The sequence below is a fragment of the Ascaphus truei genome, chromosome 4 (assembly GCF_040206685.1).
Source record: "Ascaphus truei isolate aAscTru1 chromosome 4, aAscTru1.hap1, whole genome shotgun sequence".
In the NCBI taxonomy this organism is placed as follows: Eukaryota; Metazoa; Chordata; class Amphibia; order Anura; family Ascaphidae; genus Ascaphus; species Ascaphus truei.
In genome coordinates, this window is record NC_134486.1 from 153,925,686 (window position 1) to 154,069,864 (window position 144,179).

Below are 144,179 nucleotides of genomic sequence, written 5' to 3' on the forward strand. Positions count from 1 at the left end.
TGGGAGTCGTCCCCGTCCCCCCAGTATACGCCCAGAACCATGGACCCGGTACTTGTGGTTCGGACTGTCTCCAACCAGCCATAATGTTGTGAGAGTGAAATTATGTCTAAGTCCAGCTTCGGTACATTAGAAGCAACTCTGAAACTTAACCTAAGCGTTTTTCGAAGCTACTTTTTGGCTAACTTCTTATGGGAAGGTCTAGGAGCTCTGAAAATGAACGTGCGCGTCTTTCACTCTTCCCCAGGGACTTAGAAGAATTTTGTGATATTTTTTATTAAAATGGTGTATAAGGGTATATATATAAATATATTTTATGCACTGTATATGAGCTGGCGATTTCTAAGTCTGTGGTTCCGAGAGGGGGTAACCAGGCTCACTAATTAAGGTCAAGCCACTTGGCTGCCAGAATGCCCTGCTTCAGCACATACCAGAAAGGCATTGTGATAAGCGTATCCCCGGTATAGTCAGGGGTTAATGGGAGTCGTCCCCGTCCCCCCAGTATACGCCGAGAACCATGGACCCGGTACTTGTGGTTCGGACTGTCTCCAACCAGCCATAATGTTGTGAGAGTGAAATTATGTCTAAGTCCAGCTTCGGTACATTAGAAGCAACTCTGAAACTTAACCTAAGCGTTTTTCGAAGCTACTTTTTGGCTAACTTCTTATGGGAAGGTCTAGGAGCTCTGAAAATGAACGTGCGCGTCTTTCACTCTTCCCCAGGGACTTAGAAGAATTTTGTGATATTTTTTATTAAAATGGTGTATAAGGGTATATATATAAATATATTTTATGCACTGTATATGAGCTGGCGATTTCTAAGTCTGTGGTTCCGAGAGGGGGTAACCAGGCTCACTAATTAAGGTCAAGCCACTTGGCTGCCAGAATGCCCTGCTTCAGCACAGACCAGAAAGGCATTGTGATAAGCGTATCCCCGGTATAGTCAGGGGTTAATGGGAGTCCCCCCCGTCCCCCCAGTATACGCCGAGAACCATGGACCCGGTACTTGTGGTTCGGACTGTCTCCAACCAGCCATAATGTTGTGAGAGTGAAATTATGTTAAGTCCAGCTTCGGTACATTAGAAGCAACTCTGAAACTTAACCTAAGCGTTTTTCGAAGCTACTTTTTGGCTAACTTCTTATGGGAAGGTCTAGGAGCTCTGAAAATGAGCGTGCGCGTCTTTCACTCTTCCCGAGGGACTTAGAAGAATTTTGTGATATTTTTTATTAAAATGGTGTATAAGGGTATATATATAAATATATTTTATGCACTGTATATGAGCTGGCGATTTCTAAGTCTGTTGTTCCGAGAGGGGGTAACCAGGCTCACTAATAAAGGTCAAGCCACTTGGCTGCCAGAATGCCCTGCTTCAGCACAGACCAGAAAGGCATTGTGATAAGCGTATCCCCGGTATAGTCAGGGGTTAATGGGAGTCGTCCCCGTCCCCCCAGTATACGCCCAGAACCATGGACCCGGTACTTGTGGTTCGGACTGTCTCCAACCAGCCATAATGTTGTGAGAGTGAAATTATGTCTAAGTCCAGCTTTGGTACATTAGAAGCAACTCTGAAACTTCACCTAAGCGTTTTTCGAAGCTACTTTTTGGCTAACTTCTTATGGGAAGGTCTAGGAGCTCTGAAAATGAACGTGCGCGTCTTTCACTCTTCCCGAGGGACTTAGAAGAATTTTGTGATATTTTTTATTAAAATGGTGTATAAGGGTATATATATAAATATATTTTATGCACTGTATATGAGCTGGCGATTTCTAAGTCTGTTGTTCCGAGAGGGGGTAACCAGGCTCACTAATAAAGGTCACGCCACTTGGCTGCCAGAATGCCCTGCTTCAGCACAGACCAGAAAGGCATTGTGATAAGCGTATCCCCGGTATAGTCAGGGGTTAATGGGAGTCGTCCCCGTCCCCCCAGTATACGCCCAGAACCATGGACCCGGTACTTGTGGTTCGGACTGTCTCCAACCAGCCATAATGTTGTGAGAGTGAAATTATGTCTAAGTCCAGCTTTGGTACATTAGAAGCAACTCTGAAACTTCACCTAAGCGTTTTTCGAAGCTACTTTTTGGCTAACTTCTTATGGGAAGGTCTAGGAGCTCTGAAAATGAACGTGCGCATCTTTCACTCTTCCCGAGGGACTTAGAAGAATTTTGTGATATTTTTTATTAAAAGGGTGTATAAGGGTATATATATAAATATATTTTATGCACTGTATATGAGCTGGCGATTTCTAAGTCTGTGGTTCCGAGAGGGGGTAACCAGGCTCACTAATTAAGGTCAAGCCACTTGGCTGCCAGAATGCCCTGCTTCAGCACATACCAGAAAGGCATTGTGATAAGCGTATCCCCGGTATAGTCAGGGGTTAATGGGAGTCGTCCCCGTCCCCCCAGTATACGCCGAGAACCATGGACCCGGTACTTGTGGTTCGGACTGTCTCCAACCAGCCATAATGTTGTGAGAGTGAAATTATGTCTAAGTCCAGCTTCGGTACATTAGAAGCAACTCTGAAACTTAACCTAAGCGTTTTTCGAAGCTACTTTTTGGCTAACTTCTTATGGGAAGGTCTAGGAGCTCTGAAAATGAACGTGCGCGTCTTTCACTCTTCCCCAGGGACTTAGAAGAATTTTGTGATATTTTTTATTAAAATGGTGTATAAGGGTATATATATAAATATATTTTATGCACTGTATATGAGCTGGCGATTTCTAAGTCTGTGGTTCCGAGAGGGGGTAACCAGGCTCACTAATTAAGGTCAAGCCACTTGGCTGCCAGAATGCCCTGCTTCAGCACAGACCAGAAAGGCATTGTGATAAGCGTATCCCCGGTATAGTCAGGGGTTAATGGGAGTCCCCCCCGTCCACCCAGTATACGCCGAGAACCATGGACCCGGTACTTGTGGTTCGGACTGTCTCCAACCAGCCATAATGTTGTGAGAGTGAAATTATGTTAAGTCCAGCTTCGGTACATTAGAAGCAACTCTGAAACTTAACCTAAGCGTTTTTCGAAGCTACTTTTTGGCTAACTTCTTATGGGAAGGTCTAGGAGCTCTGAAAATGAACGTGCGCGTCTTTCACTCTTCCCGAGGGACTTAGAAGAATTTTGTGATATTTTTTATTAAAATGGTGTATAAGGGTATATATATAAATATATTTTATGCACTGTATATGAGCTGGCGATTTCTAAGTCTGTTGTTCCGAGAGGGGGTAACCAGGCTCACTAATAAAGGTCAAGCCACTTGGCTGCCAGAATGCCCTGCTTCAGCACAGACCAGAAAGGCATTGTGATAAGCGTATCCCCGGTATAGTCAGGGGTTAATGGGAGTCGTCCCCGTCCCCCCAGTATACGCCCAGAACCATGGACCCGGTACTTGTGGTTCGGACTGTCTCCAACCAGCCATAATGTTGTGAGAGTGAAATTATGTCTAAGTCCAGCTTCGGTACATTAGAAGCAACTCTGAAACTTAACCTAAGCGTTTTTCGAAGCTACTTTTTGGCTAACTTCTTATAGGAAGGTCTAGGAGCTTTGAAAATGAACGTGCGCGTCTTTCACTCTTCCAGAGGGACTTAGAAGAATTTTGTGATATTTTTTATTAAAATGGTGTATAAGGGTATATATATAAATATATTTTATGCACTGTATATGAGCTGGCGATTTCTAAGTCTGTGGTTCCGAGAGGGGGTAACCAGGCTCACTAATTAAGGTCAAGCCACTTGGCTGCCAGAATGCCCTGCTTCAGCACAGACCAGAAAGGCATTGTGATAAGCGTATCCCCGGTATAGTCAGGGGTTAATGGGAGTCGTCCCCGTCCCCCCAGTATACGCCCAGAACCATGGACCCGGTACTTGTGGTTCGGACTGTCTCCAACCAGCCATAATGTTGTGAGAGTGAAATTATGTCTAAGTCCAGCTTTGGTACATTAGAAGCAACTCTGAAACTTAACCTAAGCGTTTTTCGAAGCTACTTTTTGGCTAACTTCTTATAGGAAGGTCTAGGAGCTCTGAAAATGAACGTGCGCGTCTTTCACTCTTCCCGAGGGACTTAGAAGAATTTTGTGATATTTTTTATTAAAATGGTGTATAAGGGTATATATATAAATATATTTTATGCACTGTATATGAGCTGGCGATTTCTAAGTCTGTTGTTCCGAGAGGGGGTAACCAGGCTCACTAATAAAGGTCAAGCCACTTGGCTGCCAGAATGCCCTGCTTCAGCACAGACCAGAAAGGCATTGTGATAAGCGTATCCCCGGTATAGTCAGGGGTTAATGGGAGTCGTCCCCGTCCCCCCAGTATACGCCCAGAACCATGGACCCGGTACTTGTGGTTCGGACTGTCTCCAACCAGCCATAATGTTGTGAGAGTGAAATTATGTCTAAGTCCAGCTTCGGTACATTAGAAGCAACTCTGAAACTTAACCTAAGCGTTTTTCGAAGCTACTTTTTGGCTAACTTCTTATAGGAAGGTCTAGGAGCTTTGAAAATGAACGTGCGCGTCTTTCACTCTTCCAGAGGGACTTAGAAGAATTTTGTGATATTTTTTATTAAAATGGTGTATAAGGGTATATATATAAATATATTTTATGCACTGTATATGAGCTGGCGATTTCTAAGTCTGTGGTTCCGAGAGGGGGTAACCAGGCTCACTAATTAAGGTCAAGCCACTTGGCTGCCAGAATGCCCTGCTTCAGCACAGACCAGAAAGGCATTGTGATAAGCGTATCCCCGGTATAGTCAGGGGTTAATGGGAGTCGTCCCCGTCCCCCCAGTATACGCCCAGAACCATGGACCCGGTACTTGTGGTTCGGACTGTCTCCAACCAGCCATAATGTTGTGAGAGTGAAATTATGTCTAAGTCCAGCTTTGGTACATTAGAAGCAACTCTGAAACTTAACCTAAGCGTTTTTCGAAGCTACTTTTTGGCTAACTTCTTATAGGAAGGTCTAGGAGCTCTGAAAATGAACGTGCGCGTCTTTCACTCTTCCCGAGGGACTTAGAAGAATTTTGTGATATTTTTTATTAAAATGGTGTATAAGGGTATATATATAAATATATTTTATGCACTGTATATGAGCTGGCGATTTCTAAGTCTGTTGTTCCGAGAGGGGGTAACCAGGCTCACTAATAAAGGTCAAGCCACTTGGCTGCCAGAATGCCCTGCTTCAGCACAGACCAGAAAGGCATTGTAATAAGCGTATCCCCGGTATAGTCAGGGGTTAATGGGAGTCCCCCCCGTCCCCCCAGTATACGCCCAGAACCATGGACCCGGTACTTGTGGTTCGGACTGTCTCCAACCAGCCATAATGTTGTGAGAGTGACATTATGTCTAAGTCCAGCTTCGGTACATTAGAAGCAACTCTGAAACTTAACCTAAGCGTTTTTCGACGCTACTTTTTGGCTAACTTCTTATAGGAAGGTCTAGGAGCTTTGAAAATGAACGTGCGCGTCTTTCACTCTTCCAGAGGGACTTAGAAGAATTTTGTGATATTTTTTATTAAAATGGTGTATAAGGGTATATATATAAATATATTTTATGCACTGTATATGAGCTGGCGATTTCTAAGTCTGTGGTTCCGAGAGGGGGTAACCAGGCTCACTAATTAAGGTCAAGCCACTTGGCTGCCAGAATGCCCTGCTTCAGCACAGACCAGAAAGGCATTGTGATAAGCGTATCCCCGGTATAGTCAGGGGTTAATGGGAGTCGTCCCCGTCCCCCCAGTATACGCCCAGAACCATGGACCCGGTACTTGTGGTTCGGACTGTCTCCAACCAGCCATAATGTTGTGAGAGTGAAATTATGTCTAAGTCCAGCTTTGGTACATTAGAAGCAACTCTGAAACTTAACCTAAGCGTTTTTCGAAGCTACTTTTTGGCTAACTTCTTATAGGAAGGTCTAGGAGCTTTGAAAATGAACGTGCGCGTCTTTCACTCTTCCCGAGGGACTTAGAAGAATTTTGTGATATTTTTTATTAAAATGGTGTATAAGGGTATATATATAAATATATTTTATGCACTGTATATGAGCTGGCGATTTCTAAGTCTGTGGTTCCGAGAGGGGGTAACCAGGCTCACTAATTAAGGTCAAGCCACTTGGCTGCCAGAATGCCCTGCTTCAGCACAGACCAGAAAGGCATTGTGATAAGCGTATCCCCGGTATAGTCAGGGGTTAATGGGAGTCCCCCCCGTCCCCCCAGTATACGCCCAGAACCATGGACCCGGTACTTGTGGTTCGGACTGTCTCCAACCAGCCATAATGTTGTGAGAGTGAAATTATGTCTAAGTCCAGCTTCGGTACATTAGAAGCAACTCTGAAACTTAACCTAAGCGTTTTTCGAAGCTACTTTTTGGCTAACTTCTTATAGGAAGGTCTAGGAGCTTTGAAAATGAACGTGCGCGTCTTTCACTCTTTCCGAGGGACTTAGAAGAATTTTGTGATATTTTTTATTAAAATGGTGTATAAGGGTATATATATAAATATATTTTATGCACTGTATATGAGCTGGCGATTTCTAAGTCTGTTGTTCCGAGAGGGGGTAACCAGGCTCACTAATAAAGGTCAAGCCACTTGGCTGCCAGAATGCCCTGCTTCAGCACAGACCAGAAAGGCATTGTGATAAGCGTATCCCCGGTATAGTCAGGGGTTAATGGGAGTCGTCCCCGTCCCCCCAGTATACGCCCAGAACCATGGACCCGGTACCTGTGGTTCGGACTGTCTCCAACCAGCCATAATGTTGTGAGAGTGAAATTATGTCTAAGTCCAGCTTCGGTACATTAGAAGCAACTCTGAAACTTAACCTAAGCGTTTTTCGAAGCTACTTTTTGGCTAACTTCTTATAGGAAGGTCTAGGAGCTCTGAAAATGAACGTGCGCGTCTTTCACTCTTCCCGAGGGACTTAGAAGAATTTTGTGATATTTTTTATTAAAATGGTGTATAAGGGTATATATATAAATATATTTTATGCACTGTATATGAGCTGGCGATTTCTAAGTCTGTTGTTCCGAGAGGGGGTAACCAGGCTCACTAATAAAGGTCAAGCCACTTGGCTGCCAGAATGCCCTGCTTCAGCACAGACCAGAAAGGCATTGTAATAAGCGTATCCCCGGTATAGTCAGGGGTTAATGGGAGTCCCCCCCGTCCCCCCAGTATACGCCCAGAACCATGGACCCGGTACTTGTGGTTCGGACTGTCTCCAACCAGCCATAATGTTGTGAGAGTGACATTATGTCTAAGTCCAGCTTCGGTACATTAGAAGCAACTCTGAAACTTAACCTAAGCGTTTTTCGAAGCTACTTTTTGGCTAACTTCTTATAGGAAGGTCTAGGAGCTTTGAAAATGAACGTGCGCGTCTTTCACTCTTCCCGAGGGACTTAGAAGAATTTTGTGATATTTTTTATTAAAATGGTGTATAAGGGTATATATATAAATATATTTTATGCACTGTATATGAGCTGGCGATTTCTAAGTCTGTTGTTCCGAGAGGGGGTAACCAGGCTCACTAATAAAGGTCAAGGTACTTGGCTGCCAGAATGCCCTGCTTCAGCACAGACCAGAAAGGCATTGTGATAAGCGTATCCCCGGTATAGTCAGGGGTTAATGGGAGTCGTCCCTGTCCCCCCAGTATACGCCCAGAACCATGGACCCGGTACTTGTGGTTCGGACTGTCTCCAACCAGCCATAATGTTGTGAGAGTGAAATTATGTCTAAGTCCAGCTTTGGTACATTAGAAGCAACTCTGAAACTTCACCTAAGCGTTTTTCGAAGCTACTTTTTGGCTAACTTCTTATGGGAAGGTCTAGGAGCTCTGAAAATGAACGTGCGCATCTTTCACTCTTCCCGAGGGACTTAGAAGAATTTTGTGATATTTTTTATTAAAATGGTGTACAAGGGTATATATATACAGTAAATATATTTTATGCACTGTATATGAGCTGGCGATTTCTAAGTCTGTGGTTCCGAGAGGGGGTAACCAGGCTCACTAATTAAGGTCAAGCCACTTGGCTGCCAGAATGCCCTGCTTCAGCACAGACCAGAAAGGCATTGTGATAAGCGTATCCCCGGTATAGTCAGGGGTTAATGGGAGTCCCCCCCGTCCCCCCAGTATACGCCGAGAACCATGGACCCGGTACTTGTGGTTCGGACTGTCTCCAACCAGCCATAATGTTGTGAGAGTGAAATTATGTTAAGTCCAGCTTCGGTACATTAGAAGCAACTCTGAAACTTAACCTAAGCGTTTTTCGAAGCTACTTTTTGGCTAACTTCTTATGGGAAGGTCTAGGAGCTCTGAAAATGAACGTGCGCGTCTTTCACTCTTCCCGAGGGACTTAGAAGAATTTTGTGATATTTTTTATTAAAATGGTGTATAAGGGTATATATATAAATATATTTTATGCACTGTATATGAGCTGGCGATTTCTAAGTCTGTTGTTCCGAGAGGGGGTAACCAGGCTCACTAATAAAGGTCAAGCCACTTGGCTGCCAGAATGCCCTGCTTCAGCACAGACCAGAAAGGCATTGTGATAAGCGTATCCCCGGTATAGTCAGGGGTTAATGGGAGTCCCCCCCGTCCCCCCAGTATACGCCCAGAACCATGGACCCGGTACTTGTGGTTCGGACTGTCTCCAACCAGCCATAATGTTGTGAGAGTGAAATTATGTTAAGTCCAGCTTCGGTACATTAGAAGCAACTCTGAAACTTAACCTAAGCGTTTTTCGAAGCTACTTTTTGGCTAACTTCTTATGGGAAGGTCTAGGAGCTCTGAAAATGACCGTGCGCGTCTTTCACTCTTCCCGAGGGACTTAGAAGAATTTTGTGATATTTTTTATTAAAATGGTGTATAAGGGTATATATATAAATATATTTTATGCACTGTATATGAGCTGGCGATTTCTAAGTCTGTGGTTCCGAGAGGGGGTAACCAGGCTCACTAATAAAGGTCAAGCCACTTGGCTTCCAGAATGCCCTGCTTCAGCACAGACCAGAAAGGCATTGTGATAAGCGTATCCCCGGTATAGTCAGGGGTTAATGGGAGTCCCCCCCGTCCCCCCAGTATACGCCCAGAACCATGGACCCGGTACTTGTGGTTCGGACTGTCTCCAACCAGCCATAATGTTGTGAGAGTGAAATTATGTCTAAGTCCAGCTTTGGTACATTAGAAGCAACTCTGAAACTTAACCTAAGCGTTTTTCGAAGCTACTTTTTGGCTAACTTCTTATAGGAAGGTCTAGGAGCTTTGAAAATGAACGTGCGCGTCTTTCACTCTTCCCGAGGGACTTAGAAGAATTTTGTGATATTTTTTATTAAAATGGTGTATAAGGGTATATATATAAATATATTTTATGCACTGTATATGAGCTGGCGATTTCTAAGTCTGTGGTTCCGAGAGGGGGTAACCAGGCTCACTAATTAAGGTCAAGCCACTTGGCTGCCAGAATGCCCTGCTTCAGCACAGACCAGAAAGGCATTGTGATAAGCGTATCCCCGGTATAGTCAGGGGTTAATGGGAGTCGTCCCCGTCCCCCCAGTATACGCCCAGAACCATGGACCCGGTACTTGTGGTTCGGACTGTCTCCAACCAGCCATAATGTTGTGAGAGTGAAATTATGTCTAAGTCCAGCTTCGGTACATTAGAAGCAACTCTGAAACTTAACCTAAGCGTTTTTCGAAGCTACTTTTTGGCTAACTTCTTATAGGAAGGTCTAGGAGCTCTGAAAATGAACGTGCGCGTCTTTCACTCTTCCCGAGGGACTTAGAAGAATTTTGTGATATTTTTTATTAAAATGGTGTATAAGGGTATATATATAAATATATTTTATGCACTGTACTGTATATGAGCTGGCGATTTCTAAGTCTGTTGTTCCGAGAGGGGGTAACCAGGCTCACTAATAAAGGTCAAGCCACTTGGCTGCCAGAATGCCCTGCTTCAGCACAGACCAGAAAGGCATTGTAATAAGCGTATCCCCGGTATAGTCAGGGGTTAATGGGAGTCCCCCCCGTCCCCCCAGTATACGCCCAGAACCATGGACCCGGTACTTGTGGTTCGGACTGTCTCCAACCAGCCATAATGTTGTGAGAGTGACATTATGTCTAAGTCCAGCTTCGGTACATTAGAAGCAACTCTGAAACTTAACCTAAGCGTTTTTCGATGCTACTTTTTGGCTAACTTCTTATAGGAAGGTCTAGGAGCTTTGAAAATGAACGTGCGCGTCTTTCACTCTTCCCGAGGGACTTAGAAGAATTTTGTGATATTTTTTATTAAAATGGTGTATAAGGGTATATATATAAATATATTTTATGCACTGTATCTGAGCTGGCGATTTCTAAGTCTGTGGTTCCGAGAGGGGGTAACCAGGCTCACTAATTAAGGTCAAGCCACTTGGCTGCCAGAATGCCCTGCTTCAGCACAGACCAGAAAGGCATTGTGATAAGCGTATCCCCGGTATAGTCAGGGGTTAATGGGAGTCGTCCCCGTCCCCCCAGTATACGCCCAGAACCATGGACCCGGTACTTGTGGTTCGGACTGTCTCCAACCAGCCATAATGTTGTGAGAGTGAAATTATGTCTAAGTCCAGCTTCGGTACATTAGAAGCAACTCTGAAACTTAACCTAAGCGTTTTTCGAAGCTACTTTTTGGCTAACTTCTTATAGGAAGGTCTAGGAGCTCTGAAAATGAACGTGCGCGTCTTTCACTCTTCCCGAGGGACTTAGAAGAATTTTGTGATATTTTTTATTAAAATGGTGTATAAGGGTATATATATAAATATATTTTATGCACTGTATATGAGCTGGCGATTTCTAAGTCTGTTGTTCCGAGAGGGGGTAACCAGGCTCACTAATAAAGGTCAAGGTACTTGGCTGCCAGAATGCCCTGCTTCAGCACAGACCAGAAAGGCATTGTGATAAGCGTATCCCCGGTATAGTCAGGGGTTAATGGGAGTCGTCCCTGTCCCCCCAGTATACGCCCAGAACCATGGACCCGGTACTTGTGGTTCGGACTGTCTCCAACCAGCCATAATGTTGTGAGAGTGAAATTATGTCTAAGTCCAGCTTTGGTACATTAGAAGCAACTCTGAAACTTCACCTAAGCGTTTTTCGAAGCTACTTTTTGGCTAACTTCTTATGGGAAGGTCTAGGAGCTCTGAAAATGAACGTGCGCATCTTTCACTCTTCCCGAGGGACTTAGAAGAATTTTGTGATATTTTTTATTAAAATGGTGTACAAGGGTATATATATAAATATATTTTATGCACTGTATATGAGCTGGCGATTTCTAAGTCTGTGGTTCCGAGAGGGGGTAACCAGGCTCACTAATTAAGGTCAAGCCACTTGGCTGCCAGAATGCCCTGCTTCAGCACAGACCAGAAAGGCATTGTGATAAGCGTATCCCCGGTATAGTCAGGGGTTAATGGGAGTCCCCCCCGTCCCCCCAGTATACGCCGAGAACCATGGACCCGGTACTTGTGGTTCGGACTGTCTCCAACCAGCCATAATGTTGTGAGAGTGAAATTATGTTAAGTCCAGCTTCGGTACATTAGAAGCAACTCTGAAACTTAACCTAAGCGTTTTTCGAAGCTACTTTTTGGCTAACTTCTTATGGGAAGGTCTAGGAGCTCTGAAAATGAACGTGCGCGTCTTTCACTCTTCCCGAGGGACTTAGAAGAATTTTGTGATATTTTTTATTAAAATGGTGTATAAGGGTATATATATAAATATATTTTATGCACTGTATATGAGCTGGCGATTTCTAAGTCTGTTGTTCCGAGAGGGGGTAACCAGGCTCACTAATAAAGGTCAAGCCACTTGGCTGCCAGAATGCCCTGCTTCAGCACAGACCAGAAAGGCATTGTGATAAGCGTATCCCCGGTATAGTCAGGGGTTAATGGGAGTCCCCCCCGTCCCCCCAGTATACGCCCAGAACCATGGACCCGGTACTTGTGGTTCGGACTGTCTCCAACCAGCCATAATGTTGTGAGAGTGAAATTATGTTAAGTCCAGCTTCGGTACATTAGAAGCAACTCTGAAACTTAACCTAAGCGTTTTTCGAAGCTACTTTTTGGCTAACTTCTTATGGGAAGGTCTAGGAGCTCTGAAAATGAACGTGCGCGTCTTTCACTCTTCCCGAGGGACTTAGAAGAATTTTGTGATATTTTTTTATTAAAATGGTGTATAAGGGTATATATATAAATATATTTTATGCACTGTATATGAGCTGGCGATTTCTAAGTCTGTGGTTCCGAGAGGGGGTAACCAGGCTCACTAATAAAGGTCAAGCCACTTGGCTGCCAGAATGCCCTGCTTCAGCACAGACCAGAAAGGCATTGTGATAAGCGTATCCCCGGTATAGTCAGGGGTTAATGGGAGTCGTCCCCGTCCCCCCAGTATACGCCCAGAACCATGGACCCGGTACTTGTGGTTCGGACTGTCTCCAACCAGCCATAATGTTGTGAGAGTGAAATTATGTCTAAGTCCAGCTTTGGTACATTAGAAGCAACTCTGAAACTTAACCTAAGCGTTTTTCGAAGCTACTTTTTGGCTAACTTCTTATAGGAAGGTCTAGGAGCTCTGAAAATGAACGTGCGCGTCTTTCACTCTTCCCGAGGGACTTAGAAGAATTTTGTGATATTTTTTTATTAAAATGGTGTATAAGGGTATATATATAAATATATTTTATGCACTGTATATGAGCTGGCGATTTCTAAGTCTGTGGTTCCGAGAGGGGGTAACCAGGCTCACTAATAAAGCTCAAGCCACTTGGCTGCCAGAATGCCCTGCTTCAGCACAGACCAGAAAGGCATTGTGATAAGCGTATCCCCGGTATAGTCAGGGGTTAATGGGAGTCGTCCCCGTCCCCCCAGTATACGCCCAGAACCATGGACCCGGTACTTGTGGTTCGGACTGTCTCCAACCAGCCATAATGTTGTGAGAGTGAAATTATGTCTAAGTCCAGCTTTGGTACATTAGAAGCAACTCTGAAACTTCACCTAAGCGTTTTTCGAAGCTACTTTTTGGCTAACTTCTTATGGGAAGGTCTAGGAGCTCTGAAAATGAACGTGCGCATCTTTCACTCTTCCCAAGGGACTTAGAAGAATTTTGTGATATTTTTTATTAAAATGGTGTATAAGGGTATATATATAAATATATTTTATGCACTGTATATGAGCTGGCGATTTCTAAGTCTGTTGTTCCGAGAGGGGGTAACCAGGCTCACTAATAAAGGTCAAGCCACTTGGCTGCCAGAATGCCCTGCTTCAGCACAGACCAGAAAGGCATTGTGATAAGCGTATCCCCGGTATAGTCAGGGGTTAATGGGAGTCCCCCCCGTCCCCCCAGTATACGCCCAGAACCATGGACCCGGTACTTGTGGTTCGGACTGTCTCCAACCAGCCATAATGTTGTGAGAGTGAAATTATGTCTAAGTCCAGCTTTGGTACATTAGAAGCAACTCTGAAACTTAACCTAAGCGTTTTTCGAAGCTACTTTTTGGCTAACTTCTTATAGGAAGGTCTAGGAGCTTTGAAAATGAACGTGCGCGTCTTTCACTCTTCCAGAGGGACTTAGAAGAATTTTGTGATATTTTTTATTAAAATGGTGTATAAGGGTATATATATAAATATATTTTATGCACTGTATATGAGCTGGCGATTTCTAAGTCTGTGGTTCCGAGAGGGGGTAACCAGGCTCACTAATTAAGGTCAAGCCACTTGGCTGCCAGAATGCCCTGCTTCAGCACAGACCAGAAAGGCATTGTGATAAGCGTATCCCCGGTATAGTCAGGGGTTAATGGGAGTCCCCCCCGTCCCCCCAGTATACGCCCAGAACCATGGACCCGGTACTTGTGGTTCGGACTGTCTCCAACCAGCCATAATGTTGTGAGAGTGAAATTATGTCTAAGTCCAGCTTTGGTACATTAGAAGCAACTCTGAAACTTAACCTAAGCGTTTTTCGAAGCTACTTTTTGGCTAACTTCTTATAGGAAGGTCTAGGAGCTTTGAAAATGAACGTGCGCGTCTTTCACTCTTCCAGAGGGACTTAGAAGAATTTTGTGATATTTTTTATTAAAATGGTGTATAAGGGTATATATATAAATATATTTTATGCACTGTATATGAGCTGGCGATTTCTAAGTCTGTGGTTCCGAGAGGGGGTAACCAGGCTCACTAATTAAGGTCAAGCCACTTGGCTGCCAGAATGCCCTGCTTCAGCACAGACCAGAAAGGCATTGTGATAAGCGTATCCCCGGTATAGTCAGGGGTTAATGGGAGTCGTCCCCGTCCCCCCAGTATACGCCCAGAACCATGGACCCGGTACTTGTGGTTCGGACTGTCTCCAACCAGCCATAATGTTGTGAGAGTGAAATTATGTCTAAGTCCAGCTTCGGTACATTAGAAGCAACTCTGAAACTTAACCTAAGCGTTTTTCGAAGCTACTTTTTGGCTAACTTCTTATAGGAAGGTCTAGGAGCTCTGAAAATGAACGTGCGCGTCTTTCACTCTTCCCGAGGGACTTAGAAGAATTTTGTGATATTTTTTATTAAAATGGTGTATAAGGGTATATATATAAATATATTTTATGCACTGTATATGAGCTGGCGATTTCTAAGTCTGTTGTTCCGAGAGGGGGTAACCAGGCTCACTAATAAAGGTCAAGCCACTTGGCTGCCAGAATGCCCTGCTTCAGCACAGACCAGAAAGGCATTGTAATAAGCGTATCCCCGGTATAGTCAGGGGTTAATGGGAGTCCCCCCCGTCCCCCCAGTATACGCCCAGAACCATGGACCCGGTACTTGTGGTTCGGACTGTCTCCAACCAGCCATAATGTTGTGAGAGTGACATTATGTCTAAGTCCAGCTTCGGTACATTAGAAGCAACTCTGAAACTTAACCTAAGCGTTTTTCGAAGCTACTTTTTGGCTAACTTCTTATAGGAAGGTCTAGGAGCTTTGAAAATGAACGTGCGCGTCTTTCACTCTTCCAGAGGGACTTAGAAGAATTTTGTGATATTTTTTATTAAAATGGTGTATAAGGGTATATATATAAATATATTTTATGCACTGTATATGAGCTGGCGATTTCTAAGTCTGTGGTTCCGAGAGGGGGTAACCAGGCTCACTAATTAAGGTCAAGCCACTTGGCTGCCAGAATGCCCTGCTTCAGCACAGACCAGAAAGGCATTGTGATAAGCGTATCCCCGGTATAGTCAGGGGTTAATGGGAGTCGTCCCCGTCCCCCCAGTATACGCCCAGAACCATGGACCCGGTACTTGTGGTTCGGACTGTCTCCAACCAGCCATAATGTTGTGAGAGTGAAATTATGTCTAAGTCCAGCTTCGGTACATTAGAAGCAACTCTGAAACTTAACCTAAGCGTTTTTCGAAGCTACTTTTTGGCTAACTTCTTATAGGAAGGTCTAGGAGCTCTGAAAATGAACGTGCGCGTCTTTCACTCTTCCCGAGGGACTTAGAAGAATTTTGTGATATTTTTTATTAAAATGGTGTATAAGGGTATATATATAAATATATTTTATGCACTGTATATGAGCTGGCGATTTCTAAGTCTGTTGTTCCGAGAGGGGGTAACCAGGCTCACTAATAAAGGTCAAGGTACTTGGCTGCCAGAATGCCCTGCTTCAGCACAGACCAGAAAGGCATTGTGATAAGCGTATCCCCGCTATAGTCAGGGGTTAATGGGAGTCGTCCCTGTCCCCCCAGTATACGCCCAGAACCATGGACCCGGTACTTGTGGTTCGGACTGTCTCCAACCACCCATAATGTTGTGAGAGTGAAATTATGTCTAAGTCCAGCTTTGGTACATTAGAAGCAACTCTGAAACTTCACCTAAGCGTTTTTCGAAGCTACTTTTTGGCTAACTTCTTATGGGAAGGTCTAGGAGCTCTGAAAATGAACGTGCGCATCTTTCACTCTTCCCGAGGGACTTAGAAGAATTTTGTGATATTTTTTATTAAAATGGTGTACAAGGGTATATATATAAATATATTTTATGCACTGTATATGAGCTGGCGATTTCTAAGTCTGTGGTTCCGAGAGGGGGTAACCAGGCTCACTAATTAAGGTCAAGCCACTTGGCTGCCAGAATGCCCTGCTTCAGCACAGACCAGAAAGGCATTGTGATAAGCGTATCCCCGGTATAGTCAGGGGTTAATGGGAGTCCCCCCCGTCCCCCCAGTATACGCCGAGAACCATGGACCCGGTACTTGTGGTTCGGACTGTCTCCAACCAGCCATAATGTTGTGAGAGTGAAATTATGTTAAGTCCAGCTTCGGTACATTAGAAGCAACTCTGAAACTTAACCTAAGCGTTTTTCGAAGCTACTTTTTGGCTAACTTCTTATGGGAAGGTCTAGGAGCTCTGAAAATGAACGTGCGCGTCTTTCACTCTTCCCGAGGGACTTAGAAGAATTTTGTGATATTTTTTATTAAAATGGTGTATAAGGGTATATATATAAATATATTTTATGCACTGTATATGAGCTGGCGATTTCTAAGTCTGTTGTTCCGAGAGGGGGTAACCAGGCTCACTAATAAAGGTCAAGCCACTTGGCTGCCAGAATGCCCTGCTTCAGCACAGACCAGAAAGGCATTGTGATAAGCGTATCCCCGGTATAGTCAGGGGTTAATGGGAGTCCCCCCCGTCCCCCCAGTATACGCCCAGAACCATGGACCCGGTACTTGTGGTTCGGACTGTCTCCAACCAGCCATAATGTTGTGAGAGTGAAATTATGTCTAAGTCCAGCTTTGGTACATTAGAAGCAACTCTGAAACTTAACCTAAGCGTTTTTCGAAGCTACTTTTTGGCTAACTTCTTATGGGAAGGTCTAGGAGCTTTGAAAATGAACGTGCGCGTCTTTCACTCTTCCCGAGGGACTTAGAAGAATTTTGTGATATTTTTTATTAAAATGGTGTATAAGGGTATATATATAAATATATTTTATGCACTGTATATGAGCTGGCGATTTCTAAGTCTGTGGTTCCGAGAGGGGGTAACCAGGCTCACTAATTAAGGTCAAGCCACTTGGCTGCCAGAATGCCCTGCTTCAGCACAGACCAGAAAGGCATTGTGATAAGCGTATCCCCGGTATAGTCAGGGGTTAATGGGAGTCGTCCCCGTCCCCCCAGTATACGCCCAGAACCATGGACCCGGTACTTGTGGTTCGGACTGTCTCCAACCAGCCATAATGTTGTGAGAGTGAAATTATGTCTAAGTCCAGCTTTGGTACATTAGAAGCAACTCTGAAACTTAACCTAAGCGTTTTTCGAAGCTACTTTTTGGCTAACTTCTTATAGGAAGGTCTAGGAGCTTTGAAAATGAACGTGCGCGTCTTTCACTCTTCCCGAGGGACTTAGAAGAATTTTGTGATATTTTTTATTAAAATGGTGTATAAGGGTATATATATAAATATATTTTATGCACTGTATATGAGCTGGCGATTTCTAAGTCTGTGGTTCCGAGAGGGGGTAACCAGGCTCACTAATTAAGGTCAAGCCACTTGGCTGCCAGAATGCCCTGCTTCAGCACAGACCAGAAAGGCATTGTGATAAGCGTATCCCCGGTATAGTCAGGGGTTAATGGGAGTCGTCCCCGTCCCCCCAGTATACGCCCAGAACCATGGACCCGGTACTTGTGGTTCGGACTGTCTCCAACCAGCCATAATGTTGTGAGAGTGAAATTATGTCTAAGTCCAGCTTTGGTACATTAGAAGCAACTCTGAAACTTAACCTAAGCGTTTTTCGAAGCTACTTTTTGGCTAACTTCTTATAGGAAGGTCTAGGAGCTTTGAAAATGAACGTGCGCGTCTTTCACTCTTCCCGAGGGACTTAGAAGAATTTTGTGATATTTTTTATTAAAATGGTGTATAAGGGTATATATATAAATATATTTTATGCACTGTATATGAGCTGGCGATTTCTAAGTCTGTGGTTCCGAGAGGGGGTAACCAGGCTCACTAATTAAGGTCAAGCCACTTGGCTGCCAGAATGCCCTGCTTCAGCACAGACCAGAAAGGCATTGTGATAAGCGTATCCCCGGTATAGTCAGGGGTTAATGGGAGTCGTCCCCGTCCCCCCAGTATACGCCCAGAACCATGGACCCGGTACTTGTGGTTCGGACTGTCTCCAACCAGCCATAATGTTGTGAGAGTGAAATTATGTCTAAGTCCAGCTTCGGTACATTAGAAGCAACTCTGAAACTTAACCTAAGCGTTTTTCGAAGCTACTTTTTGGCTAACTTCTTATAGGAAGGTCTAGGAGCTCTGAAAATGAACGTGCGCGTCTTTCACTCTTCCCGAGGGACTTAGAAGAATTTTGTGATATTTTTTATTAAAATGGTGTATAAGGGTATATATATAAATATATTTTATGCACTGTGTATGAGCTGGCGATTTCTAAGTCTGTTGTTCCGAGAGGGGGTAACCAGGCTCACTAATAAAGGTCAAGGTACTTGGCTGCCAGAATGCCCTGCTTCAGCACAGACCAGAAAGGCATTGTGATAAGCGTATCCCCGGTATAGTCAGGGGTTAATGGGAGTCGTCCCTGTCCCCCCAGTATACGCCCAGAACCATGGACCCGGTACTTGTGGTTCGGACTGTCTCCAACCAGCCATAATGTTGTGAGAGTGAAATTATGTCTAAGTCCAGCTTTGGTACATTAGAAGCAACTCTGAAACTTAACCTAAGCGTTTTTCGAAGCTACTTTTTGGCTAACTTCTTATAGGAAGGTCTAGGAGCTTTGAAAATGAACGTGCGCGTCTTTCACTCTTCCCGAGGGACTTAGAAGAATTTTGTGATATTTTTTATTAAAATGGTGTATAAGGGTATATATATAAATATATTTTATGCACTGTATATGAGCTGGCGATTTCTAAGTCTGTGGTTCCGAGAGGGGGTAACCAGGCTCACTAATTAAGGTCAAGCCACTTGGCTGCCAGAATGCCCTGCTTCAGCACAGACCAGAAAGGCATTGTGATAAGCGTATCCCCGGTATAGTCAGGGGTTAATGGGAGTCGTCCCCGTCCCCCCAGTATACGCCCAGAACCATGGACCCGGTACTTGTGGTTCGGACTGTCTCCAACCAGCCATAATGTTGTGAGAGTGAAATTATGTCTAAGTCCAGCTTCGGTACATTAGAAGCAACTCTGAAACTTAACCTAAGCGTTTTTCGAAGCTACTTTTTGGCTAACTTCTTATAGGAAGGTCTAGGAGCTCTGAAAATGAACGTGCGCGTCTTTCACTCTTCCCGAGGGACTTAGAAGAATTTTGTGATATTTTTTATTAAAATGGTGTATAAGGGTATATATATAAATATATTTTATGCACTGTATATGAGCTGGCGATTTCTAAGTCTGTTGTTCCGAGAGGGGGTAACCAGGCTCACTAATAAAGGTCAAGCCACTTGGCTGCCAGAATGCCCTGCTTCAGCACAGACCAGAAAGGCATTGTAATAAGCGTATCCCCGGTATAGTCAGGGGTTAATGGGAGTCCCCCCCCGTCCCCCCAGTATACGCCCAGAACCATGGACCCGGTACTTGTGGTTCGGACTGTCTCCAACCAGCCATAATGTTGTGAGAGTGACATTATGTCTAAGTCCAGCTTCGGTACATTAGAAGCAACTCTGAAACTTAACCTAAGCGTTTTTCGAAGCTACTTTTTGGCTAACTTCTTATAGGAAGGTCTAGGAGCTTTGAAAATGAACGTGCGCGTCTTTCACTCTTCCAGAGGGACTTAGAAGAATTTTGTGATATTTTTTATTAAAATGGTGTATAAGGGTATATATATAAATATATTTTATGCACTGTATATGAGCTGGCGATTTCTAAGTCTGTGGTTCCGAGAGGGGGTAACCAGGCTCACTAATTAAGGTCAAGCCACTTGGCTGCCAGAATGCCCTGCTTCAGCACAGACCAGAAAGGCATTGTGATAAGCGTATCCCCGGTATAGTCAGGGGTTAATGGGAGTCGTCCCCGTCCCCCCAGTATACGCCCAGAACCATGGACCCGGTACTTGTGGTTCGGACTGTCTCCAACCAGCCATAATGTTGTGAGAGTGAAATTATGTCTAAGTCCAGCTTTGGTACATTAGAAGCAACTCTGAAACTTAACCTAAGCGTTTTTCGAAGCTACTTTTTGGCTAACTTCTTATAGGAAGGTCTAGGAGCTCTGAAAATGAACGTGCGCGTCTTTCACTCTTCCCGAGGGACTTAGAAGAATTTTGTGATATTTTTTATTAAAATGGTGTATAAGGGTATATATATAAATATATTTTATGCACTGTATATGAGCTGGCGATTTCTAAGTCTGTTGTTCCGAGAGGGGGTAACCAGGCTCACTAATAAAGGTCAAGCCACTTGGCTGCCAGAATGCCCTGCTTCAGCACAGACCAGAAAGGCATTGTAATAAGCGTATCCCCGGTATAGTCAGGGGTTAATGGGAGTCCCCCCCGTCCCCCCAGTATACGCCCAGAACCATGGACCCGGTACTTGTGGTTCGGACTGTCTCCAACCAGCCATAATGTTGTGAGAGTGAAATTATGTCTAAGTCCAGCTTTGGTACATTAGAAGCAACTCTGAAACTTAACCTAAGCGTTTTTCGAAGCTACTTTTTGGCTAACTTCTTATAGGAAGGTCTAGGAGCTTTGAAAATGAACGTGCGCGTCTTTCACTCTTCCCGAGGGACTTAGAAGAATTTTGTGATATTTTTTATTAAAATGGTGTATAAGGGTATATATATAAATATATTTTATGCACTGTATATGAGCTGGCGATTTCTAAGTCTGTGGTTCCGAGAGGGGGTAACCAGGCTCACTAATTAAGGTCAAGCCACTTGGCTGCCAGAATGCCCTGCTTCAGCACAGACCAGAAAGGCATTGTGATAAGCGTATCCCCGGTATAGTCAGGGGTTAATGGGAGTCCCCCCCGTCCCCCCAGTATACGCCCAGAACCATGGACCCGGTACTTGTGGTTCGGACTGTCTCCAACCAGCCATAATGTTGTGAGAGTGAAATTATGTTAAGTCCAGCTTCGGTACATTAGAAGCAACTCTGAAACTTAACCTAAGCGTTTTTCGAAGCTACTTTTTGGCTAACTTCTTATGGGAAGGTCTAGGAGCTCTGAAAATGAACGTGCGCGTCTTTCACTCTTCCCGAGGGACTTAGAAGAATTTTGTGATATTTTTTATTAAAATGGTGTATAAGGGTATATATATAAATATATTTTATGCACTGTATATGAGCTGGCGATTTCTAAGTCTGTGGTTCCGAGAGGGGATAACCAGGCTCACTAATAAAGGTCAAGCCACTTGGCTGCCAGAATGCCCTGCTTCAGCACAGACCAGAAAGGCATTGTGATAAGCGTATCCCCGGTATAGTCAGGGGTTAATGGGAGTCGTCCCCGTCCCCCCAGTATACGCCCAGAACCATGGACCCGGTACTTGTGGTTCGGACTGTCTCCAACCAGCCATAATGTTGTGAGAGTGAAATTATGTCTAAGTCCAGCTTTGGTACATTAGAAGCAACTCTGAAACTTAACCTAAGCGTTTTTCGAAGCTACTTTTTGGCTAACTTCTTATAGGAAGGTCTAGGAGCTTTGAAAATGAACGTGCGCGTCTTTCACTCTTCCCGAGGGACTTAGAAGAATTTTGTGATATTTTTTATTAAAATGGTGTATAAGGGTATATATATAAATATATTTTATGCACTGTATATGAGCTGGCGATTTCTAAGTCTGTGGTTCCGAGAGGGGGTAACCAGGCTCACTAATTAAGGTCAAGCCACTTGGCTGCCAGAATGCCCTGCTTCAGCACAGACCAGAAAGGCATTGTGATAAGCGTATCCCCGGTATAGTCAGGGGTTAATGGGAGTCGTCCCCGTCCCCCCAGTATACGCCCAGAACCATGGACCCGGTACTTGTGGTTCGGACTGTCTCCAACCAGCCATAATGTTGTGAGAGTGAAATTATGTCTAAGTCCAGCTTTGGTACATTAGAAGACACTCTGAAACTTAACCTAAGCGTTTTTCGAAGCTACTTTTTGGCTAACTTCTTATAGGAAGGTCTAGGAGCTTTGAAAATGAACGTGCGCGTCTTTCACTCTTCCCGAGGGTCTTAGAAGAATTTTGTGATATTTTTTATTAAAATGGTGTATAAGGGTATATATATAAATATATTTTATGCACTGTATATGAGCTGGCGATTTCTAAGTCTGTGGTTCCGAGAGGGGGTAACCAGGCTCACTAATTAAGGTCAAGCCACTTGGCTGCCAGAATGCCCTGCTTCAGCACAGACCAGAAAGGCATTGTGATAAGCGTATCCCCGGTATAGTCAGGGGTTAATGGGAGTCGTCCCCGTCCCCCCAGTATACGCCCAGAACCATGGACCCGGTACTTGTGGTTCGGACTGTCTCCAACCAGCCATAATGTTGTGAGAGTGAAATTATGTCTAAGTCCAGCTTTGGTACATTAGAAGCAACTCTGAAACTTAACCTAAGCGTTTTTCGAAGCTACTTTTTGGCTAACTTCTTATAGGAAGGTCTAGGAGCTCTGAAAATGAACGTGCGCGTCTTTCACTCTTCCCGAGGGACTTAGAAGAATTTTGTGATATTTTTTATTAAAATGGTGTATAAGGGTATATATATAAATATATTTTATGCACTGTATATGAGCTGGCGATTTCTAAGTCTGTTGTTCCGAGAGGGGGTAACCAGGCTCACTAATAAAGGTCAAGCCACTTGGCTGCCAGAATGCCCTGCTTCAGCACAGACCAGAAAGGCATTGTAATAAGCGTATCCCCGGTATAGTCAGGGGTTAATGGGAGTCCCCCCCGTCCCCCCAGTATACGCCCAGAACCATGGACCCGGTACTTGTGGTTCGGACTGTCTCCAACCAGCCATAATGTTGTGAGAGTGAAATTATGTCTAAGTCCAGCTTTGGTACATTAGAAGCAACTCTGAAACTTAACCTAAGCGTTTTTCGAAGCTACTTTTTGGCTAACTTCTTATAGGAAGGTCTAGGAGCTTTGAAAATGAACGTGCGCGTCTTTCACTCTTCCCGAGGGACTTAGAAGAATTTTGTGATATTTTTTATTAAAATGGTGTATAAGGGTATATATATAAATATATTTTATGCACTGTATATGAGCTGGCGATTTCTAAGTCTGTGGTTCCGAGAGGGGGTAACCAGGCTCACTAATTAAGGTCAAGCCACTTGGCTGCCAGAATGCCCTGCTTCAGCACAGACCAGAAAGGCATTGTGATAAGCGTATCCCCGGTATAGTCAGGGGTTAATGGGAGTCCCCCCCGTCCCCCCAGTATACGCCCAGAACCATGGACCCGGTACTTGTGGTTCGGACTGTCTCCAACCAGCCATAATGTTGTGAGAGTGAAATTATGTTAAGTCCAGCTTCGGTACATTAGAAGCAACTCTGAAACTTAACCTAAGCGTTTTTCGAAGCTACTTTTTGGCTAACTTCTTATGGGAAGGTCTAGGAGCTCTGAAAATGAACGTGCGCGTCTTTCACTCTTCCCGAGGGACTTAGAAGAATTTTGTGATATTTTTTATTAAAATGGTGTATAAGGGTATATATATAAATATATTTTATGCACTGTATATGAGCTGGCGATTTCTAAGTCTGTGGTTCCGAGAGGGGATAACCAGGCTCACTAATAAAGGTCAAGCCACTTGGCTGCCAGAATGCCCTGCTTCAGCACAGACCAGAAAGGCATTGTGATAAGCGTATCCCCGGTATAGTCAGGGGTTAATGGGAGTCGTCCCCGTCCCCCCAGTATACGCCCAGAACCATGGACCCGGTACTTGTGGTTCGGACTGTCTCCAACCAGCCATAATGTTGTGAGAGTGAAATTATGTCTAAGTCCAGCTTTGGTACATTAGAAGCAACTCTGAAACTTAACCTAAGCGTTTTTCGAAGCTACTTTTTGGCTAACTTCTTATAGGAAGGTCTAGGAGCTTTGAAAATGAACGTGCGCGTCTTTCACTCTTCCCGAGGGACTTAGAAGAATTTTGTGATATTTTTTATTAAAATGGTGTATAAGGGTATATATATAAATATATTTTATGCACTGTATATGAGCTGGCGATTTCTAAGTCTGTGGTTCCGAGAGGGGGTAACCAGGCTCACTAATTAAGGTCAAGCCACTTGGCTGCCAGAATGCCCTGCTTCAGCACAGACCAGAAAGGCATTGTGATAAGCGTATCCCCGGTATAGTCAGGGGTTAATGGGAGTCGTCCCCGTCCCCCCAGTATACGCCCAGAACCATGGACCCGGTACTTGTGGTTCGGACTGTCTCCAACCAGCCATAATGTTGTGAGAGTGAAATTATGTCTAAGTCCAGCTTTGGTACATTAGAAGACACTCTGAAACTTAACCTAAGCGTTTTTCGAAGCTACTTTTTGGCTAACTTCTTATAGGAAGGTCTAGGAGCTTTGAAAATGAACGTGCGCGTCTTTCACTCTTCCCGAGGGTCTTAGAAGAATTTTGTGATATTTTTTATTAAAATGGTGTATAAGGGTATATATATAAATATATTTTATGCACTGTATATGAGCTGGCGATTTCTAAGTCTGTGGTTCCGAGAGGGGGTAACCAGGCTCACTAATTAAGGTCAAGCCACTTGGCTGCCAGAATGCCCTGCTTCAGCACAGACCAGAAAGGCATTGTGATAAGCGTATCCCCGGTATAGTCAGGGGTTAATGGGAGTCGTCCCCGTCCCCCCAGTATACGCCCAGAACCATGGACCCGGTACTTGTGGTTCGGACTGTCTCCAACCAGCCATAATGTTGTGAGAGTGAAATTATGTCTAAGTCCAGCTTCGGTACATTAGAAGCAACTCTGAAACTTAACCTAAGCGTTTTTCGAAGCTACTTTTTGGCTAACTTCTTATAGGAAGGTCTAGGAGCTCTGAAAATGAACGTGCGCGTCTTTCACTCTTCCCGAGGGACTTAGAAGAATTTTGTGATATTTTTTATTAAAATGGTGTATAAGGGTATATATATAAATATATTTTATGCACTGTATATGAGCTGGCGATTTCTAAGTCTGTTGTTCCGAGAGGGGGTAACCAGGCTCACTAATAAAGGTCAAGGTACTTGGCTGCCAGAATGCCCTGCTTCAGCACAGACCAGAAAGGCATTGTGATAAGCGTATCCCCGGTATAGTCAGGGGTTAATGGGAGTCGTCCCTGTCCCCCCAGTATACGCCCAGAACCATGGACCCGGTACTTGTGGTTCGGACTGTCTCCAACCAGCCATAATGTTGTGAGAGTGAAATTATGTCTAAGTCCAGCTTTGGTACATTAGAAGCAACTCTGAAACTTAACCTAAGCGTTTTTCGAAGCTACTTTTTGGCTAACTTCTTATAGGAAGGTCTAGGAGCTTTGAAAATGAACGTGCGCGTCTTTCACTCTTCCCGAGGGACTTAGAAGAATTTTGTGATATTTTTTATTAAAATGGTGTATAAGGGTATATATATAAATATATTTTATGCACTGTATATGAGCTGGCGATTTCTAAGTCTGTGGTTCCGAGAGGGGGTAACCAGGCTCACTAATTAAGGTCAAGCCACTTGGCTGCCAGAATGCCCTGCTTCAGCACAGACCAGAAAGGCATTGTGATAAGCGTATCCCCGGTATAGTCAGGGGTTAATGGGAGTCGTCCCCGTCCCCCCAGTATACGCCCAGAACCATGGACCCGGTACTTGTGGTTCGGACTGTCTCCAACCAGCCATAATGTTGTGAGAGTGAAATTATGTCTAAGTCCAGCTTCGGTACATTAGAAGCAACTCTGAAACTTAACCTAAGCGTTTTTCGAAGCTACTTTTTGGCTAACTTCTTATAGGAAGGTCTAGGAGCTCTGAAAATGAACGTGCGCGTCTTTCACTCTTCCCGAGGGACTTAGAAGAATTTTGTGATATTTTTTATTAAAATGGTGTATAAGGGTATATATATAAATATATTTTATGCACTGTATATGAGCTGGCGATTTCTAAGTCTGTTGTTCCGAGAGGGGGTAACCAGGCTCACTAATAAAGGTCAAGCCACTTGGCTGCCAGAATGCCCTGCTTCAGCACAGACCAGAAAGGCATTGTAATAAGCGTATCCCCGGTATAGTCAGGGGTTAATGGGAGTCCCCCCCGTCCCCCCAGTATACGCCCAGAACCATGGACCCGGTACTTGTGGTTCGGACTGTCTCCAACCAGCCATAATGTTGTGAGAGTGACATTATGTCTAAGTCCAGCTTCGGTACATTAGAAGCAACTCTGAAACTTAACCTAAGCGTTTTTCGAAGCTACTTTTTGGCTAACTTCTTATAGGAAGGTCTAGGAGCTTTGAAAATGAACGTGCGCGTCTTTCACTCTTCCAGAGGGACTTAGAAGAATTTTGTGATATTTTTTATTAAAATGGTGTATAAGGGTATATATATAAATATATTTTATGCACTGTATATGAGCTGGCGATTTCTAAGTCTGTGGTTCCGAGAGGGGGTAACCAGGCTCACTAATTAAGGTCAAGCCACTTGGCTGCCAGAATGCCCTGCTTCAGCACAGACCAGAAAGGCATTGTGATAAGCGTATCCCCGGTATAGTCAGGGGTTAATGGGAGTCGTCCCCGTCCCCCCAGTATACGCCCAGAACCATGGACCCGGTACTTGTGGTTCGGACTGTCTCCAACCAGCCATAATGTTGTGAGAGTGAAATTATGTCTAAGTCCAGCTTCGGTACATTAGAAGCAACTCTGAAACTTAACCTAAGCGTTTTTCGAAGCTACTTTTTGGCTAACTTCTTATAGGAAGGTCTAGGAGCTCTGAAAATGAACGTGCGCGTCTTTCACTCTTCCCGAGGGACTTAGAAGAATTTTGTGATATTTTTTATTAAAATGGTGTATAAGGGTATATATATAAATATATTTTATGCACTGTATATGAGCTGGCGATTTCTAAGTCTGTTGTTCCGAGAGGGGGTAACCAGGCTCACTAATAAAGGTCAAGGTACTTGGCTGCCAGAATGCCCTGCTTCAGCACAGACCAGAAAGGCATTGTGATAAGCGTATCCCCGCTATAGTCAGGGGTTAATGGGAGTCGTCCCTGTCCCCCCAGTATACGCCCAGAACCATGGACCCGGTACTTGTGGTTCGGACTGTCTCCAACCAGCCATAATGTTGTGAGAGTGAAATTATGTCTAAGTCCAGCTTTGGTACATTAGAAGCAACTCTGAAACTTCACCTAAGCGTTTTTCGAAGCTACTTTTTGGCTAACTTCTTATGGGAAGGTCTAGGAGCTCTGAAAATGAACGTGCGCATCTTTCACTCTTCCCGAGGGACTTAGAAGAATTTTGTGATATTTTTTATTAAAATGGTGTACAAGGGTATATATATAAATATATTTTATGCACTGTATATGAGCTGGCGATTTCTAAGTCTGTGGTTCCGAGAGGGGGTAACCAGGCTCACTAATTAAGGTAAAGCCACTTGGCTGCCAGAATGCCCTGCTTCAGCACAGACCAGAAAGGCATTGTGATAAGCGTATCCCCGGTATAGTCAGGGGTTAATGGGAGTCCCCCCCGTCCCCCCAGTATACGCCGAGAACCATGGACCCGGTACTTGTGGTTCGGACTGTCTCCAACCAGCCATAATGTTGTGAGAGTGAAATTATGTTAAGTCCAGCTTCGGTACATTAGAAGCAACTCTGAAACTTAACCTAAGCGTTTTTCGAAGCTACTTTTTGGCTAACTTCTTATGGGAAGGTCTAGGAGCTCTGAAAATGAACGTGCGCGTCTTTCACTCTTCCCGAGGGACTTAGAAGAATTTTGTGATATTTTTTATTAAAATGGTGTATAAGGGTATATATATAAATATATTTTATGCACTGTATATGAGCTGGCGATTTCTAAGTCTGTTGTTCCGAGAGGGGGTAACCAGGCTCACTAATAAAGGTCAAGCCACTTGGCTGCCAGAATGCCCTGCTTCAGCACAGACCAGAAAGGCATTGTGATAAGCGTATCCCCGGTATAGTCAGGGGTTAATGGGAGTCCCCCCCGTCCCCCCAGTATACGCCCAGAACCATGGACCCGGTACTTGTGGTTCGGACTGTCTCCAACCAGCCATAATGTTGTGAGAGTGAAATTATGTCTAAGTCCAGCTTTGGTACATTAGAAGCAACTCTGAAACTTAACCTAAGCGTTTTTCGAAGCTACTTTTTGGCTAACTTCTTATAGGAAGGTCTAGGAGCTTTGAAAATGAACGTGCGCGTCTTTCACTCTTCCCGAGGGACTTAGAAGAATTTTGTGATATTTTTTATTAAAATGGTGTATAAGGGTATATATATAAATATATTTTATGCACTGTATATGAGCTGGCGATTTCTAAGTCTGTGGTTCCGAGAGGGGGTAACCAGGCTCACTAATTAAGGTCAAGCCACTTGGCTGCCAGAATGCCCTGCTTCAGCACAGACCAGAAAGGCATTGTGATAAGCGTATCCCCGGTATAGTCAGGGGTTAATGGGAGTCCCCCCCGTCCCCCCAGTATACGCCCAGAACCATGGACCCGGTACTTGTGGTTCGGACTGTCTCCAACCAGCCATAATGTTGTGAGAGTGAAATTATGTTAAGTCCAGCTTCGGTACATTAGAAGCAACTCTGAAACTTAACCTAAGCGTTTTTCGAAGCTACTTTTTGGCTAACTTCTTATGGGAAGGTCTAGGAGCTCTGAAAATGAACGTGCGCGTCTTTCACTCTTCCCGAGGGACTTAGAAGAATTTTGTGATATTTTTTATTAAAATGGTGTATAAGGGTATATATATAAATATATTTTATGCACTGTATATGAGCTGGCGATTTCTAAGTCTGTGGTTCCGAGAGGGGATAACCAGGCTCACTAATAAAGGTCAAGCCACTTGGCTGCCAGAATGCCCTGCTTCAGCACAGACCAGAAAGGCATTGTGATAAGCGTATCCCCGGTATAGTCAGGGGTTAATGGGAGTCGTCCCCGTCCCCCCAGTATACGCCCAGAACCATGGACCCGGTACTTGTGGTTCGGACTGTCTCCAACCAGCCATAATGTTGTGAGAGTGAAATTATGTCTAAGTCCAGCTTTGGTACATTAGAAGCAACTCTGAAACTTAACCTAAGCGTTTTTCGAAGCTACTTTTTGGCTAACTTCTTATAGGAAGGTCTAGGAGCTTTGAAAATGAACGTGCGCGTCTTTCACTCTTCCCGAGGGACTTAGAAGAATTTTGTGATATTTTTTATTAAAATGGTGTATAAGGGTATATATATAAATATATTTTATGCACTGTATATGAGCTGGCGATTTCTAAGTCTGTGGTTCCGAGAGGGGGTAACCAGGCTCACTAATTAAGGTCAAGCCACTTGGCTGCCAGAATGCCCTGCTTCAGCACAGACCAGAAAGGCATTGTGATAAGCGTATCCCCGGTATAGTCAGGGGTTAATGGGAGTCGTCCCCGTCCCCCCAGTATACGCCCAGAACCATGGACCCGGTACTTGTGGTTCGGACTGTCTCCAACCAGCCATAATGTTGTGAGAGTGAAATTATGTCTAAGTCCAGCTTTGGTACATTAGAAGACACTCTGAAACTTAACCTAAGCGTTTTTCGAAGCTACTTTTTGGCTAACTTCTTATAGGAAGGTCTAGGAGCTTTGAAAATGAACGTGCGCGTCTTTCACTCTTCCCGAGGGTCTTAGAAGAATTTTGTGATATTTTTTATTAAAATGGTGTATAAGGGTATATATATAAATATATTTTATGCACTGTATATGAGCTGGCGATTTCTAAGTCTGTGGTTCCGAGAGGGGGTAACCAGGCTCACTAATTAAGGTCAAGCCACTTGGCTGCCAGAATGCCCTGCTTCAGCACAGACCAGAAAGGCATTGTGATAAGCGTATCCCCGGTATAGTCAGGGGTTAATGGGAGTCGTCCCCGTCCCCCCAGTATACGCCCAGAACCATGGACCCGGTACTTGTGGTTCGGACTGTCTCCAACCAGCCATAATGTTGTGAGAGTGAAATTATGTCTAAGTCCAGCTTCGGTACATTAGAAGCAACTCTGAAACTTAACCTAAGCGTTTTTCGAAGCTACTTTTTGGCTAACTTCTTATAGGAAGGTCTAGGAGCTCTGAAAATGAACGTGCGCGTCTTTCACTCTTCCCGAGGGACTTAGAAGAATTTTGTGATATTTTTTATTAAAATGGTGTATAAGGGTATATATATAAATATATTTTATGCACTGTATATGAGCTGGCGATTTCTAAGTCTGTTGTTCCGAGAGGGGGTAACCAGGCTCACTAATAAAGGTCAAGGTACTTGGCTGCCAGAATGCCCTGCTTCAGCACAGACCAGAAAGGCATTGTGATAAGCGTATCCCCGGTATAGTCAGGGGTTAATGGGAGTCGTCCCTGTCCCCCCAGTATACGCCCAGAACCATGGACCCGGTACTTGTGGTTCGGACTGTCTCCAACCAGCCATAATGTTGTGAGAGTGAAATTATGTCTAAGTCCAGCTTTGGTACATTAGAAGCAACTCTGAAACTTAACCTAAGCGTTTTTCGAAGCTACTTTTTGGCTAACTTCTTATAGGAAGGTCTAGGAGCTTTGAAAATGAACGTGCGCGTCTTTCACTCTTCCCGAGGGACTTAGAAGAATTTTGTGATATTTTTTATTAAAATGGTGTATAAGGGTATATATATAAATATATTTTATGCACTGTATATGAGCTGGCGATTTCTAAGTCTGTGGTTCCGAGAGGGGGTAACCAGGCTCACTAATTAAGGTCAAGCCACTTGGCTGCCAGAATGCCCTGCTTCAGCACAGACCAGAAAGGCATTGTGATAAGCGTATCCCCGGTATAGTCAGGGGTTAATGGGAGTCGTCCCCGTCCCCCCAGTATACGCCCAGAACCATGGACCCGGTACTTGTGGTTCGGACTGTCTCCAACCAGCCATAATGTTGTGAGAGTGAAATTATGTCTAAGTCCAGCTTCGGTACATTAGAAGCAACTCTGAAACTTAACCTAAGCGTTTTTCGAAGCTACTTTTTGGCTAACTTCTTATAGGAAGGTCTAGGAGCTCTGAAAATGAACGTGCGCGTCTTTCACTCTTCCCGAGGGACTTAGAAGAATTTTGTGATATTTTTTATTAAAATGGTGTATAAGGGTATATATATAAATATATTTTATGCACTGTATATGAGCTGGCGATTTCTAAGTCTGTTGTTCCGAGAGGGGGTAACCAGGCTCACTAATAAAGGTCAAGCCACTTGGCTGCCAGAATGCCCTGCTTCAGCACAGACCAGAAAGGCATTGTAATAAGCGTATCCCCGGTATAGTCAGGGGTTAATGGGAGTCCCCCCCGTCCCCCCAGTATACGCCCAGAACCATGGACCCGGTACTTGTGGTTCGGACTGTCTCCAACCAGCCATAATGTTGTGAGAGTGACATTATGTCTAAGTCCAGCTTCGGTACATTAGAAGCAACTCTGAAACTTAACCTAAGCGTTTTTCGAAGCTACTTTTTGGCTAACTTCTTATAGGAAGGTCTAGGAGCTTTGAAAATGAACGTGCGCGTCTTTCACTCTTCCAGAGGGACTTAGAAGAATTTTGTGATATTTTTTATTAAAATGGTGTATAAGGGTATATATATAAATATATTTTATGCACTGTATATGAGCTGGCGATTTCTAAGTCTGTGGTTCCGAGAGGGGGTAACCAGGCTCACTAATTAAGGTCAAGCCACTTGGCTGCCAGAATGCCCTGCTTCAGCACAGACCAGAAAGGCATTGTGATAAGCGTATCCCCGGTATAGTCAGGGGTTAATGGGAGTCGTCCCCGTCCCCCCAGTATACGCCCAGAACCATGGACCCGGTACTTGTGGTTCGGACTGTCTCCAACCAGCCATAATGTTGTGAGAGTGAAATTATGTCTAAGTCCAGCTTCGGTACATTAGAAGCAACTCTGAAACTTAACCTAAGCGTTTTTCGAAGCTACTTTTTGGCTAACTTCTTATAGGAAGGTCTAGGAGCTCTGAAAATGAACGTGCGCGTCTTTCACTCTTTCCGAGGGACTTAGAAGAATTTTGTGATATTTTTTATTAAAATGGTGTATAAGGGTATATATATAAATATATTTTATGCACTGTATATGAGCTGGCGATTTCTAAGTCTGTTGTTCCGAGAGGGGGTAACCAGGCTCACTAATAAAGGTCAAGGTACTTGGCTGCCAGAATGCCCTGCTTCAGCACAGACCAGAAAGGCATTGTGATAAGCGTATCCCCGCTATAGTCAGGGGTTAATGGGAGTCGTCCCTGTCCCCCCAGTATACGCCCAGAACCATGGACCCGGTACTTGTGGTTCGGACTGTCTCCAACCAGCCATAATGTTGTGAGAGTGAAATTATGTCTAAGTCCAGCTTTGGTACATTAGAAGCAACTCTGAAACTTCACCTAAGCGTTTTTCGAAGCTACTTTTTGGCTAACTTCTTATGGGAAGGTCTAGGAGCTCTGAAAATGAACGTGCGCATCTTTCACTCTTCCCGAGGGACTTAGAAGAATTTTGTGATATTTTTTATTAAAATGGTGTACAAGGGTATATATATAAATATATTTTATGCACTGTATATGAGCTGGCGATTTCTAAGTCTGTGGTTCCGAGAGGGGGTAACCAGGCTCACTAATTAAGGTAAAGCCACTTGGCTGCCAGAATGCCCTGCTTCAGCACAGACCAGAAAGGCATTGTGATAAGCGTATCCCCGGTATAGTCAGGGGTTAATGGGAGTCCCCCCCGTCCCCCCAGTATACGCCGAGAACCATGGACCCGGTACTTGTGGTTCGGACTGTCTCCAACCAGCCATAATGTTGTGAGAGTGAAATTATGTTAAGTCCAGCTTCGGTACATTAGAAGCAACTCTGAAACTTAACCTAAGCGTTTTTCGAAGCTACTTTTTGGCTAACTTCTTATGGGAAGGTCTAGGAGCTCTGAAAATGAACGTGCGCGTCTTTCACTCTTCCCGAGGGACTTAGAAGAATTTTGTGATATTTTTTATTAAAATGGTGTATAAGGGTATATATATAAATATATTTTATGCACTGTATATGAGCTGGCGATTTCTAAGTCTGTTGTTCCGAGAGGGGGTAACCAGGCTCACTAATAAAGGTCAAGCCACTTGGCTGCCAGAATGCCCTGCTTCAGCACAGACCAGAAAGGCATTGTGATAAGCGTATCCCCGGTATAGTCAGGGGTTAATGGGAGTCCCCCCCGTCCCCCCAGTATACGCCCAGAACCATGGACCCGGTACTTGTGGTTCGGACTGTCTCCAACCAGCCATAATGTTGTGAGAGTGAAATTATGTTAAGTCCAGCTTCGGTACATTAGAAGCAACTCTGAAACTTAACCTAAGCGTTTTTCGAAGCTACTTTTTGGCTAACTTCTTATGGGAAGGTCTAGGAGCTCTGAAAATGAACGTGCGCGTCTTTCACTCTTCCCGAGGGACTTAGAAGAATTTTGTGATATTTTTTATTAAAATGGTGTATAAGGGTATATATATAAATATATTTTATGCACTGTATATGAGCTGGCGATTTCTAAGTCTGTGGTTCCGAGAGGGGGTAACCAGGCTCACTAATAAAGGTCAAGCCACTTGGCTGCCAGAATGCCCTGCTTCAGCACAGACCAGAAAGGCATTGTGATAAGCGTATCCCCGGTATAGTCAGGGGTTAATGGGAGTCGTCCCCGTCCCCCCAGTATACGCCCAGAACCATGGACCCGGTACTTGTTGTTCGGACTGTCTCCAACCAGCCATAATGTTGTGAGAGTGAAATTATGTCTAAGTCCAGCTTTGGTACATTAGAAGCAACTCTGAAACTTAACCTAAGCGTTTTTCGAAGCTACTTTTTGGCTAACTTCTTATGGGAAGGTCTAGGAGCTTTGAAAATGAACGTGCGGGTCTTTCACTCTTCCCGAGGGACTTAGAAGAATTTTGTGATATTTTTTATTAAAATGGTGTATAAGGGTATATATATAAATATATTTTATGCACTGTATATGAGCTGGCGATTTCTAAGTCTGTGGTTCCGAGAGGGGGTAACCAGGCTCACTAATTAAGGTCAAGCCACTTGGCTGCCAGAATGCCCTGCTTCAGCACAGACCAGAAAGGCATTGTGATAAGCGTATCCCCGGTATAGTCAGGGGTTAATGGGAGTCGTCCCCGTCCCCCCAGTATACGCCCAGAACCATGGACCCGGTACTTGTGGTTCGGACTGTCTCCAACCAGCCATAATGTTGTGAGAGTGAAATTATGTCTAAGTCCAGCTTTGGTACATTAGAAGCAACTCTGAAACTTAACCTAAGCGTTTTTCGAAGCTACTTTTTGGCTAACTTCTTATAGGAAGGTCTAGGAGCTTTGAAAATGAACGTGCGCGTCTTTCACTCTTCCCGAGGGACTTAGAAGAATTTTGTGATATTTTTTATTAAAATGGTGTATAAGGGTATATATATAAATATATTTTATGCACTGTATATGAGCTGGCGATTTCTAAGTCTGTGGTTCCGAGAGGGGGTAACCAGGCTCACTAATTAAGGTCAAGCCACTTGGCTGCCAGAATGCCCTGCTTCAGCACAGACCAGAAAGGCATTGTGATAAGCGTATCCCCGGTATAGTCAGGGGTTAATGGGAGTCGTCCCCGTCCCCCCAGTATACGCCCAGAACCATGGACCCGGTACTTGTGGTTCGGACTGTCTCCAACCAGCCATAATGTTGTGAGAGTGAAATTATGTCTAAGTCCAGCTTTGGTACATTAGAAGACACTCTGAAACTTAACCTAAGCGTTTTTCGAAGCTACTTTTTGGCTAACTTCTTATAGGAAGGTCTAGGAGCTTTGAAAATGAACGTGCGCGTCTTTCACTCTTCCCGAGGGTCTTAGAAGAATTTTGTGATATTTTTTATTAAAATGGTGTATAAGGGTATATATATAAATATATTTTATGCACTGTATATGAGCTGGCGATTTCTAAGTCTGTGGTTCCGAGAGGGGGTAACCAGGCTCACTAATTAAGGTCAAGCCACTTGGCTGCCAGAATGCCCTGCTTCAGCACAGACCAGAAAGGCATTGTGATAAGCGTATCCCCGGTATAGTCAGGGGTTAATGGGAGTCGTCCCCGTCCCCCCAGTATACGCCCAGAACCATGGACCCGGTACTTGTGGTTCGGACTGTCTCCAACCAGCCATAATGTTGTGAGAGTGAAATTATGTCTAAGTCCAGCTTTGGTACATTAGAAGACACTCTGAAACTTAACCTAAGCGTTTTTCGAAGCTACTTTTTGGCTAACTTCTTATAGGAAGGTCTAGGAGCTTTGAAAATGAACGTGCGCGTCTTTCACTCTTCCCGAGGGTCTTAGAAGAATTTTGTGATATTTTTTATTAAAATGGTGTATAAGGGTATATATATAAATATATTTTATGCACTGTATATGAGCTGGCGATTTCTAAGTCTGTGGTTCCGAGAGGGGGTAACCAGGCTCACTAATTAAGGTCAAGCCACTTGGCTGCCAGAATGCCCTGCTTCAGCACAGACCAGAAAGGCATTGTGATAAGCGTATCCCCGGTATAGTCAGGGGTTAATGGGAGTCGTCCCCGTCCCCCCAGTATACGCCCAGAACCATGGACCCGGTACTTGTGGTTCGGACTGTCTCCAACCAGCCATAATGTTGTGAGAGTGAAATTATGTCTAAGTCCAGCTTCGGTACATTAGAAGCAACTCTGAAACTTAACCTAAGCGTTTTTCGAAGCTACTTTTTGGCTAACTTCTTATAGGAAGGTCTAGGAGCTCTGAAAATGAACGTCCGCGTCTTTCACTCTTCCCGAGGGACTTAGAAGAATTTTGTGATATTTTTTATTAAAATGGTGTATAAGGGTATATATATAAATATATTTTATGCACTGTATATGAGCTGGCGATTTCTAAGTCTGTTGTTCCGAGAGGGGGTAACCAGGCTCACTAATAAAGGTCAAGGTACTTGGCTGCCAGAATGCCCTGCTTCAGCACAGACCAGAAAGGCATTGTGATAAGCGTATCCCCGCTATAGTCAGGGGTTAATGGGAGTCGTCCCTGTCCCCCCAGTATACGCCCAGAACCATGGACCCGGTACTTGTGGTTCGGACTGTCTCCAACCAGCCATAATGTTGTGAGAGTGAAATTATGTCTAAGTCCAGCTTTGGTACATTAGAAGCAACTCTGAAACTTAACCTAAGCGTTTTTCGAAGCTACTTTTTGGCTAACTTCTTATAGGAAGGTCTAGGAGCTTTGAAAATGAACGTGCGCGTCTTTCACTCTTCCCGAGGGACTTAGAAGAATTTTGTGATATTTTTTATTAAAATGGTGTATAAGGGTATATATATAAATATATTTTATGCACTGTATATGAGCTGGCGATTTCTAAGTCTGTGGTTCCGAGAGGGGGTAACCAGGCTCACTAATTAAGGTCAAGCCACTTGGCTGCCAGAATGCCCTGCTTCAGCACAGACCAGAAAGGCATTGTGATAAGCGTATCCCCGGTATAGTCAGGGGTTAATGGGAGTCGTCCCCGTCCCCCCAGTATACGCCCAGAACCATGGACCCGGTACTTGTGGTTCGGACTGTCTCCAACCAGCCATAATGTTGTGAGAGTGAAATTATGTCTAAGTCCAGCTTCGGTACATTAGAAGCAACTCTGAAACTTAACCTAAGCGTTTTTCGAAGCTACTTTTTGGCTAACTTCTTATAGGAAGGTCTAGGAGCTCTGAAAATGAACGTGCGCGTCTTTCACTCTTCCCGAGGGACTTAGAAGAATTTTGTGATATTTTTTATTAAAATGGTGTATAAGGGTATATATATAAATATATTTTATGCACTGTATATGAGCTGGCGATTTCTAAGTCTGTTGTTCCGAGAGGGGGTAACCAGGCTCACTAATAAAGGTCAAGCCACTTGGCTGCCAGAATGCCCTGCTTCAGCACAGACCAGAAAGGCATTGTAATAAGCGTATCCCCGGTATAGTCAGGGGTTAATGGGAGTCCCCCCCGTCCCCCCAGTATACGCCCAGAACCATGGACCCGGTACTTGTGGTTCGGACTGTCTCCAACCAGCCATAATGTTGTGAGAGTGACATTATGTCTAAGTCCAGCTTCGGTACATTAGAAGCAACTCTGAAACTTAACCTAAGCGTTTTTCGAAGCTACTTTTTGGCTAACTTCTTATAGGAAGGTCTAGGAGCTTTGAAAATGAACGTGCGCGTCTTTCACTCTTCCAGAGGGACTTAGAAGAATTTTGTGATATTTTTTATTAAAATGGTGTATAAGGGTATATATATAAATATATTTTATGCACTGTATATGAGCTGGCGATTTCTAAGTCTGTGGTTCCGAGAGGGGGTAACCAGGCTCACTAATTAAGGTCAAGCCACTTGGCTGCCAGAATGCCCTGCTTCAGCACAGACCAGAAAGGCATTGTGATAAGCGTATCCCCGGTATAGTCAGGGGTTAATGGGAGTCGTCCCCGTCCCCCCAGTATACGCCCAGAACCATGGACCCGGTACTTGTGGTTCGGACTGTCTCCAACCAGCCATAATGTTGTGAGAGTGAAATTATGTCTAAGTCCAGCTTCGGTACATTAGAAGCAACTCTGAAACTTAACCTAAGCGTTTTTCGAAGCTACTTTTTGGCTAACTTCTTATAGGAAGGTCTAGGAGCTCTGAAAATGAACGTGCGCGTCTTTCACTCTTCCCGAGGGACTTAGAAGAATTTTGTGATATTTTTTATTAAAATGGTGTATAAGGGTATATATATAAATATATTTTATGCACTGTATATGAGCTGGCGATTTCTAAGTCTGTTGTTCCGAGAGGGGGTAACCAGGCTCACTAATAAAGGTCAAGGTACTTGGCTGCCAGAATGCCCTGCTTCAGCACAGACCAGAAAGGCATTGTGATAAGCGTATCCCCGGTATAGTCAGGGGTTAATGGGAGTCCCCCCCGTCCCCCCAGTATACGCCGAGAACCATGGACCCGGTACTTGTGGTTCGGACTGTCTCCAACCAGCCATAATGTTGTGAGAGTGAAATTATGTTAAGTCCAGCTTCGGTACATTAGAAGCAACTCTGAAACTTAACCTAAGCGTTTTTCGAAGCTACTTTTTGGCTAACTTCTTATGGGAAGGTCTAGGAGCTCTGAAAATGAACGTGCGCGTCTTTCACTCTTCCCGAGGGACTTAGAAGAATTTTGTGATATTTTTTATTAAAATGGTGTATAAGGGTATATATATAAATATATTTTATGCACTGTATATGAGCTGGCGATTTCTAAGTCTGTTGTTCCGAGAGGGGGTAACCAGGCTCACTAATAAAGGTCAAGCCACTTGGCTGCCAGAATGCCCTGCTTCAGCACAGACCAGAAAGGCATTGTGATAAGCGTATCCCCGGTATAGTCAGGGGTTAATGGGAGTCCCCCCCGTCCCCCCAGTATACGCCCAGAACCATGGACCCGGTACTTGTGGTTCGGACTGTCTCCAACCAGCCATAATGTTGTGAGAGTGAAATTATGTTAAGTCCAGCTTCGGTACATTAGAAGCAACTCTGAAACTTAACCTAAGCGTTTTTCGAAGCTACTTTTTGGCTAACTTCTTATGGGAAGGTCTAGGAGCTCTGAAAATGAACGTGCGCGTCTTTCACTCTTCCCGAGGGACTTAGAAGAATTTTGTGATATTTTTTATTAAAATGGTGTATAAGGGTATATATATAAATATATTTTATGCACTGTATATGAGCTGGCGATTTCTAAGTCTGTGGTTCCGAGAGGGGGTAACCAGGCTCACTAATAAAGGTCAAGCCACTTGGCTGCCAGAATGCCCTGCTTCAGCACAGACCAGAAAGGCATTGTGATAAGCGTATCCCCGGTATAGTCAGGGGTTAATGGGAGTCGTCCCCGTCCCCCCAGTATACGCCCAGAACCATGGACCCGGTACTTGTGGTTCGGACTGTCTCCAACCAGCCATAATGTTGTGAGAGTGAAATTATGTCTAAGTCCAGCTTTGGTACATTAGAAGCAACTCTGAAACTTAACCTAAGCGTTTTTCGAAGCTACTTTTTGGCTAACTTCTTATGGGAAGGTCTAGGAGCTTTGAAAATGAACGTGCGGGTCTTTCACTCTTCCCGAGGGACTTAGAAGAATTTTGTGATATTTTTTATTAAAATGGTGTATAAGGGTATATATATAAATATATTTTATGCACTGTATATGAGCTGGCGATTTCTAAGTCTGTGGTTCCGAGAGGGGGTAACCAGGCTCACTAATTAAGGTCAAGCCACTTGGCTGCCAGAATGCCCTGCTTCAGCACAGACCAGAAAGGCATTGTGATAAGCGTATCCCCGGTATAGTCAGGGGTTAATGGGAGTCCCCCCCGTCCCCCCAGTATACGCCCAGAACCATGGACCCGGTACTTGTGGTTCGGACTGTCTCCAACCAGCCATAATGTTGTGAGAGTGAAATTATGTTAAGTCCAGCTTCGGTACATTAGAAGCAACTCTGAAACTTAACCTAAGCGTTTTTCGAAGCTACTTTTTGGCTAACTTCTTATGGGAAGGTCTAGGAGCTCTGAAAATGAACGTGCGCGTCTTTCACTCTTCCCGAGGGACTTAGAAGAATTTTGTGATATTTTTTATTAAAATGGTGTATAAGGGTATATATATAAATATATTTTATGCACTGTATATGAGCTGGCGATTTCTAAGTCTGTGGTTCCGAGAGGGGATAACCAGGCTCACTAATAAAGGTCAAGCCACTTGGCTGCCAGAATGCCCTGCTTCAGCACAGACCAGAAAGGCATTGTGATAAGCGTATCCCCGGTATAGTCAGGGGTTAATGGGAGTCGTCCCCGTCCCCCCAGTATACGCCCAGAACCATGGACCCGGTACTTGTGGTTCGGACTGTCTCCAACCAGCCATAATGTTGTGAGAGTGAAATTATGTCTAAGCCCAGCTTTGGTACATTAGAAGCAACTCTGAAACTTAACCTAAGCGTTTTTCGAAGCTACTTTTTGGCTAACTTCTTATAGGAAGGTCTAGGAGCTTTGAAAATGAACGTGCGCGTCTTTCACTCTTCCCGAGGGACTTAGAAGAATTTTGTGATATTTTTTATTAAAATGGTGTATAAGGGTATATATATAAATATATTTTATGCACTGTATATGAGCTGGCGATTTCTAAGTCTGTGGTTCCGAGAGGGGGTAACCAGGCTCACTAATTAAGGTCAAGCCACTTGGCTGCCAGAATGCCCTGCTTCAGCACAGACCAGAAAGGCATTGTGATAAGCGTATCCCCGGTATAGTCAGGGGTTAATGGGAGTCGTCCCCGTCCCCCCAGTATACGCCCAGAACCATGGACCCGGTACTTGTGGTTCGGACTGTCTCCAACCAGCCATAATGTTGTGAGAGTGAAATTATGTCTAAGTCCAGCTTTGGTACATTAGAAGCAACTCTGAAACTTAACCTAAGCGTTTTTCGAAGCTACTTTTTGGCTAACTTCTTATAGGAAGGTCTAGGAGCTTTGAAAATGAACGTGCGCGTCTTTCACTCTTCCCGAGGGACTTAGAAGAATTTTGTGATATTTTTTATTAAAATGGTGTATAAGGGTATATATATAAATATATTTTATGCACTGTATATGAGCTGGCGATTTCTAAGTCTGTGGTTCCGAGAGGGGGTAACCAGGCTCACTAATTAAGGTCAAGCCACTTGGCTGCCAGAATGCCCTGCTTCAGCACAGACCAGAAAGGCATTGTGATAAGCGTATCCCCGGTATAGTCAGGGGTTAATGGGAGTCCCCCCCGTCCCCCCAGTATACGCCCAGAACCATGGACCCGGTACTTGTGGTTCGGACTGTCTCCAACCAGCCATAATGTTGTGAGAGTGAAATTATGTTAAGTCCAGCTTCGGTACATTAGAAGCAACTCTGAAACTTAACCTAAGCGTTTTTCGAAGCTACTTTTTGGCTAACTTCTTATGGGAAGGTCTAGGAGCTCTGAAAATGAACGTGCGCGTCTTTCACTCTTCCCGAGGGACTTAGAAGAATTTTGTGATATTTTTTATTAAAATGGTGTATAAGGGTATATATATAAATATATTTTATGCACTGTATATGAGCTGGCGATTTCTAAGTCTGTGGTTCCGAGAGGGGATAACCAGGCTCACTAATAAAGGTCAAGCCACTTGGCTGCCAGAATGCCCTGCTTCAGCACAGACCAGAAAGGCATTGTGATAAGCGTATCCCCGGTATAGTCAGGGGTTAATGGGAGTCGTCCCCGTCCCCCCAGTATACGCCCAGAACCATGGACCCGGTACTTGTGGTTCGGACTGTCTCCAACCAGCCATAATGTTGTGAGAGTGAAATTATGTCTAAGTCCAGCTTTGGTACATTAGAAGCAACTCTGAAACTTAACCTAAGCGTTTTTCGAAGCTACTTTTTGGCTAACTTCTTATAGGAAGGTCTAGGAGCTTTGAAAATGAACGTGCGCGTCTTTCACTCTTCCCGAGGGACTTAGAAGAATTTTGTGATATTTTTTATTAAAATGGTGTATAAGGGTATATATATAAATATATTTTATGCACTGTATATGAGCTGGCGATTTCTAAGTCTGTGGTTCCGAGAGGGGGTAACCAGGCTCACTAATTAAGGTCAAGCCACTTGGCTGCCAGAATGCCCTGCTTCAGCACAGACCAGAAAGGCATTGTGATAAGCGTATCCCCGGTATAGTCAGGGGTTAATGGGAGTCGTCCCCGTCCCCCCAGTATACGCCCAGAACCATGGACCCGGTACTTGTGGTTCGGACTGTCTCCAACCAGCCATAATGTTGTGAGAGTGAAATTATGTCTAAGTCCAGCTTTGGTACATTAGAAGCAACTCTGAAACTTAACCTAAGCGTTTTTCGAAGCTACTTTTTGGCTAACTTCTTATAGGAAGGTCTAGGAGCTTTGAAAATGAACGTGCGCGTCTTTCACTCTTCCCGAGGGACTTAGAAGAATTTTGTGATATTTTTTATTAAAATGGTGTATAAGGGTATATATATAAATATATTTTATGCACTGTATATGAGCTGGCGATTTCTAAGTCTGTGGTTCCGAGAGGGGGTAACCAGGCTCACTAATTAAGGTCAAGCCACTTGGCTGCCAGAATGCCCTGCTTCAGCACAGACCAGAAAGGCATTGTGATAAGCGTATCCCCGGTATAGTCAGGGGTTAATGGGAGTCGTCCCCGTCCCCCCAGTATACGCCCAGAACCATGGACCCGGTACTTGTGGTTCGGACTGTCTCCAACCAGCCATAATGTTGTGAGAGTGAAATTATGTCTAAGTCCAGCTTCGGTACATTAGAAGCAACTCTGAAACTTAACCTAAGCGTTTTTCGAAGCTACTTTTTGGCTAACTTCTTATAGGAAGGTCTTGGAGCTCTGAAAATGAACGTGCGCGTCTTTCACTCTTCCCGAGGGACTTAGAAGAATTTTGTGATATTTTTTATTAAAATGGTGTATAAGGGTATATATATAAATATATTTTATGCACTGTATATGAGCTGGCGATTTCTAAGTCTGTGGTTCCGAGAGGGGGTAACCAGGCTCACTAATAAAGGTCAAGCCACTTGGCTGCCAGAATGCCCTGCTTCAGCACAGACCAGAAAGGCATTGTGATAAGCGTATCCCCGGTATAGTCAGGGGTTAATGGGAGTCGTCCCCGTCCCCCCAGTATACGCCCAGAACCATGGACCCGGTACTTGTGGTTCGGACTGTCTCCAACCAGCCATAATGTTGTGAGAGTGAAATTATGTCTAAGCCCAGCTTTGGTACATTAGAAGCAACTCTGAAACTTAACCTAAGCGTTTTTCGAAGCTACTTTTTGGCTAACTTCTTATAGGAAGGTCTAGGAGCTTTGAAAATGAACGTGCGCGTCTTTCACTCTTCCCGAGGGACTTAGAAGAATTTTGTGATATTTTTTATTAAAATGGTGTATAAGGGTATATATATAAATATATTTTATGCACTGTATATGAGCTGGCGATTTCTAAGTCTGTGGTTCCGAGAGGGGGTAACCAGGCTCACTAATTAAGGTCAAGCCACTTGGCTGCCAGAATGCCCTGCTTCAGCACAGACCAGAAAGGCATTGTGATAAGCGTATCCCCGGTATAGTCAGGGGTTAATGGGAGTCGTCCCCGTCCCCCCAGTATACGCCCAGAACCATGGACCCGGTACTTGTGGTTCGGACTGTCTCCAACCAGCCATAATGTTGTGAGAGTGAAATTATGTCTAAGTCCAGCTTTGGAACATTAGAAGCAACTCTGAAACTTAACCTAAGCGTTTTTCGAAGCTACTTTTTGGCTAACTTCTTATAGGAAGGTCTAGGAGCTTTGAAAATGAACGTGCGCGTCTTTCACTCTTCCCGAGGGACTTAGAAGAATTTTGTGATATTTTTTATTAAAATGGTGTATAAGGGTATATATATAAATATATTTTATGCACTGTATATGAGCTGGCGATTTCTAAGTCTGTGGTTCCGAGAGGGGGTAACCAGGCTCACTAATTAAGGTCAAGCCACTTGGCTGCCAGAATGCCCTGCTTCAGCACAGACCAGAAAGGCATTGTGATAAGCGTATCCCCGGTATAGTCAGGGGTTAATGGGAGTCGTCCCCGTCCCCCCAGTATACGCCCAGAACCATGGACCCGGTACTTGTGGTTCGGACTGTCTCCAACCAGCCATAATGTTGTGAGAGTGAAATTATGTCTAAGTCCAGCTTCGGTACATTAGAAGCAACTCTGAAACTTAACCTAAGCGTTTTTCGAAGCTACTTTTTGGCTAACTTCTTATAGGAAGGTCTAGGAGCTCTGAAAATGAACGTGCGCGTCTTTCACTCTTCCCGAGGGACTTACAGTAGAAGAATTTTGTGATATTTTTTATTAAAATGGTGTATAAGGGTATATATATAAATATATTTTATGCACTGTATATGAGCTGGCGATTTCTAAGTCTGTTGTTCCGAGAGGGGGTAACCAGGCTCACTAATAAAGGTCAAGGTACTTGGCTGCCAGAATGCCCTGCTTCAGCACAGACCAGAAAGGCATTGTGATAAGCGTATCCCCGGTATAGTCAGGGGTTAATGGGAGTCGTCCCTGTCCCCCCAGTATACGCCGAGAACCATGGACCCGGTACTTGTGGTTCGGACTGTCTCCAACCAGCCATAATGTTGTGAGAGTGAAATTATGTTAAGTCCAGCTTCGGTACATTAGAAGCAACTCTGAAACTTAACCTAAGCGTTTTTCGAAGCTACTTTTTGGCTAACTTCTTATGGGAAGGTCTAGGAGCTCTGAAAATGAACGTGCGCGTCTTTCACTCTTCCCGAGGGACTTAGAAGAATTTTGTGATATTTTTTATTAAAAGGGTGTATAAGGGTATATATATAAATATATTTTATGCACTGTATATGAGCTGGCGATTTCTAAGTCTGTGGTTCCGAGAGGGGGTAACCAGGCTCACTAATTAAGGTCAAGCCACTTGGCTGCCAGAATGCCCTGCTTCAGCACAGACCAGAAAGGCATTGTGATAAGCGTATCCCCGGTATAGTCAGGGGTTAATGGGAGTCGTCCCCGTCCCCCCAGTATACGCCCAGAACCATGGACCCGGTACTTGTGGTTCGGACTGTCTCCAACCAGCCATAATGTTGTGAGAGTGAAATTATGTCTAAGTCCAGCTTTGGTACATTAGAAGCAACTCTGAAACTTAACCTAAGCGTTTTTCGAAGCTACTTTTTGGCTAACTTCTTATGGGAAGGTCTAGGAGCTTTGAAAATGAACGTGCGCGTCTTTCACTCTTCCCGAGGGACTTAGAAGAATTTTGTGATATTTTTTATTAAAATGGTGTATAAGGGTATATATATAAATATATTTTATGCACTGTATATGAGCTGGCGATTTCTAAGTCTGTGGTTCCGAGAGGGGGTAACCAGGCTCACTAATTAAGGTCAAGCCACTTGGCTGCCAGAATGCCCTGCTTCAGCACAGACCAGAAAGGCATTGTGATAAGCGTATCCCCGGTATAGTCAGGGGTTAATGGGAGTCGTCCCCGTCCCCCCAGTATACGCCCAGAACCATGGACCCGGTACTTGTGGTTCGGACTGTCTCCAACCAGCCATAATGTTGTGAGAGTGAAATTATGTCTAAGTCCAGCTTCGGTACATTAGAAGCAACTCTGAAACTTAACCTAAGCGTTTTTCGAAGCTACTTTTTGGCTAACTTCTTATAGGAAGGTCTAGGAGCTCTGAAAATGAACGTGCGCGTCTTTCACTCTTCCCGAGGGACTTACAGTAGAAGAATTTTGTGATATTTTTTATTAAAATGGTGTATAAGGGTATATATATAAATATATTTTATGCACTGTATATGAGCTGGCGATTTCTAAGTCTGTTGTTCCGAGAGGGGGTAACCAGGCTCACTAATAAAGGTCAAGGTACTTGGCTGCCAGAATGCCCTGCTTCAGCACAGACCAGAAAGGCATTGTGATAAGCGTATCCCCGGTATAGTCAGGGGTTAATGGGAGTCGTCCCTGTCCCCCCAGTATACGCCGAGAACCATGGACCCGGTACTTGTGGTTCGGACTGTCTCCAACCAGCCATAATGTTGTGAGAGTGAAATTATGTTAAGTCCAGCTTCGGTACATTAGAAGCAACTCTGAAACTTAACCTAAGCGTTTTTCGAAGCTACTTTTTGGCTAACTTCTTATGGGAAGGTCTAGGAGCTCTGAAAATGAACGTGCGCGTCTTTCACTCTTCCCGAGGGACTTAGAAGAATTTTGTGATATTTTTTATTAAAAGGGTGTATAAGGGTATATATATAAATATATTTTATGCACTGTATATGAGCTGGCGATTTCTAAGTCTGTGGTTCCGAGAGGGGGTAACCAGGCTCACTAATTAAGGTCAAGCCACTTGGCTGCCAGAATGCCCTGCTTCAGCACAGACCAGAAAGGCATTGTGATAAGCGTATCCCCGGTATAGTCAGGGGTTAATGGGAGTCGTCCCCGTCCCCCCAGTATACGCCCAGAACCATGGACCCGGTACTTGTGGTTCGGACTGTCTCCAACCAGCCATAATGTTGTGAGAGTGAAATTATGTCTAAGTCCAGCTTTGGTACATTAGAAGCAACTCTGAAACTTAACCTAAGCGTTTTTCGAAGCTACTTTTTGGCTAACTTCTTATAGGAAGGTCTAGGAGCTTTGAAAATGAACGTGCGCGTCTTTCACTCTTCCCGAGGGACTTAGAAGAATTTTGTGATATTTTTTATTAAAATGGTGTATAAGGGTATATATATAAATATATTTTATGCACTGTATATGAGCTGGCGATTTCTAAGTCTGTGGTTCCGAGAGGGGGTAACCAGGCTCACTAATTAAGGTCAAGCCACTTGGCTGCCAGAATGCCCTGCTTCAGCACAGACCAGAAAGGCATTGTGATAAGCGTATCCCCGGTATAGTCAGGGGTTAATGGGAGTCCCCCCCGTCCCCCCAGTATACGCCCAGAACCATGGACCCGGTACTTGTGGTTCGGACTGTCTCCAACCAGCCATAATGTTGTGAGAGTGAAATTATGTTAAGTCCAGCTTCGGTACATTAGAAGCAACTCTGAAACTTAACCTAAGCGTTTTTCGAAGCTACTTTTTGGCTAACTTCTTATGGGAAGGTCTAGGAGCTCTGAAAATGAACGTGCGCGTCTTTCACTCTTCCCGAGGGACTTAGAAGAATTTTGTGATATTTTTTATTAAAATGGTGTATAAGGGTATATATATAAATATATTTTATGCACTGTATATGAGCTGGCGATTTCTAAGTCTGTGGTTCCGAGAGGGGATAACCAGGCTCACTAATAAAGGTCAAGCCACTTGGCTGCCAGAATGCCCTGCTTCAGCACAGACCAGAAAGGCATTGTGATAAGCGTATCCCCGGTATAGTCAGGGGTTAATGGGAGTCGTCCCCGTCCCCCCAGTATACGCCCAGAACCATGGACCCGGTACTTGTGGTTCGGACTGTCTCCAACCAGCCATAATGTTGTGAGAGTGAAATTATGTCTAAGTCCAGCTTTGGTACATTAGAAGCAACTCTGAAACTTAACCTAAGCGTTTTTCGAAGCTACTTTTTGGCTAACTTCTTATAGGAAGGTCTAGGAGCTTTGAAAATGAACGTGCGCGTCTTTCACTCTTCCCGAGGGACTTAGAAGAATTTTGTGATATTTTTTATTAAAATGGTGTATAAGGGTATATATATAAATATATTTTATGCACTGTATATGAGCTGGCGATTTCTAAGTCTGTGGTTCCGAGAGGGGGTAACCAGGCTCACTAATTAAGGTCAAGCCACTTGGCTGCCAGAATGCCCTGCTTCAGCACAGACCAGAAAGGCATTGTGATAAGCGTATCCCCGGTATAGTCAGGGGTTAATGGGAGTCGTCCCCGTCCCCCCAGTATACGCCCAGAACCATGGACCCGGTACTTGTGGTTCGGACTGTCTCCAACCAGCCATAATGTTGTGAGAGTGAAATTATGTCTAAGTCCAGCTTTGGTACATTAGAAGCAACTCTGAAACTTAACCTAAGCGTTTTTCGAAGCTACTTTTTGGCTAACTTCTTATAGGAAGGTCTAGGAGCTTTGAAAATGAACGTGCGCGTCTTTCACTCTTCCCGAGGGACTTAGAAGAATTTTGTGATATTTTTTATTAAAATGGTGTATAAGGGTATATATATAAATATATTTTATGCACTGTATATGAGCTGGCGATTTCTAAGTCTGTGGTTCCGAGAGGGGGTAACCAGGCTCACTAATTAAGGTCAAGCCACTTGGCTGCCAGAATGCCCTGCTTCAGCACAGACCAGAAAGGCATTGTGATAAGCGTATCCCCGGTATAGTCAGGGGTTAATGGGAGTCGTCCCCGTCCCCCCAGTATACGCCCAGAACCATGGACCCGGTACTTGTGGTTCGGACTGTCTCCAACCAGCCATAATGTTGTGAGAGTGAAATTATGTCTAAGTCCAGCTTCGGTACATTAGAAGCAACTCTGAAACTTAACCTAAGCGTTTTTCGAAGCTACTTTTTGGCTAACTTCTTATAGGAAGGTCTTGGAGCTCTGAAAATGAACGTGCGCGTCTTTCACTCTTCCCGAGGGACTTAGAAGAATTTTGTGATATTTTTTATTAAAATGGTGTATAAGGGTATATATATAAATATATTTTATGCACTGTATATGAGCTGGCGATTTCTAAGTCTGTGGTTCCGAGAGGGGGTAACCAGGCTCACTAATAAAGGTCAAGCCACTTGGCTGCCAGAATGCCCTGCTTCAGCACAGACCAGAAAGGCATTGTGATAAGCGTATCCCCGGTATAGTCAGGGGTTAATGGGAGTCGTCCCCGTCCCCCCAGTATACGCCCAGAACCATGGACCCGGTACTTGTGGTTCGGACTGTCTCCAACCAGCCATAATGTTGTGAGAGTGAAATTATGTCTAAGTCCAGCTTTGGTACATTAGAAGCAACTCTGAAACTTAACCTAAGCGTTTTTCGAAGCTACTTTTTGGCTAACTTCTTATAGGAAGGTCTAGGAGCTTTGAAAATGAACGTGCGCGTCTTTCACTCTTCCCGAGGGACTTAGAAGAATTTTGTGATATTTTTTATTAAAATGGTGTATAAGGGTATATATATAAATATATTTTATGCACTGTATATGAGCTGGCGATTTCTAAGTCTGTGGTTCCGAGAGGGGGTAACCAGGCTCACTAATTAAGGTCAAGCCACTTGGCTGCCAGAATGCCCTGCTTCAGCACAGACCAGAAAGGCATTGTGATAAGCGTATCCCCGGTATAGTCAGGGGTTAATGGGAGTCCCCCCCGTCCCCCCAGTATACGCCCAGAACCATGGACCCGGTACTTGTGGTTCGGACTGTCTCCAACCAGCCATAATGTTGTGAGAGTGAAATTATGTTAAGTCCAGCTTCGGTACATTAGAAGCAACTCTGAAACTTAACCTAAGCGTTTTTCGAAGCTACTTTTTGGCTAACTTCTTATGGGAAGGTCTAGGAGCTCTGAAAATGAACGTGCGCGTCTTTCACTCTTCCCGAGGGACTTAGAAGAATTTTGTGATATTTTTTATTAAAATGGTGTATAAGGGTATATATATAAATATATTTTATGCACTGTATATGAGCTGGCGATTTCTAAGTCTGTGGTTCCGAGAGGGGATAACCAGGCTCACTAATAAAGGTCAAGCCACTTGGCTGCCAGAATGCCCTGCTTCAGCACAGACCAGAAAGGCATTGTGATAAGCGTATCCCCGGTATAGTCAGGGGTTAATGGGAGTCGTCCCCGTCCCCCCAGTATACGCCCAGAACCATGGACCCGGTACTTGTGGTTCGGACTGTCTCCAACCAGCCATAATGTTGTGAGAGTGAAATTATGTCTAAGTCCAGCTTTGGTACATTAGAAGCAACTCTGAAACTTCACCTAAGCGTTTTTCGAAGCTACTTTTTGGCTAACTTCTTATGGGAAGGTCTAGGAGCTCTGAAAATGAACGTGCGCGTCTTTCACTCTTCCCGAGGGACTTAGAAGAATTTTGTGATATTTTTTATTAAAATGGTGTATAAGGGTATATATATAAATATATTTTATGCACTGTATATGAGCTGGCGATTTCTAAGTCTGTGGTTCCGAGAGGGGGTAACCAGGCTCACTAATTAAGGTCAAGCCACTTGGCTGCCAGAATGCCCTGCTTCAGCACAGACCAGAAAGGCATTGTGATAAGCGTATCCCCGGTATAGTCAGGGGTTAATGGGAGTCGTCCCCGTCCCCCCAGTATACGCCCAGAACCATGGACCCGGTACTTGTGGTTCGGACTGTCTCCAACCAGCCATAATGTTGTGAGAGTGAAATTATGTCTAAGTCCAGCTTTGGTACATTAGAAGCAACTCTGAAACTTAACCTAAGCGTTTTTCGAAGCTACTTTTTGGCTAACTTCTTATGGGAAGGTCTAGGAGCTTTGAAAATGAACGTGCGCGTCTTTCACTCTTCCCGAGGGACTTAGAAGAATTTTGTGATATTTTTTATTAAAATGGTGTATAAGGGTATATATATAAATATATTTTATGCACTGTATATGAGCTGGCGATTTCTAAGTCTGTGGTTCCGAGAGGGGGTAACCAGGCTCACTAATTAAGGTCAAGCCACTTGGCTGCCAGAATGCCCTGCTTCAGCACAGACCAGAAAGGCATTGTGATAAGCGTATCCCCGGTATAGTCAGGGGTTAATGGGAGTCGTCCCCGTCCCCCCAGTATACGCCCAGAACCATGGACCCGGTACTTGTGGTTCGGACTGTCTCCAACCAGCCATAATGTTGTGAGAGTGAAATTATGTCTAAGTCCAGCTTTGGTACATTAGAAGCAACTCTGAAACTTAACCTAAGCGTTTTTCGAAGCTACTTTTTGGCTAACTTCTTATAGGAAGGTCTAGGAGCTTTGAAAATGAACGTGCGCGTCTTTCACTCTTCCCGAGGGACTTAGAAGAATTTTGTGATATTTTTTATTAAAATGGTGTATAAGGGTATATATATAAATATATTTTATGCACTGTATATGAGCTGGCGATTTCTAAGTCTGTGGTTCCGAGAGGGGGTAACCAGGCTCACTAATTAAGGTCAAGCCACTTGGCTGCCAGAATGCCCTGCTTCAGCACAGACCAGAAAGGCATTGTGATAAGCGTATCCCCGGTATAGTCAGGGGTTAATGGGAGTCCCCCCCGTCCCCCCAGTATACGCCCAGAACCATGGACCCGGTACTTGTGGTTCGGACTGTCTCCAACCAGCCATAATGTTGTGAGAGTGAAATTATGTTAAGTCCAGCTTCGGTACATTAGAAGCAACTCTGAAACTTAACCTAAGCGTTTTTCGAAGCTACTTTTTGGCTAACTTCTTATGGGAAGGTCTAGGAGCTCTGAAAATGAACGTGCGCGTCTTTCACTCTTCCCGAGGGACTTAGAAGAATTTTGTGATATTTTTTATTAAAATGGTGTATAAGGGTATATATATAAATATATTTTATGCACTGTATATGAGCTGGCGATTTCTAAGTCTGTGGTTCCGAGAGGGGATAACCAGGCTCACTAATAAAGGTCAAGCCACTTGGCTGCCAGAATGCCCTGCTTCAGCACAGACCAGAAAGGCATTGTGATAAGCGTATCCCCGGTATAGTCAGGGGTTAATGGGAGTCGTCCCCGTCCCCCCAGTATACGCCCAGAACCATGGACCCGGTACTTGTGGTTCGGACTGTCTCCAACCAGCCATAATGTTGTGAGAGTGAAATTATGTCTAAGTCCAGCTTTGGTACATTAGAAGCAACTCTGAAACTTAACCTAAGCGTTTTTCGAAGCTACTTTTTGGCTAACTTCTTATAGGAAGGTCTAGGAGCTTTGAAAATGAACGTGCGCGTCTTTCACTCTTCCCGAGGGACTTAGAAGAATTTTGTGATATTTTTTATTAAAATGGTGTATAAGGGTATATATATAAATATATTTTATGCACTGTATATGAGCTGGCGATTTCTAAGTCTGTGGTTCCGAGAGGGGGTAACCAGGCTCACTAATTAAGGTCAAGCCACTTGGCTGCCAGAATGCCCTGCTTCAGCACAGACCAGAAAGGCATTGTGATAAGCGTATCCCCGGTATAGTCAGGGGTTAATGGGAGTCGTCCCCGTCCCCCCAGTATACGCCCAGAACCATGGACCCGGTACTTGTGGTTCGGACTGTCTCCAACCAGCCATAATGTTGTGAGAGTGAAATTATGTCTAAGTCCAGCTTTGGTACATTAGAAGCAACTCTGAAACTTAACCTAAGCGTTTTTCGAAGCTACTTTTTGGCTAACTTCTTATAGGAAGGTCTAGGAGCTTTGAAAATGAACGTGCGCGTCTTTCACTCTTCCCGAGGGACTTAGAAGAATTTTGTGATATTTTTTATTAAAATGGTGTATAAGGGTATATATATAAATATATTTTATGCACTGTATATGAGCTGGCGATTTCTAAGTCTGTGGTTCCGAGAGGGGGTAACCAGGCTCACTAATTAAGGTCAAGCCACTTGGCTGCCAGAATGCCCTGCTTCAGCACAGACCAGAAAGGCATTGTGATAAGCGTATCCCCGGTATAGTCAGGGGTTAATGGGAGTCGTCCCCGTCCCCCCAGTATACGCCCAGAACCATGGACCCGGTACTTGTGGTTCGGACTGTCTCCAACCAGCCATAATGTTGTGAGAGTGAAATTATGTCTAAGTCCAGCTTCGGTACATTAGAAGCAACTCTGAAACTTAACCTAAGCGTTTTTCGAAGCTACTTTTTGGCTAACTTCTTATAGGAAGGTCTTGGAGCTCTGAAAATGAACGTGCGCGTCTTTCACTCTTCCCGAGGGACTTAGAAGAATTTTGTGATATTTTTTATTAAAATGGTGTATAAGGGTATATATATAAATATATTTTATGCACTGTATATGAGCTGGCGATTTCTAAGTCTGTGGTTCCGAGAGGGGGTAACCAGGCTCACTAATAAAGGTCAAGCCACTTGGCTGCCAGAATGCCCTGCTTCAGCACAGACCAGAAAGGCATTGTGATAAGCGTATCCCCGGTATAGTCAGGGGTTAATGGGAGTCGTCCCCGTCCCCCCAGTATACGCCCAGAACCATGGACCCGGTACTTGTGGTTCGGACTGTCTCCAACCAGCCATAATGTTGTGAGAGTGAAATTATGTCTAAGTCCAGCTTTGGTACATTAGAAGCAACTCTGAAACTTAACCTAAGCGTTTTTCGAAGCTACTTTTTGGCTAACTTCTTATAGGAAGGTCTAGGAGCTTTGAAAATGAACGTGCGCGTCTTTCACTCTTCCCGAGGGACTTAGAAGAATTTTGTGATATTTTTTATTAAAATGGTGTATAAGGGTATATATATAAATATATTTTATGCACTGTATATGAGCTGGCGATTTCTAAGTCTGTGGTTCCGAGAGGGGGTAACCAGGCTCACTAATTAAGGTCAAGCCACTTGGCTGCCAGAATGCCCTGCTTCAGCACAGACCAGAAAGGCATTGTGATAAGCGTATCCCCGGTATAGTCAGGGGTTAATGGGAGTCGTCCCCGTCCCCCCAGTATACGCCCAGAACCATGGACCCGGTACTTGTGGTTCGGACTGTCTCCAACCAGCCATAATGTTGTGAGAGTGAAATTATGTTAAGTCCAGCTTCGGTACATTAGAAGCAACTCTGAAACTTAACCTAAGCGTTTTTCGAAGCTACTTTTTGGCTAACTTCTTATGGGAAGGTCTAGGAGCTCTGAAAATGAACGTGCGCGTCTTTCACTCTTCCCGAGGGACTTAGAAGAATTTTGTGATATTTTTTATTAAAATGGTGTATAAGGGTATATATATAAATATATTTTATGCACTGTATATGAGCTGGCGATTTCTAAGTCTGTGGTTCCGAGAGGGGATAACCAGGCTCACTAATAAAGGTCAAGCCACTTGGCTGCCAGAATGCCCTGCTTCAGCACAGACCAGAAAGGCATTGTGATAAGCGTATCCCCGGTATAGTCAGGGGTTAATGGGAGTCGTCCCCGTCCCCCCAGTATACGCCCAGAACCATGGACCCGGTACTTGTGGTTCGGACTGTCTCCAACCAGCCATAATGTTGTGAGAGTGAAATTATGTCTAAGTCCAGCTTTGGTACATTAGAAGCAACTCTGAAACTTCACCTAAGCGTTTTTCGAAGCTACTTTTTGGCTAACTTCTTATGGGAAGGTCTAGGAGCTCTGAAAATGAACGTGCGCGTCTTTCACTCTTCCCGAGGGACTTAGAAGAATTTTGTGATATTTTTTATTAAAATGGTGTATAAGGGTATATATATAAATATATTTTATGCACTGTATATGAGCTGGCGATTTCTAAGTCTGTGGTTCCGAGAGGGGGTAACCAGGCTCACTAATTAAGGTCAAGCCACTTGGCTGCCAGAATGCCCTGCTTCAGCACAGACCAGAAAGGCATTGTGATAAGCGTATCCCCGGTATAGTCAGGGGTTAATGGGAGTCGTCCCCGTCCCCCCAGTATACGCCCAGAACCATGGACCCGGTACTTGTGGTTCGGACTGTCTCCAACCAGCCATAATGTTGTGAGAGTGAAATTATGTCTAAGTCCAGCTTTGGTACATTAGAAGCAACTCTGAAACTTAACCTAAGCGTTTTTCGAAGCTACTTTTTGGCTAACTTCTTATAGGAAGGTCTAGGAGCTTTGAAAATGAACGTGCGCGTCTTTCACTCTTCCCGAGGGACTTAGAAGAATTTTGTGATATTTTTTATTAAAATGGTGTATAAGGGTATATATATAAATATATTTTATGCACTGTATATGAGCTGGCGATTTCTAAGTCTGTGGTTCCGAGAGGGGGTAACCAGGCTCACTAATTAAGGTCAAGCCACTTGGCTGCCAGAATGCCCTGCTTCAGCACAGACCAGAAAGGCATTGTGATAAGCGTATCCCCGGTATAGTCAGGGGTTAATGGGAGTCGTCCCCGTCCCCCCAGTATACGCCCAGAACCATGGACCCGGTACTTGTGGTTCGGACTGTCTCCAACCAGCCATAATGTTGTGAGAGTGAAATTATGTCTAAGTCCAGCTTCGGTACATTAGAAGCAACTCTGAAACTTAACCTAAGCGTTTTTCGAAGCTACTTTTTGGCTAACTTCTTATAGGAAGGTCTAGGAGCTCTGAAAATGAACGTGCGCGTCTTTCACTCTTCCCGAGGGACTTAGAAGAATTTTGTGATATTTTTTATTAAAATGGTGTATAAGGGTATATATATAAATATATTTTATGCACTGTATATGAGCTGGCGATTTCTAAGTCTGTTGTTCCGAGAGGGGGTAACCAGGCTCACTAATAAAGGTCAAGGTACTTGGCTGCCAGAATGCCCTGCTTCAGCACAGACCAGAAAGGCATTGTGATAAGCGTATCCCCGGTATAGTCAGGGGTTAATGGGAGTCGTCCCTGTCCCCCCAGTATACGCCCAGAACCATGGACCCGGTACTTGTGGTTCGGACTGTCTCCAACCAGCCATAATGTTGTGAGAGTGAAATTATGTCTAAGTCCAGCTTTGGTACATTAGAAGCAACTCTGAAACTTCACCTAAGCGTTTTTCGAAGCTACTTTTTGGCTAACTTCTTATGGGAAGGTCTAGGAGCTCTGAAAATGAACGTGCGCATCTTTCACTCTTCCCGAGGGACTTAGAAGAATTTTGTGATATTTTTTATTAAAATGGTGTACAAGGGTATATATATAAATATATTTTATGCACTGTATATGAGCTGGCGATTTCTAAGTCTGTGGTTCCGAGAGGGGGTAACCAGGCTCACTAATTAAGGTCAAGCCACTTGGCTGCCAGAATGCCCTGCTTCAGCACAGACCAGAAAGGCATTGTGATAAGCGTATCCCCGGTATAGTCAGGGGTTAATGGGAGTCCCCCCCGTCCCCCCAGTATACGCCGAGAACCATGGACCCGGTACTTGTGGTTCGGACTGTCTCCAACCAGCCATAATGTTGTGAGAGTGAAATTATGTTAAGTCCAGCTTCGGTACATTAGAAGCAACTCTGAAACTTAACCTAAGCGTTTTTCGAAGCTACTTTTTGGCTAACTTCTTATGGGAAGGTCTAGGAGCTCTGAAAATGAACGTGCGCGTCTTTCACTCTTCCCGAGGGACTTAGAAGAATTTTGTGATATTTTTTATTAAAATGGTGTATAAGGGTATATATATAAATATATTTTATGCACTGTATATGAGCTGGCGATTTCTAAGTCTGTTGTTCCGAGAGGGGGTAACCAGGCTCACTAATAAAGGTCAAGCCACTTGGCTGCCAGAATGCCCTGCTTCAGCACAGACCAGAAAGGCATTGTGATAAGCGGTTCCCCGGTATAGTCAGGGGTTAATGGGAGTCCCCCCCGTCCCCCCAGTATACGCCCAGAACCATGGACCCGGTACTTGTGGTTCGGACTGTCTCCAACCAGCCATAATGTTGTGAGAGTGAAATTATGTTAAGTCCAGCTTCGGTACATTAGAAGCAACTCTGAAACTTAACCTAAGCGTTTTTCGAAGCTACTTTTTGGCTAACTTCTTATGGGAAGGTCTAGGAGCTCTGAAAATGAACGTGCGCGTCTTTCACTCTTCCCGAGGGACTTAGAAGAATTTTGTGATATTTTTTATTAAAATGGTGTATAAGGGTATATATATAAATATATTTTATGCACTGTATATGAGCTGGCGATTTCTAAGTCTGTGGTTCCGAGAGGGGGTGACCAGGCTCACTAATAAAGGTCAAGCCACTTGGCTGCCAGAATGCCCTGCTTCAGCACAGACCAGAAAGGCATTGTGATAAGCGTATCCCCGGTATAGTCAGGGGTTAATGGGAGTCCCCCCCGTCCCCCCAGTATACGCCCAGAACCATGGACCCGGTACTTGTGGTTCGGACTGTCTCCAACCAGCCATAATGTTGTGAGAGTGAAATTATGTTAAGTCCAGCTTCGGTACATTAGAAGCAACTCTGAAACTTAACCTAAGCGTTTTTCGAAGCTACTTTTTGGCTAACTTCTTATGGGAAGGTCTAGGAGCTCTGAAAATGAACGTGCGCGTCTTTCACTCTTCCCGAGGGACTTAGAAGAATTTTGTGATATTTTTTATTAAAATGGTGTATAAGGGTATATATATAAATATATTTTATGCACTGTATATGAGCTGGCGATTTCTAAGTCTGTGGTTCCGAGAGGGGGTAACCAGGCTCACTAATAAAGGTCAAGCCACTTGGCTGCCAGAATGCCCTGCTTCAGCACAGACCAGAAAGGCATTGTGATAAGCGTATCCCCGGTATAGTCAGGGGTTAATGGGAGTCGTCCCCGTCCCCCCAGTATACGCCCAGAACCATGGACCCGGTACTTGTGGTTCGGACTGTCTCCAACCAGCCATAATGTTGTGAGAGTGAAATTATGTCTAAGTCCAGCTTTGGTACATTAGAAGCAACTCTGAAACTTAACCTAAGCGTTTTTCGAAGCTACTTTTTGGCTAACTTCTTATAGGAAGGTCTAGGAGCTTTGAAAATGAACGTGCGCGTCTTTCACTCTTCCCGAGGGACTTAGAAGAATTTTGTGATATTTTTTATTAAAATGGTGTATAAGGGTATATATATAAATATATTTTATGCACTGTATATGAGCTGGCGATTTCTAAGTCTGTGGTTCCGAGAGGGGGTAACCAGGCTCACTAATTAAGGTCAAGCCACTTGGCTGCCAGAATGCCCTGCTTCAGCACAGACCAGAAAGGCATTGTGATAAGCGTATCCCCGGTATAGTCAGGGGTTAATGGGAGTCCCCCCCGTCCCCCCAGTATACGCCCAGAACCATGGACCCGGTACTTGTGGTTCGGACTGTCTCCAACCAGCCATAATGTTGTGAGAGTGAAATTATGTTAAGTCCAGCTTCGGTACATTAGAAGCAACTCTGAAACTTAACCTAAGCGTTTTTCGAAGCTACTTTTTGGCTAACTTCTTATGGGAAGGTCTAGGAGCTCTGAAAATGAACGTGCGCGTCTTTCACTCTTCCCGAGGGACTTAGAAGAATTTTGTGATATTTTTTATTAAAATGGTGTATAAGGGTATATATATAAATATATTTTATGCACTGTATATGAGCTGGCGATTTCTAAGTCTGTGGTTCCGAGAGGGGGTGACCAGGCTCACTAATAAAGGTCAAGCCACTTGGCTGCCAGAATGCCCTGCTTCAGCACAGACCAGAAAGGCATTGTGATAAGCGTATCCCCGGTATAGTCAGGGGTTAATGGGAGTCCCCCCGTCCCCCCAGTATACGCCCAGAACCATGGACCCGGTACTTGTGGTTCGGACTGTCTCCAACCAGCCATAATGTTGTGAGAGTGAAATTATGTTAAGTCCAGCTTCGGTACATTAGAAGCAACTCTGAAACTTAACCTAAGCGTTTTTCGAAGCTACTTTTTGGCTAACTTCTTATGGGAAGGTCTAGGAGCTCTGAAAATGAACGTGCGCGTCTTTCACTCTTCCCGAGGGACTTAGAAGAATTTTGTGATATTTTTTATTAAAATGGTGTATAAGGGTATATATACTGTATAAATATATTTTATGCACTGTATATGAGCTGGCGATTTCTAAGTCTGTGGTTCCGAGAGGGGGTAACCAGGCTCACTAATAAAGGTCAAGCCACTTGGCTGCCAGAATGCCCTGCTTCAGCACAGACCAGAAAGGCATTGTGATAAGCGTATCCCCGGTATAGTCAGGGGTTAATGGGAGTCGTCCCCGTCCCCCCAGTATACGCCCAGAACCATGGACCCGGTACTTGTGGTTCGGACTGTCTCCAACCAGCCATAATGTTGTGAGAGTGAAATTATGTCTAAGTCCAGCTTTGGTACATTAGAAGCAACTCTGAAACTTAACCTAAGCGTTTTTCGAAGCTACTTTTTGGCTAACTTCTTATAGGAAGGTCTAGGAGCTTTGAAAATGAACGTGCGCGTCTTTCACTCTTCCCGAGGGACTTAGAAGAATTTTGTGATATTTTTTATTAAAATGGTGTATAAGGGTATATATATAAATATATTTTATGCACTGTATATGAGCTGGCGATTTCTAAGTCTGTGGTTCCGAGAGGGGGTAACCAGGCTCACTAATTAAGGTCAAGCCACTTGGCTGCCAGAATGCCCTGCTTCAGCACAGACCAGAAAGGCATTGTGATAAGCGTATCCCCGGTATAGTCAGGGGTTAATGGGAGTCGTCCCCGTCCCCCCAGTATACGCCCAGAACCATGGACCCGGTACTTGTGGTTCGGACTGTCTCCAACCAGCCATAATGTTGTGAGAGTGAAATGATGTCTAAGTCCAGCTTTGGTACATTAGAAGCAACTCTGAAACTTAACCTAAGCGTTTTTCGAAGCTACTTTTTGGCTAACTTCTTATAGAAAGGTCTAGGAGCTCTCAAAATGAACGTGCGAGTCTTTCACTCTTCCCGAGGGACTTAGAAGAATGTTGTGATATTTTTTATTAAAATGGTGTATAAGGGTATATATATAAATATATTTTATGCACTGTATATGAGCTGGCGATTTCTAAGTCTGTGGTTCCGAGAGGGGGTAACCAGGCTCACTAATTAAGGTCAAGCCACTTGGCTGCCAGAATGCCCTGCTTCAGCACAGACCAGAAAGGCATTGTGATAAGCGTATCCCCGGTATAGTCAGGGGTTAATGGGAGTCGTCCCCGTCCCCCCAGTATACGCCCAGAACCATGGACCCGGTACTTGTGGTTCGGACTGTCTCCAACCAGCCATAATGTTGTGAGAGTGAAATGATGTCTAAGTCCAGCTTTGGTACATTAGAAGCAACTCTGAAACTTAACCTAAGCGTTTTTCGAAGCTACTTTTTGGCTAACTTCTTATAGGAAGGTCTAGGAGCTTTGAAAATGAACGTGCGCGTCTTTCACTCTTCCCGAGGGACTTAGAAGAATTTTGTGATATTTTTTATTAAAATGGTGTATAAGGGTATATATATAAATATATTTTATGCACTGTATATGAGCTGGCGATTTCTAAGTCTGTGGTTCCGAGAGGGGGTAACCAGGCTCACTAATTAAGGTCAAGCCACTTGGCTGCCAGAATGCCCTGCTTCAGCACAGACCAGAAAGGCATTGTGATAAGCGTATCCCCGGTATAGTCAGGGGTTAATGGGAGTCGTCCCCGTCCCCCCAGTATACGCCCAGAACCATGGACCCGGTACTTGTGGTTCGGACTGTCTCCAACCAGCCATAATGTTGTGAGAGTGAAATTATGTCTAAGTCCAGCTTCGGTACATTAGAAGCAACTCTGAAACTTAACCTAAGCGTTTTTCGAAGCTACTTTTTGGCTAACTTCTTATAGGAAGGTCTAGGAGCTCTGAAAATGAACGTGCGCGTCTTTCACTCTTCCCGAGGGACTTAGAAGAATTTTGTGATATTTTTTATTAAAATGGTGTATAAGGGTATATATATAAATATATTTTATGCACTGTATATGAGCTGGCGATTTCTAAGTCTGTGGTTCCGAGAGGGGGTAACCAGGCTCACTAATTAAGGTCAAGCCACTTGGCTGCCAGAATGCCCTGCTTCAGCACAGACCAGAAAGGCATTGTGATAAGCGTATCCCCGGTATAGTCAGGGGTTAATGGGAGTCGTCCCCGTCCCCCCAGTATACGCCCAGAACCATGGACCCGGTACTTGTGGTTCGGACTATCTCCAACCAGCCATAATGTTGTGAGAGTGAAATTATGTCTAAGTCCAGCTTCGGTACATTAGAAGCAACTCTGAAACTTAACCTAAGCGTTTTTCGAAGCTACTTTTTGGCTAACTTCTTATAGGAAGGTCTAGGAGCTCTGAAAATGAACGTGCGCGTCTTTCACTCTTCCCGAGGGACTTAGAAGAATTTTGTGATATTTTTTATTAAAATGGTGTATAAGGGTATATATATAAATATATTTTATGCACTGTATATGAGCTGGCGATTTCTAAGTCTGTTGTTCCGAGAGGGGGTAACCAGGCTCACTAATAAAGGTCAAGCCACTTGGCTGCCATAATGCCCTGCTTCAGCACAGACCAGAAAGGCATTGTGATAAGCGTATCCCCGGTATAGTCAGGGGTTAATGGGAGTCCCCCCCGTCCCCCCAGTATACGCCCAGAACCATGGACCCGGTACTTGTGGTTCGGACTGTCTCCAACCAGTTATAATGTTGTGAGAGTGACATTATGTCTAAGTCCAGCTTCGGTACATTAGAAGCAACTCTGAAACTTAACCTAAGCGTTTTTCGAAGCTACTTTTTGGCTAACTTCTTATAGGAAGGTCTAGGAGCTCTGAAAATGAACGTGCGCGTCTTTCACTCTTCCCGAGGGACTTAGAAGAATTTTGTGATATTTTTTATTAAAATGGTGTATAAGGGTATATATATAAATATATTTTATGCACTGTATATGAGCTGGCGATTTCTAAGTCTGTTGTTCCGAGAGGGGGTAACCAGGCTCACTAATAAAGGTCAAGCCACTTGGCTGCCATAATGCCCTGCTTCAGCACAGACCAGAAAGGCATTGTGATAAGCGTATCCCCGGTATTGTCAGGGGTTAATGGGAGTCCCCCCCGTCCCCCCAGTATACGCCCAGAACCATGGACCCGGTACTTGTGGTTCGGACTGTCTCCAACCAGTTATAATGTTGTGAGAGTGACATTATGTCTAAGTCCAGCTTCGGTACATTAGAAGCAACTCTGAAACTTAACCAAAGCGTTTTTCGAAGCTACTTTTTGGCTAACTTCTTATAGGAAGGTCTAGGAGCTCTGAAAATGAACGTGCGCGTCTTTCACTCTTCCCGAGGGACTTAGAAGAATTTTGTGATATTTTTTATTAAAATGGTGTATAAGGGTATATATATAAATATATTTTATGCACTGTATATGAGCTGGCGATTTCTAAGTCTGTGGTTCCGAGAGGGGGTAACCAGGCTCACTAATAAAGGTCAAGCCACTTGGCTGCCAGAATGCCCTGCTTCAGCACAGACCAGAAAGGCATTGTGATAAGCGTATCCCCGGTATAGTCAGGGGTTAATGGGAGTCGTCCCCGTCCCCCCAGTATACGCCCAGAACCATGGACCCGGTACTTGTGGTTCGGACTGTCTCCAACCAGCCATAATGTTGTGAGAGTGAAATTATGTCTAAGTCCAGCTTTGGTACATTAGAAGCAACTCTGAAACTTAACCTAAGCGTTTTTCGAAGCTACTTTTTGGCTAACTTCTTATAGGAAGGTCTAGGAGCTTTGAAAATGAACGTGCGCGTCTTTCACTCTTCCCGAGGGACTTAGAAGAATTTTGTGATATTTTTTATTAAAATGGTGTATAAGGGTATATATATAAATATATTTTATGCACTGTATATGAGCTGGCGATTTCTAAGTCTGTGGTTCCGAGAGGGGGTAACCAGGCTCACTAATTAAGGTCAAGCCACTTGGCTGCCAGAATGCCCTGCTTCAGCACAGACCAGAAAGGCATTGTGATAAGCGTATCCCCGGTATAGTCAGGGGTTAATGGGAGTCGTCCCCGTCCCCCCAGTATACGCCCAGAACCATGGACCCGGTACTTGTGGTTCGGACTGTCTCCAACCAGCCATAATGTTGTGAGAGTGAAATGATGTCTAAGTCCAGCTTTGGTACATTAGAAGCAACTCTGAAACTTAACCTAAGCGTTTTTCGAAGCTACTTTTTGGCTAACTTCTTATAGGAAGGTCTAGGAGCTTTGAAAATGAACGTGCGCGTCTTTCACTCTTCCCGAGGGACTTAGAAGAATTTTGTGATATTTTTTATTAAAATGGTGTATAAGGGTATATATATAAATATATTTTATGCACTGTATATGAGCTGGCGATTTCTAAGTCTGTGGTTCCGAGAGGGGGTAACCAGGCTCACTAATTAAGGTCAAGCCACTTGGCTGCCAGAATGCCCTGCTTCAGCACAGACCAGAAAGGCATTGTGATAAGCGTATCCCCGGTATAGTCAGGGGTTAATGGGAGTCGTCCCCGTCCCCCCAGTATACGCCCAGAACCATGGACCCGGTACTTGTGGTTCGGACTGTCTCCAACCAGTTATAATGTTGTGAGAGTGACATTATGTCTAAGTCCAGCTTCGGTACATTAGAAGCAACTCTGAAACTTAACCTAAGCGTTTTTCGAAGCTACTTTTTGGCTAACTTCTTATAGGAAGGTCTAGGAGCTCTGAAAATGAACGTGCGCGTCTTTCACTCTTCCCGAGGGACTTAGAAGAATTTTGTGATATTTTTTATTAAAATGGTGTATAAGGGTATATATATAAATATATTTTATGCACTGTATATGAGCTGGCGATTTCTAAGTCTGTTGTTCCGAGAGGGGGTAACCAGGCTCACTAATAAAGGTCAAGCCACTTGGCTGCCATAATGCCCTGCTTCAGCACAGACCAGAAAGGCATTGTGATAAGCGTATCCCCGGTATAGTCAGGGGTTAATGGGAGTCCCCCCCGTCCCCCCAGTATACGCCCAGAACCATGGACCCGGTACTTGTGGTTCGGACTGTCTCCAACCAGTTATAATGTTGTGAGAGTGACATTATGTCTAAGTCCAGCTTCGGTACATTAGAAGCAACTCTGAAACTTAACCTAAGCGTTTTTCGAAGCTACTTTTTGGCTAACTTCTTATAGGAAGGTCTAGGAGCTCTGAAAATGAACGTGCGCGTCTTTCACTCTTCCCGAGGGACTTAGAAGAATTTTGTGATATTTTTTATTAAAATGGTGTATAAGGGTATATATATAAATATATTTTATGCACTGTATATGAGCTGGCGATTTCTAAGTCTGTTGTTCCGAGAGGGGGTAACCAGGCTCACTAATAAAGGTCAAGCCACTTGGCTGCCATAATGCCCTGCTTCAGCACAGACCAGAAAGGCATTGTGATAAGCGTATCCCCGGTATTGTCAGGGGTTAATGGGAGTCCCCCCCGTCCCCCCAGTATACGCCCAGAACCATGGACCCGGTACTTGTGGTTCGGACTGTCTCCAACCAGTTATAATGTTGTGAGAGTGACATTATGTCTAAGTCCAGCTTCGGTACATTAGAAGCAACTCTGAAACTTAACCAAAGCGTTTTTCGAAGCTACTTTTTGGCTAACTTCTTATAGGAAGGTCTAGGAGCTCTGAAAATGAACGTGCGCGTCTTTCACTCTTCCCGAGGGACTTAGAAGAATTTTGTGATATTTTTTATTAAAATGGTGTATAAGGGTATATATATAAATATATTTTATGCACTGTATATGAGCTGGCGATTTCTAAGTCTGTGGTTCCGAGAGGGGGTAACCAGGCTCACTAATAAAGGTCAAGCCACTTGGCTGCCAGAATGCCCTGCTTCAGCACAGACCAGAAAGGCATTGTGATAAGCGTATCCCCGGTATAGTCAGGGGTTAATGGGAGTCGTCCCCGTCCCCCCAGTATACGCCCAGAACCATGGACCCGGTACTTGTGGTTCGGACTGTCTCCAACCAGCCATAATGTTGTGAGAGTGAAATTATGTCTAAGTCCAGCTTTGGTACATTAGAAGCAACTCTGAAACTTAACCTAAGCGTTTTTCGAAGCTACTTTTTGGCTAACTTCTTATAGGAAGGTCTAGGAGCTTTGAAAATGAACGTGCGCGTCTTTCACTCTTCCCGAGGGACTTAGAAGAATTTTGTGATATTTTTTATTAAAATGGTGTATAAGGGTATATATATAAATATATTTTATGCACTGTATATGAGCTGGCGATTTCTAAGTCTGTGGTTCCGAGAGGGGGTAACCAGGCTCACTAATTAAGGTCAAGCCACTTGGCTGCCAGAATGCCCTGCTTCAGCACAGACCAGAAAGGCATTGTGATAAGCGTATCCCCGGTATAGTCAGGGGTTAATGGGAGTCGTCCCCGTCCCCCCAGTATACGCCCAGAACCATGGACCCGGTACTTGTGGTTCGGACTGTCTCCAACCAGCCATAATGTTGTGAGAGTGAAATGATGTCTAAGTCCAGCTTTGGTACATTAGAAGCAACTCTGAAACTTAACCTAAGCGTTTTTCGAAGCTACTTTTTGGCTAACTTCTTATAGGAAGGTCTAGGAGCTTTGAAAATGAACGTGCGCGTCTTTCACTCTTCCCGAGGGACTTAGAAGAATTTTGTGATATTTTTTATTAAAATGGTGTATAAGGGTATATATATAAATATATTTTATGCACTGTATATGAGCTGGCGATTTCTAAGTCTGTGGTTCCGAGAGGGGGTAACCAGGCTCACTAATTAAGGTCAAGCCACTTGGCTGCCAGAATGCCCTGCTTCAGCACAGACCAGAAAGGCATTGTGATAAGCGTATCCCCGGTATAGTCAGGGGTTAATGGGAGTCGTCCCCGTCCCCCCAGTATACGCCCAGAACCATGGACCCGGTACTTGTGGTTCGGACTGTCTCCAACCAGTTATAATGTTGTGAGAGTGACATTATGTCTAAGTCCAGCTTCGGTACATTAGAAGCAACTCTGAAACTTAACCTAAGCGTTTTTCGAAGCTACTTTTTGGCTAACTTCTTATAGGAAGGTCTAGGAGCTCTGAAAATGAACGTGCGCGTCTTTCACTCTTCCCGAGGGACTTAGAAGAATTTTGTGATATTTTTTATTAAAATGGTGTATAAGGGTATATATATAAATATATTTTATGCACTGTATATGAGCTGGCGATTTCTAAGTCTGTTGTTCCGAGAGGGGGTAACCAGGCTCACTAATAAAGGTCAAGCCACTTGGCTGCCATAATGCCCTGCTTCAGCACAGACCAGAAAGGCATTGTGATAAGCGTATCCCCGGTATTGTCAGGGGTTAATGGGAGTCCCCCCCGTCCCCCCAGTATACGCCCAGAACCATGGACCCGGTACTTGTGGTTCGGACTGTCTCCAACCAGTTATAATGTTGTGAGAGTGACATTATGTCTAAGTCCAGCTTCGGTACATTAGAAGCAACTCTGAAACTTAACCAAAGCGTTTTTCGAAGCTACTTTTTGGCTAACTTCTTATAGGAAGGTCTAGGAGCTCTGAAAATGAACGTGCGCGTCTTTCACTCTTCCCGAGGGACTTAGAAGAATTTTGTGATATTTTTTATTAAAATGGTGTATAAGGGTATATATATAAATATATTTTATGCACTGTATATGAGCTGGCGATTTCTAAGTCTGTGGTTCCGAGAGGGGGTAACCAGGCTCACTAATTAAGGTCAAGCCACTTGGCTGCCAGAATGCCCTGCTTCAGCACAGACCAGAAAGGCATTGTGATAAGCGTATCCCCGGTATAGTCAGGGGTTAATGGGAGTCGTCCCCGTCCCCCCAGTATACGCCCAGAACCATGGACCCGGTACTTGTGGTTCGGACTGTCTCCAACCAGCCATAATGTTGTGAGAGTGACATTATGTCTAAGTCCAGCTTCGGTACATTAGAAGCAACTCTGAAACTTATCCTAAGCGTTTTTCGAAGCTACTTTTTGGCTAACTTCTTATAGGAAGGTCTAGGAGCTTTGAAAATGAACGTGCGCGTCTTTCACTCTTCCCGAGGGACTTAGAAGAATTTTGTGATATTTTTTATTAAAATGGTGTATAAGGGTATATATATAAATATATTTTATGCACTGTATATGAGCTGGCGATTTCTAAGTCTGTGGTTCCGAGAGGGGGTAACCAGGCTCACTAATTAAGGTCAAGCCACTTGGCTGCCAGAATGCCCTGCTTCAGCACAGACCAGAAAGGCATTGTGATAAGCGTATCCCCGGTATAGTCAGGGGTTAATGGGAGTCGTCCCCGTCCCCCCAGTATACGCCCAGAACCATGGACCCGGTACTTGTGGTTCGGACTATCTCCAACCAGCCATAATGTTGTGAGAGTGAAATTATGTCTAAGTCCAGCTTCGGTACATTAGAAGCAACTCTGAAACTTAACCTAAGCGTTTTTCGAAGCTACTTTTTGGCTAACTTCTTATAGGAAGGTCTAGGAGCTCTGAAAATGAACGTGCGCGTCTTTCACTCTTCCCGAGGGACTTAGAAGAATTTTGTGATATTTTTTATTAAAATGGTGTATAAGGGTATATATATAAATATATTTTATGCACTGTATATGAGCTGGCGATTTCTAAGTCTGTTGTTCCGAGAGGGGGTAACCAGGCTCACTAATAAAGGTCAAGCCACTTGGCTGCCATAATGCCCTGCTTCAGCACAGACCAGAAAGGCATTGTGATAAGCGTATCCCCGGTATAGTCAGGGGTTAATGGGAGTCCCCCCCGTCCCCCCAGTATACGCCCAGAACCATGGACCCGGTACTTGTGGTTCGGACTGTCTCCAACCAGTTATAATGTTGTGAGAGTGACATTATGTCTAAGTCCAGCTTCGGTACATTAGAAGCAACTCTGAAACTTAACCTAAGCGTTTTTCGAAGCTACTTTTTGGCTAACTTCTTATAGGAAGGTCTAGGAGCTCTGAAAATGAACGTGCGCGTCTTTCACTCTTCCCGAGGGACTTAGAAGAATTTTGTGATATTTTTTATTAAAATGGTGTATAAGGGTATATATATAAATATATTTTATGCACTGTATATAAGCTGGCGATTTCTAAGTCTGTGGTTCCGAGAGGGGGTAACCAGGCTCACTAATTAAGGTCAAGCCACTTGGCTGCCAGAATGCCCTGCTTCAGCACAGACCAGAAAGGCATTGTGATAAGCGTATCCCCGGTATAGTCAGGGGTTAATGGGAGTCCCCCCCGTCCCCCCAGTATACGCCCAGAACCATGGACCCGGTACTTGTGGTTCGGACTGTCTCCAACCAGTTATAATGTTGTGAGAGTGAAATTATGTCTAAGTCCAGCTTCGGTACATTAGAAGCAACTCTGAAACTTCACCTAAGCGTTTTTCGAAGCTACTTTTTGGCTAACTTCTTATAGGAAGGTCTAGGAGCTCTGAAAATGAACGTGCGCGTCTTTCACTCTTCCCGAGGGACTTGGAAGAATTTTGTGATATTTTTTATTAAAATGGTGTATAAGGGTATATATATAAATATATTTTATGCACTGTATATGAGCTGGCGATTTCTAAGTCTGTTGTTCCGAGAGGGGGTAACCAGGCTCACTAATAAAGGTCAAGCCACTTGGCTGCCATAATGCCCTGCTTCAGCACAGACCAGAAAGGCATTGTGATAAGCGTATCCCCGGTATAGTCAGGGGTTAATGGGAGTCCCCCCCGTCCCCCCAGTATACGCCCAGAACCATGGACCCGGTACTTGTGGTTCGGACTGTCTCCAACCAGTTATAATGTTGTGAGAGTGACATTATGTCTAAGTCCAGCTTCGGTACATTAGAAGCAACTCTGAAACTTAACCTAAGCGTTTTTCGAAGCTACTTTTTGGCTAACTTCTTATAGGAAGGTCTAGGAGCTCTGAAAATGAACGTGCGCGTCTTTCACTCTTCCCGAGGGACTTAGAAGAATTTTGTGATATTTTTTATTAAAATGGTGTATAAGGGTATATATATAAATATATTTTATGCACTGTATATGAGCTGGCGATTTCTAAGTCTGTGGTTCCGAGAGGGGGTAACCAGGCTCATTAATTAAGGTCAAGCCACTTGGCTGCCAGAATGCCCTGCTTCAGCACAGACCAGAAAGGCATTGTGATAAGCGTATCCCCGGTATAGTCAGGGGTTAATGGGAGTCGTCCCCGTCCCCCCAGTATACGCCCAGAACCATGGACCCGGTACTTGTGGTTCGGACTGTCTCCAACCAGCCATAATGTTGTGAGAGTGACATTATGTCTAAGTCCAGCTTTGGTACATTAGAAGCAACTCTGAAACTTCACCTAAGCGTTTTTCGAAGCTACTTTTTGGCTAACTTCTTATGGGAAGGTCTAGGAGCTCTGAAAATGAACGTGCGCATCTTTCACTCTTCCCGAGGGACTTAGAAGAATTTTGTGATATTTTTTATTAAAATGGTGTATAAGGGTATATATATAAATATATTTTATGCACTGTATATGAGCTGGCGATTTCTAAGTCTGTGGTTCCGAGAGGGGGTAACCAGGCTCACTAATTAAGGTCAAGCCACTTGGCTGCCAGAATGCCCTGCTTCAGCACAGACCAGAAAGGCATTGTGATAAGCGTATCCCCGGTATAGTCAGGGGTTAATGGGAGTCCCCCCCGTCCCCCCAGTATACGCCCAGAACCATGGACCCGGTATTTGTGGTTCGGACTGTCTCCAACCAGCCATAATGTTGTGAGAGTGAAATTATGTTAAGTCCAGCTTCGGTACATTAGAAGCAACTCTGAAACTTAACCTAAGCGTTTATCGAAGCTACTTTTTGGCTAACTTCTTATGGGAAGGTCTAGGAGCTCTGAAAATGAACGTGCGCGTCTTTCACTCTTCCCGAGGGACTTAGAAGAATTTTGTGATATTTTTTATTAAAATGGTGTATAAGGGTATATATATAAATATATTTTATGCACTGTATATGAGCTGGCGATTTCTAAGTCTGTGGTTCCGAGAGGGGGTAACCAGGCTCACTAATAAAGGTCAAGCCACTTGGCTGCCAGAATGCCCTGCTTCAGCACAGACCAGAAAGGCATTGTGATAAGCGTATCCCCGGTATAGTCAGGGGTTAATGGGAGTCGTCCCCGTCCCCCCAGTATACGCCCAGAACCATGGACCCGGTACTTGTGGTTCGGACTGTCTCCAACCAGCCATAATGTTGTGAGAGTGAAATTATGTCTAAGTCCAGCTTTGGTACATTAGAAGCAACTCTGAAACTTAACCTAAGCGTTTTTCGAAGCTACTTTTTGGCTAACTTCTTATAGGAAGGTCTAGGAGCTTTGAAAATGAACGTGCGCGTCTTTCACTCTTCCCGAGGGACTTAGAAGAATTTTGTGATATTTTTTATTAAAATGGTGTATAAGGGTATATATATAAATATATTTTATGCACTGTATATGAGCTGGCGATTTCTAAGTCTGTGGTTCCGAGAGGGGGTAACCAGGCTCACTAATTAAGGTCAAGCCACTTGGCTGCCAGAATGCCCTGCTTCAGCACAGACCAGAAAGGCATTGTGATAAGCGTATCCCCGGTATAGTCAGGGGTTAATGGGAGTCGTCCCCGTCCCCCCAGTATACGCCCAGAACCATGGACCCGGTACTTGTGGTTCGGACTGTCTCCAACCAGCCATAATGTTGTGAGAGTGACATTATGTCTAAGTCCAGCTTCGGTACATTAGAAGCAACTCTGAAACTTATCCTAAGCGTTTTTCGAAGCTACTTTTTGGCTAACTTCTTATAGGAAGGTCTAGGAGCTCTGAAAATGAACGTGCGCGTCTTTCACTCTTCCCGAGGGACTTAGAAGAATTTTGTGATATTTTTTATTAAAATGGTGTATAAGGGTATATATATAAATATATTTTATGCACTGTATATGAGCTGGCGATTTCTAAGTCTGTGGTTCCGAGAGGGGGTAACCAGGCTCACTAATTAAGGTCAAGCCACTTGGCTGCCAGAATGCCCTGCTTCAGCACAGACCAGAAAGGCATTGTGATAAGCGTATCCCCGGTATAGTCAGGGGTTAATGGGAGTCGTCCCCGTCCCCCCAGTATACGCCCAGAACCATGGACCCGGTACTTGTGGTTCGGACTGTCTCCAACCAGCCATAATGTTGTGAGAGTGACATTATGTCTAAGTCCAGCTTCGGTACATTAGAAGCAACTCTGAAACTTATCCTAAGCGTTTTTCGAAGCTACTTTTTGGCTAACTTCTTATAGGAAGGTCTAGGAGCTTTGAAAATGAACGTGCGCGTCTTTCACTCTTCCCGAGGGACTTAGAAGAATTTTGTGATATTTTTTATTAAAATGGTGTATAAGGGTATATATATAAATATATTTTATGCACTGTATATGAGCTGGCGATTTCTAAGTCTGTGGTTCCGAGAGGGGGTAACCAGGCTCACTAATTAAGGTCAAGCCACTTGGCTGCCAGAATGCCCTGCTTCAGCACAGACCAGAAAGGCATTGTGATAAGCGTATCCCCGGTATAGTCAGGGGTTAATGGGAGTCGTCCCCGTCCCCCCAGTATACGCCCAGAACCATGGACCCGGTACTTGTGGTTCGGACTATCTCCAACCAGCCATAATGTTGTGAGAGTGAAATTATGTCTAAGTCCAGCTTCGGTACATTAGAAGCAACTCTGAAACTTAACCTAAGCGTTTTTCGAAGCTACTTTTTGGCTAACTTCTTATAGGAAGGTCTAGGAGCTCTGAAAATGAACGTGCGCGTCTTTCACTCTTCCCGAGGGACTTAGAAGAATTTTGTGATATTTTTTATTAAAATGGTGTATAAGGGTATATATATAAATATATTTTATGCACTGTATATGAGCTGGCGATTTCTAAGTCTGTTGTTCCGAGAGGGGGTAACCAGGCTCACTAATAAAGGTCAAGCCACTTGGCTGCCATAATGCCCTGCTTCAGCACAGACCAGAAAGGCATTGTGATAAGCGTATCCCCGGTATAGTCAGGGGTTAATGGGAGTCCCCCCCGTCCCCCCAGTATACGCCCAGAACCATGGACCCGGTACTTGTGGTTCGGACTGTCTCCAACCAGTTATAATGTTGTGAGAGTGACATTATGTCTAAGTCCAGCTTCGGTACATTAGAAGCAACTCTGAAACTTAACCTAAGCGTTTTTCGAAGCTACTTTTTGGCTAACTTCTTATAGGAAGGTCTAGGAGCTCTGAAAATGAACGTGCGCGTCTTTCACTCTTCCCGAGGGACTTAGAAGAATTTTGTGATATTTTTTATTAAAATGGTGTATAAGGGTATATATATAAATATATTTTATGCACTGTATATAAGCTGGCGATTTCTAAGTCTGTGGTTCCGAGAGGGGGTAACCAGGCTCACTAATTAAGGTCAAGCCACTTGGCTGCCAGAATGCCCTGCTTCAGCACAGACCAGAAAGGCATTGTGATAAGCGTATCCCCGGTATAGTCAGGGGTTAATGGGAGTCCCCCCCGTCCCCCCAGTATACGCCCAGAACCATGGACCCGGTACTTGTGGTTCGGACTGTCTCCAACCAGTTATAATGTTGTGAGAGTGAAATTATGTCTAAGTCCAGCTTCGGTACATTAGAAGCAACTCTGAAACTTCACCTAAGCGTTTTTCGAAGCTACTTTTTGGCTAACTTCTTATAGGAAGGTCTAGGAGCTCTGAAAATGAACGTGCGCGTCTTTCACTCTTCCCGAGGGACTTAGAAGAATTTTGTGATATTTTTTATTAAAATGGTGTATAAGGGTATATATATAAATATATTTTATGCACTGTATATGAGCTGGCGATTTCTAAGTCTGTGGTTCCGAGAGGGGGTAACCAGGCTCACTAATTAAGGTCAAGCCACTTGGCTGCCAGAATGCCCTGCTTCAGCACAGACCAGAAAGGCATTGTGATAAGCGTATCCCCGGTATAGTCAGGGGTTAATGGGAGTCGTCCCCGTCCCCCCCAGTATACGCCCAGAACCATGGACCCGGTACTTGTGGTTCGGACTGTCTCCAACCAGCCATAATGTTGTGAGAGTGAAATTATGTCTACTGTAAGTCCAGCTTCGGTACATTAGAAGCAACTCTGAAACTTAACCTAAGCGTTTTTCGAAGCTACTTTTTGGCTAACTTCTTATAGGAAGGTCTAGGAGCTCTAAAAATGAACGTGCGCGTCTTTCACTCTTCCCGAGGTACTTGGAAGAATTTTGTGATATTTTTTATTAAAATGGTGTATAAGGGTATATATATAAATATATTTTATGCACTGTATATGAGCTGGCGATTTCTAAGTCTGTGGTTCCGAGAGGGGGTAACCAGGCTCACTAATTAAGGTCAAGCCACTTGGCTGCCAGAATGCCCTGCTTCAGCACAGACCAGAAAGGCATTGTGATAAGCGTATCCCCGGTATAGTCAGGGGTTAATGGGAGTCGTCCCCGTCCCCCCAGTATACGCCCAGAACCATGGACCCGGTACTTGTGGTTCGGACTGTCTCCAACCAGCCATAATGTTGTGAGAGTGAAATTATGTCTAAGTCCAGCTTTGGTACATTAGAAGCAACTCTGAAACTTCACCTAAGCGTTTTTCGAAGCTACTTTTTGGCTAACTTCTTATAGGAAGGTCTAGGAGCTCTGAAAATGAACGTGCGCGTCTTTCACTCTTCCCGAGGGACTTAGAAGAATTTTGTGATATTTTTTATTAAAATGGTGTATAAGGGTATATATATAAATATATTTTATGCACTGTATATGAGCTGGCGATTTCTAAGTCTGTTGTTCCGAGAGGGGGTAACCAGGCTCACTAATAAAGGTCAAGCCACTTGGCTGCCATAATGCCCTGCTTCAGCACAGACCAGAAAGGCATTGTGATAAGCGTATCCCCGGTATAGTCAGGGGTTAATGGGAGTCCCCCCCGTCCCCCCAGTATACGCCCAGAACCATGGACCCGGTACTTGTGGTTCGGACTGTCTCCAACCAGTTATAATGTTGTGAGAGTGACATTATGTCTAAGTCCAGCTTCGGTACATTAGAAGCAACTCTGAAACTTAACCTAAGCGTTTTTCGAAGCTACTTTTTGGCTAACTTCTTATAGGAAGGTCTAGGAGCTCTGAAAATGAACGTTCGCGTCTTTCACTCTTCCCGAGGGACTTAGAAGAATTTTGTGATATTTTTTATTAAAATGGTGTATAAGGGTATATATATAAATATATTTTATGCACTGTATATGAGCTGGCGATTTCTAAGTCTGTGGTTCCGAGAGGGGGTAACCAGGCTCATTAATTAAGGTCAAGCCACTTGGCTGCCAGAATGCCCTGCTTCAGCACAGACCAGAAAGGCATTGTGATAAGCGTATCCCCGGTATAGTCAGGGGTTAATGGGAGTCGTCCCCGTCCCCCCAGTATACGCCCAGAACCATGGACCCGGTACTTGTGGTTCGGACTGTCTCCAACCAGCCATAATGTTGTGAGAGTGACATTATGTCTAAGTCCAGCTTTGGTACATTAGAAGCAACTCTGAAACTTCACCTAAGCGTTTTTCGAAGCTACTTTTTGGCTAACTTCTTATGGGAAGGTCTAGGAGCTCTGAAAATGAACGTGCGCATCTTTCACTCTTCCCGAGGGACTTAGAAGAATTTTGTGATATTTTTTATTAAAATGGTGTATAAGGGTATATATATAAATATATTTTATGCACTGTATATGAGCTGGCGATTTCTAAGTCTGTGGTTCCGAGAGGGGGTAACCAGGCTCACTAATTAAGGTCAAGCCACTTGGCTGCCAGAATGCCCTGCTTCAGCACAGACCAGAAAGGCATTGTGATAAGCGTATCCCCGGTATAGTCAGGGGTTAATGGGAGTCCCCCCCGTCCCCCCAGTATACGCCCAGAACCATGGACCCGGTATTTGTGGTTCGGACTGTCTCCAACCAGCCATAATGTTGTGAGAGTGAAATTATGTTAAGTCCAGCTTCGGTACATTAGAAGCAACTCTGAAACTTAACCTAAGCGTTTATCGAAGCTACTTTTTGGCTAACTTCTTATGGGAAGGTCTAGGAGCTCTGAAAATGAACGTGCGCGTCTTTCACTCTTCCCGAGGGACTTAGAAGAATTTTGTGATATTTTTTATTAAAATGGTGTATAAGGGTATATATATAAATATATTTTATGCACTGTATATGAGCTGGCGATTTCTAAGTCTGTGGTTCCGAGAGGGGGTAACCAGGCTCACTAATAAAGGTCAAGCCACTTGGCTGCCAGAATGCCCTGCTTCAGCACAGACCAGAAAGGCATTGTGATAAGCGTATCCCCGGTATAGTCAGGGGTTAATGGGAGTCGTCCCCGTCCCCCCAGTATACGCCCAGAACCATGGACCCGGTACTTGTGGTTCGGACTGTCTCCAACCAGCCATAATGTTGTGAGAGTGAAATTATGTCTAAGTCCAGCTTTGGTACATTAGAAGCAACTCTGAAACTTAACCTAAGCGTTTTTCGAAGCTACTTTTTGGCTAACTTCTTATAGGAAGGTCTAGGAGCTTTGAAAATGAACGTGCGCGTCTTTCACTCTTCCCGAGGGACTTAGAAGAATTTTGTGATATTTTTTATTAAAATGGTGTATAAGGGTATATATATAAATATATTTTATGCACTGTATATGAGCTGGCGATTTCTAAGTCTGTGGTTCCGAGAGGGGGTAACCAGGCTCACTAATTAAGGTCAAGCCACTTGGCTGCCAGAATGCCCTGCTTCAGCACAGACCAGAAAGGCATTGTGATAAGCGTATCCCCGGTATAGTCAGGGGTTAATGGGAGTCGTCCCCGTCCCCCCAGTATACGCCCAGAACCATGGACCCGGTACTTGTGGTTCGGACTGTCTCCAACCAGCCATAATGTTGTGAGAGTGACATTATGTCTAAGTCCAGCTTCGGTACATTAGAAGCAACTCTGAAACTTATCCTAAGCGTTTTTCGAAGCTACTTTTTGGCTAACTTCTTATAGGAAGGTCTAGGAGCTTTGAAAATGAACGTGCGCGTCTTTCACTCTTCCCGAGGGACTTAGAAGAATTTTGTGATATTTTTTATTAAAATGGTGTATAAGGGTATATATATAAATATATTTTATGCACTGTATATGAGCTGGCGATTTCTAAGTCTGTGGTTCCGAGAGGGGGTAACCAGGCTCACTAATTAAGGTCAAGCCACTTGGCTGCCAGAATGCCCTGCTTCAGCACAGACCAGAAAGGCATTGTGATAAGCGTATCCCCGGTATAGTCAGGGGTTAATGGGAGTCGTCCCCGTCCCCCCAGTATACGCCCAGAACCATGGACCCGGTACTTGTGGTTCGGACTATCTCCAACCAGCCATAATGTTGTGAGAGTGAAATTATGTCTAAGTCCAGCTTCGGTACATTAGAAGCAACTCTGAAACTTAACCTAAGCGTTTTTCGAAGCTACTTTTTGGCTAACTTCTTATAGGAAGGTCTAGGAGCTCTGAAAATGAACGTGCGCGTCTTTCACTCTTCCCGAGGGACTTAGAAGAATTTTGTGATATTTTTTATTAAAATGGTGTATAAGGGTATATATATAAATATATTTTATGCACTGTATATGAGCTGGCGATTTCTAAGTCTGTTGTTCCGAGAGGGGGTAACCAGGCTCACTAATAAAGGTCAAGCCACTTGGCTGCCATAATGCCCTGCTTCAGCACAGACCAGAAAGGCATTGTGATAAGCGTATCCCCGGTATAGTCAGGGGTTAATGGGAGTCCCCCCCGTCCCCCCAGTATACGCCCAGAACCATGGACCCGGTACTTGTGGTTCGGACTGTCTCCAACCAGTTATAATGTTGTGAGAGTGACATTATGTCTAAGTCCAGCTTCGGTACATTAGAAGCAACTCTGAAACTTAACCTAAGCGTTTTTCGAAGCTACTTTTTGGCTAACTTCTTATAGGAAGGTCTAGGAGCTCTGAAAATGAACGTGCGCGTCTTTCACTCTTCCCGAGGGACTTAGAAGAATTTTGTGATATTTTTTATTAAAATGGTGTATAAGGGTATATATATAAATATATTTTATGCACTGTATATAAGCTGGCGATTTCTAAGTCTGTGGTTCCGAGAGGGGGTAACCAGGCTCACTAATTAAGGTCAAGCCACTTGGCTGCCAGAATGCCCTGCTTCAGCACAGACCAGAAAGGCATTGTGATAAGCGTATCCCCGGTATAGTCAGGGGTTAATGGGAGTCCCCCCCGTCCCCCCAGTATACGCCCAGAACCATGGACCCGGTACTTGTGGTTCGGACTGTCTCCAACCAGTTATAATGTTGTGAGAGTGAAATTATGTCTAAGTCCAGCTTCGGTACATTAGAAGCAACTCTGAAACTTCACCTAAGCGTTTTTCGAAGCTACTTTTTGGCTAACTTCTTATAGGAAGGTCTAGGAGCTCTGAAAATGAACGTGCGCGTCTTTCACTCTTCCCGAGGGACTTAGAAGAATTTTGTGATATTTTTTATTAAAATGGTGTATAAGGGTATATATATAAATATATTTTATGCACTGTATATGAGCTGGCGATTTCTAAGTCTGTGGTTCCGAGAGGGGGTAACCAGGCTCACTAATTAAGGTCAAGCCACTTGGCTGCCAGAATGCCCTGCTTCAGCACAGACCAGAAAGGCATTGTGATAAGCGTATCCCCGGTATAGTCAGGGGTTAATGGGAGTCGTCCCCGTCCCCCCCAGTATACGCCCAGAACCATGGACCCGGTACTTGTGGTTCGGACTGTCTCCAACCAGCCATAATGTTGTGAGAGTGAAATTATGTCTAAGTCCAGCTTCGGTACATTAGAAGCAACTCTGAAACTTAACCTAAGCGTTTTTCGAAGCTACTTTTTGGCTAACTTCTTATAGGAAGGTCTAGGAGCTCTAAAAATGAACGTGCGCGTCTTTCACTCTTCCCGAGGTACTTGGAAGAATTTTGTGATATTTTTTATTAAAATGGTGTATAAGGGTATATATATAAATATATTTTATGCACTGTATATGAGCTGGCGATTTCTAAGTCTGTGGTTCCGAGAGGGGGTAACCAGGCTCACTAATTAAGGTCAAGCCACTTGGCTGCCAGAATGCCCTGCTTCAGCACAGACCAGAAAGGCATTGTGATAAGCGTATCCCCGGTATAGTCAGGGGTTAATGGGAGTCGTCCCCGTCCCCCCAGTATACGCCCAGAACCATGGACCCGGTACTTGTGGTTCGGACTGTCTCCAACCAGCCATAATGTTGTGAGAGTGAAATTATGTCTAAGTCCAGCTTTGGTACATTAGAAGCAACTCTGAAACTTCACCTAAGCGTTTTTCGAAGCTACTTTTTGGCTAACTTCTTATAGGAAGGTCTAGGAGCTCTGAAAATGAACGTGCGCGTCTTTCACTCTTCCCGAGGGACTTAGAAGAATTTTGTGATATTTTTTATTAAAATGGTGTATAAGGGTATATATATAAATATATTTTATGCACTGTATATGAGCTGGCGATTTCTAAGTCTGTTGTTCCGAGAGGGGGTAACCAGGCTCACTAATAAAGGTCAAGCCACTTGGCTGCCATAATGCCCTGCTTCAGCACAGACCAGAAAGGCATTGTGATAAGCGTATCCCCGGTATAGTCAGGGGTTAATGGGAGTCCCCCCCGTCCCCCCAGTATACGCCCAGAACCATGGACCCGGTACTTGTGGTTCGGACTGTCTCCAACCAGTTATAATGTTGTGAGAGTGACATTATGTCTAAGTCCAGCTTCGGTACATTAGAAGCAACTCTGAAACTTAACCTAAGCGTTTTTCGAAGCTACTTTTTGGCTAACTTCTTATAGGAAGGTCTAGGAGCTCTGAAAATGAACGTGCGCGTCTTTCACTCTTCCCGAGGGACTTAGAAGAATTTTGTGATATTTTTTATTAAAATGGTGTATAAGGGTATATATATAAATATATTTTATGCACTGTATATGAGCTGGCGATTTCTAAGTCTGTGGTTCCGAGAGGGGGTAACCAGGCTCATTAATTAAGGTCAAGCCACTTGGCTGCCAGAATGCCCTGCTTCAGCACAGACCAGAAAGGCATTGTGATAAGCGTATCCCCGGTATAGTCAGGGGTTAATGGGAGTCGTCCCCGTCCCCCCAGTATACGCCCAGAACCATGGACCCGGTACTTGTGGTTCGGACTGTCTCCAACCAGCCATAATGTTGTGAGAGTGACATTATGTCTAAGTCCAGCTTTGGTACATTAGAAGCAACTCTGAAACTTCACCTAAGCGTTTTTCGAAGCTACTTTTTGGCTAACTTCTTATGGGAAGGTCTAGGAGCTCTGAAAATGAACGTGCGCATCTTTCACTCTTCCCGAGGGACTTAGAAGAATTTTGTGATATTTTTTATTAAAATGGTGTATAAGGGTATATATATAAATATATTTTATGCACTGTATATGAGCTGGCGATTTCTAAGTCTGTGGTTCCGAGAGGGGGTAACCAGGCTCACTAATTAAGGTCAAGCCACTTGGCTGCCAGAATGCCCTGCTTCAGCACAGACCAGAAAGGCATTGTGATAAGCGTATCCCCGGTATAGTCAGGGGTTAATGGGAGTCCCCCCCGTCCCCCCAGTATACGCCCAGAACCATGGACCCGGTATTTGTGGTTCGGACTGTCTCCAACCAGCCATAATGTTGTGAGAGTGAAATTATGTTAAGTCCAGCTTCGGTACATTAGAAGCAACTCTGAAACTTAACCTAAGCGTTTATCGAAGCTACTTTTTGGCTAACTTCTTATGGGAAGGTCTAGGAGCTCTGAAAATGAACGTGCGCGTCTTTCACTCTTCCCGAGGGACTTAGAAGAATTTTGTGATATTTTTTATTAAAATGGTGTATAAGGGTATATATATAAATATATTTTATGCACTGTATATGAGCTGGCGATTTCTAAGTCTGTGGTTCCGAGAGGGGGTAACCAGGCTCACTAATAAAGGTCAAGCCACTTGGCTGCCAGAATGCCCTGCTTCAGCACAGACCAGAAAGGCATTGTGATAAGCGTATCCCCGGTATAGTCAGGGGTTAATGGGAGTCGTCCCCGTCCCCCCAGTATACGCCCAGAACCATGGACCCGGTACTTGTGGTTCGGACTGTCTCCAACCAGCCATAATGTTGTGAGAGTGAAATTATGTCTAAGTCCAGCTTTGGTACATTAGAAGCAACTCTGAAACTTAACCTAAGCGTTTTTCGAAGCTACTTTTTGGCTAACTTCTTATAGGAAGGTCTAGGAGCTTTGAAAATGAACGTGCGCGTCTTTCACTCTTCCCGAGGGACTTAGAAGAATTTTGTGATATTTTTTATTAAAATGGTGTATAAGGGTATATATATAAATATATTTTATGCACTGTATATGAGCTGGCGATTTCTAAGTCTGTGGTTCCGAGAGGGGGTAACCAGGCTCACTAATTAAGGTCAAGCCACTTGGCTGCCAGAATGCCCTGCTTCAGCACAGACCAGAAAGGCATTGTGATAAGCGTATCCCCGGTATAGTCAGGGGTTAATGGGAGTCGTCCCCGTCCCCCCAGTATACGCCCAGAACCATGGACCCGGTACTTGTGGTTCGGACTGTCTCCAACCAGCCATAATGTTGTGAGAGTGAAATTATGTCTAAGTCCAGCTTTGGTACATTAGAAGCAACTCTGAAACTTAACCTAAGCGTTTTTCGAAGCTACTTTTTGGCTAACTTCTTATAGGAAGGTCTAGGAGCTTTGAAAATGAACGTGCGCGTCTTTCACTCTTCCCGAGGGACTTAGAAGAATTTTGTGATATTTTTTATTAAAATGGTGTATAAGGGTATATATATAAATATATTTTATGCACTGTATATGAGCTGGCGATTTCTAAGTCTGTGGTTCCGAGAGGGGGTAACCAGGCTCACTAATTAAGGTCAAGCCACTTGGCTGCCAGAATGCCCTGCTTCAGCACAGACCAGAAAGGCATTGTGATAAGCGTATCCCCGGTATAGTCAGGGGTTAATGGGAGTACCCCCCGTCCCCCCAGTATACGCCCAGAACCATGGACCCGGTACTTGTGGTTCGGACTGTCTCCAACCAGCCATAATGTTGTGAGAGTGAAATTATGTCTAAGTCCAGCTTCGGTACATTAGAAGCAACTCTGAAACTTAACCTAAGCGTTTTTCGAAGCTACTTTTTGGCTAACTTCTTATAGGAAGGTCTAGGAGCTCTGAAAATGAACGTGCGCGTCTTTCACTCTTCCCGAGGGACTTAGAAGAATTTTGTGATATTTTTTATTAAAATGGTGTATAAGGGTATATATATAAATATATTTTATGCACTGTACTGTATATGAGCTGCGATTTCTAAGTCTGTGGTTCCGAGAGGGGGTAACCAGGCTCACTAATTAAGGTCAAGCCACTTGGCTGCCAGAATGCCCTGCTTCAGCACAGACCAGAAAGGCATTGTGATAAGCGTATCCCCGGTATAGTCAGGGGTTAATGGGAGTCGTCCCCGTCCCCCCAGTAAACGCCCAGAACCATGGACCCGGTACTTGTGGTTCGGACTATCTCCAACCAGCCATAATGTTGTGAGAGTGAAATTATGTCTAAGTCCAGCTTCGGTACATTAGAAGCAACTCTGAAACTTAACCTAAGCGTTTTTCGAAGCTACTTTTTGGCTAACTTCTTATAGGAAGGTCTAGGAGCTCTGAAAATGAACGTGCGCGTCTTTCACTCTTCCCGAGGGACTTAGAAGAATTTTGTGATATTTTTTATTAAAATGGTGTATAAGGGTATATATATAAATATATTTTATGCACTGTATATGAGCTGGCGATTTCTAAGTCTGTTGTTCCGAGAGGGGGTAACCAGGCTCACTAATAAAGGTCAAGCCACTTGGCTGCCATAATGCCCTGCTTCAGCACAGACCAGAAAGGCATTGTGATAAGCGTATCCCCGGTATAGTCAGGGGTTAATGGGAGTCCCCCCCGTCCCCCCAGTATACGCCCAGAACCATGGACCCGGTACTTGTGGTTCGGACTGTCTCCAACCAGTTATAATGTTGTGAGAGTGACATTATGTCTAAGTCCAGCTTCGGTACATTAGAAGCAACTCTGAAACTTAACCTAAGCGTTTTTCGAAGCTACTTTTTGGCTAACTTCTTATAGGAAGGTCTAGGAGCTCTGAAAATGAACATGCGCGTCTTTCACTCTTCCCGAGGGACTTAGAAGAATTTTGTGATATTTTTTATTAAAATGGTGTATAAGGGTATATATATAAATATATTTTATGCACTGTATATGAGCTGGCGATTTCTAAGTCTGTGGTTCCGAGAGGGGGTAACCAGGCTCATTAATTAAGGTCAAGCCACTTGGCTGCCAGAATGCCCTGCTTCAGCACAGACCAGAAAGGCATTGTGATAAGCGTATCCCCGGTATAGTCAGGGGTTAATGGGAGTCGTCCCCGTCCCCCCAGTATACGCCCAGAACCATGGACCCGGTACTTGTGGTTCGGACTGTCTCCAACCAGCCATAATGTTGTGAGAGTGACATTATGTCTAAGTCCAGCTTCGGTACATTAGAAGCAACTCTGAAACTTAACCTAAGCGTTTTTCGAAGCTACTTTTTGGCTAACTTCTTATAGGAAGGTCTAGGAGCTTTGAAAATGAACGTGCGCGTCTTTCACTCTTCCCGAGGGACTTAGAAGAATTTTGTGATATTTTTTATTAAAATGGTGTATAAGGGTATATATATAAATATATTTTATGCACTGTATATGAGCTGGCGATTTCTAAGTCTGTGGTTCCGAGAGGGGGTAACCAGGCTCACTAATTAAGGTCAAGCCACTTGGCTGCCAGAATGCCCTGCTTCAGCACAGACCAGAAAGGCATTGTGATAAGCGTATCCCCGGTATAGTCAGGGGTTAATGGGAGTCGTCCCCGTCCCCCCAGTATACGCCCAGAACCATGGACCCGGTACTTGTGGTTCGGACTATCTCCAACCAGCCATAATGTTGTGAGAGTGAAATTATGTCTAAGTCCAGCTTCGGTACATTAGAAGCAACTCTGAAACTTAACCTAAGCGTTTTTCGAAGCTACTTTTTGGCTAACTTCTTATAGGAAGGTCTAGGAGCTCTGAAAATGAATGTGCGCGTCTTTCACTCTTCCCGAGGGACTTAGAAGAATTTTGTGATATTTTTTATTAAAATGGTGTATAAGGGTATATATATAAATATATTTTATGCACTGTATATGAGCTGGCGATTTCTAAGTCTGTGGTTCCGAGAGGGGGTAACCAGGCTCATTAATTAAGGTCAAGCCACTTGGCTGCCAGAATGCCCTGCTTCAGCACAGACCAGAAAGGCATTGTGATAAGCGTATCCCCTGTATAGTCAGGGGTTAATGGGAGTCGTCCCCGTCCCCCCAGTATACGCCCAGAACCATGGACCCGGTACTTGTGGTTCGGACTGTCTCCAACCAGCCATAATGTTGTGAGAGTGACATTATGTCTAAGTCCAGCTTCGGTACATTAGAAGCAACTCTGAAACTTAACCTAAGCGTTTTTCGAAGCTACTTTTTGGCTAACTTCTTATAGGAAGGTCTAGGAGCTTTGAAAATGAACGTGCGCGTCTTTCACTCTTCCCGAGGGACTTAGAAGAATTTTGTGATATTTTTTATTAAAATGGTGTATAAGGGTATATATATAAATATATTTTATGCACTGTATATGAGCTGGCGATTTCTAAGTCTGTGGTTCCGAGAGGGGGTAACCAGGCTCACTAATTAAGGTCAAGCCACTTGGCTGCCAGAATGCCCTGCTTCAGCACAGACCAGAAAGGCATTGTGATAAGCGTATCCCCGGTATAGTCAGGGGTTAATGGGAGTCGTCCCCGTCCCCCCAGTATACGCCCAGAACCATGGACCCGGTACTTGTGGTTCGGACTATCTCCAACCAGCCATAATGTTGTGAGAGTGAAATTATGTCTAAGTCCAGCTTCGGTACATTAGAAGCAACTCTGAAACTTAACCTAAGCGTTTTTCGAAGCTACTTTTTGGCTAACTTCTTATAGGAAGGTCTAGGAGCTCTGAAAATGAACGTGCGCGTCTTTCACTCTTCCCGAGGGACTTAGAAGAATTTTGTGATATTTTTTATTAAAATGGTGTATAAGGGTATATATATAAATATATTTTATGCACTGTATATGAGCTGGCGATTTCTAAGTCTGTTGTTCCGAGAGGGGGTAACCAGGCTCACTAATAAAGGTCAAGCCACTTGGCTGCCATAATGCCCTGCTTCAGCACAGACCAGAAAGGCATTGTGATAAGCGTATCCCCGGTATAGTCAGGGGTTAATGGGAGTCCCCCCCGTCCCCCCAGTATACGCCCAGAACCATGGACCCGGTACTTGTGGTTCGGACTGTCTCCAACCAGTTATAATGTTGTGAGAGTGACATTATGTCTAAGTCCAGCTTCGGTACATTAGAAGCAACTCTGAAACTTAACCTAAGCGTTTTTCGAAGCTACTTTTTGGCTAACTTCTTATAGGAAGGTCTAGGAGCTCTGAAAATGAACGTGCGCGTCTTTCACTCTTCCCGAGGGACTTAGAAGAATTTTGTGATATTTTTTATTAAAATGGTGTATAAGGGTATATATATAAATATATTTTATGCACTGTATATGAGCTGGCGATTTCTAAGTCTGTGGTTCCGAGAGGGGGTAACCAGGCTCATTAATTAAGGTCAAGCCACTTGGCTGCCAGAATGCCCTGCTTCAGCACAGACCAGAAAGGCATTGTGATAAGCGTATCCCTGGTATAGTCAGGGGTTAATGGGAGTCGTCCCCGTCCCCCCAGTATACGCCCAGAACCATGGACCCGGTACTTGTGGTTCGGACTGTCTCCAACCAGCCATAATGTTGTGAGAGTGACATTATGTCTAAGTCCAGCTTCGGTACATTAGAAGCAACTCTGAAACTTAACCTAAGCGTTTTTCGAAGCTACTTTTTGGCTAACTTCTTATAGGAAGGTCTAGGAGCTTTGAAAATGAACGTGCGCGTCTTTCACTCTTCCCGAGGGACTTAGAAGAATTTTGTGATATTTTTTATTAAAATGGTGTATAAGGGTATATATATAAATATATTTTATGCACTGTATATGAGCTGGCGATTTCTAAGTCTGTGGTTCCGAGAGGGGGTAACCAGGCTCACTAATTAAGGTCAAGCCACTTGGCTGCCAGAATGCCCTGCTTCAGCACAGACCAGAAAGGCATTGTGATAAGCGTATCCCCGGTATAGTCAGGGGTTAATGGGAGTCGTCCCCGTCCCCCCAGTATACGCCCAGAACCATGGACCCGGTACTTGTGGTTCGGACTATCTCCAACCAGCCATAATGTTGTGAGAGTGAAATTATGTCTAAGTCCAGCTTCGGTACATTAGAAGCAACTCTGAAACTTAACCTAAGCGTTTTTCGAAGCTACTTTTTGGCTAACTTCTTATAGGAAGGTCTAGGAGCTCTGAAAATGAACGTGCGCGTCTTTCACTCTTCCCGAGGGACTTAGAAGAATTTTGTGATATTTTTTATTAAAATGGTGTATAAGGGTATATATATAAATATATTTTATGCACTGTATATGAGCTGGCGATTTCTAAGTCTGTTGTTCCGAGAGGGGGTAACCAGGCTCACTAATAAAGGTCAAGCCACTTGGCTGCCATAATGCCCTGCTTCAGCACAGACCAGAAAGGCATTGTGATAAGCGTATCCCCGGTATAGTCAGGGGTTAATGGGAGTCCCCCCCGTCCCCCCAGTATACGCCCAGAACCATGGACCCGGTACTTGTGGTTCGGACTGTCTCCAACCAGTTATAATGTTGTGAGAGTGACATTATGTCTAAGTCCAGCTTCGGTACATTAGAAGCAACTCTGAAACTTCACCTAAGCGTTTTTCGAAGCTACTTTTTGGCTAACTTCTTATAGGAAGGTCTAGGAGCTCTGAAAATGAACGTGCGCGTCTTTCACTCTTCCCGAGGGACTTAGAAGAATTTTGTGATATTTTTTATTAAAATGGTGTATAAGGGTATATATATAAATATATTTTATGCACTGTATATGAGCTGGCGATTTCTAAGTCTGTTGTTCCGAGAGGGGGTAACCAGGCTCACTAATAAAGGTCAAGCCACTTGGCTGCCATAATGCCCTGCTTCAGCACAGACCAGAAAGGCATTGTGATAAGCGTATCCCCGGTATAGTCAGGGGTTAATGGGAGTCCCCCCCGTCCCCCCAGTATACGCCCAGAACCATGGACCCGGTACTTGTGGTTCGGACTGTCTCCAACCAGTTATAATGTTGTGAGAGTGACATTATGTCTAAGTCCAGCTTCGGTACATTAGAAGCAACTCTGAAACTTCACCTAAGCGTTTTTCGAAGCTACTTTTTGGCTAACTTCTTATAGGAAGGTCTAGGAGCTCTGAAAATGAACGTGCGCGTCTTTCACTCTTCCCGAGGGACTTAGAAGAATTTTGTGATATTTTTTATTAAAATGGTGTATAAGGGTATATATATAAATATATTTTATGCACTGTATATGAGCTGGCGATTTCTAAGTCTGTGGTTCCGAGAGGGGGTAACCAGGCTCACTAATTAAGGTCAAGCCACTTGGCTGCCAGAATGCCCTGCTTCAGCACAGACCAGAAAGGCATTGTGATAAGCGTATCCCCGGTATAGTCAGGGGTTAATGGGAGTCGTCCCCGTCCCCCCAGTATACGCCCAGAACCATGGACCCGGTACTTGTGGTTCGGACTGTCTCCAACCAGCCATAATGTTGTGAGAGTGAAATTATGTCTAAGTCCAGCTTCGGTACATTAGAAGCAACTCTGAAACTTAACCTAAGCGTTTTTCGAAGCTACTTTTTGGCTAACTTCTTATAGGAAGGTCTAGGAGCTCTAAAAATGAACATGCGCGTCTTTCACTCTTCCCGAGGTACTTGGAAGAATTTTGTGATATTTTTTATTAAAATGGTGTATAAGGGTATATATATAAATATATTTTATGCACTGTATATGAGCTGGCGATTTCTAAGTCTGTGGTTCCGAGAGGGGGTAACCAGGCTCACTAATTAAGGTCAAGCCACTTGGCTGCCAGAATGCCCTGCTTCAGCACAGACCAGAAAGGCATTGTGATAAGCGTATCCCCGGTATAGTCAGGGGTTAATGGGAGTCGTCCCCGTCCCCCCAGTATACGCCCAGAACCATGGACCCGGTACTTGTGGTTCGGACTGTCTCCAACCAGCCATAATGTTGTGAGAGTGAAATTATGTCTAAGTCCAGCTTTGGTACATTAGAAGCAACTCTGAAACTTCACCTAAGCGTTTTTCGAAGCTACTTTTTGGCTAACTTCTTATAGGAAGGTCTAGGAGCTCTGAAAATGAACGTGCGCGTCTTTCACTCTTCCCGAGGGACTTAGAAGAATTTTGTGATATTTTTTATTAAAATGGTGTATAAGGGTATATATATAAATATATTTTATGCACTGTATATGAGCTGGCGATTTCTAAGTCTGTTGTTCCGAGAGGGGGTAACCAGGCTCACTAATAAAGGTCAAGCCACTTGGCTGCCATAATGCCCTGCTTCAGCACAGACCAGAAAGGCATTGTGATAAGCGTATCCCCGGTATAGTCAGGGGTTAATGGGAGTCCCCCCCGTCCCCCCAGTATACGCCCAGAACCATGGACCCGGTACTTGTGGTTCGGACTGTCTCCAACCAGTTATAATGTTGTGAGAGTGACATTATGTCTAAGTCCAGCTTCGGTACATTAGAAGCAACTCTGAAACTTAACCTAAGCGTTTTTCGAAGCTACTTTTTGGCTAACTTCTTATAGGAAGGTCTAGGAGCTCTGAAAATGAACGTGCGCGTCTTTCACTCTTCCCGAGGGACTTAGAAGAATTTTGTGATATTTTTTATTAAAATGGTGTATAAGGGTATATATATAAATATATTTTATGCACTGTATATGAGCTGGCGATTTCTAAGTCTGTGGTTCCGAGAGGGGGTAACCAGGCTCATTAATTAAGGTCAAGCCACTTGGCTGCCAGAATGCCCTGCTTCAGCACAGACCAGAAAGGCATTGTGATAAGCGTATCCCCGGTATAGTCAGGGGTTAATGGGAGTCGTCCCCGTCCCCCCAGTATACGCCCAGAACCATGGACCCGGTACTTGTGGTTCGGACTGTCTCCAACCAGCCATAATGTTGTGAGAGTGACATTATGTCTAAGTCCAGCTTCGGTACATTAGAAGCAACTCTGAAACTTCACCTAAGCGTTTTTCGAAGCTACTTTTTGGCTAACTTCTTATGGGAAGGTCTAGGAGCTCTGAAAATGAACGTGCGCATCTTTCACTCTTCCCGAGGGACTTAGAAGAATTTTGTGATATTTTTTATTAAAATGGTGTATAAGGGTATATATATAAATATATTTTATGCACTGTATATGAGCTGGCGATTTCTAAGTCTGTGGTTCCGAGAGGGGGTAACCAGGCTCACTAATTAAGGTCAAGCCACGTGGCTGCCAGAATGCCCTGCTTCAGCACAGACCAGAAAGGCATTGTGATAAGCGTATCCCCGGTATAGTCAGGGGTTAATGGGAGTCCCCCCCGTCCCCCCAGTATACGCCCAGAACCATGGACCCGGTATTTGTGGTTCGGACTGTCTCCAACCAGCCATAATGTTGTGAGAGTGAAATTATGTTAAGTCCAGCTTCGGTACATTAGAAGCAACTCTGAAACTTAACCTAAGCGTTTATCGAAGCTACTTTTTGGCTAACTTCTTATGGGAAGGTCTAGGAGCTCTGAAAATGAACGTGCGCGTCTTTCACTCTTCCCGAGGGACTTAGAAGAATTTTGTGATATTTTTTATTAAAATGGTGTATAAGGGTATATATATAAATATATTTTATGCACTGTATATGAGCTGGCGATTTCTAAGTCTGTGGTTCCGAGAGGGGGTAACCAGGCTCACTAATAAAGGTCAAGCCACTTGGCTGCCAGAATGCCCTGCTTCAGCACAGACCAGAAAGGCATTGTGATAAGCGTATCCCCGGTATAGTCAGGGGTTAATGGGAGTCGTCCCCGTCCCCCCAGTATACGCCCAGAACCATGGACCCGGTACTTGTGGTTCGGACTGTCTCCAACCAGCCATAATGTTGTGAGAGTGAAATTATGTCTAAGTCCAGCTTTGGTACATTAGAAGCAACTCTGAAACTTAACCTAAGCGTTTTTCGAAGCTACTTTTTGGCTAACTTCTTATAGGAAGGTCTAGGAGCTTTGAAAATGAACGTGCGCGTCTTTCACTCTTCCCGAGGGACTTAGAAGAATTTTGTGATATTTTTTATTAAAATGGTGTATAAGGGTATATATATAAATATATTTTATGCACTGTATATGAGCTGGCGATTTCTAAGTCTGTGGTTCCGAGAGGGGGTAACCAGGCTCACTAATTAAGGTCAAGCCACTTGGCTGCCAGAATGCCCTGCTTCAGCACAGACCAGAAAGGCATTGTGATAAGCGTATCCCCGGTATAGTCAGGGGTTAATGGGAGTCGTCCCCGTCCCCCCAGTATACGCCCAGAACCATGGACCCGGTACTTGTGGTTCGGACTGTCTCCAACCAGCCATAATGTTGTGAGAGTGAAATTATGTCTAAGTCCAGCTTTGGTACATTAGAAGCAACTCTGAAACTTAACCTAAGCGTTTTTCGAAGCTACTTTTTGGCTAACTTCTTATAGGAAGGTCTAGGAGCTTTGAAAATGAACGTGCGCGTCTTTCACTCTTCCCGAGGGACTTAGAAGAATTTTGTGATATTTTTTATTAAAATGGTGTATAAGGGTATATATATAAATATATTTTATGCACTGTATATGAGCTGGCGATTTCTAAGTCTGTGGTTCCGAGAGGGGGTAACCAGGCTCACTAATTAAGGTCAAGCCACTTGGCTGCCAGAATGCCCTGCTTCAGCACAGACCAGAAAGGCATTGTGATAAGCGTATCCCCGGTATAGTCAGGGGTTAATGGGAGTCGTCCCCGTCCCCCCAGTATACGCCCAGAACCATGGACCCGGTACTTGTGGTTCGGACTGTCTCCAACCAGTTATAATGTTGTGAGAGTGACATTATGTCTAAGTCCAGCTTCGGTACATTAGAAGCAACTCTGAAACTTAACCTAAGCGTTTTTCGAAGCTACTTTTTGGCTAACTTCTTATAGGAAGGTCTAGGAGCTCTAAAAATGAACATGCGCGTCTTTCACTCTTCCCGAGGTACTTGGAAGAATTTTGTGATATTTTTTATTAAAATGGTGTATAAGGGTATATATATAAATATATTTTATGCACTGTATATGAGCTGGCGATTTCTAAGTCTGTGGTTCCGAGAGGGGGTAACCAGGCTCACTAATTAAGGTCAAGCCACTTGGCTGCCAGAATGCCCTGCTTCAGCACAGACCAGAAAGGCATTGTGATAAGCGTATCCCCGGTATAGTCAGGGGTTAATGGGAGTCGTCCCCGTCCCCCCAGTATACGCCCAGAACCATGGACCCGGTACTTGTGGTTCGGACTGTCTCCAACCAGCCATAATGTTGTGAGAGTGAAATTATGTCTAAGTCCAGCTTCGGTACATTAGAAGCAACTCTGAAACTTAACCTAAGCGTTTTTCGAAGCTACTTTTTGGCTAACTTCTTATAGGAAGGTCTAGGAGCTCTAAAAATGAACATGCGCGTCTTTCACTCTTCCCGAGGTACTTGGAAGAATTTTGTGATATTTTTTATTAAAATGGTGTATAAGGGTATATATATAAATATATTTTATGCACTGTATATGAGCTGGCGATTTCTAAGTCTGTGGTTCCGAGAGGGGGTAACCAGGCTCACTAATTAAGGTCAAGCCACTTGGCTGCCAGAATGCCCTGCTTCAGCACAGACCAGAAAGGCATTGTGATAAGCGTATCCCCGGTATAGTCAGGGGTTAATGGGAGTCGTCCCCGTCCCCCCAGTATACGCCCAGAACCATGGACCCGGTACTTGTGGTTCGGACTGTCTCCAACCAGCCATAATGTTGTGAGAGTGAAATTATGTCTAAGTCCAGCTTTGGTACATTAGAAGCAACTCTGAAACTTCACCTAAGCGTTTTTCGAAGCTACTTTTTGGCTAACTTCTTATAGGAAGGTCTAGGAGCTCTGAAAATGAACGTGCGCGTCTTTCACTCTTCCCGAGGGACTTAGAAGAATTTTGTGATATTTTTTATTAAAATGGTGTATAAGGGTATATATATAAATATATTTTATGCACTGTATATGAGCTGGCGATTTCTAAGTCTGTTGTTCCGAGAGGGGGTAACCAGGCTCACTAATAAAGGTCAAGCCACTTGGCTGCCATAATGCCCTGCTTCAGCACAGACCAGAAAGGCATTGTGATAAGCGTATCCCCGGTATAGTCAGGGGTTAATGGGAGTCCCCCCCGTCCCCCCAGTATACGCCCAGAACCATGGACCCGGTACTTGTGGTTCGGACTGTCTCCAACCAGTTATAATGTTGTGAGAGTGACATTATGTCTAAGTCCAGCTTCGGTACATTAGAAGCAACTCTGAAACTTAACCTAAGCGTTTTTCGAAGCTACTTTTTGGCTAACTTCTTATAGGAAGGTCTAGGAGCTCTGAAAATGAACGTGCGCGTCTTTCACTCTTCCCGAGGGACTTAGAAGAATTTTGTGATATTTTTTATTAAAATGGTGTATAAGGGTATATATATAAATATATTTTATGCACTGTATATGAGCTGGCGATTTCTAAGTCTGTGGTTCCGAGAGGGGGTAACCAGGCTCATTAATTAAGGTCAAGCCACTTGGCTGCCAGAATGCCCTGCTTCAGCACAGACCAGAAAGGCATTGTGATAAGCGTATCCCCGGTATAGTCAGGGGTTAATGGGAGTCGTCCCCGTCCCCCCAGTATACGCCCAGAACCATGGACCCGGTACTTGTGGTTCGGACTGTCTCCAACCAGCCATAATGTTGTGAGAGTGACATTATGTCTAAGTCCAGCTTCGGTACATTAGAAGCAACTCTGAAACTTCACCTAAGCGTTTTTCGAAGCTACTTTTTGGCTAACTTCTTATGGGAAGGTCTAGGAGCTCTGAAAATGAACGTGCGCATCTTTCACTCTTCCCGAGGGACTTAGAAGAATTTTGTGATATTTTTTATTAAAATGGTGTATAAGGGTATATATATAAATATATTTTATGCACTGTATATGAGCTGGCGATTTCTAAGTCTGTGGTTCCGAGAGGGGGTAACCAGGCTCACTAATTAAGGTCAAGCCACGTGGCTGCCAGAATGCCCTGCTTCAGCACAGACCAGAAAGGCATTGTGATAAGCGTATCCCCGGTATAGTCAGGGGTTAATGGGAGTCCCCCCCGTCCCCCCAGTATACGCCCAGAACCATGGACCCGGTATTTGTGGTTCGGACTGTCTCCAACCAGCCATAATGTTGTGAGAGTGAAATTATGTTAAGTCCAGCTTCGGTACATTAGAAGCAACTCTGAAACTTAACCTAAGCGTTTATCGAAGCTACTTTTTGGCTAACTTCTTATGGGAAGGTCTAGGAGCTCTGAAAATGAACGTGCGCGTCTTTCACTCTTCCCGAGGGACTTAGAAGAATTTTGTGATATTTTTTATTAAAATGGTGTATAAGGGTATATATATAAATATATTTTATGCACTGTATATGAGCTGGCGATTTCTAAGTCTGTGGTTCCGAGAGGGGGTAACCAGGCTCACTAATAAAGGTCAAGCCACTTGGCTGCCAGAATGCCCTGCTTCAGCACAGACCAGAAAGGCATTGTGATAAGCGTATCCCCGGTATAGTCAGGGGTTAATGGGAGTCGTCCCCGTCCCCCCAGTATACGCCCAGAACCATGGACCCGGTACTTGTGGTTCGGACTGTCTCCAACCAGCCATAATGTTGTGAGAGTGAAATTATGTCTAAGTCCAGCTTTGGTACATTAGAAGCAACTCTGAAACTTAACCTAAGCGTTTTTCGAAGCTACTTTTTGGCTAACTTCTTATAGGAAGGTCTAGGAGCTTTGAAAATGAACGTGCGCGTCTTTCACTCTTCCCGAGGGACTTAGAAGAATTTTGTGATATTTTTTATTAAAATGGTGTATAAGGGTATATATATAAATATATTTTATGCACTGTATATGAGCTGGCGATTTCTAAGTCTGTGGTTCCGAGAGGGGGTAACCAGGCTCACTAATTAAGGTCAAGCCACTTGGCTGCCAGAATGCCCTGCTTCAGCACAGACCAGAAAGGCATTGTGATAAGCGTATCCCCGGTATAGTCAGGGGTTAATGGGAGTCGTCCCCGTCCCCCCAGTATACGCCCAGAACCATGGACCCGGTACTTGTGGTTCGGACTGTCTCCAACCAGCCATAATGTTGTGAGAGTGAAATTATGTCTAAGTCCAGCTTTGGTACATTAGAAGCAACTCTGAAACTTAACCTAAGCGTTTTTCGAAGCTACTTTTTGGCTAACTTCTTATAGGAAGGTCTAGGAGCTTTGAAAATGAACGTGCGCGTCTTTCACTCTTCCCGAGGGACTTAGAAGAATTTTGTGATATTTTTTATTAAAATGGTGTATAAGGGTATATATATAAATATATTTTATGCACTGTATATGAGCTGGCGATTTCTAAGTCTGTGGTTCCGAGAGGGGGTAACCAGGCTCACTAATTAAGGTCAAGCCACTTGGCTGCCAGAATGCCCTGCTTCAGCACAGACCAGAAAGGCATTGTGATAAGCGTATCCCCGGTATAGTCAGGGGTTAATGGGAGTCGTCCCCGTCCCCCCAGTATACGCCCAGAACCATGGACCCGGTACTTGTGGTTCGGACTGTCTCCAACCAGCCATAATGTTGTGAGAGTGAAATTATGTCTAAGTCCAGCTTTGGTACATTAGAAGCAACTCTGAAACTTAACCTAAGCGTTTTTCGAAGCTACTTTTTGGCTAACTTCTTATAGGAAGGTCTAGGAGCTTTGAAAATGAACGTGCGCGTCTTTCACTCTTCCCGAGGGACTTAGAAGAATTTTGTGATATTTTTTATTAAAATGGTGTATAAGGGTATATATATAAATATATTTTATGCACTGTATATGAGCTGGCGATTTCTAAGTCTGTGGTTCCGAGAGGGGGTAACCAGGCTCACTAATTAAGGTCAAGCCACTTGGCTGCCAGAATGCCCTGCTTCAGCACAGACCAGAAAGGCATTGTGATAAGCGTATCCCCGGTATAGTCAGGGGTTAATGGGAGTCGTCCCCGTCCCCCCAGTATACGCCCAGAACCATGGACCCGGTACTTGTGGTTCGGACTGTCTCCAACCAGCCATAATGTTGTGAGAGTGAAATTATGTCTAAGTCCAGCTTTGGTACATTAGAAGCAACTCTGAAACTTAACCTAAGCGTTTTTCGAAGCTACTTTTTGGCTAACTTCTTATAGGAAGGTCTAGGAGCTTTGAAAATGAACGTGCGCGTCTTTCACTCTTCCCGAGGGACTTAGAAGAATTTTGTGATATTTTTTATTAAAATGGTGTATAAGGGTATATATATAAATATATTTTATGCACTGTATATGAGCTGGCGATTTCTAAGTCTGTGGTTCCGAGAGGGGGTAACCAGGCTCACTAATTAAGGTCAAGCCACTTGGCTGCCAGAATGCCCTGCTTCAGCACAGACCAGAAAGGCATTGTGATAAGCGTATCCCCGGTATAGTCAGGGGTTAATGGGAGTCCCCCCCGTCCCCCCAGTATACGCCCAGAACCATGGACCCGGTACTTGTGGTTCGGACTGTCTCCAACCAGCCATAATGTTGTGAGAGTGAAATTATGTCTAAGTCCAGCTTCGGTACATTAGAAGCAACTCTGAAACTTAACCTAAGCGTTTTTCGAAGCTACTTTTTGGCTAACTTCTTATAGGAAGGTCTAGGAGCTCTGAAAATGAACGTGCGCGTCTTTCACTCTTCCCGAGGGACTTAGAAGAATTTTGTGATATTTTTTATTAAAATGGTGTATAAGGGTATATATATAAATATATTTTATGCACTGTACTGTATATGAGCTGCGATTTCTAAGTCTGTGGTTCCGAGAGGGGGTAACCAGGCTCACTAATTAAGGTCAAGCCACTTGGCTGCCAGAATGCCCTGCTTCAGCACAGACCAGAAAGGCATTGTGATAAGCGTATCCCCGGTATAGTCAGGGGTTAATGGGAGTCGTCCCCGTCCCCCCAGTAAACGCCCAGAACCATGGACCCGGTACTTGTGGTTCGGACTATCTCCAACCAGCCATAATGTTGTGAGAGTGAAATTATGTCTAAGTCCAGCTTCGGTACATTAGAAGCAACTCTGAAACTTAACCTAAGCGTTTTTCGAAGCTACTTTTTGGCTAACTTCTTATAGGAAGGTCTAGGAGCTCTGAAAATGAACGTGCGCGTCTTTCACTCTTCCCGAGGGACTTAGAAGAATTTTGTGATATTTTTTATTAAAATGGTGTATAAGGGTATATATATAAATATATTTTATGCACTGTATATGAGCTGGCGATTTCTAAGTCTGTTGTTCCGAGAGGGGGTAACCAGGCTCACTAATAAAGGTCAAGCCACTTGGCTGCCATAATGCCCTGCTTCAGCACAGACCAGAAAGGCATTGTGATAAGCGTATCCCCGGTATAGTCAGGGGTTAATGGGAGTCCCCCCCGTCCCCCCAGTATACGCCCAGAACCATGGACCCGGTACTTGTGGTTCGGACTGTCTCCAACCAGTTATAATGTTGTGAGAGTGACATTATGTCTAAGTCCAGCTTCGGTACATTAGAAGCAACTCTGAAACTTAACCTAAGCGTTTTTCGAAGCTACTTTTTGGCTAACTTCTTATAGGAAGGTCTAGGAGCTCTGAAAATGAACGTGCGCGTCTTTCACTCTTCCCGAGGGACTTAGAAGAATTTTGTGATATTTTTTATTAAAATGGTGTATAAGGGTATATATATAAATATATTTTATGCACTGTATATGAGCTGGCGATTTCTAAGTCTGTGGTTCCGAGAGGGGGTAACCAGGCTCATTAATTAAGGTCAAGCCACTTGGCTGCCAGAATGCCCTGCTTCAGCACAGACCAGAAAGGCATTGTGATAAGCGTATCCCCGGTATAGTCAGGGGTTAATGGGAGTCCCCCCCGTCCCCCCAGTATACGCCCAGAACCATGGACCCGGTACTTGTGGTTCGGACTGTCTCCAACCAGCCATAATGTTGTGAGAGTGACATTACGTCTAAGTCCAGCTTCGGTACATTAGAAGCAACTCTGAAACTTAACCTAAGCGTTTTTCGAAGCTACTTTTTGGCTAACTTCTTATAGGAAGGTCTAGGAGCTTTGAAAATGAACGTGCGCGTCTTTCACTCTTCCCGAGGGACTTAGAAGAATTTTGTGATATTTTTTATTAAAATGGTGTATAAGGGTATATATATAAATATATTTTATGCACTGTATATGAGCTGGCGATTTCTAAGTCTGTGGTTCCGAGAGGGGGTAACCAGGCTCACTAATTAAGGTCAAGCCACTTGGCTGCCAGAATGCCCTGCTTCAGCACAGACCAGAAAGGCATTGTGATAAGCGTATCCCCGGTATAGTCAGGGGTTAATGGGAGTCGTCCCCGTCCCCCCAGTATACGCCCAGAACCATGGACCCGGTACTTGTGGTTCGGACTATCTCCAACCAGCCATAATGTTGTGAGAGTGAAATTATGTCTAAGTCCAGCTTCGGTACATTAGAAGCAACTCTGAAACTTAACCTAAGCGTTTTTCGAAGCTACTTTTTGGCTAACTTCTTATAGGAAGGTCTAGGAGCTCTGAAAATGAACGTGCGCGTCTTTCACTCTTCCCGAGGGACTTAGAAGAATTTTGTGATATTTTTTATTAAAATGGTGTATAAGGGTATATATATAAATATATTTTATGCACTGTATATGAGCTGGCGATTTCTAAGTCTGTTGTTCCGAGAGGGGGTAACCAGGCTCACTAATAAAGGTCAAGCCACTTGGCTGCCATAATGCCCTGCTTCAGCACAGACCAGAAAGGCATTGTGATAAGCGTATCCCCGGTATAGTCAGGGGTTAATGGGAGTCCCCCCCGTCCCCCCAGTATACGCCCAGAACCATGGACCCGGTACTTGTGGTTCGGACTGTCTCCAACCAGTTATAATGTTGTGAGAGTGAAATTATGTCTAAGTCCAGCTTTGGTACATTAGAAGCAACTCTGAAACTTAACCTAAGCGTTTTTCGAAGCTACTTTTTGGCTAACTTCTTATAGGAAGGTCTAGGAGCTTTGAAAATGAACGTGCGCGTCTTTCACTCTTCCCGAGGGACTTAGAAGAATTTTGTGATATTTTTTATTAAAATGGTGTATAAGGGTATATATATAAATATATTTTATGCACTGTATATGAGCTGGCGATTTCTAAGTCTGTGGTTCCGAGAGGGGGTAACCAGGTTCACTAATTAAGGTCAAGCCACTTGGCTGCCAGAATGCCCTGCTTCAGCACAGACCAGAAAGGCATTGTGATAAGCGTATCCCCGGTATATTCAGGGGTTAATGGGAGTCGTCCCCGTCCCCCCAGTATACGCCCAGAACCATGGACCCGGTACTTGTGGTTCGGACTGTCTCCAACCAGCCATAATGTTGTGAGAGTGAAATTATGTCTAAGTCCAGCTTTGGTACATTAGAAGCAACTCTGAAACTTAACCTAAGCGTTTTTCGAAGCTACTTTTTGGCTAACTTCTTATAGGAAGGTCTAGGAGCTTTGAAAATGAACGTGCGCGTCTTTCACTCTTCCCGAGGGACTTAGAAGAATTTTGTGATATTTTTTATTAAAATGGTGTATAAGGGTATATATATAAATATATTTTATGCACTGTATATGAGCTGGCGATTTCTAAGTCTGTGGTTCCGAGAGGGGGTAACCAGGCTCACTAATTAAGGTCAAGCCACTTGGCTGCCAGAATGCCCTGCTTCAGCACAGACCAGAAAGGCATTGTGATAAGCGTATCCCCGGTATAGTCAGGGGTTAATGGGAGTCCCCCCCGTCCCCCCAGTATACGCCCAGAACCATGGACCCGGTACTTGTGGTTCGGACTGTCTCCAACCAGCCATAATGTTGTGAGAGTGAAATTATGTCTAAGTCCAGCTTCGGTACATTAGAAGCAACTCTGAAACTTAACCTAAGCGTTTTTCGAAGCTACTTTTTGGCTAACTTCTTATAGGAAGGTCTAGGAGCTCTGAAAATGAACGTGCGCGTCTTTCACTCTTCCCGAGGGACTTAGAAGAATTTTGTGATATTTTTTATTAAAATGGTGTATAAGGGTATATATATAAATATATTTTATGCACTGTACTGTATATGAGCTGCGATTTCTAAGTCTGTGGTTCCGAGAGGGGGTAACCAGGCTCACTAATTAAGGTCAAGCCACTTGGCTGCCAGAATGCCCTGCTTCAGCACAGACCAGAAAGGCATTGTGATAAGCGTATCCCCGGTATAGTCAGGGGTTAATGGGAGTCGTCCCCGTCCCCCCAGTAAACGCCCAGAACCATGGACCCGGTACTTGTGGTTCGGACTATCTCCAACCAGCCATAATGTTGTGAGAGTGAAATTATGTCTAAGTCCAGCTTCGGTACATTAGAAGCAACTCTGAAACTTAACCTAAGCGTTTTTCGAAGCTACTTTTTGGCTAACTTCTTATAGGAAGGTCTAGGAGCTCTGAAAATGAACGTGCGCGTCTTTCACTCTTCCCGAGGGACTTAGAAGAATTTTGTGATATTTTTTATTAAAATGGTGTATAAGGGTATATATATAAATATATTTTATGCACTGTATATGAGCTGGCGATTTCTAAGTCTGTTGTTCCGAGAGGGGGTAACCAGGCTCACTAATAAAGGTCAAGCCACTTGGCTGCCATAATGCCCTGCTTCAGCACAGACCAGAAAGGCATTGTGATAAGCGTATCCCCGGTATAGTCAGGGGTTAATGGGAGTCCCCCCCGTCCCCCCAGTATACGCCCAGAACCATGGACCCGGTACTTGTGGTTCGGACTGTCTCCAACCAGTTATAATGTTGTGAGAGTGACATTATGTCTAAGTCCAGCTTCGGTACATTAGAAGCAACTCTGAAACTTAACCTAAGCGTTTTTCGAAGCTACTTTTTGGCTAACTTCTTATAGGAAGGTCTAGGAGCTCTGAAAATGAACGTGCGCGTCTTTCACTCTTCCCGAGGGACTTAGAAGAATTTTGTGATATTTTTTATTAAAATGGTGTATAAGGGTATATATATAAATATATTTTATGCACTGTATATGAGCTGGCGATTTCTAAGTCTGTGGTTCCGAGAGGGGGTAACCAGGCTCATTAATTAAGGTCAAGCCACTTGGCTGCCAGAATGCCCTGCTTCAGCACAGACCAGAAAGGCATTGTGATAAGCGTATCCCCGGTATAGTCAGGGGTTAATGGGAGTCCCCCCGTCCCCCCAGTATACGCCCAGAACCATGGACCCGGTACTTGTGGTTCGGACTGTCTCCAACCAGCCATAATGTTGTGAGAGTGACATTATGTCTAAGTCCAGCTTCGGTACATTAGAAGCAACTCTGAAACTTAACCTAAGCGTTTTTCGAAGCTACTTTTTGGCTAACTTCTTATAGGAAGGTCTAGGAGCTTTGAAAATGAACGTGCGCGTCTTTCACTCTTCCCGAGGGACTTAGAAGAATTTTGTGATATTTTTTATTAAAATGGTGTATAAGGGTATATATATAAATATATTTTATGCACTGTATATGAGCTGGCGATTTCTAAGTCTGTGGTTCCGAGAGGGGGTAACCAGGCTCACTAATTAAGGTCAAGCCACTTGGCTGCCAGAATGCCCTGCTTCAGCACAGACCAGAAAGGCATTGTGATAAGCGTATCCCCGGTATAGTCAGGGGTTAATGGGAGTCGTCCCCGTCCCCCCAGTATACGCCCAGAACCATGGACCCGGTACTTGTGGTTCGGACTATCTCCAACCAGCCATAATGTTGTGAGAGTGAAATTATGTCTAAGTCCAGCTTCGGTACATTAGAAGCAACTCTGAAACTTAACCTAAGCGTTTTTCGAAGCTACTTTTTGGCTAACTTCTTATAGGAAGGTCTAGGAGCTCTGAAAATGAACGTGCGCGTCTTTCACTCTTCCCGAGGGACTTAGAAGAATTTTGTGATATTTTTTATTAAAATGGTGTATAAGGGTATATATATAAATATATTTTATGCACTGTATATGAGCTGGCGATTTCTAAGTCTGTTGTTCCGAGAGGGGGTAACCAGGCTCACTAATAAAGGTCAAGCCACTTGGCTGCCATAATGCCCTGCTTCAGCACAGACCAGAAAGGCATTGTGATAAGCGTATCCCCGGTATAGTCAGGGGTTAATGGGAGTCCCCCCCGTCCCCCCAGTATACGCCCAGAACCATGGACCCGGTACTTGTGGTTCGGACTGTCTCCAACCAGTTATAATGTTGTGAGAGTGACATTATGTCTAAGTCCAGCTTCGGTACATTAGAAGCAACTCTGAAACTTAACCTAAGCGTTTTTCGAAGCTACTTTTTGGCTAACTTCTTATAGGAAGGTCTAGGAGCTCTGAAAATGAACGTGCGCGTCTTTCACTCTTCCCGAGGGACTTAGAAGAATTTTGTGATATTTTTTATTAAAATGGTGTATAAGGGTATATATATAAATATATTTTATGCACTGTATATGAGCTGGCGATTTCTAAGTCTGTGGTTCCGAGAGGGGGTAACCAGGCTCATTAATTAAGGTCAAGCCACTTGGCTGCCAGAATGCCCTGCTTCAGCACAGACCAGAAAGGCATTGTGATAAGCGTATCCCCGGTATAGTCAGGGGTTAATGGGAGTCGTCCCCGTCCCCCCAGTATACGCCCAGAACCATGGACCCGGTACTTGTGGTTCGGACTGTCTCCAACCAGCCATAATGTTGTGAGAGTGAAATTATGTCTAAGTCCAGCTTCGGTACATTAGAAGCAACTCTGAAACTTAACCTAAGCGTTTTTCGAAGCTACTTTTTGGCTAACTTCTTATAGGAAGGTCTAGGAGCTCTGAAAATGAACGTGCGCGTCTTTCACTCTTCCCGAGGGACTTAGAAGAATTTTGTGATATTTTTTATTAAAATGGTGTATAAGGGTATATATATAAATATATTTTATGCACTGTATATGAGCTGGCGATTTCTAAGTCTGTTGTTCCGAGAGGGGGTAACCAGGCTCACTAATAAAGGTCAAGCCACTTGGCTGCCATAATGCCCTGCTTCAGCACAGACCAGAAAGGCATTGTGATAAGCGTATCCCCGGTATAGTCAGGGGTTAATGGGAGTCCCCCCCGTCCCCCCAGTATACGCCCAGAACCATGGACCCGGTACTTGTGGTTCGGACTGTCTCCAACCAGTTATAATGTTGTGAGAGTGACATTATGTCTAAGTCCAGCTTCGGTACATTAGAAGCAACTCTGAAACTTAACCTAAGCGTTTTTCGAAGCTACTTTTTGGCTAACTTCTTATAGGAAGGTCTAGGAGCTCTGAAAATGAACGTGCGCGTCTTTCACTCTTCCCGAGGGACTTAGAAGAATTTTGTGATATTTTTTATTAAAATGGTGTATAAGGGTATATATATAAATATATTTTATGCACTGTATATGAGCTGGCGATTTCTAAGTCTGTGGTTCCGAGAGGGGGTAACCAGGCTCATTAATTAAGGTCAAGCCACTTGGCTGCCAGAATGCCCTGCTTCAGCACAGACCAGAAAGGCATTGTGATAAGCGTATCCCCGGTATAGTCAGGGGTTAATGGGAGTCGTCCCCGTCCCCCCAGTATACGCCCAGAACCATGGACCCGGTACTTGTGGTTCGGACTGTCTCCAACCAGCCATAATGTTGTGAGAGTGACATTATGTCTAAGTCCAGCTTCGGTACATTAGAAGCAACTCTGAAACTTAACCTAAGCGTTTTTCGAAGCTACTTTTTGGCTAACTTCTTATAGGAAGGTCTAGGAGCTTTGAAAATGAACGTGCGCGTCTTTCACTCTTCCCGAGGGACTTAGAAGAATTTTGTGATATTTTTTATTAAAATGGTGTATAAGGGTATATATATAAATATATTTTATGCACTGTATATGAGCTGGCGATTTCTAAGTCTGTGGTTCCGAGAGGGGGTAACCAGGCTCACTAATTAAGGTCAAGCCACTTGGCTGCCAGAATGCCCTGCTTCAGCACAGACCAGAAAGGCATTGTGATAAGCGTATCCCCGGTATAGTCAGGGGTTAATGGGAGTCGTCCCCGTCCCCCCAGTATACGCCCAGAACCATGGACCCGGTACTTGTGGTTCGGACTATCTCCAACCAGCCATAATGTTGTGAGAGTGAAATTATGTCTAAGTCCAGCTTCGGTACATTAGAAGCAACTCTGAAACTTAACCTAAGCGTTTTTCGAAGCTACTTTTTGGCTAACTTCTTATAGGAAGGTCTAGGAGCTCTGAAAATGAACGTGCGCGTCTTTCACTCTTCCCGAGGGACTTAGAAGAATTTTGTGATATTTTTTATTAAAATGGTGTATAAGGGTATATATATAAATATATTTTATGCACTGTATATGAGCTGGCGATTTCTAAGTCTGTGGTTCCGAGAGGGGGTAACCAGGCTCACTAATTAAGGTCAAGCCACTTGGCTGCCAGAATGCCCTGCTTCAGCACAGACCAGAAAGGCATTGTGATAAGCGTATCCCCGGTATAGTCAGGGGTTAATGGGAGTCGTCCCCGTCCCCCCAGTATACGCCCAGAACCATGGACCCGGTACTTGTGGTTCGGACTGTCTCCAACCAGCCATAATGTTGTGAGAGTGAAATTATGTCTAAGTCCAGCTTCGGTACATTAGAAGCAACTCTGAAACTTCACCTAAGCGTTTTTCGAAGCTACTTTTTGGCTAACTTCTTATGGGAAGGTCTAGGAGCTCTGAAAATAAACGTGCGCGTCTTTCACTCTTCCCGAGGGACTTAGAAGAATTTTGTGATATTTTTTATTAAAATGGTGTATAAGGGTATATATATAAATATATTTTATGCACTGTATATGAGCTGGCGATTTCTAAGTCTGTGGTTCCGAGAGGGGGTAACCAGGCTCACTAATTAAGGTCAAGCCACTTGGCTGCCAGAATGCCCTGCTTCAGCACAGACCAGAAAGGCATTGTGATAAGCGTATCCCCGGTATAGTCAGGGGTTAATGGGAGTCGTCCCCGTCCCCCCAGTATACGCCCAGAACCATGGACCCGGTACTTGTGGTTCGGACTGTCTCCAACCAGCCATAATGTTGTGAGAGTGAAATTATGTCTAAGTCCAGCTTCGGTACATTAGAAGCAACTCTGAAACTTAACCTAAGCGTTTTTCGAAGCTACTTTTTGGCTAACTTCTTATAGGAAGGTCTAGGAGCTCTGAAAATGAACGTGCGCGTCTTTCACTCTTCCCGAGGGACTTAGAAGAATTTTGTGATATTTTTTATTAAAATGGTGTATAAGGGTATATATATAAATATATTTTATGCACTGTATATGAGCTGGCGATTTCTAAGTCTGTGGTTCCGAGAGGGGGTAACCAGGCTCACTAATTAAGGTCAAGCCACTTGGCTGCCAGAATGCCCTGCTTCAGCACAGACCAGAAAGGCATTGTGATAAGCGTATCCCCGGTATAGTCAGGGGTTAATGGGAGTCGTCCCCGTCCCCCCAGTATACGCCCAGAACCATGGACCCGGTACTTGTGGTTCGGACTGTCTCCAACCAGCCATAATGTTGTGAGAGTGAAATTATGTCTAAGTCCAGCTTCGGTACATTAGAAGCAACTCTGAAACTTAACCTAAGCGTTTTTCGAAGCTACTTTTTGGCTAACTTCTTATAGGAAGGTCTAGGAGCTCTAAAAATGAACGTGCGCGTCTTTCACTCTTCCCGAGGTACTTGGAAGAATTTTGTGATATTTTTTATTAAAATGGTGTATAAGGGTATATATATAAATATATTTTATGCACTGTATATGAGCTGGCGATTTCTAAGTCTGTGGTTCCGAGAGGGGGTAACCAGGCTCACTAATTAAGGTCAAGCCACTTGGCTGCCAGAATGCCCTGCTTCAGCACAGACCAGAAAGGCATTGTGATAAGCGTATCCCCGGTATAGTCAGGGGTTAATGGGAGTCGTCCCCGTCCCCCCAGTATACGCCCAGAACCATGGACCCGGTACTTGTGGTTCGGACTGTCTCCAACCAGCCATAATGTTGTGAGAGTGAAATTATGTCTAAGTCCAGCTTTGGTACATTAGAAGCAACTCTGAAACTTCACCTAAGCGTTTTTCGAAGCTACTTTTTGGCTAACTTCTTATAGGAAGGTCTAGGAGCTCTGAAAATGAACGTGCGCGTCTTTCACTCTTCCCGAGGGACTTAGAAGAATTTTGTGATATTTTTTATTAAAATGGTGTATAAGGGTATATATATAAATATATTTTATGCACTGTATATGAGCTGGCGATTTCTAAGTCTGTGGTTCCGAGAGGGGGTAACCAGGCTCACTAATTAAGGTCAAGCCACTTGGCTGCCAGAATGCCCTGCTTCAGCACAGACCAGAAAGGCATTGTGATAAGCGTATCCCCGGTATAGTCAGGGGTTAATGGGAGTCGTCCCCGTCCCCCCAGTATACGCCCAGAACCATGGACCCGGTACTTGTGGTTCGGACTGTCTCCAACCAGCCATAATGTTGTGAGAGTGAAATTATGTCTAAGTCCAGCTTCGGTACATTAGAAGCAACTCTGAAACTTAACCTAAGCGTTTTTCGAAGCTACTTTTTGGCTAACTTCTTATAGGAAGGTCTAGGAGCTCTAAAAATGAACGTGCGCGTCTTTCACTCTTCCCGAGGTACTTGGAAGAATTTTGTGATATTTTTTATTAAAATGGTGTATAAGGGTATATATATAAATATATTTTATGCACTGTATATGAGCTGGCGATTTCTAAGTCTGTGGTTCCGAGAGGGGGTAACCAGGCTCACTAATTAAGGTCAAGCCACTTGGCTGCCAGAATGCCCTGCTTCAGCACAGACCAGAAAGGCATTGTGATAAGCGTATCCCCGGTATAGTCAGGGGTTAATGGGAGTCGTCCCCGTCCCCCCAGTATACGCCCAGAACCATGGACCCGGTACTTGTGGTTCGGACTGTCTCCAACCAGCCATAATGTTGTGAGAGTGAAATTATGTCTAAGTCCAGCTTCGGTACATTAGAAGCAACTCTGAAACTTAACCTAAGCGTTTTTCGAAGCTACTTTTTGGCTAACTTCTTATAGGAAGGTCTAGGAGCTCTAAAAATGAACGTGCGCGTCTTTCACTCTTCCCGAGGTACTTGGAAGAATTTTGTGATATTTTTTATTAAAATGGTGTATAAGGGTATATATATAAATATATTTTATGCACTGTATATGAGCTGGCGATTTCTAAGTCTGTGGTTCCGAGAGGGGGTAACCAGGCTCACTAATTAAGGTCAAGCCACTTGGCTGCCAGAATGCCCTGCTTCAGCACAGACCAGAAAGGCATTGTGATAAGCGTATCCCCGGTATAGTCAGGGGTTAATGGGAGTCCCCCCCGTCCCCCCAGTATACGCCCAGAACCATGGACCCGGTATTTGTGGTTCGGACTGTCTCCAACCAGCCATAATGTTGTGAGAGTGAAATTATGTTAAGTCCAGCTTCGGTACATTAGAAGCAACTCTGAAACTTAACCTAAGCGTTTTTCGAAGCTACTTTTTGGCTAACTTCTTATAGGAAGGTCTAGGAGCTTTGAAAATGAACGTGCGCGTTTTTCACTCTTCCCGAGGGACTTAGAAGAATTTTGTGATATTTTTTATTAAAATGGTGTATAAGGGTATATATATAAATATATTTTATGCACTGTATATGAGCTGGCGATTTCTAAGTCTGTGGTTCCGAGAGGGGGTAACCAGGCTCACTAATTAAGGTCAAGCCACTTGGCTGCCAGAATGCCCTGCTTCAGCACAGACCAGAAAGGCATTGTGATAAGCGTATCCCCGGTATAGTCAGGGGTTAATGGGAGTCGTCCCCGTCCCCCCAGTATACGCCCAGAACCATGGACCCGGTACTTGTGGTTCGGACTGTCTCCAACCAGCCATAATGTTGTGAGAGTGAAATTATGTCTAAGTCCAGCTTCGGTACATTAGAAGCAACTCTGAAACTTCACCTAAGCGTTTTTCGAAGCTACTTTTTGGCTAACTTCTTATAGGAAGGTCTAGGAGCTCTGAAAATGAACGTGCGCGTCTTTCACTCTTCCCGAGGGACTTAGAAGAATTTTGTGATATTTTTTATTAAAATGGTGTATAAGGGTATATATATAAATATATTTTATGCACTGTATATGAGCTGGCGATTTCTAAGTCTGTGGTTCCGAGAGGGGGTAACCAGGCTCACTAATTAAGGTCAAGCCACTTGGCTGCCAGAATGCCCTGCTTCAGCACAGACCAGAAAGGCATTGTGATAAGCGTATCCCCGGTATAGTCAGGGGTTAATGGGAGTCGTCCCCGTCCCCCCAGTATACGCCCAGAACCATGGACCCGGTACTTGTGGTTCGGACTGTCTCCAACCAGCCATAATGTTGTGAGAGTGAAATTATGTCTAAGTCCAGCTTCGGTACATTAGAAGCAACTCTGAAACTTAACCTAAGCGTTTTTCGAAGCTACTTTTTGGCTAACTTCTTATAGGAAGGTCTAGGAGCTCTAAAAATGAACGTGCGCGTCTTTCACTCTTCCCGAGGTACTTGGAAGAATTTTGTGATATTTTTTATTAAAATGGTGTATAAGGGTATATATATAAATATATTTTATGCACTGTATATGAGCTGGCGATTTCTAAGTCTGTGGTTCCGAGAGGGGGTAACCAGGCTCACTAATTAAGGTCAAGCCACTTGGCTGCCAGAATGCCCTGCTTCAGCACAGACCAGAAAGGCATTGTGATAAGCGTATCCCCGGTATAGTCAGGGGTTAATGGGAGTCCCCCCCGTCCCCCCAGTATACGCCCAGAACCATGGACCCGGTATTTGTGGTTCGGACTGTCTCCAACCAGCCATAATGTTGTGAGAGTGAAATTATGTTAAGTCCAGCTTCGGTACATTAGAAGCAACTCTGAAACTTAACCTAAGCGTTTTTCGAAGCTACTTTTTGGCTAACTTCTTATAGGAAGGTCTAGGAGCTTTGAAAATGAACGTGCGCGTTTTTCACTCTTCCCGAGGGACTTAGAAGAATTTTGTGATATTTTTTATTAAAATGGTGTATAAGGGTATATATATAAATATATTTTATGCACTGTATATGAGCTGGCGATTTCTAAGTCTGTGGTTCCGAGAGGGGGTAACCAGGCTCACTAATTAAGGTCAAGCCACTTGGCTGCCAGAATGCCCTGCTTCAGCACAGACCAGAAAGGCATTGTGATAAGCGTATCCCCGGTATAGTCAGGGGTTAATGGGAGTCGTCCCCGTCCCCCCAGTATACGCCCAGAACCATGGACCCGGTACTTGTGGTTCGGACTGTCTCCAACCAGCCATAATGTTGTGAGAGTGAAATTATGTCTAAGTCCAGCTTTGGTACATTAGAAGCAACTCTGAAACTTAACCTAAGCGTTTTTCGAAGCTACTTTTTGGCTAACTTCTTATAGGAAGGTCTAGGAGCTTTGAAAATGAACGTGCGCGTCTTTCACTCTTCCCGAGGGACTTAGAAGAATTTTGTGATATTTTTTATTAAAATGGTGTATAAGGGTATATATATAAATATATTTTATGCACTGTATATGAGCTGGCGATTTCTAAGTCTGTGGTTCCGAGAGGGGGTAACCAGGCTCACTAATTAAGGTCAAGCCACTTGGCTGCCAGAATGCCCTGCTTCAGCACAGACCAGAAAGGCATTGTGATAAGCGTATCCCCGGTATAGTCAGGGGTTAATGGGAGTCGTCCCCGTCCCCCCAGTATACGCCCAGAACCATGGACCCGGTACTTGTGGTTCGGACTGTCTCCAACCAGCCATAATGTTGTGAGAGTGAAATTATGTCTAAGTCCAGCTTCGGTACATTAGAAGCAACTCTGAAACTTAACCTAAGCGTTTTTCGAAGCTACTTTTTGGCTAACTTCTTATAGGAAGGTCTAGGAGCTCTGAAAATGAACGTGCGCGTCTTTCACTCTTCCCGAGGGACTTAGAAGAATTTTGTGATATTTTTTATTAAAATGGTGTATAAGGGTATATATATAAATATATTTTATGCACTGTATATGAGCTGGCGATTTCTAAGTCTGTGGTTCCGAGAGGGGGTAACCAGGCTCACTAATTAAGGTCAAGCCACTTGGCTGCCAGAATGCCCTGCTTCAGCACAGACCAGAAAGGCATTGTGATAAGCGTATCCCCGGTATAGTCAGGGGTTAATGGGAGTCGTCCCCGTCCCCCCAGTATACGCCCAGAACCATGGACCCGGTACTTGTGGTTCGGACTGTCTCCAACCAGCCATAATGTTGTGAGAGTGAAATTATGTCTTAGTCCAGCTTCGGTACATTAGAAGCAACTCTGAAACTTAACCTAAGCGTTTTTCGAAGCTACTTTTTGGCTAACTTCTTATAGGAAGGTCTAGGAGCTCTAAAAATGAACGTGCGCGTCTTTCACTCTTCCCGAGGTACTTGGAAGAATTTTGTGATATTTTTTATTAAAATGGTGTATAAGGGTATATATATAAATATATTTTATGCACTGTATATGAGCTGGCGATTTCTAAGTCTGTGGTTCCGAGAGGGGGTAACCAGGCTCACTAATTAAGGTCAAGCCACTTGGCTGCCAGAATGCCCTGCTTCAGCACAGACCAGAAAGGCATTGTGATAAGCGTATCCCCGGTATAGTCAGGGGTTAATGGGAGTCGTCCCCGTCCCCCCAGTATACGCCCAGAACCATGGACCCGGTATTTGTGGTTCGGACTGTCTCCAACCAGCCATAATGTTGTGAGAGTGAAATTATGTTAAGTCCAGCTTCGGTACATTAGAAGCAACTCTGAAACTTAACCTAAGCGTTTTTCGAAGCTTCTTTTTGGCTAACTTCTTATAGGAAGGTCTAGGAGCTTTGAAAATGAATGTGCGCGTTTTTCACTCTTCCCGAGGGACTTAGAAGAATTTTGTGATATTTTTTATTAAAATGGTGTATAAGGGTATATATATAAATATATTTTATGCACTGTATATGAGCTGGCGATTTCTAAGTCTGTGGTTCCGAGAGGGGGTAACCAGGCTCACTAATTAAGGTCAAGCCACTTGGCTGCCAGAATGCCCTGCTTCAGCACAGACCAGAAAGGCATTGTGATAAGCGTATCCCCGGTATAGTCAGGGGTTAATGGGAGTCGTCCCCGTCCCCCCAGTATACGCCCAGAACCATGGACCCGGTACTTGTGGTTCGGACTGTCTCCAACCAGCCATAATGTTGTGAGAGTGAAATTATGTCTAAGTCCAGCTTTGGTACATTAGAAGCAACTCTGAAACTTAACCTAAGCGTTTTTCGAAGCTACTTTTTGGCTAACTTCTTATAGGAAGGTCTAGGAGCTTTGAAAATGAACGTGCGCGTCTTTCACTCTTCCCGAGGGACTTAGAAGAATTTTGTGATATTTTTTATTAAAATGGTGTATAAGGGTATATATATAAATATATTTTATGCACTGTATATGAGCTGGCGATTTCTAAGTCTGTGGTTCCGAGAGGGGGTAACCAGGCTCACTAATTAAGGTCAAGCCACTTGGCTGCCAGAATGCCCTGCTTCAGCACAGACCAGAAAGGCATTGTGATAAGCGTATCCCCGGTATAGTCAGGGGTTAATGGGAGTCGTCCCCGTCCCCCCAGTATACGCCCAGAACCATGGACCCGGTACTTGTGGTTCGGACTGTCTCCAACCAGCCATAATGTTGTGAGAGTGAAATTATGTCTAAGTCCAGCTTTGGTACATTAGAAGCAACTCTGAAACTTAACCTAAGCGTTTTTCGAAGCTACTTTTTGGCTAACTTCTTATAGGAAGGTCTAGGAGCTCTGAAAATGAACGTGCGCGTCTTTCACTCTTCCCGAGGGACTTAGAAGAATTTTGTGATATTTTTTATTAAAATGGTGTATAAGGGTATATATATAAATATATTTTATGCACTGTATATGAGCTGGCGATTTCTAAGTCTGTGGTTCCGAGAGGGGGTAACCAGGCTCACTAATTAAGGTCAAGCCACTTGGCTGCCAGAATGCCCTGCTTCAGCACAGACCAGAAAGGCATTGTGATAAGCGTATCCCCGGTATAGTCAGGGGTTAATGGGAGTCGTCCCCGTCCCCCCAGTATACGCCCAGAACCATGGACCCGGTACTTGTGGTTCGGACTATCTCCAACCAGCCATAATGTTGTGAGAGTGAAATTATGTCTAAGTCCAGCTTCGGTACATTAGAAGCAACTCTGAAACTTAACCTAAGCGTTTTTCGAAGCTACTTTTTGGCTAACTTCTTATAGGAAGGTCTAGGAGCTCTGAAAATGAACGTGCGCGTCTTTCACTCTTCCCGAGGGACTTAGAAGAATTTTGTGATATTTTTTATTAAAATGGTGTATAAGGGTATATATATAAATATATTTTATGCACTGTATATGAGCTGGCGATTTCTAAGTCTGTTGTTCCGAGAGGGGGTAACCAGGCTCACTAATAAAGGTCAAGCCACTTGGCTGCCATAATGCCCTGCTTCAGCACAGACCAGAAAGGCATTGTGATAAGCGTATCCCCGGTATAGTCAGGGGTTAATGGGAGTCCCCCCCGTCCCCCCAGTATACGCCCAGAACCATGGACCCGGTACTTGTGGTTCGGACTGTCTCCAACCAGTTATAATGTTGTGAGAGTGACATTATGTCTAAGTCCAGCTTCGGTACATTAGAAGCAACTCTGAAACTTAACCTAAGCGTTTTTCGAAGCTACTTTTTGGCTAACTTCTTATAGGAAGGTCTAGGAGCTCTGAAAATGAACGTGCGCGTCTTTTACTCTTCCCGAGGGACTTAGAAGAATTTTGTGATATTTTTTATTAAAATGGTGTATAAGGGTATATATATAAATATATTTTATGCACTGTATATGAGCTGGCGATTTCTAAGTCTGTGGTTCCGAGAGGGGGTAACCAGGCTCACTAATTAAGGTCAAGCCACTTGGCTGCCAGAATGCCCTGCTTCAGCACAGACCAGAAAGGCATTGTGATAAGCGTATCCCCGGTATAGTCAGGGGTTAATGGGAGTCGTCCCCGTCCCCCCAGTATACGCCCAGAACCATGGACCCGGTACTTGTGGTTCGGACTGTCTCCAACCAGCCATAATGTTGTGAGAGTGAAATTATGTCTAAGTCCAGCTTCGGTACATTAGAAGCAACTCTGAAACTTAACCTAAGCGTTTTTCGAAGCTACTTTTTGGCTAACTTCTTATAGGAAGGTCTAGGAGCTTTGAAAATGAACGTGCGCGTCTTTCACTCTTCCCGAGGGACTTAGAAGAATTTTGTGATATTTTTTATTAAAATGGTGTATAAGGGTATATATATAAATATATTTTATGCACTGTATATGAGCTGGCGATTTCTAAGTCTGTGGTTCCGAGAGGGGGTAACCAGGCTCACTAATTAAGGTCAAGCCACTTGGCTGCCAGAATGCCCTGCTTCAGCACAGACCAGAAAGGCATTGTGATAAGCGTATCCCCGGTATAGTCAGGGGTTAATGGGAGTCGTCCCCGTCCCCCCAGTATACGCCCAGAACCATGGACCCGGTACTTGTGGTTCGGACTATCTCCAACCAGCCATAATGTTGTGAGAGTGAAATTATGTCTAAGTCCAGCTTCGGTACATTAGAAGCAACTCTGAAACTTAACCTAAGCGTTTTTCGAAGCTACTTTTTGGCTAACTTCTTATAGGAAGGTCTAGGAGCTCTGAAAATGAACGTGCGCGTCTTTCACTCTTCCCGAGGGACTTAGAAGAATTTTGTGATATTTTTTATTAAAATGGTGTATAAGGGTATATATATAAATATATTTTATGCAGTGTATATGAGCTGGCGATTTCTAAGTCTGTGGTTCCGAGAGGGGGTAACCAGGCTCACTAATTAAGGTCAAGCCACTTGGCTGCCAGAATGCCCTGCTTCAGCACAGACCAGAAAGGCATTGTGATAAGCGTATCCCCGGTATAGTCAGGGGTTAATGGGAGTCGTCCCCGTCCCCCCAGTATACGCCCAGAACCATGGACCCGGTACTTGTGGTTCGGACTATCTCCAACAAGCCATAATGTTGTGAGAGTGAAATTATGTCTAAGTCCAGCTTCGGTACATTAGAAGCAACTCTGAAACTTAACCTAAGCGTTTTTCGAAGCTACTTTTTGGCTAACTTCTTATAGGAAGGTCTAGGAGCTCTGAAAATGAACGTGCGCGTCTTTCACTCTTCCCGAGGGACTTAGAAGAATTTTGTGATATTTTTTATTAAAATGGTGTATAAGGGTATATATATAAATATATTTTATGCACTGTATATGAGCTGGCGATTTCTAAGTCTGTTGTTCCGAGAGGGGGTAACCAGGCTCACTAATAAAGGTCAAGCCACTTGGCTGCCATAATGCCCTGCTTCAGCACAGACCAGAAAGGCATTGTGATAAGCGTATCCCCGGTATAGTCAGGGGTTAATGGGAGTCCCCCCCGTCCCCCCAGTATACGCCCAGAACCATGGACCCGGTACTTGTGGTTCGGACTGTCTCCAACCAGTTATAATGTTGTGAGAGTGACATTATGTCTAAGTCCAGCTTCGGTACATTAGAAGCAACTCTGAAACTTAACCTAAGCGTTTTTCGAAGCTACTTTTTGGCTAACTTCTTATAGGAAGGTCTAGGAGCTCTGAAAATGAACGTGCGCGTCTTTCACTCTTCCCGAGGGACTTAGAAGAATTTTGTGATATTTTTTATTAAAATGGTGTATAAGGGTATATATATAAATATATTTTATGCACTGTATATGAGCTGGCGATTTCTAAGTCTGTGGTTCCGAGAGGGGGTAACCAGGCTCACTAATTAAGGTCAAGCCACTTGGCTGCCAGAATGCCCTGCTTCAGCACAGACCAGAAAGGCATTGTGATAAGCGTATCCCCGGTATAGTCAGGGGTTAATGGGAGTCGTCCCCGTCCCCCCAGTATACGCCCAGAACCATGGACCCGGTACTTGTGGTTCGGACTGTCTCCAACCAGCCATAATGTTGTGAGAGTGAAATTATGTCTAAGTCCAGCTTCGGTACATTAGAAGCAACTCTGAAACTTAACCTAAGCGTTTTTCGAAGCTACTTTTTGGCTAACTTCTTATAGGAAGGTCTAGGAGCTTTGAAAATGAACGTGCGCGTCTTTCACTCTTCCCGAGGGACTTAGAAGAATTTTGTGATATTTTTTATTAAAATGGTGTATAAGGGTATATATATAAATATATTTTATGCACTGTATATGAGCTGGCGATTTCTAAGTCTGTGGTTCCGAGAGGGGGTAACCAGGCTCACTAATTAAGGTCAAGCCACTTGGCTGCCAGAATGCCCTGCTTCAGCACAGACCAGAAAGGCATTGTGATAAGCGTATCCCCGGTATAGTCAGGGGTTAATGGGAGTCCCCCCCGTCCCCCCAGTATACGCCCAGAACCATGGACCCGGTACTTGTGGTTCGGACTGTCTCCAACCAGTTATAATGTTGTGAGAGTGACATTATGTCTAAGTCCAGCTTCGGTACATTAGAAGCAACTCTGAAACTTAACCTAAGCGTTTTTCGAAGCTACTTTTTGGCTAACTTCTTATAGGAAGGTCTAGGAGCTCTGAAAATGAACGTGCGCGTCTTTTACTCTTCCCGAGGGACTTAGAAGAATTTTGTGATATTTTTTATTAAAATGGTGTATAAGGGTATATATATAAATATATTTTATGCACTGTATATGAGCTGGCGATTTCTAAGTCTGTGGTTCCGAGAGGGGGTAACCAGGCTCACTAATTAAGGTCAAGCCACTTGGCTGCCAGAATGCCCTGCTTCAGCACAGACCAGAAAGGCATTGTGATAAGCGTATCCCCGGTATAGTCAGGGGTTAATGGGAGTCGTCCCCGTCCCCCCAGTATACGCCCAGAACCATGGACCCGGTACTTGTGGTTCGGACTGTCTCCAACCAGCCATAATGTTGTGAGAGTGAAATTATGTCTAAGTCCAGCTTCGGTACATTAGAAGCAACTCTGAAACTTAACCTAAGCGTTTTTCGAAGCTACTTTTTGGCTAACTTCTTATAGGAAGGTCTAGGAGCTTTGAAAATGAACGTGCGCGTCTTTCACTCTTCCCGAGGGACTTAGAAGAATTTTGTGATATTTTTTATTAAAATGGTGTATAAGGGTATATATATAAATATATTTTATGCACTGTATATGAGCTGGCGATTTCTAAGTCTGTGGTTCCGAGAGGGGGTAACCAGGCTCACTAATTAAGGTCAAGCCACTTGGCTGCCAGAATGCCCTGCTTCAGCACAGACCAGAAAGGCATTGTGATAAGCGTATCCCCGGTATAGTCAGGGGTTAATGGGAGTCGTCCCCGTCCCCCCAGTATACGCCCAGAACCATGGACCCGGTACTTGTGGTTCGGACTATCTCCAACCAGCCATAATGTTGTGAGAGTGAAATTATGTCTAAGTCCAGCTTCGGTACATTAGAAGCAACTCTGAAACTTAACCTAAGCGTTTTTCGAAGCTACTTTTTGGCTAACTTCTTATAGGAAGGTCTAGGAGCTCTGAAAATGAACGTGCGCGTCTTTCACTCTTCCCGAGGGACTTAGAAGAATTTTGTGATATTTTTTATTAAAATGGTGTATAAGGGTATATATATAAATATATTTTATGCAGTGTATATGAGCTGGCGATTTCTAAGTCTGTGGTTCCGAGAGGGGGTAACCAGGCTCACTAATTAAGGTCAAGCCACTTGGCTGCCAGAATGCCCTGCTTCAGCACAGACCAGAAAGGCATTGTGATAAGCGTATCCCCGGTATAGTCAGGGGTTAATGGGAGTCGTCCCCGTCCCCCCAGTATACGCCCAGAACCATGGACCCGGTACTTGTGGTTCGGACTATCTCCAACAAGCCATAATGTTGTGAGAGTGAAATTATGTCTAAGTCCAGCTTCGGTACATTAGAAGCAACTCTGAAACTTAACCTAAGCGTTTTTCGAAGCTACTTTTTGGCTAACTTCTTATAGGAAGGTCTAGGAGCTCTGAAAATGAACGTGCGCGTCTTTCACTCTTCCCGAGGGACTTAGAAGAATTTTGTGATATTTTTTATTAAAATGGTGTATAAGGGTATATATATAAATATATTTTATGCACTGTATATGAGCTGGCGATTTCTAAGTCTGTTGTTCCGAGAGGGGGTAACCAGGCTCACTAATAAAGGTCAAGCCACTTGGCTGCCATAATGCCCTGCTTCAGCACAGACCAGAAAGGCATTGTGATAAGCGTATCCCCGGTATAGTCAGGGGTTAATGGGAGTCCCCCCCGTCCCCCCAGTATACGCCCAGAACCATGGACCCGGTACTTGTGGTTCGGACTGTCTCCAACCAGTTATAATGTTGTGAGAGTGACATTATGTCTAAGTCCAGCTTCGGTACATTAGAAGCAACTCTGAAACTTAACCTAAGCGTTTTTCGAAGCTACTTTTTGGCTAACTTCTTATAGGAAGGTCTAGGAGCTCTGAAAATGAACGTGCGCGTCTTTCACTCTTCCCGAGGGACTTAGAAGAATTTTGTGATATTTTTTATTAAAATGGTGTATAAGGGTATATATATAAATATATTTTATGCACTGTATATGAGCTGGCGATTTCTAAGTCTGTGGTTCCGAGAGGGGGTAACCAGGCTCACTAATTAAGGTCAAGCCACTTGGCTGCCAGAATGCCCTGCTTCAGCACAGACCAGAAAGGCATTGTGATAAGCGTATCCCCGGTATAGTCAGGGGTTAATGGGAGTCGTCCCCGTCCCCCCAGTATACGCCCAGAACCATGGACCCGGTACTTGTGGTTCGGACTATCTCCAACCAGCCATAATGTTGTGAGAGTGAAATTATGTCTAAGTCCAGCTTCGGTACATTAGAAGCAACTCTGAAACTTAACCTAAGCGTTTTTCGAAGCTACTTTTTGGCTAACTTCTTATAGGAAGGTCTAGGAGCTCTGAAAATGAACGTGCGCGTCTTTCACTCTTCCCGAGGGACTTAGAAGAATTTTGTGATATTTTTTATTAAAATGGTGTATAAGGGTATATATATAAATATATTTTATGCACTGTATATGAGCTGGCGATTTCTAAGTCTGTTGTTCCGAGAGGGGGTAACCAGGCTCACTAATAAAGGTCAAGCCACTTGGCTGCCATAATGCCCTGCTTCAGCACAGACCAAAAAGGCATTGTGATAAGCGTATCCCCGGTATAGTCAGGGGTTAATGGGAGTCCCCCCCGTCCCCCCAGTATACGCCCAGAACCATGGACCCGGTACTTGTGGTTCGGACTGTCTCCAACCAGTTATAATGTTGTGAGAGTGACATTATGTCTAAGTCCAGCTTCGGTACATTAGAAGCAACTCTGAAACTTAACCTAAGCGTTTTTCGAAGCTACTTTTTGGCTAACTTCTTATAGGAAGGTCTAGGAGCTCTGAAAATGAACGTGCGCGTCTTTTACTCTTCCCGAGGGACTTAGAAGAATTTTGTGATATTTTTTATTAAAATGGTGTATAAGGGTATATATATAAATATATTTTATGCACTGTATATGAGCTGGCGATTTCTAAGTCTGTGGTTCCGAGAGGGGGTAACCAGGCTCACTAATTAAGGTCAAGCCACTTGGCTGCCAGAATGCCCTGCTTCAGCACAGACCAGAAAGGCATTGTGATAAGCGTATCCCCGGTATAGTCAGGGGTTAATGGGAGTCGTCCCCGTCCCCCCAGTATACGCCCAGAACCATGGACCCGGTACTTGTGGTTCGGACTGTCTCCAACCAGCCATAATGTTGTGAGAGTGAAATTATGTCTAAGTCCAGCTTCGGTACATTAGAAGCAACTCTGAAACTTAACCTAAGCGTTTTTCGAAGCTACTTTTTGGCTAACTTCTTATAGGAAGGTCTAGGAGCTTTGAAAATGAACGTGCGCGTCTTTCACTCTTCCCGAGGGACTTAGAAGAATTTTGTGATATTTTTTATTAAAATGGTGTATAAGGGTATATATATAAATATATTTTATGCACTGTATATGAGCTGGCGATTTCTAAGTCTGTGGTTCCGAGAGGGGGTAACCAGGCTCACTAATTAAGGTCAAGCCACTTGGCTGCCAGAATGCCCTGCTTCAGCACAGACCAGAAAGGCATTGTGATAAGCGTATCCCCGGTATAGTCAGGGGTTAATGGGAGTCGTCCCCGTCCCCCCAGTATACGCCCAGAACCATGGACCCGGTACTTGTGTTTCGGACTATCTCCAACCAGCCATAATGTTGTGAGAGTGAAATTATGTCTAAGTCCAGCTTCGGTACATTAGAAGCAACTCTGAAACTTAACCTAAGCGTTTTTCGAAGCTACTTTTTGGCTAACTTCTTATAGGAAGGTCTAGGAGCTCTGAAAATGAACGTGCGCGTCTTTCACTCTTCCCGAGGGACTTAGAAGAATTTTGTGATATTTTTTATTAAAATGGTGTATAAGGGTATATATATAAATATATTTTATGCAGTGTATATGAGCTGGCGATTTCTAAGTCTGTGGTTCCGAGAGGGGGTAACCAGGCTCACTAATTAAGGTCAAGCCACTTGGCTGCCAGAATGCCCTGCTTCAGCACAGACCAGAAAGGCATTGTGATAAGCGTATCCCCGGTATAGTCAGGGGTTAATGGGAGTCGTCCCCGTCCCCCCAGTATACGCCCAGAACCATGGACCCGGTACTTGTGGTTCGGACTATCTCCAACCAGCCATAATGTTGTGAGAGTGAAATTATGTCTAAGTCCAGCTTCGGTACATTAGAAGCAACTCTGAAACTTAACCTAAGCGTTTTTCGAAGCTACTTTTTGGCTAACTTCTTATAGGAAGGTCTAGGAGCTCTGAAAATGAACGTGCGCGTCTTTCACTCTTCCCGAGGGACTTAGAAGAATTTTGTGATATTTTTTATTAAAATGGTGTATAAGGGTATATATATAAATATATTTTATGCACTGTATATGAGCTGGCGATTTCTAAGTCTGTTGTTCCGAGAGGGGGTAACCAGGCTCACTAATAAAGGTCAAGCCACTTGGCTGCCATAATGCCCTGCTTCAGCACAGACCAGAAAGGCATTGTGATAAGCGTATCCCCGGTATAGTCAGGGGTTAATGGGAGTCCCCCCCGTCCTCCCAGTATACGCCCAGAACCATGGACCCGGTACTTGTGGTTCGGACTGTCTCCAACCAGTTATAATGTTGTGAGAGTGACATTATGTCTAAGTCCAGCTTCGGTACATTAGAAGCAACTCTGAAACTTAACCTAAGCGTTTTTCGAAGCTACTTTTTGGCTAACTTCTTATAGGAAGGTCTAGGAGCTCTGAAAATGAACGTGCGCGTCTTTCACTCTTCCCGAGGGACTTAGAAGAATTTTGTGATATTTTTTATTAAAATGGTGTATAAGGGTATATATATAAATATATTTTATGCACTGTATATGAGCTGGCGATTTCTAAGTCTGTGGTTCCGAGAGGGGGTAACCAGGCTCACTAATTAAGGTCAAGCCACTTGGCTGCCAGAATGCCCTGCTTCAGCACAGACCAGAAAGGCATTGTGATAAGCGTATCCCCGGTATAGTCAGGGGTTAATGGGAGTCGTCCCCGTCCCCCCAGTATACGCCCAGAACCATGGACCCGGTACTTGTGGTTCGGACTATCTCCAACCAGCCATAATGTTGTGAGAGTGAAATTATGTCTAAGTCCAGCTTCGGTACATTAGAAGCAACTCTGAAACTTAACCTAAGCGTTTTTCGAAGCTACTTTTTGGCTAACTTCTTATAGGAAGGTCTAGGAGCTCTGAAAATGAACGTGCGCGTCTTTCACTCTTCCCGAGGGACTTAGAAGAATTTTGTGATATTTTTTATTAAAATGGTGTATAAGGGTATATATATAAATATATTTTATGCACTGTATATGAGCTGGCGATTTCTAAGTCTGTGGTTCCGAGAGGGGGTAACCAGGCTCACTAATTAAGGTCAAGCCACTTGGCTGCCAGAATGCCCTGCTTCAGCACAGACCAGAAAGGCATTGTGATAAGCGTATCCCCGGTATAGTCAGGGGTTAATGGGAGTCCCCCCCGTCCTCCCAGTATACGCCCAGAACCATGGACCCGGTACTTGTGGTTCGGACTGTCTCCAACCAGTTATAATGTTGTGAGAGTGACATTATGTCTAAGTCCAGCTTCGGTACATTAGAAGCAACTCTGAAACTTAACCTAAGCGTTTTTCGAAGCTACTTTTTGGCTAACTTCTTATAGGAAGGTCTAGGAGCTCTGAAAATGAACGTGCGCGTCTTTCACTCTTCCCGAGGGACTTAGAAGAATTTTGTGATATTTTTTATTAAAATGGTGTATAAGGGTATATATATAAATATATTTTATGCACTGTATATGAGCTGGCGATTTCTAAGTCTGTGATTCCGAGAGGGGGTAACCAGGCTCACTAATTAAGGTCAAGCCACTTGGCTGCCAGAATGCCCTGCTTCAGCACAGACCAGAAAGGCATTGTGATAAGCGTATCCCCGGTATAGTCAGGGGTTAATGGGAGTCGTCCCCGTCCCCCCAGTATACGCCCAGAACCATGGACCCGGTACTTGTGGTTCGGACTGTCTCCAACCAGCCATAATGTTGTGAGAGTGAAATTATGTCTAAGTCCAGCTTCGGTACATTAGAAGCAACTCTGAAACTTAACCTAAGCGTTTTTCGAAGCTACTTTTTGGCTAACTTCTTATAGGAAGGTCTAGGAGCTCTAAAAATGAACGTGCGCGTCTTTCACTCTTCCCGAGGTACTTGGAAGAATTTTGTGATATTTTTTATTAAAATGGTGTATAAGGGTATATATATAAATATATTTTATGCACTGTATATGAGCTGGCGATTTCTAAGTCTGTTGTTCCGAGAGGGGGTAACCAGGCTCACTAATAAAGGTCAAGCCACTTGGCTGCCAGAATGCCCTGCTTCAGCACAGACCAGAAAGGCATTGTGATAAGCGTATCCCCGGTATAGTCAGGGGTTAATGGGAGTCGTCCCCGTCCCCCCAGTATACGCCCAGAACCATGGACCCGGTACTTGTGGTTCGGACTGTCTCCAACCAGCCATAATGTTGTGAGAGTGAAATTATGTCTAAGTCCAGCTTTGGTACATTAGAAGCAACTCTGAAACTTCACCTAAGCGTTTTTCGAAGCTACTTTTTGGCTAACTTCTTATTAGAAGGTCTAGGAGCTCTGAAAATGAACGTGCGCGTCTTTCACTCTTCCCGAGGGACTTAGAAGAATTTTGTGATATTTTTTATTAAAATGGTGTATAAGGGTATATATATAAATATATTTTATGCACTGTATATGAGCTGGCGATTTCTAAGTCTGTTGTTCCGAGAGGGGGTAACCAGGCTCACTAATAAAGGTCAAGCCACTTGGCTGCCATAATGCCCTGCTTCAGCACAGACCAGAAAGGCATTGTGATAAGCGTATCCCCGGTATAGTCAGGGGTTAATGGGAGTCCCCCCCGTCCCCCCAGTATACGCCCAGAACCATGGACCCGGTACTTGTGGTTCGGACTGTCTCCAACCAGTTATAATGTTGTGAGAGTGACATTATGTCTAAGTCCAGCTTCGGTACATTAGAAGCAACTCTGAAACTTAACCTAAGCGTTTTTCGAAGCTACTTTTTGGCTAACTTCTTATAGGAAGGTCTAGGAGCTCTGAAAATGAACGTGCGCGTCTTTCACTCTTCCCGAGGGACTTAGAAGAATTTTGTGATATTTTTTATTAAAATGGTGTATAAGGGTATATATATATAAATATATTTTATGCACTGTATATGAGCTGGCGATTTCTAAGTCTGTGGTTCCGAGAGGGGGTAACCAGGCTCACTAATTAAGGTCAAGCCACTTGGCTGCCAGAATGCCCTGCTTCAGCACAGACCAGAAAGGCATTGTGATAAGCGTATCCCCGGTATAGTCAGGGGTTAATGGGAGTCCCCCCCGTCCCCCCAGTATACGCCCAGAACCATGGACCCGGTACTTGTGGTTCGGACTGTCTCCAACCAGTTATAATGTTGTGAGAGTGACATTATGTCTAAGTCCAGCTTCGGTACATTAGAAGCAACTCTGAAACTTAACCTAAGCGTTTTTCGAAGCTACTTTTTGGCTAACTTCTTATAGGAAGGTCTAGGAGCTCTGAAAATGAACGTGCGCGTCTTTCACTCTTCCCGAGGGACTTAGAAGAATTTTGTGATATTTTTTATTAAAATGGTGTATAAGGGTATATATATATAAATATATTTTATGCACTGTATATGAGCTGGCGATTTCTAAGTCTGTGGTTCCGAGAGGGGGTAACCAGGCTCACTAATTAAGGTCAAGCCACTTGGCTGCCAGAATGCCCTGCTTCAGCACAGGCCAGAAAGGCATTGTGATAAGCGTATCCCCGGTATAGTCAGGGGTTAATGGGAGTCGTCCCCGTCCCCCCAGTATACGCCCAGAACCATGGACCCGGTACTTGTGGTTCGGACTGTCTCCAACCAGCCATAATGTTGTGAGAGTGAAATTATGTCTAAGTCCAGCTTCGGTACATTAGAAGCAACTCTGAAACTTCACCTAAGCGTTTTTCGAAGCTACTTTTTGGCTAACTTCTTATAGGAAGGTCTAGGAGCTCTGAAAATGAACGTGCGCGTCTTTCACTCTTCCCGAGGGACTTAGAAGAATTTTGTGATATTTTTTATTAAAATGGTGTATAAGGGTATATATATAAATATATTTTATGCACTGTATATGAGCTGGCGATTTCTAAGTCTGTGATTCCGAGAGGGGGTAACCAGGCTAACTAATTAAGGTCAAGCCACTTGGCTGCCAGAATGCCCTGCTTCAGCACAGACCAGAAAGGCATTGTGATAAGCGTATCCCCGGTATTGTCAGGGGTTAATGGGAGTCGTCCCCGTCCCCCCAGTATACGCCCAGAACCATGGACCCGGTACTTGTGGTTCGGACTGTCTCCAACCAGCCATAATGTTGTGAGAGTGAAATTATGTCTAAGTCCAGCTTCGGTACATTAGAAGCAACTCTGAAACTTAACCTAAGCGTTTTTCGAAGCTACTTTTTGGCTAACTTCTTATAGGAAGGTCTAGGAGCTCTAAAAATGAACGTGCGCGTCTTTCACTCTTCCCGAGGTACTTGGAAGAATTTTGTGATATTTTTTATTAAAATGGTGTATAAGGGTATATATATAAATATATTTTATGCACTGTATATGAGCTGGCGATTTCTAAGTCTGTTGTTCCGAGAGGGGGTAACCAGGCTCACTAATAAAGGTCAAGCCACTTGGCTGCCAGAATGCCCTGCTTCAGCACAGACCAGAAAGGCATTGTGATAAGCGTATCCCCGGTATAGTCAGGGGTTAATGGGAGTCGTCCCCGTCCCCCCAGTATACGCCCAGAACCATGGACCCGGTACTTGTGGTTCGGACTGTCTCCAACCAGCCATAATGTTGTGAGAGTGAAATTATGTCTAAGTCCAGCTTTGGTACATTAGAAGCAACTCTGAAACTTCACCTAAGCGTTTTTCGAAGCTACTTTTTGGCTAACTTCTTATTAGAAGGTCTAGGAGCTCTGAAAATGAACGTGCGCGTCTTTCACTCTTCCCGAGGGACTTAGAAGAATTTTGTGATATTTTTTATTAAAATGGTGTATAAGGGTATATATATAAATATATTTTATGCACTGTATATGAGCTGGCGATTTCTAAGTCTGTGGTTCCGAGAGGGGGTAACCAGGCTCACTAATTAAGGTGAAGCCACTTGGCTGCCAGAATGCCCTGCTTCAGCACAGACCAGAAAGGCATTGTGATAAGCGTATCCCCGGTATAGTCAGGGTTTAATGGGAGTCCCCCCCGTCCCCCCAGTATACGCCCAGAACCATGGACCCGGTACTTGTGGTTCGGACTGTCTCCAACCAGCCATAATGTTGTGAGAGTGAAATTATGTCTAAGTCCAGCTTTGGTACATTAGTAGCAACTCTGAAACTTCACCTAAGCGTTTTTCGAAGCTACTTTTTGGCTAACTTCTTATGGGAAGGTCTAGGAGCTCTGAAAATGAACGTGCGCATCTTTCACTCTTCCCGAGGGACTTAGAAGAATTTTGTGATATTTTTTATTAAAATGGTGTATAAGGGTATATATATAAATATATTTTATGCACTGTATATGAGCTGGCGATTTCTAAGTCTGTGGTTCCGAGAGGGGGTAACCAGGCTCACTAATTAAGGTCAAGCCACTTGGCTGCCAGAATGCCCTGCTTCAGCACAGACCAGAAAGGCATTGTGATAAGCGTATCCCCGGTATAGTCAGGGGTTATTGGGAGTCCCCCCCCGTCCCCCCAGTATACGCCCAGAACCATGGACCCGGTATTTGTGGTTCGGACTGTCTCCAACCAGCCATAATGTTGTGAGAGTGAAATTATGTTAAGTCCAGCTTCGGTACATTAGAAGCAACTCTGAAACTTAACCTAAGCGTTTTTCGAAGCTACTTTTTGGCTAACTTCTTATGGGAAGGTCTAGGAGCTCTGAAAATGAATGTGCGCATCTTTGACTCTTCCCAAGGGACTTAGAAGAATTTTGTGATATTTTTTATTAAAATGGTGTATAAAGGTATATATATAAATATATTTTATGCACTGTATATGAGCTGGCGATTTCTAAGTCTGTGGTTCCGAGAGGGGGTAACCAGGCTCACTAATAAAGGTCAAGCCACTTGGCTGCCAGAATGCCCTGCTTCAGCACAGACCAGAAAGGCATTGTGATAAGCGTATCCCCGGTATAGTCAGGGTTTAATGGGAGTCCCCCCCGTCCCCCCAGTATACGCCCAGAACCATGGACCCGGTACTTGTGGTTCGGACTGTCTCCAACCAGCCATAATGTTGTGAGAGTGAAATTATGTCTAAGTCCAGCTTTGGTACATTAGTAGCAACTCTGAAACTTCACCTAAGCGTTTTTCGAAGCTACTTTTTGGCTAACTTCTTATGGGAAGGTCTAGGAGCTCTGAAAATGAACGTGCGCATCTTTCACTCTTCCCGAGGGACTTAGAAGAATTTTGTGATATTTTTTATTAAAATGGTGTATAAGGGTATATATATAAATATATTTTATGCACTGTATATGAGCTGGCGATTTCTAAGTCTGTGGTTCCGAGAGGGGGTAACCAGGCTCACTAATTAAGGTCAAGCCACTTGGCTGCCAGAATGCCCTGCTTCAGCACAGACCAGAAAGGCATTGTGATAAGCGTATCCCCGGTATAGTCAGGGGTTAATGGGAGTCCCCCCCCGTCCCCCCAGTATACGCCCAGAACCATGGACCCGGTATTTGTGGTTCGGACTGTCTCCAACCAGCCATAATGTTGTGAGAGTGAAATTATGTTAAGTCCAGCTTCGGTACATTAGAAGCAACTCTGAAACTTAACCTAAGCGTTTTTCGAAGCTACTTTTTGGCTAACTTCTTATGGGAAGGTCTAGGAGCTCTGAAAATGAACGTGCGCATCTTTGACTCTTCCCAAGGGACTTAGAAGAATTTTGTGATATTTTTTATTAAAATGGTGTATAAAGGTATATATATAAATATATTTTATGCACTGTATATGAGCTGGCGATTTCTAAGTCTGTGGTTCCGAGAGGGGGTAACCAGGCTCACTAATAAAGGTCAAGCCACTTGGCTGCCAGAATGCCCTGCTTCAGCACAGACCAGAAAGGCATTGTGATAAGCGTATCCCCGGTATAGTCAGGGTTTAATGGGAGTCCCCCCCGTCCCCCCAGTATACGCCCAGAACCATGGACCCGGTACTTGTGGTTCGGACTGTCTCCAACCAGCCATAATGTTGTGAGAGTGAAATTATGTCTAAGTCCAGCTTTGGTACATTAGTAGCAACTCTGAAACTTCACCTAAGCGTTTTTCGAAGCTACTTTTTGGCTAACTTCTTATGGGAAGGTCTAGGAGCTCTGAAAATGAACGTGCGCATCTTTCACTCTTCCCGAGGGACTTAGAAGAATTTTGTGATATTTTTTATTAAAATGGTGTATAAGGGTATATATATAAATATATTTTATGCACTGTATATGAGCTGGCGATTTCTAAGTCTGTGGTTCCGAGAGGGGGTAACCAGGCTCACTAATTAAGGTCAAGCCACTTGGCTGCCAGAATGCCCTGCTTCAGCACAGACCAGAAAGGCATTGTGATAAGCGTATCCCCGGTATAGTCAGGGGTTAATGGGAGTCCCCCCCCGTCCCCCCAGTATACGCCCAGAACCATGGACCCGGTATTTGTGGTTCGGACTGTCTCCAACCAGCCATAATGTTGTGAGAGTGAAATTATGTTAAGTCCAGCTTCGGTACATTAGAAGCAACTCTGAAACTTAACCTAAGCGTTTTTCGAAGCTACTTTTTGGCTAACTTCTTATGGGAAGGTCTAGGAGCTCTGAAAATGAACGTGCGCATCTTTGACTCTTCCCAAGGGACTTAGAAGAATTTTGTGATATTTTTTATTAAAATGGTGTATAAAGGTATATATATAAATATATTTTATGCACTGTATATGAGCTGGCGATTTCTAAGTCTGTGGTTCCGAGAGGGGGTAACCAGGCTCACTAATAAAGGTCAAGCCACTTGGCTGCCAGAATGCCCTGCTTCAGCACAGACCAGAAAGGCATTGTGATAAGCGTATCCCCGGTATAGTCAGGGTTTAATGGGAGTCCCCCCCGTCCCCCCAGTATACGCCCAGAACCATGGACCCGGTACTTGTGGTTCGGACTGTCTCCAACCAGCCATAATGTTGTGAGAGTGAAATTATGTCTAAGTCCAGCTTTGGTACATTAGTAGCAACTCTGAAACTTCACCTAAGCGTTTTTCGAAGCTACTTTTTGGCTAACTTCTTATGGGAAGGTCTAGGAGCTCTGAAAATGAACGTGCGCATCTTTCACTCTTCCCGAGGGACTTAGAAGAATTTTGTGATATTTTTTATTAAAATGGTGTATAAGGGTATATATATAAATATATTTTATGCACTGTATATGAGCTGGCGATTTCTAAGTCTGTGGTTCCGAGAGGGGGTAACCAGGCTCACTAATTAAGGTCAAGCCACTTGGCTGCCAGAATGCCCTGCTTCAGCACAGACCAGAAAGGCATTGTGATAAGCGTATCCCCGGTATAGTCAGGGGTTAATGGGAGTCGTCCCCGTCCCCCCAGTATACGCCCAGAACCATGGACCCGGTACTTGTGGTTCGGACTGTCTCCAACCAGCCATAATGTTGTGAGAGTGAAATTATGTCTAAGTCCAGCTTCGGTACATTAGAAGCAACTCTGAAACTTCACCTAAGCGTTTTTCGAAGCTACTTTTTGGCTAACTTCTTATAGGAAGGTCTAGGAGCTCTGAAAATGAACGTGCGCGTCTTTCACTCTTCCCGAGGGACTTAGAAGAATTTTGTGATATTTTTTATTAAAATGGTGTATAAGGGTATATATATAAATATATTTTATGCACTGTATATGAGCTGGCGATTTCTAAGTCTGCGATTCCGAGAGGGGGTAACCAGGCTCACTAATTAAGGTCAAGCCACTTGGCTGCCAGAATGCCCTGCTTCAGCACAGACCAGAAAGGCATTGTGATAAGCGTATCCCCGGTATAGTCAGGGGTTAATGGGAGTCGTCCCCGTCCCCCCAGTATACGCCCAGAACCATGGACCCGGTACTTGTGGTTCGGACTGTCTCCAACCAGCCATAATGTTGTGAGAGTGAAATTATGTCTAAGTCCAGCTTCGGTACATTAGAAGCAACTCTGAAACTTAACCTAAGCGTTTTTCGAAGCTACTTTTTGGCTAACTTCTTATAGGAAGGTCTAGGAGCTCTAAAAATGAACGTGCGCGTCTTTCACTCTTCCCGAGGTACTTGGAAGAATTTTGTGATATTTTTTATTAAAATGGTGTATAAGGGTATATATATAAATATATTTTATGCACTGTATATGAGCTGGCGATTTCTAAGTCTGTTGTTCCGAGAGGGGGTAACCAGGCTCACTAATAAAGGTCAAGCCACTTGGCTGCCAGAATGCCCTGCTTCAGCACAGACCAGAAAGGCATTGTGATAAGCGTATCCCCGGTATAGTCAGGGGTTAATGGGAGTCGTCCCCATCCCCCCAGTATACGCCCAGAACCATGGACCCGGTACTTGTGGTTCGGACTGTCTCCAACCAGCCATAATGTTGTGAGAGTGAAATTATGTCTAAGTCCAGCTTTGGTACATTAGAAGCAACTCTGAAACTTCACCTAAGCGTTTTTCGAAGCTACTTTTTGGCTAACTTCTTATTAGAAGGTCTAGGAGCTCTGAAAATGAACGTGCGCGTCTTTCACTCTTCCCGAGGGACTTAGAAGAATTTTGTGATATTTTTTATTAAAATGGTGTATAAGGGTATATATATAAATATATTTTATGCACTGTATATGAGCTGGCGATTTCTAAGTCTGTGGTTCCGAGAGGGGGTAACCAGGCTCACTAATTAAGGTGAAGCCACTTGGCTGCCAGAATGCCCTGCTTCAGCACAGACCAGAAAGGCATTGTGATAAGCGTATCCCCGGTATAGTCAGGGTTTAATGGGAGTCCCCCACGTCCCCCCAGTATACGCCCAGAACCATGGACCCGGTACTTGTGGTTCGGACTGTCTCCAACCAGCCATAATGTTGTGAGAGTGAAATTATGTCTAAGTCCAGCTTTGGTACATTAGTAGCAACTCTGAAACTTCACCTAAGCGTTTTTCGAAGCTACTTTTTGGCTAACTTCTTATGGGAAGGTCTAGGAGCTCTGAAAATGAACGTGCGCATCTTTCACTCTTCCCGAGGGACTTAGAAGAATTTTGTGATATTTTTTATTAAAATGGTGTATAAGGGTATATATATAAATATATTTTATGCACTGTATATGAGCTGGCGATTTCTAAGTCTGTGGTTCCGAGAGGGGGTAACCAGGCTCACTAATTAAGGTCAAGCCACTTGGCTGCCAGAATGCCCTGCTTCAGCACAGACCAGAAAGGCATTGTGATAAGCGTATCCCCGGTATAGTCAGGAGTTAATGGGAGTCCCCCCCGTCCCCCCAGTATACGCCCAGAACCATGGACCCGGTATTTGTGGTTCGGACTGTCTCCAACCAGCCATAATGTTGTGAGAGTGAAATTATGTTAAGTCCAGCTTCGGTACATTAGAAGCAACTCTGAAACTTCACCTAAGCGTTTTTCGAAGCTACTTTTTGGCTAACTTCTTATGGGAAGGTCTAGGAGCTCTGAAAATGAACGTGCGCATCTTTGACTCTTCCCAAGGGACTTAGAAGAATTTTGTGATATTTTTTATTAAAATGGTGTATAAAGGTATAAATATAAATATATTTTATGCACTGTATATGAGCTGGCGATTTCTAAGTCTGTGGTTCCGAGAGGGGGTAACCAGGCTCACTAATAAAGGTCAAGCCACTTGGCTGCCAGAATGCCCTGCTTCAGCACAGACCAGAAAGGCATTGTGATAAGCGTATCCCCGGTATAGTCAGGGGTTAATGGGAGTCCCCCCCGTCCCCCCAGTATACGCCCAGAACCATGGACCCGGTACTTGTGGTTCGGACTGTCTCCAACCAGCCATAATGTTGTGAGAGTGAAATTATGTCTAAGTCCAGCTTTGGTACATTAGAAGCAACTCTGAAACTTAACCTAAGCGTTTTTCGAAGCTACTTTTAGGCTAACTTCTTATAGGAAGGTCTAGGAGCTCTGAAAATGAACGTGCGCGTCTTTCACTCTTCCCGAGGGACTTAGAAGAATTTTGTGATATTTTTTATTAAAATGGTGTATAAGGGTATATATATAAATATATTTTATGCACTGTATATGAGCTGGCGATTTCTAAGTCTGTTGTTCCGAGAGGGGGTAACCAGGCTCACTAATAAAGGTCAAGCCACTTGGCTGCCAGAATGCCCTGCTTCAGCACAGACCAGAAAGGCATTGTGATAAGCGTATCCCCGGTATAGTCAGGGGTTAATGGGAGTCGTCCCCGTCCCCCCAGTATACGCCCAGAACCATGGACCCGGTACTTGTGGTTCGGACTGTCTCCAACCAGCCATAATGTTGTGAGAGTGAAATTATGTCTAAGTCCAGCTTTGGTACATTAGAAGCAACTCTGAAACTTCACCTAAGCGTTTTTCGAAGCTACTTTTTGGCTAACTTCTTATGGGAAGGTCTAGGAGCTCTGAAAATGAACGTGCGCGTCTTTCACTCTTCCCGAGGGACTTAGAAGAATTTTGTGATATTTTTTATTAAAATGGTGTATAAGGGTATATATATAAATATATTTTATGCACTGTATATGAGATGGCGATTTCTAAGTCTGTGGTTCCGAGAGGGGGTAACCAGGCTCACTAATTAAGGTGAAGCCACTTGGCTGCCAGAATGCCCTGCTTCAGCACAGACCAGAAAGGCATTGTGATAAGCGTATCCCCGGTATAGTCAGGGTTTAATGGGAGTCCCCCCCGTCCCCCCAGTATACGCTAAGAACCATGGACCCGGTACTTGTGGTTCGGACTGTCTCCAACCAGCCATAATGTTGTGAGAGTGAAATTATGTCTAAGTCCAGCTTCGGTACATTAGAAGCAACTCTGAAACTTAACCTAAGCGTTTTTCGAAGCTACTTTTTGGCTAACTTCTTATGGGAAGGTCTAGGAGCTCTGAAAATGAACGTGCGCGTCTTTCACTCTTCCCGAGGGACTTAGAAGAATTTTGTGATATTTTTTATTAAAATGGTGTATAAGGGTATATATATAAATATATTTTATGCACTGTATATGAGCTGGCGATTTCTAAGTCTGTTGTTCCGAGAGGGGGTAACCAGGCTCACTAATAAAGGTCAAGCCACTTGGCTGCCAGAATGCCCTGCTTCAGCACAGACCAGAAAGGCATTGTGATAAGCGTATCCCCGGTATAGTCAGGGGTTAATGGGAGTCGTCCCCGTCCCCCCAGTATACGCCCAGAACCATGGACCCGGTACTTGTGGTTCGGACTGTCTCCAACCAGCCATAATGTTGTGAGAGTGAAATTATGTCTAAGTCCAGCTTCGGTACATTAGAAGCAACTCTGAAACTTAACCTAAGCGTTTTTCGAAGCTACTTTTTGGCTAACTTCTTATAGGAAGGTCTAGGAGCTCTGAAAATGAACGTGCGCGTCTTTCACTCTTCCCGAGGGACTTAGAAGAATTTTGTGATATTTTTTATTAAAATGGTGTATAAGGGTATATATATAAATATATTTTATGCACTGTATATGAGCTGGCGATTTCTAAGTCTGTTGTTCCGAGAGGGGGTAACCAGGCTCACTAATAAAGGTCATGCCACTTGGCTGCCAGAATGCCCTGCTTCAGCACAGACCAGAAAGGCATTGTGATAAGCGTATCCCCGGTATAGTCAGGGGTTAATGGGAGTCGTCCCCGTCCCCCCAGTATACGCCCAGAACCATGGACCCGGTACTTGTGGTTCGGACTGTCTCCAACCAGCCATAATGTTGTGAGAGTGAAATTATGTCTAAGTCCAGCTTTGGTACATTAGAAGCAACTCTGAAACTTCACCTAAGCGTTTTTCGAAGCTACTTTTTGGCTAACTTCTTATGGGAAGGTCTAGGAGCTCTGAAAATGAACGTGCGCATCTTTCACTCTTCCCGAGGGACTTAGAAGAATTTTGTGATATTTTTTATTAAAATGGTGTATAAGGGTATATATATAAATATATTTTATGCACTGTATATGAGCTGGCGATTTCTAAGTCTGTGATTCCGAGAGGGGGTAACCAGGCTCACTAATAAAGGTCAAGCCACTTGGCTGCCAGAATGCCCTGCTTCAGCACAGACCAGAAAGGCATTGTGATAAGCGTATCCCCGGTATAGTCAGGGGTTAATGGGAGTCCCACCCGTCCCCCCAGTATACGCCCAGAACCATGGACCCGGTACTTGTGGTTCGGACTGTCTCCAACCAGCCATAATGTTGTGAGAGTGAAATTATGTCTAAGTCCAGCTTTGGTACATTAGAAGCAACTCTGAAACTTAACCTAAGCGTTTTTCGAAGCTACTTTTTGGCTAACTTCTTATAGGAAGGTCTAGGAGCTCTGAAAATTAACGTGCGCGTCTTTCACTCTTTCCGAGGGACTTAGAAGAATTTTGTGATATTTTTTATTAAAATGGTGTATAAGGGTATATACTGTATATAAATATATTTTATGCACTGTATATGAGCTGGCGATTTCTAAGTCTGTTGTTCCGAGAGGGGGTAACCAGGCTCACTAATAAAGGTCAAGCCACTTGGCTGCCAGAATGCCCTGCTTCAGCACAGACCAGAAAGGCATTGTGATAAGCGTATCCCCGGTATAGTCAGGGGTTAATGGGAGTCGTCCCCGTCCCCCCAGTATACGCCCAGAACCATGGACCCGGTACTTGTGGTTCGGACTGTCTCCAACCAGCCATAATGTTGTGAGAGTGAAATTATGTCTAAGTCCAGCTTTGGTACATTAGAAGCAACTCTGAAACTTCACCTAAGCGTTTTTCGAAGCTACTTTTTGGCTAACTTCTTATAGGAAGGTCTAGGAGCTCTGAAAATGAACGTGCGCATCTTTCACTCTTCCCGAGGGACTTAGAAGAATTTTGTGATATTTTTTATTAAAATGGTGTATAAGGGTATATATATAAATATATTTTATGCACTGTATATGAGCTGGCGATTTCTAAGTCTGTGGTTCCGAGAGGGGGTAACCAGGCTCACTAATTAAGGTCAAGCCACTTGGCTGCCAGAATGCCCTGCTTCAGCACAGACCAGAAAGGCATTGTGATAAGCGTATCCCCGGTATAGTCAGGAGTTAATGGGAGTCCCCCCCGTCCCCCCAGTATACGCCCAGAACCATGGACCCGGTATTTGTGGTTCGGACTGTCTCCAACCAGCCATAATGTTGTGAGAGTGAAATTATGTTAAGTCCAGCTTCGGTACATTAGAAGCAACTCTGAAACTTCACCTAAGCGTTTTTCGAAGCTACTTTTTGGCTAACTTCTTATGGGAAGGTCTAGGAGCTCTGAAAATGAACGTGCGCATCTTTGACTCTTCCCAAGGGACTTAGAAGAATTTTGTGATATTTTTTATTAAAATGGTGTATAAAGGTATATATATAAATATATTTTATGCACTGTATATGAGCTGGCGATTTCTAAGTCTGTGGTTCCGAGAGGGGGTAACCAGGCTCACTAATAAAGGTCAAGCCACTTGGCTGCCAGAATGCCCTGCTTCAGCACAGACCAGAAAGGCATTGTGATAAGCGTATCCCCGGTATAGTCAGGGGTTAATGGGAGTCCCCCCCGTCCCCCCAGTATACGCCCAGAACCATGGACCCGGTACTTGTGGTTCGGACTGTCTCCAACCAGCCATAATGTTGTGAGAGTGAAATTATGTCTAAGTCCAGCTTTGGTACATTAGAAGCAACTCTGAAACTTAACCTAAGCGTTTTTCGAAGCTACTTTTAGGCTAACTTCTTATAGGAAGGTCTAGGAGCTCTGAAAATGAACGTGCGCGTCTTTCACTCTTCCCGAGGGACTTAGAAGAATTTTGTGATATTTTTTATTAAAATGGTGTATAAGGGTATATATATAAATATATTTTATGCACTGTATATGAGCTGGCGATTTCTAAGTCTGTTGTTCCGAGAGGGGGTAACCAGGCTCACTAATAAAGGTCAAGCCACTTGGCTGCCAGAATGCCCTGCTTCAGCACAGACCAGAAAGGCATTGTGATAAGCGTATCCCCGGTATAGTCAGGGGTTAATGGGAGTCGTCCCCGTCCCCCCAGTATACGCCCAGAACCATGGACCCGGTACTTGTGGTTCGGACTGTCTCCAACCAGCCATAATGTTGTGAGAGTGAAATTATGTCTAAGTCCAGCTTTGGTACATTAGAAGCAACTCTGAAACTTCACCTAAGCGTTTTTCGAAGCTACTTTTTGGCTAACTTCTTATGGGAAGGTCTAGGAGCTCTGAAAATGAACGTGCGCGTCTTTCACTCTTCCCGAGGGACTTAGAAGAATTTTGTGATATTTTTTATTAAAATGGTGTATAAGGGTATATATATAAATATATTTTATGCACTGTATATGAGCTGGCGATTTCTAAGTCTGTGGTTCCGAGAGGGGGTAACCAGGCTCACTAATTAAGGTGAAGCCACTTGGCTGCCAGAATGCCCTGCTTCAGCACAGACCAGAAAGGCATTGTGATAAGCGTATCCCCGGTATAGTCAGGGTTTAATGGGAGTCCCCCCCGTCCCCCCAGTATACGCTAAGAACCATGGACCCGGTACTTGTGGTTCGGACTGTCTCCAACCAGCCATAATGTTGTGAGAGTGAAATTATGTCTAAGTCCAGCTTCGGTACATTAGAAGCAACTCTGAAACTTAACCTAAGCGTTTTTCGAAGCTACTTTTTGGCTAACTTCTTATAGGAAGGTCTAGGAGCTCTGAAAATGAACGTGCGCGTCTTTCACTCTTCCCGAGGGACTTAGAAGAATTTTGTGATATTTTTTATTAAAATGGTGTATAAGGGTATATATATAAATATATTTTATGCACTGTATATGAGCTGGCGATTTCTAAGTCTGTTGTTCCGAGAGGGGGTAACCAGGCTCACTAATAAAGGTCAAGCCACTTGGCTGCCAGAATGCCCTGCTTCAGCACAGACCAGAAAGGCATTGTGATACGCGTATCCCCGGTATAGTCAGGGGTTAATGGGAGTCCCCCCCGTCCCCCCAGTATACGCCCAGAACCATGGACCCGGTACTTGTGGTTCGGACTGTCTCCAACCAGCCATAATGTTGTGAGAGTGAAATTATGTCTAAGTCCAGCTTCGGTACATTAGAAGCAACTCTGAAACTTAACCTAAGCGTTTTTCGAAGCTACTTTTTGGCTAACTTCTTATAGGAAGGTCTAGGAGCTCTGAAAATGAACGTGCGCGTCTTTCACTCTTCCCGAGGGACTTAGAAGAATTTTGTGATATTTTTTATTAAAATGGTGTATAAGGGTATATATATAAATATATTTTATGCACTGTATATGAGCTGGCGATTTCTAAGTCTGTTGTTCCGAGAGGGGGTAACCAGGCTCACTAATAAAGGTCATGCCACTTGGCTGCCAGAATGCCCTGCTTCAGCACAGACCAGAAAGGCATTGTGATAAGCGTATCCCCGGTATAGTCAGGGGTTAATGGGAGTCGTCCCCGTCCCCCCAGTATACGCCCAGAACCATGGACCCGGTACTTGTGGTTCGGACTGTCTCCAACCAGCCATAATGTTGTGAGAGTGAAATTATGTCTAAGTCCAGCTTTGGTACATTAGAAGCAACTCTGAAACTTCACCTAAGCGTTTTTCGAAGCTACTTTTTGGCTAACTTCTTATGGGAAGGTCTAGGAGCTCTGAAAATGAACGTGCGCATCTTTCACTCTTCCCGAGGGACTTAGAAGAATTTTGTGATATTTTTTATTAAAATGGTGTATAAGGGTATATATATAAATATATTTTATGCACTGTATATGAGCTGGCGATTTCTAAGTCTGTGATTCCGAGAGGGGGTAACCAGGCTCACTAATAAAGGTCAAGCCACTTGGCTGCCAGAATGCCCTGCTTCAGCACAGACCAGAAAGGCATTGTGATAAGCGTATCCCCGGTATAGTCAGGGGTTAATGGGAGTCCCACCCGTCCCCCCAGTATACGCCCAGAACCATGGACCCGGTACTTGTGGTTCGGACTGTCTCCAACCAGCCATAATGTTGTGAGAGTGAAATTATGTCTAAGTCCAGCTTTGGTACATTAGAAGCAACTCTGAAACTTCACCTAAGCGTTTTTCGAAGCTACTTTTTGGCTAACTTCTTATAGGAAGGTCTAGGAGCTCTGAAAATGAACGTGCGCATCTTTCACTCTTCCCGAGGGACTTAGAAGAATTTTGTGATATTTTTTATTAAAATGGTGTATAAGGGTATATATATAAATATATTTTATGCACTGTATATGAGCTGGCGATTTCTAAGTCTGTGGTTCCGAGAGGGGGTAACCAGGCTCACTAATTAAGGTCAAGCCACTTGGCTGCCAGAATGCCCTGCTTCAGCACAGACCAGAAAGGCATTGTGATAAGCGTATCCCCGGTATAGTCAGGAGTTAATGGGAGTCCCCCCCGTCCCCCCAGTATACGCCCAGAACCATGGACCCGGTATTTGTGGTTCGGACTGTCTCCAACCAGCCATAATGTTGTGAGAGTGAAATTATGTTAAGTCCAGCTTCGGTACATTAGAAGCAACTCTGAAACTTCACCTAAGCGTTTTTCGAAGCTACTTTTTGGCTAACTTCTTATGGGAAGGTCTAGGAGCTCTGAAAATGAACGTGCGCATCTTTGACTCTTCCCAAGGGACTTAGAAGAATTTTGTGATATTTTTTATTAAAATGGTGTATAAAGGTATATATATAAATATATTTTATGCACTGTATATGAGCTGGCGATTTCTAAGTCTGTGGTTCCGAGAGGGGGTAACCAGGCTCACTAATAAAGGTCAAGCCACTTGGCTGCCAGAATGCCCTGCTTCAGCACAGACCAGAAAGGCATTGTGATAAGCGTATCCCCGGTATAGTCAGGGGTTAATGGGAGTCCCCCCCGTCCCCCCAGTATACGCCCAGAACCATGGACCCGGTACTTGTGGTTCGGACTGTCTCCAACCAGCCATAATGTTGTGAGAGTGAAATTATGTCTAAGTCCAGCTTTGGTACATTAGAAGCAACTCTGAAACTTAACCTAAGCGTTTTTCGAAGCTACTTTTAGGCTAACTTCTTATAGGAAGGTCTAGGAGCTCTGAAAATGAACGTGCGCGTCTTTCACTCTTCCCGAGGGACTTAGAAGAATTTTGTGATATTTTTTATTAAAATGGTGTATAAGGGTATATATATAAATATATTTTATGCACTGTATATGAGCTGGCGATTTCTAAGTCTGTTGTTCCGAGAGGGGGTAACCAGGCTCACTAATTAAGGTGAAGCCACTTGGCTGCCAGAATGCCCTGCTTCAGCACAGACCAGAAAGGCATTGTGATAAGCGTATCCCCGGTATAGTCAGGGTTTAATGGGAGTCCCCCCCGTCCCCCCAGTATACGCTAAGAACCATGGACCCGGTACTTGTGGTTCGGACTGTCTCCAACCAGCCATAATGTTGTGAGTGAAATTATGTCTAAGTCCAGCTTCGGTACATTAGAAGCAACTCTGAAACTTAACCTAAGCGTTTTTCGAAGCTACTTTTTGGCTAACTTCTTATAGGAAGGTCTAGGAGCTCTGAAAATGAACGTGCGCGTCTTTCACTCTTCCCGAGGGACTTAGAAGAATTTTGTGATCTTTTTTATTAAAATGGTGTATAAGGGTATATATATAAATATATTTTATGCACTGTATATGAGCTGGCGATTTCTAAGTCTGTTGTTCCGAGAGGGGGTAACCAGGCTCACTAATAAAGGTCAAGCCACTTGGCTGCCAGAATGCCCTGCTTCAGCACAGACCAGAAAGGCATTGTGATAAGCGTATCCCCGGTATAGTCAGGGGTTAATGGGAGTCGTCCCCGTCCCCCCAGTATACGCCCAGAACCATGGACCCGGTACTTGTGGTTCGGACTGTCTCCAACCAGCCATAATGTTGTGAGAGTGAAATTATGTCTAAGTCCAGCTTCGGTACATTAGAAGCAACTCTGAAACTTAACCTAAGCGTTTTTCGAAGCTACTTTTTGGCTAACTTCTTATAGGAAGGTCTAGGAGCTCTGAAAATGAACGTGCGCGTCTTTCACTCTTCCCGAGGGACTTAGAAGAATTTTGTGATATTTTTTATTAAAATGGTGTATAAGGGTATATATATAAATATATTTTATGCACTGTATATGAGCTGGCGATTTCTAAGTCTGTTGTTCCGAGAGGGGGTAACCAGGCTCACTAATAAAGGTCATGCCACTTGGCTGCCAGAATGCCCTGCTTCAGCACAGACCAGAAAGGCATTGTGATAAGCGTATCCCCGGTATAGTCAGGGGTTAATGGGAGTCGTCCCCGTCCCCCCAGTATACGCCCAGAACCATGGACCCGGTACTTGTGGTTCGGACTGTCTCCAACCAGCCATAATGTTGTGAGAGTGAAATTATGTCTAAGTCCAGCTTTGGTACATTAGAAGCAACTCTGAAACTTCACCTAAGCGTTTTTCGAAGCTACTTTTTGGCTAACTTCTTATGGGAAGGTCTAGGAGCTCTGAAAATGAACGTGCGCATCTTTCACTCTTCCCGAGGGACTTAGAAGAATTTTGTGATATTTTTTATTAAAATGGTGTATAAGGGTATATATATAAATATATTTTATGCACTGTATATGAGCTGGCGATTTCTAAGTCTGTGATTCCGAGAGGGGGTAACCAGGCTCACTAATAAAGGTCAAGCCACTTGGCTGCCAGAATGCCCTGCTTCAGCACAGACCAGAAAGGCATTGTGATAAGCGTATCCCCGGTATAGTCAGGGGTTAATGGGAGTCCCACCCGTCCCCCCAGTATACGCCCAGAACCATGGACCCGGTACTTGTGGTTCGGACTGTCTCCAACCAGCCATAATGTTGTGAGAGTGAAATTATGTCTAAGTCCAGCTTTGGTACATTAGAAGCAACTCTGAAACTTAACCTAAGCGTTTTTCGAAGCTACTTTTTGGCTAACTTCTTATAGGAAGGTCTAGGAGCTCTGAAAATGAACGTGCGCGTCTTTCACTCTTTCCGAGGGACTTAGAAGAATTTTGTGATATTTTTTATTAAAATGGTGTATAAGGGTATATACTGTATATAAATATATTTTATGCACTGTATATGAGCTGGCGATTTCTAAGTCTGTTGTTCCGAGAGGGGGTAACCAGGCTCACTAATAAAGGTCAAGCCACTTGGCTGCCAGAATGCCCTGCTTCAGCACAGACCAGAAAGGCATTGTGATAAGCGTATCCCCGGTATAGTCAGGGGTTAATGGGAGTCGTCCCCGTCCCCCCAGTATACGCCCAGAACCATGGACCCGGTACTTGTGGTTCGGACTGTCTCCAACCAGCCATAATGTTGTGAGAGTGAAATTATGTCTAAGTCCAGCTTTGGTACATTAGAAGCAACTCTGAAACTTCACCTAAGCGTTTTTCGAAGCTACTTTTTGGCTAACTTCTTATGGGAAGGTCTAGGAGCTCTGAAAATGAACGTGCGCGTCTTTCACTCTTCCCGAGGGACTTAGAAGAATTTTGTGATATTTTTTATTAAAATGGTGTATAAGGGTATATATATAAATATATTTTATGCACTGTATATGAGCTGGCGATTTCTAAGTCTGTGGTTCCGAGAGGGGGTAACCAGGCTCACTAATAAAGGTCAAGCCACTTGGCTGCCAGAATGCCCTGCTTCAGCACAGACCAGAAAGGCATTGTGATAAGCGTATCCCCGGTATAGTCAGTGGTTAATGGGAGTCGTCCCCGTCCCCCCAGTATACGCCCAGAACCATGGACCCGGTACTTGTGGTTCGGACTGTCTCCAACCAGCCATAATGTTGTGAGAGTGAAATTATGTCTAAGTCCAGCTTCGGTACATTAGAAGCAACTCTGAAACTTAACCTAAGCGTTTTTCGAAGCTACTTTTTGGCTAACTTCTTATAGGAAGGTCTAGGAGCTCTGAAAATGAACGTGCGCGTCTTTCACTCTTTCCGAGGGACTTAGAAGAATTTTGTGATATTTTTTATTAAAATGGTGTATAAGGGTATATATATAAATATATTTTATGCACTGTATATGAGCTGGCGATTTCTAAGTCTGTTGTTCCGAGAGGGGGTAACCAGGCTCACTAATAAAGGTCATGCCACTTGGCTGCCAGAATGCCCTGCTTCAGCACAGACCAGAAAGGCATTGTGATAAGCGTATCCCCGGTATAGTCAGGGGTTAATGGGAGTCGTCCCCGTCCCCCCAGTATACGCCCAGAACCATGGACCCGGTACTTGTGGTTCGGACTGTCTCCAACCAGCCATAATGTTGTGAGAGTGAAATTATGTCTAAGTCCAGCTTTGGTACATTAGAAGCAACTCTGAAACTTCACCTAAGCGTTTTTCGAAGCTACTTTTTGGCTAACTTCTTATGGGAAGGTCTAGGAGCTCTGAAAATGAACGTGCGCATCTTTCACTCTTCCCGAGGGACTTAGAAGAATTTTGTGATATTTTTTATTAAAATGGTGTATAAGGGTATATATATAAATATATTTTATGCACTGTATATGAGCTGGCGATTTCTAAGTCTGTGATTCCGAGAGGGGGTAACCAGGCTCACTAATAAAGGTCAAGCCACTTGGCTGCCAGAATGCCCTGCTTCAGCACAGACCAGAAAGGCATTGTGATAAGCGTATCCCCGGTATAGTCAGGGGTTAATGGGAGTCCCACCCGTCCCCCCAGTATACGCCCAGAACCATGGACCCGGTACTTGTGGTTCGGACTGTCTCCAACCAGCCATAATGTTGTGAGAGTGAAATTATGTCTAAGTCCAGCTTTGGTACATTAGAAGCAACTCTGAAACTTAACCTAAGCGTTTTTCGAAGCTACTTTTTGGCTAACTTCTTATAGGAAGGTCTAGGAGCTCTGAAAATGAACGTGCGCGTCTTTCACTCTTTCCGAGGGACTTAGAAGAATTTTGTGATATTTTTTATTAAAATGGTGTATAAGGGTATATACTGTATATAAATATATTTTATGCACTGTATATGAGCTGGCGATTTCTAAGTCTGTTGTTCCGAGAGGGGGTAACCAGGCTCACTAATAAAGGTCAAGCCACTTGGCTGCCAGAATGCCCTGCTTCAGCACAGACCAGAAAGGCATTGTGATAAGCGTATCCCCGGTATAGTCAGGGGTTAATGGGAGTCGTCCCCGTCCCCCCAGTATACGCCCAGAACCATGGACCCGGTACTTGTGGTTCGGACTGTCTCCAACCAGCCATAATGTTGTGAGAGTGAAATTATGTCTAAGTCCAGCTTTGGTACATTAGAAGCAACTCTGAAACTTCACCTAAGCGTTTTTCGAAGCTACTTTTTGGCTAACTTCTTATAGGAAGGTCTAGGAGCTCTGAAAATGAACGTGCGCGTCTTTCACTCTTTCCGAGGGACTTAGAAGAATTTTGTGATATTTTTTATTAAAATGGTGTATAAGGGTATATACTGTATATAAATATATTTTATGCACTGTATATGAGCTGGCGATTTCTAAGTCTGTGGTTCCGAGAGGGGGTAACCAGGCTCACTAATAAAGGTCAAGCCACTTGGCTGCCAGAATGCCCTGCTTCAGCACAGACCAGAAAGGCATTGTGATAAGCGTATCCCCGGTATAGTCAGGGGTTAATGGGAGTCGTCCCCGTCCCCCCAGTATACGCCCAGAACCATGGACCCGGTACTTGTGGTTCGGACTGTCTCCAACCAGCCATAATGTTGTGAGAGTGAAATTATGTCTAAGTCCAGCTTCGGTACATTAGAAGCAACTCTGAAACTTAACCTAAGCGTTTTTCGAAGCTACTTTTTGGCTAACTTCTTATAGGAAGGTCTAGGAGCTCTGAAAATGAAAGTGCGCGTCATTCACTCTTCCCGAGGGACTTACTGTAGAAGAATTTTGTGATATTTTTTTATTAAAATGGTGTATAAGGGTATATATATATAAATATATTTTATGCACTGTATATGAGCTGGCGATTTCTAAGTCTGTTGTTCCGAGAGGGGGTAACCAGGCTCACTAATAAAGGTCAAGCCACTTGGCTGCCAGAATGCCCTGCTTCAGCACAGACCAGAAAGGCATTGTGATAAGCGTATCCCCGGTATAGTCAGGGGTTAATGGGAGTCGTCCCCGTCCCCCCAGTATACGCCCAGAACCATGGACCCGGTACTTGTGGTTCGGACTGTCTCCAACCAGCCATAATGTTGTGAGAGTGAAATTATGTCTAAGTCCAGCTTTGGTACATTAGAAGCAACACTGAAACTTCACCTAAGCGTTTTTCGAAGCTACTTTTTGGCTAACTTCTTATAGGAAGGTCTAGGAGCTCTGAAAATGAACGTGCGCGTCTTTCACTCTTCCCGAGAGACTTAGAAGAATTTTGTGATATTTTTTATTAAAATGGTGTATAAGGGTATATATATAAATATATTTTATGCACTGTATATGAGCTGGCGATTTCTAAGTCTGTGGTTCCGAGAGGGGGTAACCAGGCTCACTAATTAAGGTCAAGCCACTTGGCTGCCAGAATGCCCTGCTTCAGTACAGACCAGAAAGGCATTGTGATAAGCGTATCCCCGGTATAGTCAGGGGTTAATGGGAGTCCCCCCCGTCCCCCCAGTATACGCCCAGAACCATGGACCCGGTAGTTGTGGTTCGGACTGTCTCCAACCAGCCATAATGTTGTGAGAGTGAAATTATGTCTAAGTCCAGCTTCGGTACATTAGAAGCAACTCTGAAACTTAACCTAAGCGTTTTTCGAAGCTACTTTTTGGCTAACTTCTTATAGGAAGGTCTAGGAGCTCTGAAAATGAAAGTGCGCGTCATTCACTCTTCCCGAGGGACTTACTGTAGAAGAATTTTGTGATATTTTTTATTAAAATGGTGTATAAGGGTATATATAAAAATATATTTTATGCACTGTATATGAGCTGGCGATTTCTAAGTCTGTTGTTCCGAGAGGGGGTAACCAGGCTCACTAATAAAGGTCAAGCCACTTGGCTGCCAGAATGCCCTGCTTCAGCACAGACCAGAAAGGCATTGTGATAAGCGTATCCCCGGTATAGTCAGGGGTTAATGGGAGTCGTCCCCGTCCCCCCAGTATACGCCCAGAACCATGGACCCGGTACTTGTGGTTCGGACTGTCTCCAACCAGCCATAATGTTGTGAGAGTAAAATTATGTCTAAGTCCAGCTTTGGTACATTAGAAGCAACTCTGAAACTTCACCTAAGCGTTTTTCGAAGCTACTTTTTGGCTAACTTCTTATGGGAAGGTCTAGGAGCTCTGAAAATGAACGTGCGCGTCTTTCACTCTTCCCGAGGGACTTAGAAGAATTTTGTGATATTTTTTATTGAAATGGTGTATAAGGGTATATATATAAATATATTTTATGCACTGTATATGAGCTGGCGATTTCTAAGTTTGTTGTTCCGAGAGGGGGTAACCAGGCTCACTAATAAAGGTCAAGCCACTTGGCTGCCAGAATGCCCTGCTTCAGCACAGACCAGAAAGGCATTGTGATAAGCGTATCCCCGGTATAGTCAGGGGTTAATGGGAGTCGTCCCCGTCCCCCCAGTATACGCCCAGAACCATGGACCCGGTACTTGTGGTTCGGACTGTCTCCAACCAGCCATAATGTTGTGAGAGTGTGGTACATTAGAAGTCACTCTGAAACTTCACCTAAGCGTTTTTCGAAGCTACTTTTTGGCTAACTTCTTATGGGAAGGTCTAGGAGCTCTGAAAATGAACGTGCGCATCTTTCACTCTTCCCGAGGGACTTAGAAGAATTTTGTGATATTTTTTATTAAAATGGTGTATAAGGGTATATATATAAATATATTTTATGCACTGTATATGAGCTGGCGATTTCTAAGTCTGTGGTTCCGAGAGGGGGTAACCAGGCTCACTAATTAAGGTCAAGCCACTTGGCTGCCAGAATGCCCTGCTTCAGCACAGACCAGAAAGGCATTGTGATAAGCGTATCCCCGGTATAGTCAGGGGTTAATGGGAGTCCCCCCCGTCCCCCCAGTATACGCCGAGAACCATGGACCCGGTACTTGTGGTTCGGACTGTCTCCAACCAGCCATAATGTTGTGAGAGTGAAATTATGTTAAGTCCAGCTTCGGTACATTAGAAGCAACTCTGAAACTTAACCTAAGCGTTTTTCGAAGCTACTTTTTGCTAACTTCTTATGGGAAGGTCTAGGAGCTCTGAAAAAAACGTGCGCGTCTTTCACTCTTCCCGAGGGACTTAGAAGAATTTTGTGATATTTTTTATTAAAATGGTGTATAAGGGTATATATATAAATATATTTTATGCACTGTATATGAGCTGGCGATTTCTAAGTCTGTTGTTCCGAGAGGGGGTAACCAGGCTCACTAATAAAGGTCAAGCCACTTGGCTGCCAGAATGCCCTGCTTCAGCACAGACCAGAAAGGCATTGTGATAAGCGTATCCCCAGTATAGTCAGGGGTTAATGGGAGTCGTCGCCGTCCCCCCAGTATACGCCCAGAACCATGGACCCGGTACTTGTGGTTCGGACTGTCTCCAACCAGCCATAATGTTGTGAGAGTGAAATTATGTCTAAGTCCAGCTTTGGTACATTAGAAGCAACTCTGAAACTTCACCTAAGCGTTTTTCGAAGCTACTTTTTGGCTAACTTCTTATGGGAAGGTCTAGGAGCTCTGAAAATGAACGTGCGCGTCTTTCACTCTTCCCGAGGGACTTAGAAGAATTTTGTGATATTTTTTATTAAAATGGTGTATAAGGGTATATATATAAATATATTTTATGCACTGTATATGAGCTGGCGATTTCTAAGTCTGTGGTTCCGAGAGGGGGTAACCAGGCTCACTAATTAAGGTCAAGCCACTTGGCTGCCAGAATGCCCTGCTTCAGCACAGACCAGAAAGGCATTGTGATAAGCGTATCCCCGGTATAGTCAGGGGTTAATGGGAGTCCCCCCCGTCCCCCCAGTATACGCCCAGAACCATGGACCCGGTACTTGTGGTTCGGACTGTCTCCAACCAGCCATAATGTTGTGAGAGTGAAATTATGTCTAAGTCCAGCTTCGGTACATTAGAAGCAACTCTGAAACTTAACCTAAGCGTTTTTCGAAGCTACTTTTTGGCTAACTTCTTATAGGAAGGTCTAGGAGCTCTGAAAATGAACGTGCGCGTCTTTCACTCTTCCCGAGGGACTTAGAAGAATTTTGTGATATTTTTTATTAAAATGGTGTATAAGGGTATATATATAAATATATTTTATGCACTGTATATGAGCTGGCGATTTCTAAGTCTGTTGTTCCGAGAGGGGGTAACCAGGCTCACTAATAAAGGTCAAGCCACTTGCCTGCCAGAATGCCCTGCTTCAGCACAGACCAGAAAGGCATTGTGATAAGCGTATCCCCGGTATAGTCAGGGGTTAATGGGAGTCGTCCCCGTCCCCCCAGTATACGCCCAGAACCATGGACCCGGTACTTGTGGTTCGGACTGTCTCCAACCAGCCATAATGTTGTGAGAGTGAAATTATGTCTAAGTCCAGCTTTGGTACATTAGAAGCAACTCTGAAACTTCACCTAAGCGTTTTTCGAAGCTACTTTTTGGCTAACTTCTTATGGGAAGGTCTAGGAGCTCTGAAAATGAACGTGCGCGTCTTTCACTCTT